Here is a 144,179-nt window from a genome sequence, read left to right as displayed (position 1 = left end):
CATATATTTTCCAAGTATATTTATATCCAAAGTATGTTTATATCCCAAATTTTGATTAAATTACTATTTTGTGTTTATATTTTTAAGTCTAGTCCAGCATTGTTTATTTTGTTTTCCTGTAGAAGGGCTTGTTTTTCTTGGAGTTAAGGGTTGCATTATTATTCTTGTTTATTCCTGTGGTTTATGTTGTGTATTTATCACCAATTTACAGCCAGACTCACTTACAAAGCTGTGAAGTTTCCCTCAACATGATCAAACACATCAGGCCACCTATTTTTTTATAGTTGTCTGTATCTGTTTACTTTTGGCTGTGCTGGGTCTTCGTTGCTGTGTGGGCTTTCCTCCAGTGGTGGTGAGTGGCGGCTCTCTCCAGCTGCGGTGTGCGGGCTTTGCCCTGGGATGGCTTCTCTGGCTGCAGAGCGTGGGCTCGAGGGTGTATGGGCTTCAGTAGCTGGGGCACACTTAGCTGCTTAGCTGGTGTGGGGCATGTGGGATCCTCCCAGACCAGGGGTCAAATCCACGTCTCCTGCATTTGCAGGCAGATTCTCTACCCCTGAGCCACCAGGGAAGCCCCAGGTAACCTATTAATCACACTTTTTCCTTGGAGACATCCTCTGTTCCTTTGCTCCTTTACCTCTGGTCTCTTCGCAGGCCTGCTGCAGAGCTGTGGTCCTGGGACTGACTTCTGCCATCATCCTGGTTATCCTCTCCATCTCCTTCTCGTGTTAGGTCCCCTATTCCCTGGATCTTATGACATAGCTTTCCTCAAGGCTGCTCATCCTTGGTTGCTTGTTTATATTTAAGAGTTGACGCTATGCCTTTACATAGAGACTGACAGGGCAAAGACTGATTGCATATTATGTCCCAGACACTATTGAGTCCATGCAGCTTGAAAGCTAAATAAGACTCAAGAGGAAAGAAATACAAACACACAATTATAAATATGGAATATAGATGTGATTGGATACCAGGGCACAAGGGAAGGAATAACCAGCTCCTCTTAGGCAGCCTTCTCTTTTAGAATATTTTAATAATGTTATCAGTTGTGGTGTCACTATCAGTTATAAATGCCTACTCTGTACAAGTACCATTATCCATTCAAGACCAAAGTTTTTCTTTGGTTTTTAAATGATGACCTTTCTGAATTTTGTGAACAGAATGCTATTGCCTTGAGAAGAATGAATCATATATCCATAATATTTGAAGAATCAGCATAGGTTGACAAGTGGTATTTTGAATCTTTGTTTCTCCTTCAGTCTCTATCTTTTAAAATGAAACAAAGGCACAGCTTTATTAAAAGAAGTGCCCTTGTGAAGGGCAATGTGTATGATATATCATTTGCACAGATATTTTTGCATAAATCCATATCTGGCAAACATTTTTCTAGAAGGACAGGGCTTCCTTGGTGGCTCAGACAGCAAAGAAACTAACTGCCTGCAATGCAGGAGATCTGGGTTCAATCCCTGGGTTGGGAAGATCCTCTGAAGAAGGGAATGGCAACTCACTCCAGTATTCTTGCCTGGAGAATTCCATCGACAGACGTCCTGGTGGGCTACAGTCCATGGACTTGCAAAGAGTTGGACACGACTGAGTGACTTCTTTTTTTCTAGAAGGACACACAGTAGACTGTGGACACCCCTCAGAAAGGGTTGGGACTTTAAGTACAGGTAAGTTGGGAGAGAGCTTTCCCATAACTTTTCTATGCTTCTGATCAGTTTTAAATCATGTAAATTTGCTTGTGTGCTCAGTCCCTCAGTCTTGTCTGACTCTGCAACGCTATGGACTGTAGCCCGCCAGGCTCCTCTGTCCATGGGATCCTCCAGGCAAGAAGACTGGAGTGGGCTGCCATTTCCTCCTCCAGGGGATCGTCTCGACCCAGGAACTGAACCCAGGTCTCCTGCATCTCTTGCATTGGAAGGCAGATTCTTTACCACTGAGCCACCTGGGAAGACCTCCTGTAAAATTATTTTACTTTTATAATTAAAAGCTAATTTGAGGGATTTCCCTTTGAGGCACTTGACTGATCATCCCAACAGCTCTATGATGTCAGTTCAGTTCAGTTGCTCAGTCGTGTCTGACTTTTTGCGACCCCATGGACTACAGCACGCCAGGCTTCCCTGTCCACCACCCGGAGCTTACCCAAACTCATGTCCATCAAGTCAGTGATGCCATCCAACCATCTCATCCTCTGTCATCCCCTTCTCCTCCTGCCTTCAATCTTTCCCAGCATCAGGGTCTTTTCAAATGAGTCAGTTCTTCTCATCAGGTGGCCAGAGTATTGGAGTTTCAGCATCAGTCCTTCCAATGAACATTCAGGACTGATTTCCTTTAGGATGGACTGGTTGGATCTCCCTGCAGTCCAAGGGACTCTCAAGAGTCTTCTCCAACACCACAGCTCAAAAACATCAGTTCTATTCCAATGCTCATTACATAGATGCATAAACTGAGGCATAGGCAGATGTGGTGGTTTGCCCTTGTTATACAGCTGGTAGGTGTTAGAGATAAGATTTAAGTCTCAAGAGGTCAGCTCTAGAGCCAGGAACTGTGTTAACAATGGAGAGAAAACACTCACTGCGTTAACGACTGACTTATTGCTAATAAACGTGATTACAAGCTGAGGTAAGAGGTTTGAAGAGAGATAGAGACCTACACTGCAGGGTTAGGAGAAGTTGGATGAAGGAAAACCTGAACTGAGATCTAAGTACTGAGTTACTAAGATAAAAGGCTGGAGGAAGCGGAGTCAGGAGGAGAGGAGAGCTCCGGAGAGAGGGCGTAGCACTTGGAAAGGCTCTGAGGTGAGAGAGGCCGAGTTTGAGAAAAGCAAGTCCAGCAAGTGCTGACTGGTCTCGGGGAGAGTGTGAAGCAGTGACAGAACCTCTTGGAGGCTTGTGGAGGTTAACGCTGGATAGCAGCCTTCATACCTGGGATCCAGGGTAAAGAAGGGCTCTGGTGTGAAGCTCTCAGAGCTTCTGTGGGCATTTCCTGTGAGGGTGTGTGTCAGCCTCTGGCGGGCGCTAAGCTTACCCAGGCACTGAAACACACTGGCTTGCTCTTCTACGAGGCCCCCATTCTTCGCTTTTGCTACATTCCTGACTCCATGGTTCAGACCGTGAGTAGCAATGCCCAGTTTGTGCAAAGACCTGGGATACAGTTAGGCCGGTTCCACATCTTTGCAAAGAGGCCCCTTTCCTCCTGCCGCCTCCCCTGTTGAGAATGACTCAGCACAGCGGAGAGGCAGACAGCAGAAGAGCCTTCCGCCAAAGCCACGAGCATGTTGTGTTGCAGAGCCCATTGGCTTTCCCTATCTTGGGCTTTCAAAGCAACCCAAATAAAGATGAGCTAGGTGCCAGGTTCATTGATCTGCGTCTGTTAGAACTGAGGCAGATATCAGCCGTGTCCCCATTTGGGGCCCCCTTCCAGGCTGTGCCAGAAAGGCACTGGAGGATGCCTACCGGGGGTGTGATGGAAAGCTGGCTGTCTGGCTTCCTCTCACTTTGTTTATCTGGGTCTCTGTCTAGTGGCAAGGCGACCATCCACCGCAGAACTGCCAGGCTAGGATTGTTCTGCCTTGGCACTTTCTCTTGTTTTTCATTCCTATGAGTAAAAGAAGATTATTCATTGAATAATCAGGGTCAATTGGTTATTCAACAACATTCTGTAAGTGTTACAGGATCTGTCCTTGACTTTTAGAAATAAAGAAAACAGACTTTCAGAGACTGGGTAAGATCCAGCTTAGAAACTACCGTGAAAGTGGGGAGGATGTTAGCAGCATGATGGGAAAGTCCTTCCAAAACCCCCTCAAAATAGGACTGGCTTTGGAGAGCTCAGAGGTGTTATAGCAGAGCTGTTTCTTCACTCATACAGAATCCTAAACACTGAAAAGTATACAAAACAGTACTCACTAACCACCTAACACTGAGCCCAGCCCTGTTTGAGGTCCTGGAATCCCAGAAGGAGAGGCTCGCAGTGGAGTAAGGACAGGTGTTAAACTCTTGTTTTCCTCAGAGGAACCATCAATGACCCTAACAGAAGTTCACACAAGATGTAATGAGACCAGAGCAAAGCCAGGCATATGTGTTGGGGGAAGAGACCCTCAGAAAAAGCCTCAGCAATCTCTCTGATCCTCACACCCTTCTTCACAAGGGCCTTGTATAAACCTTTCATTTCTAAGGGAATTCCTTTACAACACTTTATCGTTTATGATCCCCTTTCTCTACTTCTATCCCTGTGATGCCCCCACCAGAGAGAGTCTTCTGATTGGGCTCTTGGCTTAGTGAGAATAATTAACATTTATTGAGTTCTTACCAGGAGCCAGCCATTGCCCTATGTAAGCCATAGCTCATTCAATTTTAGAACATTTCTGTGAATCACCTTTTATCCCCATTCCTGCTTACAGATAAGAAATCTAAGACTTAGAGGGATTAAGTGAGTTGACCAAGGTCCCACGATTGGAGGCAGTGGGTTGTACTATGGGCAGTCTCATGGCAGAGACCTTACTCTAAACCAAGTGTCAGCAAATTATGGCTGGTGGGGCAAATCTGGCCCACTGCTTGTTTTTATGAATAAAGTTTTATTGGAACATAGCCATTTCCATTTGTTTGCTATTGTCTGTGGCTGTTCTTGCACTGCAGAGGCAGAATCGAGCAGTTGTTACGGAGATGTTATGGCTTGCAGGGCCTAAAATATTTACTACATCACTCTTTTCAGAAAAAGTTTGCTGACCCCTGCTCTCCATCAGCCTCCCTTCAAATTAAACCAAAATCTCGCAGAGGGCATAGACTGTCTCATTCACCCTGGCTGTCCCCTCAGCCTCCAACCTGGGAGATTCCATTATTGATGGTTGCATTTCAATGGACCTTACACACTTGCTCAATTAAATGGATTTAATCTGTATTTAAGCAATCCTAAACCTCCTTCTAAAACAGTAGACATTCAGGCAAAAATCGTATTTGCTGCAATCTTTATTAGGTGAGATAAGTCTCAGAGGTCAAGACTGGTGCTCACAGGATAGCAAGGACAATCCTAAATTAAAGTGTGTGCTACATTTGTAGCAACCTGTTTCTAAAATGAGTTATTCTGTGAGTGGCTTGCAATAAACTGCATGAAAGGAATAAATAAATAAATAAATAAATATATATTTCAGCACTTTGGAAACTGGAAAGTATACATAAGCAAAACCTCAAGGAGACAAGAATAAATAAAGCCTACACTAAGTCCTTGGTGCTTTACAGGCAGCCCAGGAAGAAAGCAGAAGCAAGGGACGAGGTGCAAAGTGGGTGTCCGTTTGCAGCTGTGGGGAGGGAAGGCGGACCTGGAAAGGGTTGCACATTCTGTTGGGCGCCTCTGAACCAAGGGAGACCACACCCCCAACCCCACTCAGTCTTTATCATGTTATATGTGTGCACGCTAACTAGCTTCAGTCATTTCCAACTCTGTGAGCTTATGGATGTAGCCTGCTAGGCTCTGTCTGTCCATGGGATTCTCCAGGCAAGAATACTAGAGTGGGTTGCCATGCCCTTCTCCAGGGGATCTTCCTGAACCAGGGATCAAATCTGTGTCTCTTAAGTCTCCTGCCTTGGCAAGAAGGTTCTTTACCACTAGCATCTATCACGGTATTTGCCCGATTTTGGCACCTACCCAGTCAAGAACTGCAGCGGTGTGGGAGGAACATTGGGCTGGTATGGAAGATCTGGGGTCAAGTCCCAGCTGCTGCATGCCCTGGTGACTTCCTGGCCATGTCACCTCGCCCAGAACCTGACTCTGAGTAAGTCAGTGAATGGGTGTCTAACCCAATGAGATGAACACAAGTGCTGGAGCCAGATAGTTCTGTATTTAAATCTCAGCTCTGCCTTTACTCTTTTAAAAATTTATTTTATTGAAGTGTAGTTGACGTACAATGTCATGTTGATTTCTGCCTTTACTCTTTTTTCCTTTACTTTTAGTATCTTGTCCAAGACAGTTATGACATCTTATTTATCTTTGTATTCCCAACTCCTAGGAAATGATTGGTGCTGAGCATTGAATGAATGAATTTCTCTTTTTAACTTATATTTGTATAGTTGGTATATTGGTATAGCACTGTTTATTTACAATGTTGTGTTAGTTACAGGTGGACAACAAAGTGAGTCAGTTATATATGCTTTTTTAGATTCTTTTCCCATATAGGCCACTACTGAGTACTGAGCAGAGTTCCCTGTGCTATACAGTAGGACCTTACTAGTTATCTCTTTGATATGTAGTTGTCTGTATATGTCAATCCCAATCTCCCAATTAATCCCTCCCCCAGCTCTTTGCCCCACTGGTAACCATAAGTTTATTTTCTCTGTGACTCTATTTTTATGTTGTAAATAAGTCCATTGTACATGTTTTTGATTCTACGTATAAGTGATATCGTATGCTATTTGCTTTTCTCTGACTTACTTTACTCAGTCTGACAATCTCTAGGTCCATCTATGTTCCTGCAAATGGCCTTATTTCATTCTTTTTTTATGGATGGTTGATATTCCATTGTATATGTGTATCACATCTTTTAAAAAAATATCCACTGGCTATCTGTTTTACACATGGTAATATACATGTTTCCATGCTTTTCTCTCAATTCGCCCCACCCTTTCCTTCCCCCATTGTGTCCACAAGTCTGCTTTCTATGCCCACCTCTCCAATGATGCCCTGCAAATAAGTTCATCAGCACCATCTTTCTAAATTCCATATATATTCATTAATATATAATATTTGTTTTTCTCTTTCTGATCAAATTCACTAATAGGCTAAATTCACTAATTCAATAATAGGCTCCAGATTGGTCTACCTTATTAGGACTGATTCAAATGGGGTCTTTTTTATGGCTGAGTAATATTCCATTGTATATATGTACCACAATTTCTGTATCTATTTACCCATCAGTGGACATCTAAGTTGCTGCCATGTCCTGGCTATTGTAAACAGTGCTGCAGTGAACACTGGGGAACATGCGTCTCTTTTAATTATGGTTTCCTCAGGGTACCTGCCCAGTAACAGGATTGTTGGGTCATATGATAGTTTTATTCCTAGTCTTTTAAAGGAATCTTCCTACTGACTATATCAATTTACATTCCCACCAACAGTGCAAGAGGATTCCCTTTTCTCCACAGCCTCTCCAGCATTTACTGTTTGTAGATTGCTTTGATGGTGACCATTCTGACTGGTGTGAAGTGCCGCTTCATTTGTAGTTTTAATTTTCTTTTCTCTAATAATTAGTGATGTTGAGCATCTTTTTCATGTACTTTTTGGCTATTTGTACGTGTTCTTTGGAGAAATATTTATTTAGCCTCAGGGGAGACCTCTGAAAAAGGAAAGAATCATCTCTCTGAGAATATCACAAATCACAAGACAGTCCACAAAGTTCTCATTTCTAACAAATGTCAGAACAGAAAGTTGTGTTGGACAGTTGTAAAAAAGAAAGAAAAAAAAAAAACCCCTTAAAAGTATTTCCATGAAGTTCATTAAAGAATAAATCTTTTTGATTGCAGGAAAAATCTTGGAGAAAATAGGGACTCAGTGAATAGTTTTAAACAGAATTGGAGGCAATACAAGTAAAGATGCATAAAATTCAGCTTGGCTAAAGATGAAATCAAAAGTGGATTAGAATTAAGTGTATCTCAGGGAATGGAAAAAATGTTCTAAGGGTTCGTATTAATAGAATGGGTTTATCTGAGCAGCAGATAGATAGCCAATGACTCTTTTATTATGAAATAGAAAAACAGAAGGATTAGGTGACTCTAGATTATTTTAGAAAGGAGTGGGACTGTGTCTGTTACATGTTTATCCCTTTATATTCTCTTATGACTCCCCTGCCATTGTGAGAACTTAGCATTTGTTTCTCTCCTAAGCTTGACTTTAGTTCACCATTGACAATGTCTCTGTGACTGGTTTGCGCTGGCTGCTTCTCCGGAAGGACTCCCTAGAAAACAATTAGAACTGCCTTACCCAGTATGTTCCTATCCTACAAAATTGGATTTCAGTAAAAAGGTTCAGTGCTTTTATTTATGTTACATTCCCTACTCATAACTTGCAACAGACTCCTATACTTGTTGCTAAGGTGACATCATGGGCAAAACATGACCTAGAAATAACAACTAGTATTTCTAGTAGCACATATGTACCATATGCTAGGCAGGGCTTTACATGCATACTTTATCGCATTCAATCCTGATAGTCACCCTCTAGCTAATCTCTGTCTCTTACTAGCTATGTGACCTCGGGAAGGTTCTTACCCTTTCTTCAGCTTTTTTCAACTTAAAATCCAATAATGATGATAGAGTCCCCACCATGGAGTTGCAGGAGTTTAACATACTTAATGTGCTTACAGTAGTGTTCCGTATGAAGTAAATCTCAATAAATTTATTATTATTAAAGTTGCTAACTGTTGTTTAGTTGCTAAGTAGCGTCCGACTCTTTTGCAACCCCATGGACAGTAGTCAGCCAGGCTCCTCTGTCTATGGGATTTCCCAGGCAAGAATTATGGAGCAGGTTGTCATTTCCTTCTCTGGGGTATTTTCCAGATGTAGGGATTGAACCTGTGTCTCGTGTATTGTCAGGCAGATTCTTTACCACCGAGCCACCAGGAAAGCCCATTATTATTATGGAGGCGCTATTACCATCCTTATTTTACATATGACAAAACTGAGACACAACTTGTTTTTTCCCCCCAGTGTCAACACAGCCAGGTGGTAAGTGGTGGAGTTGGATGGTACCAGAGCCCTTTTTCATATAAGAAACCAGTTAGTGCATACTCCATTGTGTTAGACTCTTTGCAACCCCGTGGGGACTGCAGACCACCAGGCTCCTCTGTCTGTGGGATTTCCCAGGCAAGAGTACTGGAGTGGGTTGCCATTTCCTCCTCCAGGGGGTCTTCCAGACCCAGGGATTGAACCCCTGTCTCTTGTGTCAGCAGGTGGATTCTTTACCACTGTGCCACATGGGAAGCCAAAAAGCAATTAGACTAGTGAGCAAATAAAGCTCCATGCTTTATGTATAAGAAAGAAAGGTAAGGCACCGCGGTTGTGTGGATTCCAATCTCACTGCCCTTCCCTGTCACCTGGAAGTGGCGCATGACTTTCTTGCTCCATTTGCTTACATGCCCAGGTAGTTTGCACGGATTTCCTTGGGCACTAACAGCCTTTTGAAATTCTGTGAGCTCTACTTTCCTCTAAGAGGATAGAGCACAAGCCATTTATGGGGAAAAGAACCTTGACCACAAATATCTGTTAAACAGGGAGTTGTTCTGGGGGAAACCTTGGTGGTTTTTCATGTAAAAAGAAACATGGGTCATGGGATTTGCAGTGGATCATAGAGGCAAAGATTCCTTCATATGAAATATTGTCACAGGCTTCTGTTGGGGAAACACTGAATGCACTTCATTTACTTTTCCCGATCCTCTTAGGAGCTGATGCCTTCTTAGCATATGTACCTCTAAAAAAACCTCAGGACTCTTCATATTCGTGCTAAAACTGATGCTTAATGAAGTTTCATTATGCCACATGGAGAATCTCAGTCTTGATTTAGCCATTCTGATGTGTAGAAACTTCCTGTACTGGCATAGTGTGTTTCCAGTGGCCAAAAGGGATTCTGAAGCCTCTTGTTTATTTCTTCTTTCAGCACTGTTTTTACTACATAGCTATTATTGTTGCTGTTAATCTACTGGTGTCAAAACTCAGGCTCACTGATGCTAAGGAATGGTTCTAAGATTTTACAGCCAATCAAGGGAAGAGTTGAATGACAGCTCCCTTTTTGTCTTTGTTGTTTCCTTGGTTATCAGTTCAGTTCAGTTCAGTCGCTCAGTCGTGTCCGACTCTTTGCAACCCCATGAATCTCAGCATGCCAGGCCTCCCTGTCCATCACCAACTCCCGGAGTTCACTCAGACTCATGTCCATCAAGTCAGTGATGCCATCCAGCCATCTCATCCTCTGTCGTCCCCTTCTCCTCCTGCCTCTAATCCCTCCCACCATCAGTGTCTTTTCCAATGAGTCAACTCTTCACATGAGGTGACCAAAGTACTGGCGTTTCAGCTTTAGCATCATTCCTTCCAAAGAAATCCCAGGGCTGATCTCCTTCCGAATGGACTGGTTGGATCTCCTTGCAGTCCAAGGGACCCTCAAGAGTCTTCTCCAACACCACAGTTCAAAAGCATCAGTTCTTCGGCGCTCAGCTTTCTTCACAGTCCAACTCTCACATCCACCCATGACCACTGGAAAAACCATAGCCTTGATTAGACGGACCTTTGTTGGCAAAGTAATGTCTCTGCTTTTGAATATGCTATCTAGGTTGGTCATAACTTTTCTTCCAAAGAGTAAGCGTCTTTTAATTTCACGGCTGCAATCACCATCTGCAGTGATTTTGGAGCCCCAAAAAAAGTCTGACACTGTTTCCACTGTTTCCCATCTATTTCCCATGAAGTGATGGGACCAGATGCCATGATCTTCATTTTCTGAATGTTGAGCTTTAAGCCAACTTTTTCTCTCTCCTCTTTCACTTTCATCAAGAGGCTTTTAGTTCCTCTTCACTTTCTGCCATAAGGGTGGTGTCATCTGCATATCTGAGGTTATTGATATTTCTCCCGGCAATCTTGATTCCAGCTTGTGCTTCTTCCAGTCCAGCATTTCTCATGATGTACTCTGCATAGAAGTTAAATAAGCAGGGTGACAATATACAGCCTTGACGTACTCCTTTTCCTATTTGGAACCAGTCTGTTGTTCCATGTCCAGTTCTAACTGTTGCTTCCTGACCTGCATACAGATTTCTCAAGAGGCAGGTCAGGTGGTCTGTATTCCCATCTCTTTCAGAATTTTCCACAGTTTCTTGTGATCCACACAGTCAAAGGCTTTGGCATAGTCAAGAAAGCAGAAATAGATGTTTTTCTGGAACTCTCTTGCTTCTTCCATGATCCAGCAGATGTTGGCAATTTGATCTCTGGTTCCTCTGCCTTTTCTAAAACCAGCTTGAACATCTGGAAGTTCACGGTTCACGTATTGCTGAAGCCTGGCTTGGAGAATTTTGAGCATTGCTTTACTAGCACGTGAGATGAGTGCAATTGTGCAGTAGTTTGAGCATTCTTTGGCATTGCCTTTCTTTGGGATTGGAATGAAAACTGACCTTTTCCAGTCCTGTGGCCACTGCTGAGTTTTCCAAATTTGCTGGCATATTGAGTGCAGCACTTTCACAGCATCATCTTTCAGGATTTGAAAGAGCTCAACTGGAATTCCATCACCTCCACTAGCTTTGTTCATAGTGATGTTTTCTAAGGCCCATTTGATTTCACATTCCAGGATGTCTGGCTCTAGATTAGTGATCACATCATCATGATTATCTGGGTCATGAAGATCATTTTTGTACAGTTCTTCTGTGTATTCTTGCCACCTCTTCTTAATATCTTCTGCTTCTGTTAGGTCCAGACCATTTCTGTCCTTTATCGAGCCTATCTTTGCATGAAATGTTCCCTTGGTATCTCTAATTTTCTTGAAGAGATCTCTAGTCTTTCCCATTCTGTTGTTTTCCTCTATTTCTTTGCATTGATCGCTGAAGAAGGCTTTCTTATCTCTTCTTGCTATTCTCTGGAACTCTGCATTCAGATGCTTATATCTTTCCTTTTCTCCTTTGCTTTTTGCTTCTCTTCTTTTCACAGTTATTTGTAAGGCCTCCCCAGACAGCCATTTTGTTTTTTGCATTTCTTTTCCATGGGGATGGTCTTGATCCCTGTCTCCTGTACAATGTCATGAACCTCATCCCATAGTTCATCAGGCACTCTATCTATCAGATCTAGTCCCTTGAATCTATATCTCACTTCCACTGTATAATCATAAGGGATTTGATTTAGGTCATACCTGAATGGTCTAGCGGTTTTCCCTCCTTTCTTCCATTTAAGTCTGAATTTGGTAATAAGGAGTTCATGATCTGAGCCACAGTCAGCTCCTGGTCTTGTTTTTGTTGACTGTATAGAGCTTCTCCATCTTTGCTGCAAAGAATATAATCAATCTGATTTCGGTGTTGACCATCTGGTGATGTCCATGTGTAGAGTCTTCTCTTGTGTTGTTGGAAGAGGGTGTTTGCTATGACCAGTGCATTTTCTTGGCAAAACTCTATTAGTCTTTGTCCTGCTTCATCCCGCATTCCAAGGCCAAATTTGCCTGTTACTCCAGGTGTTTCTTGACTTCCTACTTTTGCATTTCAGTCCTCTATAATGAAAAAGACATCTTTTGGGGGTGTTAGTTCTAAAAGGTCTTGTAGGTCTTCATATAACCGTTCAGCTTCAGCTTCTTCAGCATTACTGCTTGGGGCATAGACTTGGATTACTGTGATACTGAATGGTTTGCCTTGGAAATGAACAGAGATCATTCTGTCATTTTTGAGATTGCATCCAAGTACTGCATATTGTACTCTTCTGTTGACCATGATGGCTACTCCATTTCTTCTAAGGGATGGAGCCAAAGCAAAAACAATACCCAGTTGTGGCGGTGACTGGTGATAGACGCAAGGTCCAATGCTGTAAAGAGCAATATTGCATAGGAACCTGGAATGTCAGGTCCATGAATCAAGGCAAATTGGAAGTGGTCAAACAAGAGATGGCAAGAGTGAACGTCAACATTCTGGGAATCAGCAAACTAAAATGGACTGGAATGGGTGAATTTAACTCAGATGACCATTGTATCTACTACTGCGGGCAGGAATCCTCGGTTATGGGGGTATATAAATGTGCCCTAGTCTTCTCTTGGGCTTCCCTGGTGCCTCAGCAGTAAAGAATCTGCCTGCCAATGCAGGAGATGCGATAGACATGGGTTTGATCCATGGGTCACCAAGATCCCCTGGAGAAGGAAATGGTAATCTACTCCAGTAGTCTTGCCTGGGGAATTCCATGGTCAAAGGAGCCTGGAGGGCTACAGTCTATCAGGTGGCGAAAGAGTCGGACACAACTTAGCAACTAAATAGTAACAGCAAGTCTTCTATTAAGACTGCTCAGTTGCAAGTAAATGATAGCTCAATATCAACTGTTCAAATAAATAGGGATTTTTTCTTACATACCAATAATAAAAAATCTGTAAGAAGCCCAGTATTTCCATTACCAATTCAACAGCTAAAAGATGTTAGGACTACTGTCCCTGCCATTTTCTCATTTGAAAGAGAGCTGCTGAACTTTTTCACCTTTTATCAAGGTGCTCCCCCACTCTTTAGCAGATATCTGCTTATATTCTTGCCAGGTTGGTGCATTTGGCCACCTTCATCTAGCTCCAAAGAAGGCTTGGAAAATAAGCAAGAGAGAAGGGGATTGGGAATGGCTGACCAGACAACCCACAGTATGTTCACATCTAAATCTTGAAAGCTAAGTTTGTAAAACTCCTAGACAATTGACTCAAATCATTCGGCAATTCCATGAAAACTATCTGGAGATGTGTTTGGTGGTGCAGACTTCATTGCAGCTGCATATTTTATTGTTTAGTGGTTTTGGCTTTACTTAGACACCCCAATCCTGGCTTTCCCTGTTGGCTCAGAGGTAAAGAATCTGTCTGCCAATGCAGGAGACTCAGGAAACATGGGTTCGATCCCTGGGTCAGGAAGATCCTCTGGAGAAGGAAATGGCAACTCACTTCAGTATTCAGTTCAGTTCAGTCGCTCAGTTGTATCTGACTCTTTGCGAACCCATGAATCGCAGCACGCCAGGCCTCCCTGTCCATCACCAACTCCCGGAGTTCACTCAGACTCACGTCCATCGAGTCAGTGATGCCATCCAGCCTGGAAAATCCCATGGATAGAGGAACCTGGTAAGCTACAGCCTACTCGCAAAAAGTAGGACATGACCTAGTGACTTAAACAACAAAAACAAACAATCCTGCTCAAATCTTCTATCATTTTGGTCCACTGATATATTTGGATAAAATTTGATCAAAATCAATGATTTTCAATAATATTCAGTGAATCAGTGCTAGGTTGACTCCATAAGAATCAGATATTCATTCCTGAGTCAGTTTTGATAATTTGAGTCTTTCAAGAATTTGTCCATTTTGTCTAAATTTTTTAATTTGTTGGTATACACTTGTCCATAACTGCATTTTAACATCTGTAAGATCTGTGGTGATATTCCTTCTTTCATTTCTGGTATTGGTAATGTGTGTCTTCTCTCTGTGTCTCTGGGTGTGTGTGTGTCTCTCTCTTTTTGAGCAGTCTAGCTAAATGTTCATCAGTTTCAATGATCTTTTCAAAGAATCAGCCTTTACATGAACTGATTTGAGCTACTTCCCCCCCCCCCCATTTTTTAATTTATTGTTTTTGGCTTTTTATTATTTCTTTTTTCTGTTTACTTTAGGTTTAACTTACTCTTCTTCATCTTGTGTTTTAAGGTGAAATTTTAGATCATTAATTTTGGCCATCTTTTCTAATATAACTGTGTGTATGTGTGTGTGTGTACTCTGCTGTGTCCAACTCATTGCAACCCCTTAGATGGACTGTAGCCCTCCAGGCTCCTCTGCCTGTGGGATTTTCCAGGCAAGAATACCGGAGTGGGTTGCCATTTCCTTCTCCAGAGGATCTTGCTGACCCATGGATCAAACCCATGTCTATCGCATCTTCTGCATTGCAGGCAGATTCTTTACTGCTGAGCCACCAGGGAAGCTAGGGTAGTCTAGAGTATTATTACTATGATGTGATTCTTCTGGGCCCTCTACTGAACGTTGTAGATGATGTAAAGGATTCATCAGACTGAATAACCAGATTTCAAATTTTTCCCTCCCTGTGTGAGCTTTCGGAATTATTCAGTTTATAACTCTGGTCATTCTGTACCCAGGCTTGTGGAATTTCACACTTTATACAGCATAGTACTCAGCAAAGATGCAAAGGAATCCCTACACAAGTGAGTTTTTTTTTCTGTGTTACTCCCTCCTTTTTGGAACTCTGTCCCACAAGTTCAGCCACCTCAGTCTCCCCCAAACTTTGTCTCTATCTCTTCAACTCAGCAAGTCTCTGGATTCCCTCCTGCCATATCATCCATAAATTGATCCATAAATTACCTGTGGGCAGAAGGTTGGGGGATTCACAGGATTCACAGGGCTCATCTCTTTTCCTTCTCTCAAGAATCAATGTGCTGCCTGTTGTCCATTGTATGAAAACGACTGTTTCATCTATTTTACCCTATTTTCTAGTTGCTTATGGTCTGAAATTAAATCCAAAACTCATTACTCTTCACAGAAAGAGTGAAATTTTTCTCCTTAATCTTCATAGGAAGGTGAAATCTTTCTCGATGGTTCTTGATATGCAGCCATGTTTGGGAATTCCTAATATTAACAACTTTACATAATTCTTTTTTTTTTTTTTTTGGCCACATCACATGGCATGTGAGCCTGTAGGATTTGGCTCTGCAACCAGGGAACAAAACCATGCTGCCCACAGTGGAAGCATGGAGTCTTAACCACTGGACCACCAGGGACATCTTAATAATTCTCATCTATATTTTATCAGTGTATGATATTATCAATGGAATTGCCTTCCCAGATTCAACTTAGACATATGCATTTCTGATAACAATACATAGCATTATATTATCTTGTATTCTTAACCACTATATTTTACAGAGCGGCTTATACTAATATTATATATTATATTCAGTTCAGTTCAGTTCAGTCTCTAAGTTGTGTTCGACTCTTTGCAACCCCATGAATCACAGCACACCAGGCCTCCCTGTCCATCACCAACTCCCAGAGTTCACTCAAACTCATGTCCATCGAGTTGGTGATGCCATCCAGCCATCTCATCCTCCGTCATCCCCTTCTCTTCCTGCCCCCAATCCCTCCCAGCATCAGAGTCTTTTCCAATAAATCAACTCTTCGCATCAGGTGGCGAAAGTATTGGAGTTTCAGCTTTAGCATCATTCCTTCCAAAGAACACCCAGGACTGATCTCTTTTACAATGGACTGGTTGGATCTCCTTGAAGTCCAAGGGACCTTCAAGATTCTTCTCCAACACCACAGTTCAAAAGCATCAATTCTTCAGCGCTCAGCCTTCTTCACAGTCCAACTCTCACAACCATACATGACCACTGGAAAAACCATAGCCTTGACTAGATGGACCTTTGTTGGCAAAGTAATGTCTCTGCTTTTTAATATGCTATCTAGGTTGGTCATAACTTTTCTTCCAAGGAATAAGTGTCTTTTAATTTCATGGCTGCAATCACCATCTGCAGTGATTTTGGAGCCCATAAAAATAAAGTCTGTCACTGTTTCCATTTTTTCCCCATCTATTTCCCATGAAGTGATGGGACCAGATGCCACGATCTTCGTTTTCTGAATGTTGAGCTAAAGCCAACTTTTTCACTCTCCTTTCATTTTCATCAAGAGGCTTTTTAGTTCCTCTTCACTTTCTGCCATATGGGTGGTGTCATCTGCGTATCTGAGGTTATTGATATTTCTCCTGGCAATCTTGTTTCCAGCTTGTGCTTCTTCCAGCCCAGCATTTCTCATGATGTACTCTGCATAGACATTAAATAAGCAGGGTGACGATAAACAGCCTTGACGTACTCCTTTTCCTATTTATTATAGAGTATTAATATAGTGTATAGTATTACATACTTCATTATAGAGTATATTATCTTGTATTCTTAATCATTACATTATAGTGCATTCCAGAGAGCATTTCATGTAACTGATATCCATCTACATTTAAATCTGGAAAACACTTGCTGCTACTGCTGCTGCTAAGTCGCTTCAGTCGTGTCTGACTCTGTGCCACCCCATGGACGGCAGCCCACCAGGCTCCCCCATCCCCGGGATTCTCCAGGCAAGAACACTGGAGCGGGTTGCCATTTCCTTCTCCAGTGCATGAAGGTGAAAAGTGAAAGTGAAGTCGCTCAGTCATGTCCGACTCTTAGCGACCCCATGGACTGCAGCCCACCACGCTCCTCTGTCCATGGGATTTTCCAGGCAAGAGTACTGGAGTGGGTTGCCGTTGCCTTCTGGAAAACACTTACATAAGTTATATTAGTGGATATTACACATTTTGAGTAAGGTCACATAAGCAAAGAGATATTAGCAAAAATATCATACCTCCAAGTACCTGACAATTTGAAATGGCCATATTGATAATCAGATTGTTTGAATATCCCCCCAAAATTGTGCCACTAAAATTTTACATTTTAAATATCACTCTGAAATTGTCATCCTTACCCAACCCCTAAGTTTCATCTCACCATCAACTACTGCCTGGAAATTAAGATCAGAGTGATCCAGGGTGAGGGAGGGTCAGGACAGAAAGATCCACTAATTTACTGGGCATATCACTTGGAAAATTTTAAAAGTAAACAGCATTTTTCCTTTTCATCGGAATACTGGGATCAAAACAGTTACACCAAAACACTTCCTAAATCAAAATAACCACATCCAAATGGCTGTGTCAAGCAGCCCTGTTAAACTGTTTTCCTTCCTGTTATCTTTTTTCGAAAGAGAAAGTGACTTAAAAACAAATCCCATTTAAAAAGATCACAGTTTCTTAAATATTTTGTTTTGGCTCTTAGTCATCTATTTTTGTCTGTCTAGCCAAAACAGATCGGAATTTTCTAAACAGACCTTGAAATGATAAGTGAAACCATGAATTAGGAGACTAAAGAGTAAATTGAATGTGAGAGGACATCTATCTTCTTTGCTCATTCATTGAGGAAGGATATCTTCCACCTTTATCCTTAAGCCCACAGGGCCATCACTCTTTGCTGTTAGATTAGGGAATGGCTACAATGTGATTTTCAGTAATATTAATAGCGCAGTCGTACTTCTTGAGATAAATGAAAGCAATCCATGTCTATTAATACATATTCCTAACACAGTAAATGACTGCAGGAATGTGCTTGGATGCCCATGGCTGCTGGCAGGCCTCGGGTTCACCCTGGCTATCGCCCAGAAACAGGAGGGTTTTTGTCACGTGACTGTCTCCTTAGGACAGCTCCAGGGTGGCAGCTGGCTTCCCCAAAGCAAGCAAATCAGAGAGTGAGAATGAGAGGGCAGCCCGAGAGAAACTACAGTCTTTCTCTTACCTAATATCAGCAGTGACACCCATCACTTCTTCCAGATTCTATTCACTAGTATTGTGTAACCATATCCCACCCACACTTTTGGTAAGGGGATGATACAAGGGAATGCACAGGGAGTTGGAGGCAACGTCTACTTAATTGATCTTGTGTGCAAATTGCAACTATTATCTTCCAGATCACCAGGTTGTTATTAAATTTGCTTGACACTAATCAGTCCAAGGCCCCTCACTACAGCTGAGCTTGTCAATCACTTACTCCTTTTTATGATTTTCTTCTCTGATTTTTTTCAGCACTTTAGTCTGCAAGTTTTTGTTTAATTTTTTGGCCTCTGTTTTTATTCTTTCATAGGGCTACTTACTCTGCCAAGAGTTTTCACCTTATTCTCACCACAGATATTATTTATCTGTGTGTTTGTGTATCACTGAAATGAACATTACTATGAACACTATTATCTACTATGTATTAAATGTCCTGACATCAACCACTCTAATTGGCAGAACCATTTAAAAATTAAGCTCCTTTGAGTCAGTGGTCCAAGCTTATTATTTTCACATATTCAGCTCTGAGGGCAGATATATTGGAGATGTCTTTGTATTAAAACTGAAATCACCTGCATAAGCAGGTGGGATAAGAACTGACCACTCTCCTTTACTGCTTTCCATTTTACTTTCAGAACATATGATGTAGTTTAAAAGCTTGGGTTTGTTCTGCATTTGCTCATCTGAAAGTGATTTCAGTTGAGTAATTTAATGATTGGAACATTTCATAGCTTTTTCCAGGGCACCAAAACTTTTAATGTGGTTTATGAATTTCTGCATCACTCTCTAGCTGACTGTTCTCAGCTGCTGGGGAGTCTACCAAGTCTCTCTGTAATTCCATAGTTCTGACCTCAATAGGGATTTTCATACCTTTTATTTCCTTAAAATATTTGCCAAGTGATCTTAGGCTCTGATCGTGGTGAAATATCAGAGATAGGAACAGTCCAAGGTGGGCAAAGATGACTGTAAACATTTACTTAATAAACTTTTGGTGGAAGAGTCCTTGAACCTGCAATCAGGGAACATCCAAAATTCCTTCTGAAGACTTGACATGAGTGGCGGGAAACAATTGACAGAAAGGAAACTGCATGGGCAAAGGTATAGGGTGGTCATGACTGCTCCTGCCTGCTTCTTAGGAATAAAAAAAAAGAGTAATAGTCCTTTGTGGATTAAGTGTGGATTAATAATGCATGAATCTAAAGAAAATAATCCTTAGTGTCCTAATTCAGGGGGCAAATGTCATGTCAATCATTGGGCTGACTCTTTGGATAAGGTTCTCAGTGACAGAGCAGTTTTCAAGATGCACTCTTGTTGAGTAGTCACTCATCCTCAACAAATGCTTTCCTCCTTATTTTTCTTTCCTTTCCCTTACTCTGAGCATCTTTCCATGCTTCCTTTATATTTTAAACATGATTTTATAAAGAAACTATGAGCATTACTAATGCTAAGCTGTATTAAAGAGCTGGGCGTATGTCAAGAAGAAAACTATTTGGGGCACAGTTCCAGAAAACACATGCCCAAATGACTTCATTCCTAGCTCCACTGCATGGTATTGTCCTTGGCAGAAATGTGGCAATTAAATCCCTACAAATTCTGAAATAGCTGGATTCTTGGGTTGAGGTTTGTGGCAAAGAGTTTTGCTTAGAGTTTTAAATTGTTGTTTCACTATAGCAGAAAGTTATTTTTAACTTTCATTTCATTTTTCTGTATTCTTGTTCAATAACGTCTAATCGTGGGTAAGGCGAGGCTTCCCAAATGAAGTCGCAGACCAGTTAAAGCTAAAATGAGATTTCTGGGTGCGCGGCCATAGCGCGGAGGGTCGAGGCAGAGCCGCGAAATCGCCGCGAGATCTGGTCTCGGACCACGCTGCTCATCCCGCAGCCTGTCGGCTAACCCAGCGTCCGCCGCTACCGCAGCCATGGGAGCGCAGGTGGAGACCATCTCTCCCGGAGATGGGCGCACCTTTTCGGAGACGGGCGCACCTTCCCGAAGCGTGGCCAGACTTGCGTGGTGCACTACATGAGGATGCTTGAAGATGGAAAGAAATTCGATTCCTCCTGGGACAGAAACAAGCCCTTTAAGTTTGTGCGGGGCAAGCAGGAGGTGATCCGAGGCTGGGAAGAAGGGGTTGCCCAGATGAGCGTGGGTCAGACAGCCAAGCTGACTATCTCCCCAGACTATGCCTATGGTGCCACTGGGCACCCAGGCATCATCCCACCAAATGCCACTCTCATCTTTGACGTGGAACTTCTAAAACTGGAATGGCAGGAGTGGCCTCCTCCCTGAGCTCCCCATTCTTGGATGTGCCACAGAAGGATCTGGCGCCTCCAGACGCACACAGCGAGTCTGCATGGAGCTCTTCCTGCCGTTCCACTACACTCTTTGTATAAACATCTTCCCAGACTGAATGTGTTCTGTCACTGGCTTTGCTCTTCCCCTTTCTCCTCGTATGTGTGTTGACCTGAACTATATTCCATAAACCTCAAATTACTCAGTTTGTTTTTGTTTTGGGGTGAAGACTGAGTTTCAGTCCTTTGGATCTAGGTTTCCAATTAAGTATTAGTCAAGTATTAACAGCACAAGTAATGGGTTAACTTTAGACTAGGAATTGGTGTTGGAGAGGGTGCAAGAATCATTTTATTTTATTTTATTTTGGATAAAAGTTTTATCTATTATATATTAAATGTTCTTGCTGCTGTGCTGCAAAGCTATAGCAGATTCGAGGCGCTTTTGAGGGCCAAATTATTCTCCAAGTTGAGAGATGTCCTCGGGTTGAATTGAAAGCCCTACCCAAAACCGCAGTGGGAAGGGGGAGAGCCTTTGCCTCCACTGCCTCACCCTCACCCTCTTCGTAGACCCTCTGCCTTTTGAAAGCAGATCGTTTTCACTGAGATGTTGAATATGCAGATGTCTGTTCCCCAGGCCAGCAGGGACCTCTGAAACCTTCATGGTCTGGCCTTTTTTTTTTTTTTTTTTCCATCCTGTGGTTTTTCTAATGGATATCCAGGATTTTTGTAAACACATAGCTATCCAAGCTCTACTTCCTAAATTTCAAGAACTTTAATCAAAAGTTAAATTGAAGGTGCTGTTTGTAGACACTTAACACCCACGAAAGCGCAGCCATCATGACAAATCCTTGAGTGTTGTCTTAAGAAAATGATGCTGGTCATCACAGCTTCAGCATCTCCTGTGTTTTGATGCTCAGCTCCCCCTGCTGATCTCAGAGTTTCCTGGCTTCTCCTTGCCCCCTCTCACCCCTTTGCTGTCCTGTGTAGTGATTTGGTGAGAGAAATTGCTGCCTACTCCCTTAGCCTACCCCCATCCCCTGCACTACACATGAGTTTCAAGTTTTATTATTGCAATAAAAGTGCTTTATGGTGGCTTTTCTCAAAAAACAATAAATAAAATAAAGTGAGATTTCTGCCCTTTAATAGTCTTTGACAGGGAGGGACACAGATTTTGCTTTATACAGTCAACAGGCAAACAACCTTGGGCTCAGGTGAATTGAGGCAACTTTACTAAAAAAGAGAACTGAACTTCTGGAAGGTCTTAGAATACTGCAGTTTAATTCAACACTTACCAAGAAACTGTTTTATTAAAGATTCTTTGCTGGCAGCAGAGTTACAATGATAATAAGACATGTCTCTTGCCCTCAAGCTGCGCAGAGTGTGTGCTGGAGAGGGGTGGGGTGAGGGGACGTGAACACATGAATAAATAATTAAAGTAAGACTTGATGCTCTACAGACCACCTTCTAGACATGTAAGATGAATAAGGCAGAACATGTGTCAAATGGTAACAAGTCTTAACCTTCAAAATGTACAGTGTGGAAATTCGTGAAATTCAAAGTTGTGCAAGTACAACTCTTAAGCAAGTGAATCAAATAATGTGCTCTATTAGACCTCAGTGGTGGGGTGGGGAAGAATAGCTGACGGAAGACACTATAGCTGATGAGTTACATCTCTGCATCTACATTCCCTGAAGGGATTCTAAAATATGACCATTTGAGGTCCTCTCTGCACTTTGTGTGTTAGTCACTCAGTTGTGTCCAACTCTTGCAATTCCATGGGTTGTAACCCACCAGGTTCCTCTGTTCATGAAATTTCCCAGGCAAGAATACTGGAGTGGGTAGCCATTTCCTTCTCCAGGGGATATTCCCCAACCAGGGATTGAACCCAGGTCTCCTGCCTTGCAGGCTGATTCTTCACCCTCTGAGCCATGGACTTTGGGGATCACTTTTCATGAGGTGAGGCAGCATCCATGCTGGTTTTCCCCCAAACATCCTCATTCCTGGGCTGAGAAACCATAGGTGAGTTCAATCTCAGTGTTGTGTTTGGTTCCCCAAGGGAGTCCACCAGAGCACTCTGGGGAAAGAAGCCTGGACAGCTGGCCACCGTGGCCTTTGCTCATGTTCTGGTAAGTAGGAGGAGAGCTCATGAGGTAAGTAAAGCTAGACAGATTGCAGGTACTGAAACTGAAGGTGCTTCAAATCTGTAGGGAAGAGAAAACTATTTTTGTGTTCTCCCACAGACTGGATTTTCTTTCCTAGCTGGTTCTTCTCCAGGGCTATCCCTAAGTCTGGATTCTGCCCACCCCGTTCAATGCTTGTATCTCCTTGACATTTTCTCCCCACATCAATCTCTCCATTTATTGAAAGTTCAGGAGCTAACTCTTTGCTGCCATCGATGTACATCTTGGCTCCATAATTAGATTCTAAGTTAAGCAATTCACTTATTCGAATACAGAGCCTCTCCTACATGCCAGCGCCATGCTCAGTGAAGGGACACAATAGCGAACAAGGTTTCTGCCCCTAAAGAAGCAAATTAATAAAGGACATAATATACACTATGAAAGTGCTAGGAAGAAAATTAACAGGTGGATAATAACAGGCAGGACAGCTTGGAGGAGACCAACTTTACACTGAGACCTAAAGCAAGAGAAAAGGGCGGACACAGAAAAGAGGGTTAGAGGTAGGAGAATCTTCGAGGCAGAGGCACATGTAAAGAAACAGAAGGGGAAGGAATTTGCCCCCTTAAGGAAGTGCTAGATGGTCCGTGTGACTAATGCATGGTGAGTAAAAGGGAGGAGGCAGGAGATGAGGTCAGAGCAGGTAGGGGTTGGATAAGAGAGGCTAAGAATCGGACACAACTGAGTGACTTCACTTTCACTTTTCACTTTCATGTATTGGAGAAGGAAATGGCAACCCACTCCAGTGTTCTTGCCTGGAGAATCCCAGGGATGGGGGAGCCTGGTGGGCTGCCGTCTATGGGGTCGCACAGAGTCAGACACTACTGAAGCGACTTAGCAGCAGCAGCAGCAAAGGAATTCAACGTTATGTTTCATTCATGCAGCATTTGACGCTCAGTCCACGACTTCTTTCAAAAGTCCTCTAGATGCCCAGCACAGATCTTTGCCTTGAGATGAGCTTTCAGCAAAGACTTGCTTGTTGAAATGACTAAGTGCCCCCGATCTTGCACCAATGCTTTCAGAACCTCCTGCCCATCACTCATCCTATGCCCAACTTCAGAATCAGGTCTTTGGTCTGTCAAGGGTCTCTCTTCAGCCCTTGGGTTGGACAACGCTTAGCCCTCACACGTGCTTTTCCCAGGAAATGGAGAGCTCAGTGGATGAGAGTGATCTTGGTGAGCAGGTCTCATCACCAATTCTCTCTCTCTCTTTTTTTCTCCCATTTTATTGAGAGAGATAGCAATGGACAATTAACACAGCAAGAGACTTAAAAGTGTACAATGTGATGAGTTGATATACGTACATGTTGTAAAAGAATTCCTCCTATTGAACTAATTAAATCAACACAGCCATCACCTCACATATTTACCTTTTGTGTGTGAGAGAGAACACTGAAATTCTACTCTCTTAGCAAATTTCAGGTGTACAGTACATTGTTATAAGACTAAACTGCTTCCTAGAGGTGGCTCTGCAGTGTAGTTAAAATCTGAGAGTTGGGAGCTGGGCTGCCAGAGACCCTTATCCTGGTACATTACCTATTAATTGTGCTGTACGAGATGAATCTGTTCGCCTCCTCAGCCTTGGGATTCTTCCTCATAAGGGTACTTTCTCAAAGGGTTTCTGTGAAGATTAAATGGGATTATGCATGGAAAGCCCTAAACACGGTGCCTGACACGTGGTGAAGACTGAACAATTAGCTATTGTTAGCTACTGCTAATTAATATTAGCATTCGTATTAGCAACCATGGCCCTTCAAATACCCCAGATTTCCCAGTTCTATCCTTCCCTTCTCTATTTGGAGAAACCCTAAGGCAGAGCTGGGAGCCACTTCTGCGGTGGGTTCCCAGACCCTCAGATAGAAGTGAAGGTCGCCTGTTTCTGCACCGAAGCAGTCCGTGTGCACTCCACCTTAGTCTGACTTGAAGCTCAGCTCATTGCACGACGATCATTGAAGTTGTCTCCCTTGTGCAATTGTGCCTTAGAACAGAGACGTGCCTCTTTGCAACAATGATCAATTCAAGATTCACTGTCTTTTTCACATTTTAACCTCTCTGCAGTTGAGGATGCATCTTACTAATAATGGCATGGCAACGTTGATTTGCAGAGCTCTTTTCTTTCTTCTCTGGTGGCTCAAATGGTAAAGCATCTGCCTGCAATTCAGAAAACCTGGGTTCGATCCCTGGGTTGGGAAGAGCCCCTGGAGAAGGAAATGTCTACCCACTCAAGTATTCTTGCCTGGAAAATCCCATGGACAGAGGACCCTGGTAAGGCTACAGCTCGTGGGGTCTCAAAGAGTTGGCCACGACTGTGCAACTTCATTTTCTTTCTTTCTTTCTTAGTGTCACTTGAAATAACAATGCATCTCACAAGAGCTGGTTCCTTAGATTAGATGAAATATGGTAGTTTGGGGCATGGACTTCAGAGTTAAGACTTCTGGGGTTGTTTACCTGATATGCAACCTTGAGCAAGTTACATACTTCACCTTTCTCTACTGCAGTTTCTGATCTGTACAATAGACATAATAAATGTATCTCCCTCATACTGTTGTTGTAAGGACTCAATGACAATATTTTGTAAGGCATTTAGAATAGTACGGGGCACATGATTAATGCTGTAAAATTACTAGCTAATGTGATTTGTGTTCCTAGTGACTAGCTCAATATCAGGCCATGGGGTGGTTGTAGCTTTTTTAAGTCTCCAAGTCGTGCTGGACTCTTTGTGACCCCATGGACTGTAGCCCCCAGGCTCCTCCATCCAGGGGATTTTCCAGGCAAGAATACTGGAGTGGATTTCATTCCATTTCATTGCTCCAAGGGGATCTTTCCGACTCAGAGGTTGAACCTGAGTCTCCTACATGGGCAGGAGGATTCTTTACCGTTAGCCATGGTGGAGGCTCAACAAATATCCCACCTACGGATAAGCAAAAGGACAAAACAGCAACCTAACTATGACGGCCATGGGATGCGGCGGGGCGGGGCGGGGGGGTGGGGAAGGGTATCAGATGTTCCCTCAAGAGGCCCCTCACTGCAGGAGCTGGAGGATCGCCACCTCCACCTTCAGGATCACATCCCCAGTCAGCAGCCTGGCAGAGCAGGAGTTCTGAGATCGGAGGCTTCTGCCCAACGTGGGCTTCTCCAACAGTCTTTGCTTCGAGCTCGGCATGGGTTTGGCCCTGGGCTCTCAGAGCTGCACGGCGGGCCTGAGGCTCCTCCTAAAGGTCCTCCCGCCCTCCTTGGCTCCTTCAACGCCCAGCACCCTTCCCTCACGGCCCAGGCTCCCCTTACCCTCCTTTCTTCCATCCCTCACAGGCCTTGCCTCTCACAGAACTTCCCCTTGCCTGTTTCTTTCTCGGCCTCCACTTCCTGAAAGCCCTTCCTGGAGAACACATGGGCCCTTCCAAGGAAGGGTCACTGACACTGAGCTGGAGGACGTGGAGCAACCGGGGAAGAACTCACACCCCGAGGAAGCCTTACCCCAGGACCGACTTCCGGCTCAGCCGGAACCGGGATGCCAGTGATCCAGCGCCGAGGCGCGCGGCCTGCTTACTCCAGGGGAGGCTTCCCCTTCAGAGGCCCCAGGAAGGCGCTCAGAGATCCCCCCACAGAGGCCCACACTCGGCAGGGACCCCCCGAGGCCTCTCCCCTCCGGCCCCTCAGGGGACCTTTCCCTGGTTCTCTGTGTCTGCCGCCAACCAAGGCCGCAGCAGACCCCCGAAAAGTCCACCTCTGGGATCTTCTCTTGGCCAAGAGCCAGAAAGTCTCACTTTAACTTCGGTTACTAAAAATACGTTCTGTTTCCTCCCAGTCCTGTGCTTAATTCAAGTAACCAAAATGCTGCACGCACACAGGTGCTATTTTTATTCCCACCTCCCGGGTGTCTGCCCTCCTCCCCTTCCAGTGTAGCTTTCCAACTCTGGGACTTACCCCTCAGCCCAGCTGTTGCAATGGAAAGAATGAGAACTCTTTCTCCCCATCAGAGGAGCCCTTGTTTCCATAGCTGGGCTTCACTCCTCTTCCTGTCCCACCGCGCACTCCCAGGATGAGGATCGTGTGTAAAAAGGTGGGGGGAGGGGTGGACTTTGATTTCAGTCCCAAAACACCAAGAGCTGTTGGAGACAAATAACTTGTGGAGGCCCCAAGTGTGACTTGTGCCCTAGCCGTGGACATTATTACCCCTGGGTTCCAGGACAGTCCCTTCCCCTTTAGACCGTGTCAGGATGCCATCCTCCTTGTCTGAAGGGCCCAGATGGCTGACACATGACTAACAGGTGGCATACAGTCCTTTTGACATGTTGAATGGGGCCTGTACCATGCTCGAGGTACAAGTTGAAAACCAATAAAATGGGAAGTAATTGTGTTATGAAAAATATTCTTTGTCTTTAACACTGTCAAGAAGTAGTAGTATTAGTCGCTCAGTCGTGTCCGACTCTTTGCAATCCCGTGGACTGTAGCCCACCAGGCTTCTCTGTCCATGGGATTCTCCAGGCAAGAATACTGGAGTGGACTGCCATTTCCTTCTCCTTCCTGACCCAGGGATTAAACCCAGTCTTCTGTACTGCAGGCAGATTCTTTACCATGTTAGCTACAGGGAAGACTGTCAGGAATGTCCCTTTAAATAACCAGGTCTCCAAGCACAAGAAGATCACTTTACAGAAATGTGTGTTTTCGGAGTAATTTTTGCTCTAGTCTACAAAAGTTCTGCTCTTCCACAGGTGAAAGGCGTGTCTTTCTTCTCAGCTTCATGGTTGTAGTTCACAGGCTCTGACGCGCTGGCAGGGTGACCTGAGTCTGTACCCACCAGGCCTCTCTCAGTGGAAGGATCTTTGAGGGTCGAGGAATGGCTCTCTTGACAGCAACCCCCCACCTTCCTTGAGCTCTAGGTCACGGTCCCTGTTTCCACATGGGAAAAAATGGGAGCAGGCTCGGGTCCAAGGTGCCAGAAAGTTGAGAGGCTTGGGAATCTGATGTTCTGAAGAAAGATGCTAATTCAGACCCCACAGAGGATCATATTCCACACCAGCCTGGTGCTAACCCCTCTCAGGATTGTCTGGAATAAGGGGTCTCAGCCGTGGTTGCACAATAGACTCACGCAGGGATTTTTTTTTTTTTTCCAGAATATTAAAACACCCTGCCCAGAGTTGCTGACTCATTTGGGGATGGGGCTCTGGAGTGAGTGTTTTTGAAAAAATCCCCCAGTTGATTCTAACATGTGTCCACTGAGCACCCCTGTGGTAGAGAGCTGGCCATCCAACAGCTGCCCACAGTCTCGGGATTCAGCCAGAAGGATACAGGCTTTGGTGAGAAGAAATTTAGGAGCAATGAGAGCGTCTGTGTTTGGAGAACCCATGTGCATTTTGTATGCATTTATGGATATTTTCATAGATGTGTAAAACATACATCTAAGTATAGAAGGACATTTGCAGCAAAGTCAAAAGTAGCATTAGCTTTGAGACAGTCTCCTCATAAGATAACTCCTAGGTTTGAATGCGATTTTTTTCTCTCTATTTTAAAATCCATTTTAAAACACTAATATGATGAATAAATAGTGTATGATACCTGATTCATGGAGACAGGAAGTTAGAACAGTTGTTACCAGGGACTAGGGGTAGGAAGGGATGAGGAGTTCACTTTTAATTGTTTCATTTAGAAACTCTACACATTCATGAAAAAGTTCTAGAGATGGATGACGGTGGTGGTTGTCCAATAATGTGAATGTACTTAATGTGCCACTGAACTGTACCTTTTTAAATAGTTTAAATGAATTTTAAAAATAAAATTGTAAGACATTGTTTCTTTTCAGGTAACTCTTCAGTCTCCAAGTTCAACAAGTTCCCGTGTTGCATATAGCATTATACAGAACCTTGGAAACAAATTCTCTCCTTCTTGCCCTGGATACTTGAGGTAACCTTAGATTCCTGCCTGTGAGTATCTAGACCATGGACCCCCACCCTGAGATCTCTCTTCATTTACTGCTGTCCAGAAACCCCCAAGACTTTCCTTATAGCTTCTCCCAGGAGTACATCCCACCCCCCGCTCCTGAGACCCTCTCACTCTCACAGCTACTTCTCAATCATCTAGAAATTCCTGCAGGCTTTGTCACTCACAGGCCTCATTCACCACTGCTTTCAGCTCTGAGGATGTTGGAACGGCACATTAGAGCGTGGTGAAGTGGGAGTTTAAGGTATCGTTGAGGATACCGTAACTAAACACAGAATGGATTAGTTTCGATTTTGTCTAACGGTTGCCTCTTAAATGACAATGGCATAAACGGCCTAAATGAATCAGCTATTTCATGTATTCATCCTTTAAAAACTTATGGAGGAGCCGCTATGAGCCAAGACTTGTCAGAGAGACACTGAAAGGATTCAGAGAAACCCCAGATTAATTGGGTAGGTCAAACACGCTCCAGTTGTGGAACAGAAGGTCCACAAGTAAGGTACAAACATCCACTCTTCCAGTTGCCAGGGCAGAACTCCACTGAGCTTTAAGTAAAAAAGGAACGTACCGCCTCACAGGATAAGGAAGTCCAGAGCAAGGTTGCCCTCAGACAGAGCTGGAGCAGGCACTCAGCATTTTCAAAGTCTCCTCTGAACTCTCTATGGTCCTTGCTCTGAGACAGGCTTACTTCTTATGGTGACTAGAATGCTCTAAGCTTATTTTCTCCTACTTTAGCAAATTGTACTTAAAGAGAGCTGTTTTCTGAGAGTTTCGACAAAATTCTAGAAATGAGTCTAGGGACATGGGGAGAAACAGGAAGTTGACTCTAAACTAAACAGACGGGGTGTGGAAAAGCTGGGGAACGGGGAGGGGAAGATGTCTTCCGGTGGAAATGGAGCCACTCTCACCAGCAGAGGGAATAGACCCCGGCTTTTTCCTCACCACAGTGTAGAGGTTTAGATGAGATGGTGGCCGGGTCCCTGTAGTTTCCTCAGAGAAGGCTTCCCAAAGGGACCAGTATTTAAATTGGTCTTGAAGACTCTAAGAATGGGTAGGATCTGGTCATGAAAGGAGTAGAAGGTTTAGATGGAGGGCCCACCAAGGGGAAGAAGCATGAGTACTCATCAGTGGTTTTAGATGAGAAAAAGCAGTGATTTTAGATTTGAGATGGTTATGTGTGATCAGTCTACTATTAGGTGATACAAGTTGGTCCAGAGAGGACAACTCTGAACTGAGGCAGGAGGGGTTCCTGAGCCTCCTGAGCAGACCTGCCACGGAACTGCCTGTCTTTCAGGAATGATAAAGTGATCTGCCATAAGCAGTCCATGGGGTCACAGAGTCGGACACAACTGAGGGACTGAACAACAAGGATGCAATTTTAAGTGACCTAAATCACAGTCACCTTTGGTCAAAAGCACACAAGAAATTTTCCTATAGAAGTTGCTGAGGAAGTTAGACCATTCTTTAGGCTGGGGTAAAATTTGTGCAGTAGATTTGCTTTTGGTGCTCCTAGATTTTTATTTTCTTTTGTTTGGTCTTTCAGCATTTGGTGAAACAAGAGAGAACCTCACCCATCATGAGACTTCCAATGAGTCTTGTGTGGAAAAAAAAAAAACAAAAAAAAAAAACAGGTGAAAAAGCTCAGTATTATGCTGGGGCACAGGATAACACTGTGCAAGAAAATAATACTGAGGTCTTAGAAACAGAGTTTCCATAATTTCTTACTTTTTTGTTTTCAAAAAATCTATAATAAAAGCCCACAAAGAGGGGTATTTTTGAAAAACAGAACTCCATGGCCTGCTTTAGCCATCAGTGTAGGAGCGCCTTTTCAGATACAAGTTGTTTTCCCCAAAATTCTTGAAAATTCTGAGAGGTTGTGTAATGTTGAATGCTTTCAAGACTCAAATTGAGAGCCAGACAACAGCTCCAGGTCCTAGAAGTGCTTCCAAATCTAAGGTTTTCTTATTTAAAAATTTAAAATTCCTCATGTATCTGCCTTGAACATCCCAATCCATGATCATAAGCACAGTGAATTTTTATTTCATTGCGGACCCCTCTTTATGGGTTAATTTTACATGAGAGGTAATTTTGATTAACGATAGGTCACCACTGCTATCTAGTCCTTCCCTCAAGAAATGCAAAGAACCAGGAAGCAGAACCAAAGAAATCCAAGAAACAAAACCACAGCCAATGTTTATTTTTGCTTGTTGTAGCTACATCTTTCATGCTTCCTTATTTTCCTTCGCCATTAAATATATAATAACCAAGACTTTATTAATATACACGTAAAGGAAGCGTGCACAGCACACGAGCATCGTAGGTGGTGAGTAAATATGGTGAGTGGTCGGTGTTTGCAACCAGGGTCTGTGAAGCAGGCCTCTTCAAATGATCAAGAGGTTCTGTTCAAACTGAGGGACAGGTCTGCCCTTTTGTTTTTTTTCCTGAGACTCTGATTTGTTCTTTTCTCCAACAAATGTTTTAAAATTAGTGAAATACCAAAGGAGATATGGTGGAAGGAGACACGGGATGGAATTAGAAAAAAGCATAAATGGAATCCAGAAAGCTCTGTGATGGGTGACTGATAAAATCTCTTGAGGAAGCAAAAATAAACAGAGTATTTCATCAGCCCCTCATTCCCTAAGAGGGAAAAACACACATTTTTGTGTTTGGAGAAATAGTTACGACTTTTGCAGAATAGAAAAGTGTCATGAGAAACTGGAAAATATCTCTAATGTCTATAGCACAGGAAATATCTAAAAGTAATAAAATATTGAAAGACAAGAGAGTTTATCTGTAAAACTTCCAGTGCACATGTTGGATGAAAAGTAAAAATATGGGACTAAATGGTTATGTTACTGAAATAGCACTTGGTACATAAACTCAAACATTCTTTTTCACATTCAGTTTCTCAGAGGCTTGACTTCAGATGCCTGAGCACTTTCAGCCTTATGTTGGCCTTTATCCCTCTTCATCCGGAAAAACACCACTGCTAAAATTATACCTAAAAGAGAAAAATCAGAGTCAAATAGATGAAATCTTACAATGTATTGTCACATTCATTTATAAAGTAGCACTCTGGTAGGAAAAAATGACTCATATAATTTCATTTTGTGAGTGGGTCAACAAAGCTTCGTTGTCATGGTGATTAAGGGCTTCTGGGCATGGGTTTTCTTGGATAACTACGCTTATCACTTTTCTTGCTGTCAGTGTGTAACAAGTCCCAAGTTATATCTAAGCTGATGGCTATCCCCAGGCCTCTGTCAAGGGATATAGGACTTTATGCCTGCACTACCCTGAAGACTAAGTGTATGAGTATCTGACAGAGTTCCTGAACTCTGGACACAGTCAATGGATGTTGATTCCAGTCCTCCTTCTCCTTCCCTGGAGGAAATAATCCAGTGAGAACAACCAGAAAGCTTTTCTTGGATTCGTCCATCTACCTAAAGCCTACTTTCACCAAGTATCCCATTTTCTTTTGCACCTTCCTTGTGGCTCCAGCTTGAGTAGACTACCTAACCTCTCTGCTTTCCCTCATCTCTGACCTCCTGCAAAATTACATTGTGTGTTTTAGCCCTAAATGTATACTACAAGCCAGAGACCTATATAGAAAAGGAAATTGTTTTTAGGAAATTAACCTGGCATTAGGGTCACAGGAGGAATAATGGCAGAAAAGACTGAAGGCTCAGAGGCCCATCAAGAATCTTGCAATAATCCCAATCCTCCTATTTTGAAAAAAATGTAAGGATATGAAGCTACAAGATCCTATTACTTCTGTCTGTAGATCACCAGTCGCATCCAATCTTTAACTTGTGGTAAAATTTTGAGAGTAAATGGTCATGCTAGAAAACCATGGCATGTAAGCCCAAAAATCCTTTCAAGATGAGAAGACAAATAGAATAAGAAAAGGCATAGAGGTAGGGGGGAGTTTGGTAAGTGAGTAAATCTCAAAAGCCAGCTCAATTAGCATAAAAGGTTTGCACCAAATTGTTGTCAGAGAGAAATGATGGTCACCATGCACATATTAGGGACTTCCTTGTAGCTCAGACAGTGAAGAATCTGCCTAAATACAGGAAACCCAGGTTCGATCCTTTGGTCGGGAAGGTCCTCTGGAGAAGGGAATGGCAACCCACTCCAGTATTCTTGCCTGGAGAAGCTCATAAACAGAGGAGCCTGGCGGGCTATGGTCCATGGGGTCGAAAAGGGTCGGACACAACTGAGCAACTCACATTGCTGCTACTATGTACCTATTAGGATGGGTCATGGTCACATCACAAAGGCCTTTCTACGTCATAATAATGAGGAATACAAACAGAAGGGTATAAAGAAATGAGGTCCCTTTTAGAGCTATGAGTCAGAATCCAGGGTGGTAGACTGGATGATGGCAGAAAAGAACAGATGCCAAGAGAACAATGAAAAAGACTTAGAATAACCCCAGCTCTTCCTTTAAAAGAGAAAGGATGTGAAACTGTGTCAGCTCCTTCACTCAGGTGCATGTGAACTGATGAGTATCTACTTCTAATACATAATTTGTGGTGAGAACACCTGTTGAAAGAGGGTAAAGACTACAGTAGACACTGAGCTGTTTACAAAAAGGAAGACAGGGAACTCTGATGTCTAGGGGCCAGGGCAGAGTGAGGCCTGCGACGCAGTGGAATTATTCTGAGTTAATAAAGAATCAAGGTCCACAGTGACAAAAACATAAAAGGGGGAGTTCTGCAACATGTCAGGTCCTTCAGATATGCCCGCATCTCCACTGGAAGACTAGCTTCTATCTATTCCAACAATGGCGGACCAGGCCCTAAGCTCTGTGAGCGAAAGAGCCGTTTATGTCCGTCACCGGGCCTCCCACCAGGCACAGTGCCTGACACATGGCCGAGGCACAGCTACTGCATGTCTTTCCCCTTCATCGTGAAAGCTTGGTGACTCAGCGTGAGATATAGTAATTTATTCTTTAAAGCCGCCTATGTGGTTTTATACTAACTGGTTTAAAAAACTTGCTGGTTTTAAACTAACCAGCAAGGCAGTGATGGGTGGAGGGTAGTACCAAAGCAGTAACTCCCAATCAGGTGTACTGGTGATCTGTATTCTTGGTTATTGCCCAGGTTGCCATCTGAGCAACCCCAGCTCAGCCCATGAAGTCAGACCCTCATGTGAGCTCATGTTTCTGAGGCAGAAACATGACAGAAATCCTTAAATCTGAGCAACTATACTCACCGATGACCAAAAGGGTGGCAAGGAGTATACCAACTGCCATGCCCACTGGGGGTATCCCAGGCATGTGAGCCGCTGGCCGGAAACACCTATTTTCCACACACTTGCAGAAAGTAACTGAGAAACAGAATATTTGGTAGATAAATTTTCAAGCAAACAATTGAAGAATCTGGTATTAAAGATAAGAATTCTCACAAATTACCATATTGAGAGACAACATTATCCGAAGTTGCCTGCAGCAAAATATCTACCTGGTAAAGAGACAATCCCTTCCAAGGGTTGCCGGTCACCATCACTGATACGGATTGAGATGTTGTAAACTCTCTCCTCAAAGCCCGTGTGCTTGGTGGAGAGATGGGCGTGAGTTCCTGTCAGAATAGGGAAAAAAAAAATGACTGACATGAAAACACAACTGTGGGCCCCTGGATGAGCAGGAATAAAGCTCATCTCTGCCCCATACATGAATGGTCAGATGAAAGTGTGAGTTAAACTACCCCAAGTATCACCACTCCACAGGCACCCTCCATAATGTTAAAAAGGGTGCTGAAGCAGCCATCAAATCCTCAATTCCTGACTTCGCTGTAGAAATGAACACCAAATGCAGTAGGTTGTCATTACTCCTGGTAGTTATGTTCCATAAAGTGGTCACAAACACTGCATTAGAAAGCATATTCGAAGAAGTAATTGCTAACGTTTTTAGAATTTGATGAAAACTCTATAAATCCTCAGATCCAAGAAGATCAGCAAATCTCAGGAAAAAGAAAAATAAACACAACTACACCAAGGCACATAATACTCAATTTACTGAAAACTAGTGAAAAAGAAAATCTTGAAGGTATCCAGAGAAAAAAGGATATTATACTCAAAAGAACAAAGAACCAATACAATCCAGAACACGGTGAAGGAATGACTGTAAAGTACTGAAAGAAAAACTGAGTAAGTTTAAAAGTATCCCAGTCACCTGTTCTCAGGTCACCATGGAATTAAATTAGAAATCAGTAACCAGGAAGATGTGGGCAATCCCCACATGTATGAGAACCAAATACCCTACTTCTAAATAACCCAAGTGTCATAGGAGAAATCTAAAGGGACGTTAGATAATGTTTTGAACTGAATGAAAATGAAAACACATCAAACTTTATGGAATACAGCTAAGACGACACTGAGATAAATTTATAACACCAAATGCCCACACTAACAAAAAAATCTCAGTTGCTTCAGCTTCCATCTTAATAAAAACAGTACCAAAAAGCAAGTTAAAAACAACATAAGAAGAATAAAGGAAATTATAAAGATCAGAGAAATGAAATATAAAACAAAAAAATAAGGCAAAATCAGTGAAACCAAAAGCTCCTTCAGTGTGATTAATAACCTCTAGCCAGACTGATCAGGACCAAAAAAGAGGCAAAAATTTCCAGTATTAGAATGAAGTGATATCACTACATACTCTGTAATTATTGAAAGTAATAAAATATTATGAACAACTTCATGCCAATAAATTAGACAAATCTATTGAAATAGAGAAATCATTTGAAAGATACAAACTAGCAAGCTCAACCAAAAATAAATCTATAACTTGAGTAGTCCCTTATCTATTAAAGAAATAGAATTTGTAGTTAAGACTTCCTACAAAGAAAACTTGGAGTCAGAAGGCTTCACTGGTGAATTCTTTCAAACTTGAAGGAAAAAATAAAAAGCAATTTTATACAAATTCTTCCAGATAATTGAAGAGGTAGAACACTTTCTAAATCATTCTATGAAGCCAGTACTACTCTGATACCAAAATCAGACACAGGCCCTAGAAGGGAAAAATATAGGCCAATATCCCTATGAATATAAATAGAAATGTTCTTAAAATTTTAGCAAATTGAATCCAATCACTTATAAAAATGCTAATATTTCACCATCAAGTAGGCCTTATCTCAGGAAAAGACTGAATTAAGATATAAAAGTTGACAGAAATATTTCACCAACTAACAGACAAAACAACAAAAACCTAAATTAACCAACAATCATCTAAACAGATGCAGAAAAAACACCTGAAGTTTTTAGCATCATACTTCATTACAAAACAAAACAACCTCTCAGCAAGTTAGGAATAAAAGATAAAGTCCTCACTCTGATAAAGGACATCTACAAAAACTTGTAGCTAACTTTATACCTAACAGTGAGAGACTCTGAATGCCTTCTCCCTGAGATCAGAAGCCAAATTGTTTCTTCTCTCACTACCTTCACTGAACATTGTCCTGGTGATTTTAACCAGTAAGAAAGCAAGCTAAACATATTAAAAGCCATCCAATTGGAAAGGAAATAAAGCTATTATGATTCACAGACAACATGTAGAAAAAATATGAAAATGTAAGGAAAAAAGGGAGAGAGAACTTACAAGTGAGGTCAGCAATGTTATACGCTACAAGATCTGTATAAGAAAATCATCTATTATATTTCTATATCCTGGAATTAAAATTTTTAAGTATTCATAACAGCATAAAAATATGAAGTGCTCATGGGAAATTCTGTAAAACTATACTTAAAAAATTAAAACACATTGCTCAGAGAAATTAGAAAGACCTAAATAAGTGGAGACATAATCATATTCATGGATTAGGAAATTCAGTTTTGTTAAGATTTAAATTCTCCCTCAAATTCAGGCACCAATTCATACTATCTCAATTACAACCAGCATAGGTTTTGGGGGTAGAAACAGACAAGCTTAATTCAAAAATTTATGTAAAAATGCAAAATAAACTTGAAAAAAACAAAGCAAGGACATTTACACTACCTGATTTCAAGTCTTATTATTGAGCTGAAATTATCAAAACATTATGGTGTTGCTATAAAGATAGACAAAGAGCTCAATGAGACAGAAAAGAGAGAGTCCAGAAATAGATCCATGTATACGTGGTCACTTGATTTTTAACAAAGCTGCCAAGACAATTCAATGTGAAAAGGATATTTTCAATAAACAGTGTTTAAATAATTAGCCATATTAAAAAAAAATGAACCTTGACATTTACCATACATGCAAGAAAGATAAACTTGAAATGGATCATAGAGCTAATTGTAAAAGCTAAAACCATAGCTTTCTTTTCCTCTGGAAGAAAAAAAAAAACTTAGAAAACTTTAGTGACCTTGGCAAAAATTTCTTAGAGAATATGCAAAACAGTCATAAATTATAAGGGAAAAATATCAATAAATTAGATTTCATCAAAACTTAATTTGCTCTTCAAAAGGTACTATTACAAAATAAAAATATAACAGTGCCTTGGAAAAAAAATTTGTAAACATATCTGACAAAGACCACAATAGAAGTCAAACCTTTGCTTAATTTTTTAAGCAAGCACAATATTTGACCAGACACTACACTAATGAGGATATATGGATTGCAAATAAGCTTATGAAAAGCTGGTCAACACCATCAATCATTAAGGCCATGTAAATTAAAACCATAATGAAACACTACACTCCCACTGCAATGGCTAAAATTAAAAAGACTGAGCATAACAAGCACTGGGAAGAATATTAAGCAACTAGAATTCTCATTCACTGGTGGAAATGTAACACGTTACAGACTATTTGGGAAGCAATTTTATATCCTCTTAAAATTTGACCATATAGCTACCATATGACCACTTCCAGGTATTTGACCAAGAAAAATGGAAGCACAGGCTCCTACAAAGTACTTTTCCACAAATGTTCATAGCAGCTTTATTTGAAATGGCAAAAACTGGAAGCAATTTAAGTAGTAATAAGTCAATGACTAATAAATCATGATATACAATGGAATACTCCTCTGCAATACAAATGAGTGCTGTGTTGATATATGCAATAACACAGTGAAATCTCCAAATAACTATACTAAGTGAAATTAACCAAACAAAAAAAAATTACATGCTGTTATTTTATTCACATAAAACTCTTGAAAATACAAACCAATCTACAGCGACAGGAAGCAGATCGGTGGTTACTTGGGGTTGATGGACAGGAAAGCCTGGCCTGCTGCAGTCCACGGGGTTGCAGAGTTGGACACGACTGAGCCACTGAACTGACTGAGGGATGAACAGCGTGGGGTGGAAAATAGGGATTGCAACAGAGCATGAACAAACCTGGTGGAGCTGGTGGAGTCGTCTTACCTGATTGTGCTGATGGCTTCAGTGGCACATACGTATATCAACTTTTATAAAACTGTATGTTTTAAATATATGCTGTTAATTGTATGTCAATTATATTTCAATAAAGCTGTTTTTAAAAGATCATGATGAAATCTGTTTCTCAGCGGCCACTGGTTGCTTTGCAATGCTGCTCTGATTGCAAAACAATTCATGTACACTAACTACTGTCCAACTGTTCGCGTACACCAAAGGGGACACTGAGTGTTAACAATCTGTCTTTTCCCAACCTTGGGGGCTTTCAACCCTCTGGAGAGCTTGCCTGTGCAAGTTTTCACAGCATGAACTTCCTTTCTGGAGCGTGGAAGAAAGCTCTGTGTTGACTGCTGCACACACACCAAGGCAAATTAAAAGCTCATTTCATTGCCCATCAGTGTTTTTCTCAATGTTCTTTTGACAACTCACCATTGATTTTGGAAACTTCCCAGTCTTTTTGTAAGCTTTCGCTGCCAAGGGAAAACGTAAAGTGTCGACCCCGAAATGTCAGTTCATCATCATCAGTGGCCTCAAAAATGAGACTTCCGGGTGCTTTGAGCGGATAGCAAAAGAACAAGCCTGTGTACTCCTTGACCAGCCGTGGGGGGTTGTCGTTCACATCCGTAAGGGTCAGGTGGAATTGCGCCGTGGAGCTCAGGTAGGATCCACCTAAGGAATTGAATCATTGAAATACGGTGTCTGCTCTCTCTCATTCTCCTCTCAGTCAGAAAGGATATTTCCTTTCCTTAAAAAAAAATTTACAGTTCAGGCCTAGTTTCATTTTCTGCTTTAAAAGTCTTGATAATAAAAATAACTAAGAATTATGAATCTGCCTGCCAGTGTAGGAGACACAGGAGATACAAGTTCGATCCCTGGTCGGGAAGATCCCCTGGAGGAGGAAATCGCAACCCACTCCAGTATTATTGCCTGGAAAATTCCTTGGACAGAAGAGCCTGGCAGGCTACAGTCCATGGAGTTGCAAAGAGTCAGACACAACTGAGCACACACGCACGCACCCAAGAATTATGTGCTAATGTTTTATACATGTTAGTTCAAAACAATTCTGCATACATTTATTGATGCAGAAGTTGTGTGACTTGCGCAAGGTCACACAGCAGTGGAGAGTCTTCCAGCTCAGGAGATCTGACTCTAGAGCCCACAATTTCCATTGCTCCTCATCACTGACTTAGGCGTGGTTGTTAAGTTTTCTAAGCCTCAGGACTTCCCTATGGACCAGTGGTTGAGACTTTGCCTTCCAATCCAGAGGGTGAGGATTTGATTCCTGCTCGGGGAAGTTAAGATCCCACCGGCTGCAAGGCAACTAAACCTGCTCCACAACTACCGAGCTGAGCCTGCACACCACAGCTAGAGAGAAGCCCAAGTGCCACAACTAAGACCCGATGCAGCCAAAATGAATGAATAAATATTAAAAAATTTTTTTTCTAAGCCTCATTTCTTCAGCTGTAAAATGTAACTATATGAGGATCCAACATGTAGTATTCTTAGAAAATTGTACTGAGCTGTACAAATGTTATTTGCTGGGGTACCATGGTAAAAATTTTGACCTTGTTGCCTGAACAATTAATAACTGTGTGATCATTGGCGAGTTATTTATCAGTATCTTGGTTTCTTCATACATCAAATATAATCAATAATAATCCCTCCCCATAGTGTTGTGTGTGGGGTAAGTGCTTAGAAGGAGACGGTCAGTACAGCAGTAACACTGACGGTTCTCATTCTCCCTGATGTTCCTACAATTTCTGACTCCAACCTGCTTCAATTCCTGTAAATTCGATTTGCCTGCTTTTCTCGCCAGCTGTCTGCTTAACCAAAGGAGGAAGAGCTACCGGGTTCTTCAAGTCATTTCATCAACACGGATCAGTCCAGGGCCAACAACTGCACACCGGGCAGTGTTTTGAACCCTGTTTTTGATTCCCGACACTTCTAAACTGTGAGAGGCTTTAGGACATGTCCAAAGTGAAGTGCTGACCCCGTAGTACATTTTAGCAGAAGGCAGAGCACAGATTTCACCAGAAACTTCCTGCTGATTAAATCAGGAGCTTTTTAAATCAAGAGTTACATGTGTAGAGTGTGATAGCCGTATCTGTTAGAAGCACATTGACTAGAAGCAAGAGAGAGAGCCCACACCTACCTCAGCGAGGTCCGTGCACTTACCCGCAACCATTTCAAGTTCAGCACACACATCTGCGGGTCTAGCTTCCTTGGTTTAACATGACCACAGTGCTTTGCTGTTCTTCAGCTTTTCACGGACAGGGACCATTTTCATGATTCCCACCTACTGGAATTTTTCCCATTCCCCCACTCCCAAACCTGGGCTTTACATTTTGAAAGTTTCTTTCTTTGCCCTAAATCTGTGTTTATTTAGTCATACTTTGTTCAGTTCTCATTTTTGAGGGGGTAAGTCAGGCAGGTATATTACTATATATTATATAATTCTGGGGCTTCCCTCAGAGCTCCATTGGTAAAGAATCTGCCTGCAATGTAGGAGACCCAGGTTCGATTCCTGGGTCGGGAAGATCCCCTGGAGACAGAATGGCAACCCACTCCAGTATTCTTGCCTGGACAATCCCATGGACAGAGGAGCCTGGCGGGCTACAGTCCATGGGGTCGCAAGAGTCGGACACGACTTAGCAACTAAACCACCACCACCATATAATTCTATATTACTACATGGCGATTTGATCCCGCTCCCTGGAGAAACCCACAGTCACTTTGGAGGAAGGCAGGGTAGTTCAGTGGGGGCACAGGAACCTTCCTAGGAGCCATGGTCCCTGCAAGACCCCACAGGGAGCAGTGGCCCTGAAGCTGTGCCAGCCTCCAAGGGCAGCCCGGCCGGAAAGAGCCCCAAGGCAGGCACGAGGGTTCTCACCCGGAACAGCCAGGGCAGGGTGAGCCCTTCCCCCCGTGATTGTCCTCTTCTTGTTTCTCCACGGTCAGATATTCTGACCATTCGACCCAGTGGAGTATCCACTCACCTCACCTTCCCTGCCGCTTCTGTTGACGTAGCCCCTGATCACTTGTGTTACCTTTTCCCTATTTGTGTTGGCTCACCTACTTCCGTCGCCACCACTTGTACCCGATACAGACTTTCAGCTTCCCTGTCCAGCTGTGCCACACTGAAGATCTCACCAGTGGCGGGGTCAATTCTTAGCCAGCCTCTCTTGTCGCCTCTCAGGGAATAACTTCAGTAAGAGAAAGGAGCAAAAGAAAGCCCACGTTACCCTGCATGAAAACGTGGAGATAGTTTATGCACCTCTGTGCTGTTATATCAGCACTGTCCCTTGCAGACTATTGACAGCATATATAAAGAAGCATAATCTAATGTTACTAATGCTCTGTTTGCCTACCATCTGCCTTCAAAAGAAGGATTTGTTCATCCCTACAAAGTGGTTTTTGTACTTGCTTTAATTTTTTTTAAAAAAAGGTTGAGTCACAACCTCTAGTGAAAAAAAGTTAAACATCTATTTCAAATAAAACAACCTGAAATTGTCTATTAAAACCACTCCCTCTAAGAAAACATGAACACTCATTGGTGGATACATGTGAATAGGTGAATACTCAGAGGCACGGTGAACTCTTCATTCAACAGACATCTGCTGAGAGATAGCAAACATCAAGCTGTGGACCAAGAGAGAAAATTACCAAAGGGGGTTGTTAGGCCAGTGGAGGAGACAGAGACAGATAATTCTAGTGCGACGATTGTCAGGGTCCATGTGGAATTGCAGATAAGGTAATGGAACCAGAGAAGACTTTCTGAAAGAAAGTGGGGTGTTAACTCGCTCAGTCATGTCTGACTCTTTGCGACCCCATGGACTGCAACCCACCAGGCTGCTTATAAGTTAAATAAGCAGGGCGACAATATACAGCCTTGACGTATTCCTTTTCCTATTTGGAACCAGTCTGTTGTTCCATGTCCAGTTCTAACTGTTGCTTCCTGACCTGCATACAGGTTTCTCAAGAGGCAGGTCAGGTGGTCTGGTATTCCCATCTCTTTCAGAATTTTCCAGTTTATTGTGCCCCACACAGTCAAAGACTTTGGCATAGTCAATAAAGCAGAAATTGATGTTTTTCTGAAACATCTGAAAGAGTAGACGTTAACTAAAGCAAGAAAAAGATGGATGATTTAAGCAGAAGGAATTTCAGGAACTAAGGCAGAGAGGCCAAGGAATAGCTTAGGGTGTGGGGGCATCAGACATTCCAGGAGTGAAGGGATAAAAATAGGACACAGTGGATGGCAAAGGGTGAAGCTCAAGGGATGGAAGGAGCTGGGTTGTGGGAAGCGATGGGCAGGCAGGGAATGGTGACCTAGTCATGTTTGTGTTTTCAGTGGAACTCATTAATAGGTGCATGAAAGGTGAATTTGAGCGAGAAAAATCTAGAAACAAAGGAAAACAGATGGCTACAGCCTTTTGGGAAAAAAGTGCCATAGCCATAAGGATGTCTGTATCTTTAAATTTAAAAAAAAACCCACCTCTGGAAATTTTCTCCAAATAAAAAAAATTTAATAGAAGTCTTAAAAATGAATTATGCACATACATTCAAAACTTTTCTATAACTTAAAAAATACTGGACATAACCTACATGTCTGGGAGTAGAATGATTAAAAAGTAATAATATTGGTTCAAACTAATTTTTTTCCCAGTGTTAGAATATTCTATATGCCAAGCACTGTGTTAGGCTCTGTGTATGGGCAATGAATTAAAAATTGCCTGTGTTTCGTTGGATGGCATCACTGACTAGATGAGCATGAGTTTCAGCAAGCTTCCGGAGTTGGTGATGGACAGGGAAGCCTGGCATGCTGCAGTCCATGGGGTCACAAAGGGTCAGACACGACAGAGGAACTGAACTGAACTGATGTGGTCGGGATTTCTGAGTGAGATGGAAACCCTCTGGAGGATTTTCAGAGGAGTTACATGATTTTACTTTTTTAAAGACCCACTCTCGTTGCAGTGAATGGATGGGTGGAAGAGTTGATAATGTGGCCTGGATCACTGAGGAAGTGAGGAGAAGCAGGTGAATTCTGGATATATTTCAATGAAAGAATCACTAATATTTACTGATAGATTGGATTAAGATCCATTGGGTGCTAATGAATTCCAAATTTGTAGATCTAAAAGAAAGAGAATTAAATCGCTCAGCCTTCAGCAGCAGCTTTGGCGTTATCCTTTCATAATTGACTTACTCCTCGCATCCTAACTATTGCTTACTCTTCATTCATGAAGTACTCTTTTCATTTGTTTCTTCCAGGACATTATCCTTTTACTCATCTTCCTGATTTTAACTTAATAGTACATACATCATAGCTTTCCCTCAGATGAAAGAATGAACATCTGAGGAATGTTCTTAAATGACTTTGTTTCTCCACTCATAAACTCAATTTTTTATTCACTTGCCTTTGACTTATGACTTTCTCATGGCATTCTCATGAAGGAGATGGAAGCATTTGTTAAAGAGTAAACTGTTGTAAAATTAGGAACATTTTGTGCCCCATCACGCTTAGTGACTCTGACATACAGAGTAGTATCTACACTAACCATCCAGTACAACACACCTCTTCTTTCCCTTCTCTTATTTGTCTTTGTGAAAGTTGATAAGTGCTTGCAGTGTAAAATAGTAGGTGGGAACTTTATTCTGACAATCAGAAAAATGTCTTGAAACTAATTCCAAGTGCCAAAAGGATCATTCAGTGGGAGGCAAGACTCCCCTCAAATATTTAGAGACACTTAAGGAATTGTCATTCATAACATTCATAATCACTTGCATAGATTTTAAGCCATGCTAAAATATTTGTCATGCCATGGACAGCAGGACTGACGTTATACAATAGAAACAAAAGATCCATGTTCAAGTCCTGTCCTTAGGCTTATTAATGAGATGATCTTAAGACAGTTATAGACGTTGATACAGACACGGATGTATACATATACATCTGTTATCGTGGAAAATTTGATATTGTTGTACATATTTAAGGAAAATCTGTGTGGGTTCTATCACCCTGAAAAAAAAATGAGAACTACTAAAATGGAAATACTTACACATCTTGTCTAACCATCTTAGCCCACATATTCACCTTTCCAGGGCTGAGCTCCGGAATGAATCTTGTTGCCCTGGACCTGCTCTGAAGAGCTCCTCATGGAGAAGGTTCCCTTCACCCTCGCAGGAGGTTGAGTCCACCCCATCAGGTTTCTGCTTTATTTTGCTGTCTAGAACGCCCATCTGCCTCAGGAGCTGGAGCTTGTCTCCGGACCCTGGCCCTGTGACTGGTCCAGACACAGGGCCTACCTCTGGGCAGCCGGGTCTCCAGCCCCACCTCCTAGACTTCCTAGCTGAGACCTGCAGTAGGCAGGCTGGGCTGGAATCTGACCTGCTTCCCACTCCCAAGTCTGGATGCTCCCTGATGCCCACCAGGTGACTGGAGCCTGACGAAACCAGGGCAGATTCACCAAGCACACTAGGACACAGCTTCAGATCCCTGGCTGCTCCTTTAGGGGAGAGCCCTCAAGTCAGGCCAGCTTCTCTGCCCACCCGCCCCTCAGCCCTTCCTCCTCCAAAGGCCATGACTACAGCACCCAGCCAAGCTTCCCAGCTACCTGACGTCCAGACCTTCCGGATCCTTGGCAGTCATGTTGCCCACTTTTGTGCCTTTAGCCACAGCCTCACTGACTTTTGCTTCAAATACTTGTTGGGAAAATTGCGGGGCCTCATTCACGTCTGTCACCATCAGTCTGAAGGTAGCAGAAGAGTTCGCATTATACTGTACACCAGGCACCAAAGGCTCAGGATTTTCTGCTTGGACTACAATATTATGAATGGCTACTGTTTCAAAATCAAGAGGCTGTACAGGGGAAAAAAGAAGGAAAATCAATTAGGGGATAATTAACTCCCTTAAAATCCGCCCCTCCCCAAGGCGCCCTAAAAAACGCTCTGACAGAGCATCAGTTCTTAATCTAGCATCAGCAAAAACTTCCTTCTCTGGATAGTAGAGCAATGGAGAAGCTTTTGCTACAGGACTTACCAGGACTTTGAATATGCTAATGTGTGTTCTGACTCTCCTAGAAGAGGGAATCAATACGGCACTCCTCCAATTTATTTACTCCTAGGATCATTCATTCATTCATCAGAAACTTACTGATTCTCTCAAGACAGTTCTCAGAAGTCACTGGGGAACGCTTATACAGAGATTTCCACATGGTGTGGGGCTTCCCTGGTGGCTCAGGGGTAAAGAATTCCACCTGCCAATGCGGGAGATGCAAGTTCAATCCCTGGGTCGAGGGGATCGCCTAGAGAAGGAAATGGGAACCCACTCCAGTATTCTTGCCTGGAGAATCCCATGGACAGGGGAGGCTGAAGCAGCTACAGTCCATGGGCTTGCAGAGCTGGACATGACAGCAGCTAAACAGCAACCACATTGTATGGAGAATGATTTCCCAGAAACCTCAGGATTCAAATTTCAAAATAAAAGAACTTAAACTCTTGGTGGGTGGCAAAGGTTAGCATAAACTAGAGCATACCTGCTCATTTTACATCTAAAAACTGTCTCAGAAACTATAAGTACCTACCCCTCAAAATGGCCAAAACCTTACTGAAGACAACCTAGAATTTTGTGCATGAGAACTTGGCATGGTTAACATCAAACTGGGGCCCCAAACATGGCTGAACAGAAAGAAATGGAGGTTGAACTCCGAACGCTGCTAAGGTTCCTAGCAAACTGCTGTCAGTCTTAAGGGGAATTACAATGGCCGTTAAGAGGAATGTTCCAATTAGACAAGAGCATTTAAGAAGAGCACTTAAAAGCAAGGAATGCCTATTTTAATTGGCATGCAGAAGCCTCCAAAAGACTTCAAAATTCCAAAATAGTTTCATTGAAAATTTCATTGCAAAAGGCTGATAAAAAATTAGAGATATAAAAGGTATCCAAAAAAGACTACAGGATTGATGTAATTCCTACTGCTCCCCTCCACAGAGGTTCATTGAACATCTAGATCACTTTTAAGTAAGATAAAATACTAGAACATTAATTACTGAACATAGATTTTACCCACTTTGGTTTCCTTTTGCAGAGGAACTAAAGATATTTGGGTCTATTAGTATATATGGCTAGTACCACATTAAAAATGTTTACTATGAGGAAGCATGTTTTTCTAAAATTATGAAATGTATTCATAAATTTGCTAGTCTAAAAATGCTAGGGCGACATTTCATAATGCTTAGCAAATGTTCACTATAAATTAAGGATTCTATGGGTTAAGAATTCTAACGTGTGCGAGCTCAGTCACTCATGTAACTTAAAACAATAAGAAATAATTGTGTATGTAAGCGGAGAAGGCAATGGCACCCCACTCCAGTACTCTTGCCTGGCAAATCCCATGGATGGAGGAGCCTGGTAGGCTGCGATCTATGGGGTCACTAGGAGTCAGACACGACTGAGCAACTTCACTTTCACTTTTCACTTTCATGCATTGGAGAAGGAAATGGCAACCCGCTCCAGTGTTCTTGCCTGGAGAATCCCAGGGAAGGGGGAGTCTGGTGGGATGCCATCTCTGGCGTGGCGCAGAGTCGGACACGACTGAAGCGACTTAGCAGCAGCAGTGTATGTAAGGAAAATAGGATGTATTTTTTGTTTTGGAGGCTTTTTTTTTTTTTGGGGGTTAAAAAGGGTATGAGGTATGGCGATATATTTTGTTGAGGGAAATAAAAGTGGTTTTTTTCTAAAGTAAAGCTATTTATTTTAAAATAGGAAGGAGAAAAATTAAGGAAAAACTATGTTGAAAAGCAGAGACATTACTTTGCCAACAAAGGTCCATCTAGTCAAGGCTATGGTTTTCCAGTGGTCATGTATTCATGTATGGATGTGAGAGTTGGACTGTGAAGAAAGCTGAGCACCGAAGAATTGATGCTTTTGAACTGTGGTGTTGGAGAAGACTCTTGAGAGTCCCTTGGACTGCAAGGAGATCTAACCAGTCCTTTCTGAAGGAGATCAGCCCTGGGATTTCTTTGGAAGGAATGATGCTAAAGCTGAAACTCCAGTACTTTGGCCACCTCATGCAAAGAGTTGACTCATTGGAAAAGACTCTGATGGTGGGAGGGATTGGGGGCAGGAGGAGAAGGGGACAACAGAGGATGAAATGGCTGGATGGCATCACTGACTTGATGGACGTGAGTCTGAGTGAACTCCGGGAGTTGGTGATAGACAGGGAGGCCTGGCGTGCTGTGATTCATGGGGTCGCAAAGAGTCGGACACGACTGAGTGACAACTGAACTGATGGACATAGAAAATAAAGAAGAATGAAAGAAAGAAAAAGAGGAAAAAAGAGGAAATCCTGTGTGGTCAACTTAGCTAAAAAAAAAATAAATTGTTATTACAAGAGTTTTAAAATAAGTTTAAATACTAAAGTATTCTTATGTAAAGCTAAAACTTAATTGTCTTTCATCTGCTAAAAGGACAAATTTTATTAGGTCTATTAATTTAAAAGATCTACTCTTTATGAGAAATTTGAAAAGCTTTTCTTTATCTTTAAAACAATCTGTTTAGAAAGCAAAGACTTTGTGTTTTATCAAAATAATTTTTTTGCTTTATATCTTTATTATCAAGTTTTTGATTATTTAAGTAAACTGAGTCGTCTCAATATTAGAAAAGCAAAGTTTGGCTCAGAAGTATGTAGCTTACTGCATTTGCTCTTGAAAATGTCTATTCTATTCTGTTTGAATAATTAAGTGGATAATTAAGTATTGTTTCATAATCTGTGATCCTTTTTAGTTGTGCCCAAACCTTTTGAATTTTTTGGCAGAACTTCCCAAAATCAAATTCTAAGTGAAGTCTTTTTGACCTGGAAATAACTTTGGGATTTTCCAGAGGTACTTTGGAAAAATCAGAAAAGACATTTCCTTTCTCCTTATAGAAAGAGAGATGTTACACTAATTAAGATTATTTGATATGTTAAATTACACGGGAAACTTTGTCAAACAAGTTATACTAAGCCTTTTTTTTTTTTTAATGATTTGAGTGTTCAGGCTTTTTTCTTTTTTAAAAAAATGTATTCAGTTTTGGCTGCGCTGGGTCTTCATTGCACACAGGCTTTCTCTAGTTGCAGCGAGCAGGGGCTACTCTCTAGTTGCCGTCCTCAGGCTTCTCACGCAAAGCACAGGCTCTAAAGTGCACGGGCTTTAGCAGTTGCTGTGCATGGTTTTAATGCGTTGTGTGGAATCTTCCCAGAGCAGGGATCGAACCCATGTCCACTGGACCACTAGGGAAGTCCAAACCTTCTTTATATTTACATAGGTATGTAAATGTTATAGAAATTATATAAAATTCCTGGAAATCTATTATTTCCTGGTATAATGTTATCAGTCATAATTCTAGTTATCTTAAACATTGCTCATTGCAAAAATTACCAAATTTCCTTGTCAGTTCCATTGCAATGAATTCTTATCAGATATTTAATAATGGGCATTTTAAGGATTTTGTCACTTACAGATAGTTAATTGTTTTAGTCTGATGCTTTTGCAAAAGTGTTCCTATAAAACTATTTCATCTTCAGAGAAATCCATAAAAAGGACTCTGACAGGTATTCTAGAATATCTGATCATTTTAAAATCATAAAACTAAACTGGGTAAGAATTCCAGAATAACAGAAAAACTAGATTAAAATAGAGCCAGTATTAATTACATTGAACTAAATAAACTGAGGAAGTTGATTATAATTTGTATAACTTTCTGTTTTAATACAGTGCGTATTTCTTAATGTTTTGTTTTTCCAGATTTAAAAAAAAATATTTTCTTTTAAGTAATCTATGACTTATAGCAATCGATAAAGCATACCTTTTCAAACAAAAATGACATTTTTTTTCTAGGTGATCTTTCCAGAATTCAGAAACTCTCAAATATATTATTTTCATGGCAATATAGGTAGTCATTCACATATGTTCAATAAGAATCTGTTCTCCTCACAATGGAACACATTTGGAAACATTGATTACATTGCTAAGGCTTGGACTGGACTGTCACATTTGAGAGAGATGTACATAGACTCAGAGGATACTTTGCTTTGAAGGTTCCAGCATGAGCTTACTTGGTCAATCACTATTCTTGCTGCACTTATGTAAATAATCAAGCCAAATTTAATGCAAAAAAAATTATTTTACTGGGGTTATCCTTATAAAGAGTTTTTGAAAAGCAGGAATAATTGTAGAGAGAAAATTCTATTTGAACCTTTACATTCCCCCATGGACAGAGGAGCCTGGCAGGCTACAGTCCATGGGATCACAAAGAGTCGAACAAGACTGAGTGACTAAGCTCAGCACAGCACATTAGACTCTGGGCTTCCCAGGTGGCGCTAGTGGTAAAGAACCCGACTATCAATGCAGGAGACATAAAAGACAAGGGTTGATCCCTATGTCAGGAAGATCCCCTGGAGGAGGGCATGACAACCCACTCCAGGACTCTTGCCTAGAGAATCCCATGGACAGAGGAGCCTGGTGAGGTACAGTCCATAGGGTTGCAAAGCGTCGGATGTGACTGAAGCGACTTAGCATGCACACAAATACCCATAAACTGGACTGGATCCTGAATTTTTCTAGTTTCCTCAGATATCTGGCTACAACTCTCCAAGCTGATGTTTCAGTTGTCTGCCACCTTTCTGAATTGGAATCGGTGAGAACAAAGACTGCCCTTGAACCTCCTTGGAAGGGATCTGCCAGGCCCTCCTCGCTCCCCACATGGCAGCCAAACTTTACGGTCTTAAACCTTAGATACACATCTCACAGCTGAAGAGGAGTCCACCGACATCTGGCCTTATAAAAATACTGAATCTCCAAATCAGATTGAGTAGGAAGAGAGGCAGCTGACATTGCGGCAGATGCTCCCTTCCAGATCAACACTTCATACTTCAGCTGAACACGAACCTCTCTCTCTCTTTTTTTCCCTTCCCTTTCTTTCACTCTGGCATTGGCCTGGAAAGGTAAGCCATCACCTGTATCTCCCAGGCCATGGCTAAGGGAGGCAGCCTCTGAAATTTAAAACAACTACGATTTGGGGCTGGGAGAAAACCTAACTGACATCTAACTTGAACAGGCGTATGCAGCTAACTATCCCTACGAGTGAATTCCCGAACAGTGCTGCCTCAATGCCTCGTGGGCTACAGTCCACAAACAGTTGGACTCTTTGGGATTGCAAAAAGTCAGACACAACTGAGCATGCACACACTTTAAAGAAACAACAGGCCCAAAATAGAATCACTTGCGCTAAACCCCATGTCAGCAACAAGACGTAATACCTACCTTATTGCATTCTCAATCCCTGCCCCAGGAATGCAACCTTAACCAGTCAGTCTTGAATCTGGTTGGCCCTAGTGAGGTAATCCACCCCGTAGGCCCTTTTCTTCCTTTTAGGAGGGCAACTTTGTCTGAAACAAGACATTCTTTGCCAATAATTTCCTTTTTCTACTCCCATTCTACCTTTGAAAATCTTTCCTTTTCTACAGCTTGGTGGAGCTCCTTTCTATTTGCTAGGTGGAATGACACTTGACTTATGAATTATTTAATAAAGCCAATTTGATCCTTAAATTTACTCCATTGAATTTTTGTTGTTTGTGCATACATGAATTTTTTCATCAGGAGAGGTTATGTAGCATTTGTCAGAGTCTCAAAGGTACCCATGACCTCAAAGAGATAAAGGAATCAGAGAAAAGCTCAAAAAGCACATTATAGATTCTGGGAACTGCTCGGTTTTATTCACCCTTCCAGGCCTGGAGGACCCAGGATCTCTTGGGGAGCTGTCAGTTCTTTAACTTTAGTTTATATCAGTTTCTCATCAGTTAAACAAAAAATGGGATTTTCCTTTCATAAAGAGGAAAAGCTGACACATGACTGCATTAGCTCAGCCTGCTCTTCCCTCAACATCTGAAAAAATTCCCCCCATCAGCCGAAAGTTGGCTCAGTGCTGTTCTCTGTGTACCATCTTCCCCCAATCCCACTCTGTATCCCCCAATAGATGAGCTCCATGCCTTCTGTAATCTTATAGTACTTAACTCAGGATCCTAATTGTTTGCTTCTCTATTCCAGATCCTTACTGACCATGAGCTCTCTGAGAAGAGGAACTGTATTATATTCTTTGCTTCTCATCACTTCCCTGACTAACAGTGTGCATAGTGTATCCATTAGGAAATACGAAAATGAGAAGGTCTTGGTCCTTCTCAAGCCCTTGCAGGCTCCAGTGGGAAAGAGATTCTGGAGAAAATCTTCACTCTCTAGAAACCCTCTCCTCCATGAACACACAAACACAGACAACATCGCAACCCAACTGCTAGTTCAAAAGGAAGTAAGATAGAAAATTTCCTCATATGAAAGAGAAAGAATTATGTGTAAAGACTCAAGGTCATCTGAGAATCAATTGGTGCTTGTTAAAATGCAGGATATAAAATTTTGTAATCCAGTTGAGATGTAAAAAGAGAGGTTTTTCATAGAAATAAGCGTCCAGTGCCTACAGGATATGACCCCATGATAACCTCTTGGTCACAACCTCATGGTGGGATAGGGCTCCCCACCCAGGGTAGTTGGGAAGAAATGTGTGCACGCTGGAGCATCTGACTCCCAGGATCCGCCCATCATCTCAGGGGAGGAGGGCAGGGCCGTCAAATTAAAAGTCTGGTAGATGGAACAGGAAGCCAGCAGCCCCCAGAGCAAGCCCACCGTGTGGACCAAGGACGCAGCAATCTGTTCCTTGTGGGTCCAGCCAAGACCAGGCTCAGACAAGCAGCACGGCACTCTGTGGGCTTGGGCAGAGGACGCACACCCCATCCTTACATCAAACAGGTCCTAAGTCCCCTCCCTGGCTTTCCGATCCTTTCACGAGGCCACCAGAGGCGAGGGATACAGAAACGAAATGGTGTCCCTGCAAATGAGGAGCAGCGCGAGTTAGCAGGACAGAACGTGTGACCTGAGAGAAGAGAGAGGTGATGGAGAAGACGGTACACGTCAAGCTCAGAAACTGGGACTTGATCCCTGATGAGCAGAGAGAGGCGGTGAGCACAAGGCTGACAAGGTGGGATTGGTGCTGGAGGCAGTTAACTCTGGGAGCCGCCAGGGGAGGGATGGATTGGAGCCAATCTGACCTGGGCAGGGAGGCCTGTTAGGAGAGGGTGTCAGTGTTCCTTCAACCCTTACTGAATGGAAGTAACGGCTTGCCCTCAGTAAGCCCTCAGTAACGGCTTAGCTTTCACACCAGGAAAACACACGGAACCACATTTTCCAGGAATAAAATTAGAAATGGAAGATACTAAAATTAGCAAGTGATAACCAGCAGAGTTTAATCAAGAACAAGCTTTGTCAAACCATGTGCCCTGTCTTTTGTGACACGGAGCTACGCCTGCAGAGTCAAGTCAAGAGACCCTCACGACCTTACTCATCAGGTAGGCAGAAAACACCCACTTATGCCACAATCCCTCTTCCGTACACAACTGCTTGAAAGGTCAACCTCATGATTTAGATTCAAGCTGGAAGCAGAGATAAAAGTGCTGAAGGAAAGGAGCTGAGACCGGGGACATTTAACATTTTCATCAATAATCAGTGATGAGAAAAAAATGCACATTAATTTTCCACATGATACTCTAGCTGCATAAAAATACATCATGTACTGAGAATTCAAAAGGACCAGCCATAATGAAGAAGTGACAAAATTTGTATCAAAAAATAAAAATTAAAGCCAAAACAAACCTCTGACTTTCAATTTCAGGAGAGTTATTGATGAGTCTGGCAGGGCTCAGAGAAATAGCCTTCCTGGCTCCTGATACCTGCTTGGTCTCAAGAATGTGTTGATCTATCACACAATAGGCCAGAGCTCAGGATGGCGGTAAAGACAGGGAGGACAGCATTAATAAATAAAACGTGTTTATTCCCAAGCATCACTTGGGGCATATGAATTAATAGAAAAAGTATATCTTGGTCTTTTCCTCTGGTTCCAGACACTGAGCTCCTAAATCCCTTGCAATTTCCTGGGTGATAGGAGTGCCTTTTGTTCTAATGAGGTGACTCTTTGTGGCTCCTGGTAACCAGGACGGGGACTGGTTACCAGACCAAGACCAAGCCATGGTTAGGAGCTGGGGATTTTCAGCACAACCCCTCCCACTTCCCAGGAAGGAGAGAGGGGCCGGAGACTGAGTTCAGGATCAATCATGTCTACATGATGAAGCCTCAATAAAGATCCCTAGAGTAAGGCATTCAGAGAGCTTCTGGGTTAGTGAGCACATCCACGAGCTGAGGAAGCGATACACAGCTCAACTGCATGAGACAGAAGCTCCTGCTCTCGGGGCCCTCCCAGGCCTCACCCCGTGCATCTCTTCATCTGGCCACTCAGCTGGATCCTTCATCATATCCTTTATTACGTGATACACTGGTAAATACGTTTCCGTGCGCTCTGTGAGCTGCTCTAGCAAATGTTGGAACCTAAGGAGGGAGTCATGAGCCTCTGATGTATAGCCAGTCAGTCAGAAGAACAGGCGACAACCTGGTACTTGCTGGCGGCTTCTGGAGTCGGGTGGGAGAGTGGGACTGAGCCTTAACCTGGGGGGGTCGGACGCTGTCTCCCGACAGATAAGTGTCAGAATTGAGTTACGTCGTAGGACACCAGGCTGGCGTTAGAGAATTGATAGGTGTGTGGAAAGCCCACACACCTGGTATCCACCCTGAAGTGCAGTGATTACTCAAGAGTAGAGGAGAAAGCCTTTGCAGGGCACTTGCTAAAACGACTGATTTGCAGGCCCTCCCCCAGAGAGCCTGAGCCAGCTGTCCCCAGCGGGCACCATTTGACTCTGGGATTGGGCAAGTTTGGTCCCCTTGGCAAGAAGAGAAAACGTCTCATCTGTCCACAGCCAGAGTCTTAGCTTCTGCCCTCACCCGAGTTAATTAGAATTAAGATAATGTTGAACATTTATGAAGTTGGCTACCACCTGCTAGGGGCTGTCTTAAGAGCTATGTGTGTATTTTGGCACTGAATCCTCCAGGATCCTCATCAAGAAGGTTCTACCAATTTAGGTTTTCAGATCAGAAAACTGAGGTCTGAGAGGTTACAACATTTGTGTCAAGGTTGCAGAGCTAGTACATGGTAATGCCAGGCCCCCATAGCAGTCCTTTCCTGAAAGGAGTCAGAAGCCAGGGGTCAAGTTCCCAGCTCCTTCACCTAGTAGAGGGGCTGACTGTAACTTGTGAGCCCGAACCTCAGCTGGATGATGGGACTGTTTCTGCCTCCCTTGGGGTCAGTGTGACAAGCGAGGGAGTATGTGCAGAAGCGCTTCATGAAGCGAAAGGGGCTTCAGGTGTGGAGTGTGCGCTCCTCGGTGAATTTTACTGGTTGCCATTTGCACATTTAGGGCTTCCCCTCATAGCTCAGTTGGTAAAGAATCCGCCTGCAATGCAGGAGACCCTGGTTCGATTCCTGGGTCCGGAAGATCCCCTGGTGAAGGGAGAGGCTACCCACTCCAGTATTCTTGGGCTTCCCTTGTGGCTCAGCTGGTGAAGAATCTGCCTGCAATGGGGGAGATCTGGGTTCAATCCCTGGGTTGCGAAGACCCCCTGGAGAAGGGAAAGGCTACCCACTCCAGTATTCTGGCCTGGAGAATTCCATGGACTGTATATTCCACGGGGTCGCAAAGTGTCGGACTTGACTGAGCAACTTTCACTTTCATTTGCACATTTAATTCAGGTGAACAGGTGCTGATAGGATCGTGATAGTTTACACTGGGATTTAAATTTTTTTTTAATGACCAATACAACAGTTCTGAAGCAATGGAAGGCTTAATGAGGAGGGACTTAGAAGTAAGGCTAACTAAGCTCTGCATGAGAAACCACACGCATGCGTGCTCAGTCACTTCTGTAGTGTCTGACTCTATGACCCTGTGGACGTGTAGCCCACCAGGCTCCCCTGTCCATGGGATTCTCCAGGCAAAAGTGCTGGGGTGGGATGCCATATCCTCCTCTAGGGGATCTTCCCAACCCAGGAATCGAACCCATGCCTCCTGTATTTCCTGCATTGCAGGCAGGTTCTTTACCACTGAGCCACTAGAGAAACCACATAATAGAGGCTAAGTTTAAAAATCTGAAAACTGCATGAACACACTTGTCACGGTGAGGACACGCATCCTAGGGGCAGTTGGCTGACATCAGTGTATCCTGGTCAAGGATCCACACCTCTGAGCCGGCTGGCATTTAGCATTTGAAAGATCCCAATCAGAGCCACACCCCAGAGGCAGCTGCTACAGGCTCTGAGCTAGCACTGTCTCAAGCTACATTTTGTTAATTACCAAAGTGATCTTGCAAAGAGGTTTTTGTGATATCAGTGGTATTCAAGACAGGCAATTTGGTGGAGAAATACATTCTTGAAGAAGAATGTAGCATCTGGCTAGTCCAGCAGCTTATACCCTTCAGAGTTCCAGGACTCCAGTTCTGTTCTGTGGTCACCTTTTCTGCGGACAGTCAGATGAATCCTGTCACTAGACTACTGTGATTACAGTGATTACAGTGCCTGAGGGACAGAGAGCCGGGCCAGCACAACCCTAAAGCCTAAAGCACAAGTTGAATGCTGGTTTTCAAACCTGCTTGTTATTAATTGCACATGGGACAGAATTCAACTATGTATCCAGGCAACCAAGATTTATTGAACCTCCCTGTGTGCAAATATTCGGACACTTGGCATATAACCACAAACAAAGTCAGGATGCGACCAAGATTTTGGCCAGAGGCCCTCTGTACTGGAACACACCCCCTCATGTCAAGGAAGGTGTGGGAAGATTAGAGCCTTCACCTACTGCTGATCCTCAAGGTTACCAACTTTTCCCTATAGATGCCCGCTAGCCACAGATGGTCAGATTAACTTACATTAGTTCGCAACAAGCCACCATGAAAAGTTACCGACATTCATACCGAGATGGACAGGCCTTTATCTTCTCTTAGACACCTAGAGGGTGCTGGTCCTGGGGAAGGATGGAAGCTCTCTGCCCCCGCCTCCTGCCACAAGACCAGGCCTGCTGCCTGGACCACCCACTGCAAACTCGGGGACCTGGCCTTTCCTTCTGGGTTCTTTGTGTCCATGAAGGCAGCCATGAATAGAGGGGGAAGATGTAACAGCAAAGGTCAGACTCAAACAAAATACTACAGCTGAAGTAGGTCCACACACAAACCTTGCAGCTGAAACCCAGTGAGGCCCTTTGTCAGAAGTGGGTTGTGTGGTCAGAACGGTACCAGAATGCTGAGATTCTGCTCCAGGGTTTCCTTCAGCACCAGCACTTCCCCCCCCACCCCATGCTTCTATTCATTTTCTGTAAAATTATTTTCATCTTCATTTTCAATTTCTACCTTTATTCTGGGTCAAAACTTTCCTTCAGAGCTTTCTGATGCAGCCTCCCACACACTGTACTACAAACTCTCCGCATTCAGCCATGTCTGCAGAGTCTCTATTGCTGTAACCCTGATCTCTTTTCATTCTAAAGATATTGGACGACACTGAGTGCCACTTCCTGTTGAGTCATCTGATACACAGTTTACAGGCATAAACGAGGCAGCCAGGGAGGAAAGGGTCAAACTTCAGGTGTATACAGTAGGGAATAGGAGTAGATTGAGCCAAGAATGGGAAGACCCTCTATAAAGAAGCAAGTATCACGGTAATCAAGATTTTGGCTTCCAGACTACCCAGTCCTTCCAAAGGGAGAGACGAAGCAAGAGCCAGTGGACTTAGCAGCACCGTGAAAGATGAATGTAAGGAGTGGGCAGGGAAGAAGGTATGAGAGAATAAATTTGTTTATTATAACCTGCCTATTAAAGGAGACCTACCAACCTCCAGTCGTTATTAAAAAGAGGAACCTATGGCTGGTCCACTAGAATAAACAGCCTGCCTCCTAAAAGGTTCACGGGATTCATCTAGTCTAATATCCCACACTTGCAAAGGGAAAAATAAAGCCCTGAGCACCACCTTGCCCAATATTTATTAAATAAATATAAAGAATGCCTAGTTAAATTGGAATTTCAGATAAACAGTAAACGATTTTTTAGTAAAAGCATGTCCCAATTATTGCATGGGACATACTAATACTAAAAATGATTCATTCTATAATTTTTATGAAAATCCTACCTCCCTCTGCAAAGGTTACTTGGTCAGCTAGTGACAGACTCAGAGCAGGAATCCTGGCCTCTGTCTTTCACGAGGACAGGAATGACTGAGGGGGTTCCAGGAGTCCATCACATGCCTGAGAGGTCACTGCCAATTCGTTAATTCTGCTTATAGGTCCTTGAATGGTCCTAAGGAAACTAATCTTTGAAAAAGACAAATTCCATTCAATGGGTGATTTACCTTTTTAAGCTTGACGTATCCAGTATTGGTTTGGGGATCTGTTTCAATCTCCAAACGTCCCTCACTGTCTCCCTGTGTGATTCGATACAGGATCTTAGAACTCCCAGTGTGCGGTTCATCAGTGTCTGTGGCCTGGATGGTTAGGATGACAGATCCCACGGCTGTGTCTTCAGGGAAAGTTAGGTTTCCATACTAAGAGGGAAATAGGGGAAGGAAACAATGAGAATGTCCATTGTCATCAAGCACAATTATCAACAAGCAAACTTGCCTCTGGTTTCAGAATGGGCACAAGTCACAGTTTACATCAGTACTTACCAAGCATGCTTTTCCCGTTGATGAGTAGGTTGCAGTTGCTTTTGACATCAGTCACACTTGTAGACTGATATCCCTTATACCAAGAAACAGTGTCTCAGAGAGCGACTGATCAGATTCTAAAACAGATTCTCCCACCCACATCCAATATATTTAATACTGGGACTATCATTATAGTTATTAGTAATGAGACAGATAAATAGCTCCTATGTATCGAGTACCTACAATGTGACAGGCACTTTACATATATCATTTTAATTAATTCTTAATCAATCAGAGAATAGTTGTTAAGAGCCTGAACTTTGGAGTCAAATGGCCTCAGTATGAATCCTAGGCTCGCCACTTATTACCTGGGTGAATTGAAATAAGTTTCCTGATTTTTGAAAGTCTCAGGTTCATCCTCTGTCCATTGGACATAATAAAAATGGAAGCTGTTTTATGTTTTCTGTTTGGATTTATAGAGATAACACATATAAAACCTCTGAATGCCTAATACATAATAAGTGCTCAAAAAGGTAAGCATCAAGACAAAATGCCCTACTGAATAGCTGTGTTATCACCTCCATCTGACAGAGAAGCAAAAGATTGGGGAGGTAAAACCCACTCAAGACCACACAGCTAGTTGGTCACAGAACTGGGGTTCAGATCCATGCTTGTCCACCTCCAAAGCAGGTGCTGTTAATCTCTCACTCCTCCACTGAAAATCCCCCAGGTCACGTCTCTTGCCATCATGATCATGAAGATGATAACAGGCAGGGACCAGGAGGGGATCACGGCAGTGAAAGAAGTGGACTCCTACTTTCTAGAGCCCCATTTGCCTTTCCAAGCTCTGAGATTCCTAAAGCAGAACTCTTGTCCTCAGTCTAAAAGCACTGTCTAGATGTAATGCGAGGAGACTATAACACACAGAAAAGATCAAATACCCAGGAGAATGGAGACAGAGACAGGCTCTTCATCTCATGCTCACTTAACCTCAGTGCCTGCTACACAAGTTATATTGTCATACCTTTTACCTCTGCAAACCCTCCTGTAAATCAATTCCCTGTCTTTGTCACAGCTTTATCTTTATTTTGATTTATGAACATCATCACAAGGCTCAGGGCTGCCTCATCACTGACTTCAAACATAACAACCTAGTCAAAACAGCTTCTCTCTCCTCCAAAATAAATAAATAGAGGTATCCATTTTAAGGGAAGCAATGATAAAATTACTGCCAAGTTCAAAGCCCACATTAACAATAAATTAGCTTGAATTCTTCTTGATATAGTCAACTGATCTTCTTTCTCCTGCTCTTTATGCCCAGTTCTTCTCATTTTTGCAAGTGTGCTGAGCACACTCTTCTGGCATAAACCAGAGGCTGGCTTTTTCTACGCCTTTGTTGTTGTTACTCAGTTGCTCAGTCGTGTCCAAATCTTTGCAACCCCATGGACTGCACGCAGCACCCCAGGCCTCCCCGTCCTTCACCATCTCCCTGAGTTTGCATTGAGTCAGTGATGCTATCCAACCATCTCATCCTCTGTCGTCCCCTTCTCCTTCCATCTTCAATCTTTCCCAACATCAGGGTCTTTTCCACTGAATCGATGGCCAAAGTATTGGAGCCTCAGCTTCAGCACCAGTCCTTCCAATGAATATTCAGGGTTGATTTCTTTTAGGATTGACTGATTGGATCTCCTTGCAGTCCAAGGGACACTTAAGAGTCTTCTCCAGCACCACAGTTCGAAGGCATCAATTCTTCAGCGCTCAGCCTTCGGATACTCTCACATCTGTATATGACTACTGGATTCTTATTCAACTAATGCAAGGTGAGTTTAAATTGCCAATATTTTGCCAGATTTTAAATTTTGACAAAGAATTCTTGTTTGAGAACCTAGCAATAACCTATTTATTGTCTTATACTCACAAAACATATAAAGGCAAACTGGAAGCAGCTACTCAATTCATCTCAATTTGACAAAGACTGTGCTTGCAGCTTTCAAGCCGTCCTTGAAATAAATGAGCTTTTGGCAAAAGTTTATAAACAGATGCCCGCAGATACTATAACAGTGAACGTTACTGTTCCCAGAAGATTTCCACTGAAGACAATGCCTGAGTTTACTACCAGAGCATTAACTAAGATATTAAATCTGGCATTACCCCTAACTACTGTTTGTGTCTTTATCCCAGAAGTAGGGGTCAGGTAATATAAACAAAGTAAAGCAAAAACAAGGCAACAAGTACTCACATCTGACTTTTCAAAGATGGGGATCTGATCATTGATATCAATAACGTTGATTTGCACAAAGCAGAGGGTCTTGAAGTCTGAAAATCAAAAGCACATCACAAAAATTTTCACTGAAAATCGTGCATTAAGATCAGAAAACAAAAAAAAAGATCAGAAATCTGCAAGAAAAACAATTGGCAAGTGCAGTAACAGCCATGCCACAATTTGACTGTTGACCTGCGATGTGCGTAGCAAGGAGTCTCTCTGTGCCCCACCGACCCCCACGTGTGGGTCACCAAGGTGGGACAGAGGAAAGCCCTGGGAGAGGCGCCTCTGGGCTTCCTGCTCCATCCACCTGCCTCTTCCTCGGTAAAAGCTTGTTCCTGAGCCAGGCTTCCTGGGAGGCAGCCTCTGTTTTCTGGCTCGTGAAACTTATGTAGCCTTCACTGCCCAGTGCAAAACTGTCCTTCTAAAAAGCTTATTTGAGCATCCCAGAAGGTTGTCTTTCCTTCTCTGAACACTTCCAGCTCTCACTGTCCTGTATCTCTTCTGCCCCCATAAAAGGAAGGCCCAAGTGAGGGAGGCAAGGTACAATGGTGTGTCTGTGTACAAAGTCACTTCAGTCGTGACCGACTCTGCGACCTTTTGGACTATAGCCTGCCAGGCTCCTCTGTCCATGGGATTTCCCAGGCAAGAGGACTGGAGTGGATTGCCATGCCTTCCTCCAGGGAAATATTCCTGACCCAGCATTTCACCCACATCTCTTACATATCCTGTATTAGCAGGCAGGTTCTTTACCCCCAGGCTTCCCTGGTGGCTCAGTGGTTGAAGCGTCTGCCCACAATGCAGGAGACTTGGGTTCGATCCCTGGGTTGGGAAGATTCCCCTGGAGAATAAAATGGCAACCTACTCCAGTATTCTTGCCTGGAGAATCCCATGGACGGAGGAATCTGATGGGCTACAGTCCAAGGGGTCGCAAAGAGTCGGACACAACTGAGCAACTTCACTTTCTTTACCCCTAGCACCACCTGGGAAGCCCACGATACAATTAGCCCTCTTCCAAGGGCATGCCTACCCAGAGGCAGCTCACAGAATCCTGGTAAGTGGCTCTGAGGGGTGGGTTTGACAATCCAGAGACCTAGTTAGAGACAGCAGTTTAACCTGGATCCAAGGTGAGCATGGAGTACCAGTAGAGATGGGATCCCCAGAAAAGCAGCTACATGAAGACCAACAGGATGGGATCTTTCGTTGAGGTTTCCATTATTCCAACCGTGAAGCCTACATTATACAATGGCTAAGACTTTGGGCTCTGGAACCCCCACCACTGAGATTCTGTCTCTGCTACTTATCAGACGTGTAAGAGGTTGGTTATGTTACTTGAAATCAGTGTGAGGTAGTCAGTTTATAAAATGTAGATAGCAACAAAATCGAGGTTCTCATCCTAACAGACGTGGCCGGCAGTCTCTGTGTATCAGGTGCTTTGCTTACATGACTCATTTCATCCTCACTCTTCACTCTGATATAGGTACTATTGTCATTTTCATTTAGTTCACAACCGAGGAAGCCAAGGATAACTTGGCCACAGTCCTGCAGCTGGCTCGTGGTCGAGCCAGATCCGAATCCACGAGCCCCCCAGTCCTCTCCGTCTGCTCCCCGCCCTTCACCCCACTCTGTGCCCTGGGGCTGACCTTAGGAGAGCATCACTGGGCATCCTGGCCCTCTGGGTACCAGTCGAGCTCTACCAGGGGGAGCACTGGCAGGAGGTCTGAGGAAGGGCAGGAGCACGGAGTCAGAGTCTGGCTCCCACTGCCAGCAGCTTCCTCTAGAGTCACGGCCCCAGGCCCAGGGCCTGCTCCTTCAGGGAAGGGCCCTTCCCTTGCCCCTTCTCACCTTGGGGTAAGAATGACTCCATTGTGCCTCACACCTCCTGCTGGCTTCCCATAACCCCTACCCACAGCTTTACAGAGAATCCCTTCTTTACTCTCTTTTTGGTTACTTCTTTGAAGAGGGCTTTTTTTTTCCTGGGATGCTGACAAACATACTCAGGCTGCCGAGCTCCAGAGCTTGTTCTCAACACACCAGACACAAGGCCAGGCATGTAACCTAATAACAACCATCTTATAAATAAGTGGATGCTAATTAAAGCTGCCCGCAGGACATTTGTAGACAGCAAGAATGGCTGGAGATGTGGAGAGGTCCCAGGGCCTGAACTCACTACTTGCCTGTTCCACGTAAGCCTCATTTGGACCAGCAGTGAGCCTCGTGAAACCACTTCCCTGAATTTATGTAAAACTATGCTAATTATAGCCTACTGACTAATTTTCTGTAGTATACTATTGAATGTTTAATTCCATCAACACACATACACACATATATTTACATATAAATATATTGCATAATCTGGTCCACATAGTCTATAGGTGTATTCATGCATATAGACAATTTGTCATCTGGTTTCCATTTATGCTCTTATGGCATTAAACTGCTTTGGGTCTCCATGCATTTGCACATGGGCTTTATTCTCCTGTATAAGCCTTTACACTGTTTTGTAACTTGTCATATTCATCCATCGAAAGTCGGATTAATGATACCTCTTCCAGAAAGCCCTATCAGGTCTCTCTCCCTCTCCACTGAGTCACTCGTTGCTTTCATGGGCTACCTTGTACATATTCCTTATAATTTATCTATTCACTTGTCCATCTCCTCTACAAAAAAGTGCTCCTTGAGGACAGACACCGGGTCTCATTTATTTGTGCGTTCCCAGTACCTTGAATGGTGCCTCAATCAAGGTAAATGCTCAGTAATCACTGGAAGAATGGCTGGCTAATGGTGTGAAATTGTCAGCTCATCACAGACAGGGATAATTTATTATCCCCAATTTCATTGTACCTCTCAGCATAATGCTAAGCATTATGTTAGGCCCTCTATATTTGCCAAATTACTATCCCTCAAACTTTCTGCTTTGGGGGCCTGGTAAACCCCAGTACTCTCAGTTCTCTTTAGTATCTCAACATCTGGATAAAGAAAAAAAATATGAAGCACAATGTGAAACGATGCTTTTCACTACAGCGTACCTATATAATCTCTCTTTCCTAGCATACTAATTACTGAACTACTTGGTTATTTAAGACTCAAGAGCAGTTAACTCGAAGAAAGATTCTTAACTTAAAAGTATTAATGACCCTAAAATAGGCCTGTCTCTGAGGTCGAGTCTGTTTGTGTGTCTGTGCAATTTATCTGAGAACGTATGCATTTGTTTAGGAATTCATAGTTTCCATCAGATTCTCAAAGGGTCTCATGACTTAGCAAAGATTAAAAACCACTTGCTTTGAAATTGTATAAAGTATAAGGATGAATGTTTCCTGATATTGTCAAATGGCCAATTAGAAGCTAATAGGAGAAGACAAAGCTTTCCAAAAGTTCCTTCACTGTCATACAGTAGAAGCCTTTGAGTCTGAAAGGGAGACTTGAGAAATACAACTAACTTTCTTGTTTGTGATCACGGTGGCCATGACAACGAGGCTTGCCAACAACTTTTAACAACAGGATCTTAATTGACAACGTGCCGCTGGGCTCTGAAACCCATCACTCTGTGTGCACCAAGACCTTGCTTCCCATTGGCTGCCCCAGCAGTGCCTGAACAAGGCAGGCAGGCTAAGGTAGGCCTGCTTTTGGAGACCACAGACTCCTTCCACAGCCAGCCTTGGACCTCCGATGACCTTGCCGAACTTCCCTTTGACCGGGAGTTTCCCCAGCACTTTCCTTCCTTCCCTCCTTCACTCAGGGTCAGGCTCGTATTGAGGTCTGACGGCTCTTCCACCCTTCTCTGTATCCCTTTGCATTTTTTCTCATAGGCAGTTCCTCTAATAAAATCCTTATATATTTAATCCCCTCTTGGGCATCTGCTTCTCAGGAGACAAACATAATCACATTTTCTGAGCTGCAACTCTGGCCGTTACCATGCTGGCTTCTGGGCTTGTTTTACGTGGGAAGCAAGACCTTTTTCAATGGCAGCCTCTGTAACACAGCCAGGCATTAGAGCAGCCTGACAATCACAGCTGGAAAGAAAACAAGTGTTTCACTCGACACTGTGAAAGTGACACTAACCTTTGTCAGACACCTGCACGCTCAGGTTGTACTGCGGAGTGTCCCGCTTGTGCAGCGACTGCAGCACCAACTGGAGTGTTCCAGAGTATTCTTGGACCAGGAAGAGTCCATCTTGAGGAACTTTGGGAGTTTGATCCACAATTCTGTATTCTAAAACACTGTTGACAGTGTTTTCTTCATCCATGTCATGAGCAATAAGAGTTCCAATACTGCTCCCTATAGGGAAAGAAAGAAGGAAACCCACCCATTATTCTTTTTAGCCTATTAAAAAATGGCTTCCGTGGAGAATCGGGTTCCTAGAAGGCACTGTGAGAAGCAGAATAAAGTTCTTAGATTGATGCTGGTGCTTCTAACCTTTTCAGCTGTACAGTGTGTGGAGCAGTGTCTTAGCTGGCTGCATATGTGTGTATTAGTCATTAAGCAGCATTCGATTCTCTGCGACCCCATGGACTGTAGCCCGCAGTCCATGTCCATGGAGTTCTCTAGGCCAGAATACTGGAGTGGGCTGCTGTTCCCCTTCTCCAGGGCATCTTCCCAACCCAGGGATGGAACCTGGGTCTCCTGCATTGCAGGCAGATTCTTTACTGTCTGAGCCACCAGAAAAGTCCATTTTTAGCTGGCTAGGGCTTGCCATAAAAAAAAAAAAAAAAAAAAAAGTGACTACACGATGGATGGCTTTAACAACAGCTGTTTATTTTCTCAGTCTCTGGAGACTAGAGGTCTGAGACAAGGTGTGAGGAGGACTGACTTCTTCAGAGACCTCTGGCTAACAGATGGCCGTCTGCTGCATGTGTTCTCACGTGGTCTTCCCCCGTTCTGCGTCTATCCAGATTTTCTCTTCTCAGAAGGACACCAGTCATATTGGGTTAAGACCCATGCTAATGACGTTGAAGACCGTGTCTCTAAATGATAGCCCCGCTTTGAGGTGCCCGGGCCTAGGACCTCATCATATGAATTCGGGAGGACCCAAGTCAGGGTCTTGAACCATCCTGGATGTGGAGTGGGCCCTAAATCCAGAAGAGATGACAGAGACACTCACGGAGGAGGAGGCAATGTGAAGAAGAGGGCAGAGACTGCAGCAAGGCCACCACAAGCAGCCAACGAATGCCAGGAGCCGCCAGGGGCCAGGATTCTCCCCTCACGGGCACCTTGATTACAGGTTTCTAGCCTCCAGAACTGTGTGCGAATACATTTCTGTTGTTTCAAGTCTCTGAGTCAGTGGTCATTTGTTATGGCTGCCCTCAGACACTAATGCACAAGGCAAATGGTAAAACTCAACAAGGACAGGCCAACTGTGCTGAATTCTAAGCAAGTTTCTGGAACAACTCCACTAACTCCACCCCCAAGATAAAGACAGCACAGGCCCAGAGCAGGCAGGCGTCCTCTCTGCCTCGCTGCAGTTTATGGACCTAAGTTTTATTTCTGTGAGTGTCTCAGTCCAAGGGGTTCTAGAAGTCTGGCCATAACGGAGTGCTCTACCCAGGTCTGTCTGGGTGAGCTCTGATAGATGCTGGGTCATCTTGCTGCATGAAATGGGAATTGTGTGTTTCTCTACGCACAGCCAGAATTCCACGTGAGGGCTAGAACTTGAATATGTATCCCCCTTGTGGAGTTTGGCTTTATCCCCTTGCCCTGTATTTTATCCCCTTGCCTTTGCATCTACTGATTCACAGGGAGATTTGGAGGGTTTCATGAGGGGAGGAATGGAAGTACCTATGTTATGCCTCTAAGGGGCTTGCCTTGGCAGACATTGTCCCCTGGGCAGGGAAGGAGGCGCATCAGAACGTGTGTCTAGCGTGGTAGCAGCTGCCATTTCTGCATCCTCACAAGCAACCAAGTCACCTTTGCAACCTGCATCTGCCTTTGTAAGAAAAGCATCTGCGTGCTGGAATGAAAGTGCATCTCACTAAATTCTGTGGTGGTTTGGTGTCTGAGGGCTTCCTTTGTGGCCCAGCTGGTAAAGAAGCTGCCTGCAATGAGGGAGACCTGGGTTCGATCCCTGGGTTGGAAAGATCTCCTGGAGAAGGGAAATGCCACCCACTCCAGTATTGTGGTCTGGAGAATTCCACGGGCTGTATAGTCCATGGGGTCGCAAAGAGTCGGACACGACTGAGCAACTTTCACTTTCACTTTGGTGTCTGAGCAGCCCTGCTTGGGACCCTTTCCCAGGCAAGTGGCAAATGAGCATAACACAGAGGACACCAGTCTCCCCTCACTGCGGGGGAACCCTCAAGCTGTCAGGGACTCCAGGACTGTTTGGCGTCAATGACAGGGAAACTCCAGTAGGGGGCGCCACTCAGTGAGAGCAGAGAACTTTATGAATGAGCCAGGAGTGAAAGAAGAGTCCTGTCTCCAGTGGCAAGGAACTCCGCCCATGGCAAAGGTCATGAGGAAGGAGGCTTGGCATACGCAAAGGCATGATCAAGCCTCAGGAAACCCCCTGTTCCCGAGCATCTACCCCCAAAACCAGAGTCTATCTACTTTACTGTTTCATGCTCTCGCCTACACCTCTAACTTTATGGGGGGCTGTTCCCCTCCGGTTCCCTCAGAGAAGGAGTAAACGTGCAGCTCCAAGTCAATAAAAATTCCTGGATGTGACAAGAGTGTTTCAACTTACGGACTCCTCTGAAGGTTATCTAGCCTGCCTGTATAGGTTTGTCCGGCCACATGTGATTGTTTACAGCCTCCCAACCTGAGAGGCACGAGATGTTTTAGACTTACTAAAGGCAAATTCTTTGGGGAAGTTAGAAATTATTAGTATAGTGGGTTGGTTAGGAATTGTATTGGTGAAGGGTTTTTCATTTGTTGTGCCAATAATTGCTGCTAATTCCCTGCCCTGGGTGTGACAAGGGTGTCTCAGGTCAAACCTCTCTGCTGGCAAACTAGCTTGTGTGACAGGATTATCCATACTCCTGCACATGACTGTTTACTATCTCTCAACCAAAAACAGCACAGAGAGTCTGGAGTTTTTGAAAGTCTTAATTAGCATAGGGCTTTCCTCATTGTTGAGTCAATGATTGCCGCCAGGCCTCCATATCCTTAGGCACCTGGGAATATATTAATCTATGTATTTGGAATATAGAAAAGGAAATATAGTAGTTTTTAAGGTCAGCAATACTAGACTTTTTGAGTTCATGAAATTTCTCTTTTGTAAAAGACCATTGTACTTTGTTATAAATCACTGTGTCCTTGCTATGTAAAAATGTAACTTTATCACTATCTTAAGACTAAATAGATCTTAAGGGGAACATTGGTGAAAGGATTTTCATTTGTTGGGCTGATGTTTGCTGCTAAATCTCCATATTCCCTGCTCTTATAATGAATATAACTAGCATATAGGAGAAATAAGTATTAACCTTTAAGATTAATCATGTTAACCTTGGGTTAAATAAATTCCTTTCTTGATTGTAACTCACTACATCCTCACCCTATAGGAATGCAACTTTATTTGGAGGGTGGTGCCTGGTTTAAGAAAAAACACCCTTGGAAAAAATAAGTTTTTGGTTATCAGAAAGAAAGGGTCGTAAAATGTCAGCAGGCCTCATGGCCAGAAGATGATGTAAAACCCCTAAGATTTTTTTTTATGTAAAGCACCTGACTTTGATAAAGGTCAGGACTGCTGACCCCCGCGTGACTCTGTATTCATCCCTATGTGTAACAAAAGGTATGTAAGCAAACCTAAAAATAAAGAAAGAGGGTCAGTTTCCAGAAAGACTGATTCCCCCATGTCGCTTCTTTCTTGCTCTCCGTTTTTCTGGTCGAATTCCCATCTGGTGCATGGGTACCCACCAAGCCTGCTAATTTTGCCTGGGCTTCTAAGATCGGACCGGGCGGTGGCGGGGGGTGGTGGGGGGGGGGGGCGGGCGGCGGTCTCAGTACCTCCTCTCCTTCCGGAGAACGGGAAGACGCCTGCGGCCTACGTAGGTGGTGATTGGTATTCCATGTAAACCAAGTTATTCAGCCTCTCTGCTAATTTTCTAATCCCTCTCTATCTGTAATTAAATAAGCTATTTCCAAGGACGCCGACTCTGTCCCCACCTTCGAATCACCCTGGATCCACCGGGGCTGGACCCCGGTAGCTAGGAATAAGCAGCAGCCCAAACTGATTCAGAGGTACATACAGTATCTCTTGGGGCACTGAGAAATACTTTGGGGAGGTGGGGCTTTTATGAGAGGATAAAGTTCTGGTGTGAATACAAAGGTGTTGGAGGTAAGTGGGATTTCAGAATTAAAGTTGGCACTGCTGAGACTTGGGGACATGAGTCTCACAAGTTTCTGGCCTATACAAGACACCAAACAGGAGAATATAAATATACTAAAGAATAATTTAATATTTTAGTGAGCTAGACAGTAAGGCCCCAAAAGGCAGGGGCATTTTTGGGGGGTACCCTTCTAGGCTATATATATTAGAATAGGCTCATTCTGTGTTGATTTATAAGAATTCCTGGTCCATTAAGTCCACAACTCAAGACTGTGAAATGTTGTTACAAAATAAATTATCACTTTTGGAGAGGCTGCACCCTTGAACAATTTGTTTTACCAGCAAGGACATCCTCACTAGTCTCCAAAAACAAATGCTGTCCTCCTCCCTAGTAAGGCAGGCCACCACTATGATGGCCCCCAGCAATCACTCCACCCCTGATAGGGATGTCTTGGTGTAACTTCCTCCTTTTGAGTGTGAGCTGGGCCTAGTGACTCATTTCTAATGAATACGGCAAAAGTTATGGGATGTCACTTCTGAGATTAGATTATGAAAAGACTGACTTTCATCTTACTTGCCATTTGTTTTGAACTCTCTCTCTCTCTTTCTGAATGTCCAGATCCTTAACTCAGAGAAACTGTGAGATAGTAAATGTTTGTTGTTTTAAGCTGCTAAATTTGGGGGCAGTTTGTTATGCATCATAGATGAACTGATACACTGAATGTTGGGCCCTACACAAAAATACTTGAGGTATCATCTACAGAGGTTTTCAAAGATCTTCTGCACAATCAATGAGCTCAGCAGTAAGGAGTAATAGATAAGAGGTGTCCCAAATCCAGTGAAGTCATAGAACTCCCAGAAATCAATGTTCTAATAGTGGCTGTCCCTGCACAAAACTAAAGCTATCCTGGCATAGCACAAAGAAATGAAGCAGTTCAAGAACAGAAGGACAAAAACAGATAGAAACTGAACTTCATCTTTAAGCCCCATGAGCTTTTATCAGCTTTCTGCTGCTGCTGCCACTAAGTTGCTTCAGTCGTGTCTGACTCTGTGCGACCCCATAGATGGCAGCCCACCAGGCTTCCCCATCCCTGGGATTCTCCAGGCAAGAACGCTGGAGTGGGTTGCCATTGCCTAGAGAGGGTCGATTGCAGGGTATCTGATATGGAGTGTGAATGTTTGTTTAAATTATTTAGCAAATTTGATGGGATTACATCTGTCACTGACTTTTTTGGAAGGCAAATAGGAATCTATGGTGAAACTGTGCAGATGAGATAACCTTACACATTTATACGGGATGCTGGTGCAAGGGGTTATGGTGCTCATGGCAGGTGTGGGGGTGTAGCCTCAGCAGCAGCAACAGCAGTAGCAGTAATAGTAGCGGCAGTAACAGTGCTATGAGTAGGGGTGGTAGTTAGAAAACTCCGATTTTAGAACCCTTCTCAGACACTCCTTGAACTGAAATACTGTACCTGTGTGAGTCCCCAAATGCATTCTACCCCTATGCTGTGTTGGGCAGGGACAGCCGATCCCATCAGGTTTACCTGCCCACCATTTACCCACCAGGGAGGAGAAAGGGATTACAGAGTTAAAGAAGACAGACACACACTTTCTTACCTATTTGTTCATTCTCCTGGACCTCAAGTACAGTCACTGGAGATGAACACGTAGGTGGATTATCATTAATGTCTTTCACTTTCACTTGAATTTCCAGTGGTTTTGAGAGTGGTTTTCCCTGCTCATCCTTTGCAACCGCATAAAAAACATACTACAACAAGATCAGAGGTAAAACATGACTCCATCATCATCCGCTTTAAAAGGCAGAGAAAACAACTATTTCAAGACTATTTCATTTATCCCCTTATTTTCAATTCATTTAGAACTGGGAAATGAGAAAATATAAAATGGATCAAATTTGTGGGGTTATTTTCCATGTCTTTGAGAGCAGTAAGGCACTGAGGTTCAGAACACAGTTCTGGGGGTTTGGTGGCGGTGGTGCAGGTGTTCAGTAAAATCCTTTCTGCTCTCAGATCTCCATGGGCACAGGATCTCGTCTTGTCACCTGTGAACCTCCTCTTAGTTTTACTCACTGCATCCTTTTCTTCTCGGTCCAAGGGCTGAGTCACGTAAATATCTCCTTCCTGGTCGATGGAAAATGGAAATCGTGGTGTGTTCTCCTTGTCCAGTAAGGAGTATAGAGCACCTGGATCATTCCACTGCACCTACAGGGCCCAGAGAAAAATGTGAGGGAAGACAGACCCGGACGGAGAGAATTGGAAAGGAAATAAACAATCTTCTAGCTCTCCGTTTGAAATTTCTGATGACCTTGTTTGGATGTCTGTGGTTTCTTATAACTGCTAAATTACATTTTTCATTTTCAACCTAAAATAATCCCTCCCCCTTTTTTCCTTTTCACTGTTGTAGTGTTCCAAATAAGCACATAGCAATTCTTTGTGAACCCTCTAAAGAGTCTATAGGTTGTTCATTTGGAAGCCTGGTTGTGAAGACTTCCTGTCATGAAACACCAATTTGAGAAACAAGAAGCACTTAGTATCTGGCATTATGTGAGGACCAAGCCATGATGAATGACAGGCTCCCAAAACTCCCCAGTAAAGATAGGAGACACTTTCAATTCTTCACCATGCTGTTATTTAAAACAAGTGATACATAAATAAAGAACATCTCTCCATTAAATATTTACTCTCATAGACTTTAGGGATAAGAATATTTGCCAACTCCCAGTGTTGTTTTGTAAATAACTTTGCAAAAAAAAAAAATCCATAAACTCAATAGTAAGTCCTGTCTACTTGCTACAGACAGAGCCTAGCCTATAGGATAATCTACTTATTACTAATAATAACACTTATTGAGGGTTGTGCCCCGTTCCAGACATAATACTAAACACTTTAAAGTATCTCATTAAATCTGCAAACAGTCCCATGAGGTAGAGACTATTGTTATCCGCACCTTATAAATGGGGAAATTAGCACACAGAATGTTTAAATGACTTGCCCAAAGTCCTACACTTGGGTTTACACTTAGGTCCTACACTAAATGTAGTGTAGAAATTTCTACACGAAACTATTTTCTCAAAGACAACTTGGGAAGGGTATCAAGGAGCCACCACTGTCCTTTTCTAGTTATTTAAGCTCCAGGCCAAAGATTATGTTCTTGGTTGTAAGCAAGCTCCCATTATGCCCTACAAATTCAGCCCAAGTTCTTCCATCTTGTCCCCCTCCACTTCTTCTTCCCCAGTTTGAAGACACACTGAGTACTTTTCCCAGGCCTGGGTATTAGCTATGGCTCTTTATATTTTCTTTTCTTTGACAGTGCTATGAAAAAATAAGTATATGCAATTTTCTAACATTTATAAATCCTTATGAAGGCAACCTGAATAATAAATAGGAAGACTTTCATAAAAGAACCAAACTGAAATTTTTGGGGAAATGAGTCCTGATATACTTTCTTATCTGGTAAAGCAGAATACTTCTTGCTTTCATTTTTTTTTCTTCTGAAGGTGAAATTCATTAATTCAACATTCAATAAATGGGAAGCTGCTATATAACACAGGGAGCCCAGCCTGGCACTCTGTGAAGGCTGGGACTGGGGGGAGGGGGACGGCGGTGAGAGAGGGCTTCAGAGGGAAGGGCTATATATACAGTTATGACTGATTCTCATTGTTGTATGGCAGAAAAAAAACACAACATTGTAAAGCAATTATCCTCCAATTAAATAAATAAGTAAATTTGTAAAAGGAGGAGAAACATTTTTCACATTAAAAAACTTCAATAAATAAAAATCTTAAGTTAGATGAGAGATACAGTGGGATGGGCCATTCCAGGACCCCTTAACAACAGCAGTACCATTTGAAAAAAAAAAAAAAATAGGAGTACCAGAGACTAGAACTGCCTTATAACGTTAATCCGTTTTATCTACTTTCACAGATACTAATTAACTTCTGTCATACCCCAAAGAGCTGTCATTATCCCCATTTTATTGGTGAGAAGTTGCCTCAACTTCTCATAAACAACAAATGACTTGTTTATGCTTCCCTGGTGGCTCAGATGGTAAAGAGTCTGCCTGCAGTGTGGGAGACCTGGGTTCAATCCCTGGGTTGGGAAGATCCTCTGGAGAAGGAAATGGAGATCCACTCCAGTATCCTTGCCTAGAAAACCCCCTTCAGAGAGCCTGGCAGGCTATAGTCCATGGGGTAGCAAAGAGTAGAAAACGACTTTCACTTTCTTTGTTTATGATCAGTCCTTGAGATAACAGAGCAAGAATGTGGTTTTGCTTATCTGCTTCCAAATCCAGTGATCTTCCACTGACTCACAGCTTTTTGCGTCAAAAAATCTCCTGATTTCCCAGAAAAGATCAGATCTGGGTGGGCCCTGGAGTGGATTTCCAGGAATTAAAGCAGGAAGAGAAGGCTCAGAGTGAGACACAGGTAGGACCAGGGGAGGGTCTGAAGGGAGAGAGGAGGTACCTAGAGGGGATGGCTTTGGGAAGAGGGTGGGCTCCAAAGGTAAAAGCTATCTCCTCAGCTCTTACTCTTGGCCAGTCCTGTCTCTGCCCCTCAGCCTATGATGGGGCGCATCTTTCACATCAAGATTTTCCCCACCGGAATAAGAAGCAATTTGCAGTCTCAAATTCAAATCATGCACATGTACCATATACAACTCAGCCATATCCTACACTATAGACAAGAAAAAGAAAACAGCGTTATCTACTTAGAAAATGAAGGTGAGTAAAGTTCTCTTTTAAAACTCAAATATATGTAAGTTGGGCTTCCCTAGTAGCTCAGATGATAAAGAATCTGTATGCCATGCAGGAAACTTGGATTTGATCCCTGGGTCTGGAAGATAACCCCGTGGAAGGAAATGGTGACCTGCTCCACTACTCTTGCCTGGAGAATCCCATGGACAGAGGAGCCTGATGGGCTACAGTCCACAGGGTCACAAAGAGTCAGACATGACTGAAGTGACTTAGCGCCCATGAATCGAAGTTGGTACAGTCCAGAGTTCACCCATGAAGGCAAACTCCAGAGACTTGGGGCCAGAGATTTTGTTTATTTACTTTGCTTTATAATGACAATATGCAAAAACATCAGTGAAGACCACGAGGGTGGGCCCCTACAATGTGAGTGTATTGATTGGGCAGGCTGTTAGCATTCCTTGGGCACTACCTGAGTGATTTTAAAGGGGTAAGGTTTAGTCGAGTTTTCTTCAATCTCCACAGGTTCTGGCGGTTTCCAAATATTCTCCTTCACCGTAATATCCACAGGTACACTGTCACTAAAGGAATGTTCAGTCAGGCCTCCCATGTCTGCCACTGAGACCACCAGCTTGTACTGAGGATTCTTCAAAGGATCCAATTCCTGGGACCCTATGGGAAGTAGGAGAGAAGAGGAAAGGAAATGTCTCTGAAGATGATATGGATCTAGGTCGTTTGTATTGATTCAGAGAGTCCCATGAGGGCATCGCTTAACTCACCTTGTGGAGTAAGTGAAATTCCTCCCGTTTGGTTGTTGATCTGAAAGTACATGACATTGTTGACCTTGGGAAGCTGCATGAGAATCTGATAAATAAGTTGGCCATTGAGTGTGGCTGGATCATCCAAGTCTGTAGCGTTGACATACATAAAGGGCTTTCCTGTTTAACAAAATGTACCCAGAAAAAAAAAAAAGATATTTGGATATTAAAAAAAGATATTAAACCAACAATAGACACATTTGCCTTCCAAGGGGCAGAAATAGAGTGGAGGAATGTGCCATAATTCATATTAGTGTGGAATAAATCTTTATTCTGCTACTTTTTCCTAGGATGAAGTTCCTTAAAGTATGGTCCAGGAACCTCTGGGGGTCTTTGAGACTGTTTTTAAGGTCATGTATGTATAAAAGACCCACCCAAATCACAAGATAAATCTATGCATTTTAGCATAAAGGAGTACCCAAAAAAACATTGATACAGTTTCAGATTCCACATTGCAATCAACAATAAACCATCCCTTGCTGAGTTTTGTCTAGTATCAAAGACTATTCACAGTTATCTGAAAACACTGTTACAATACTCCTTTTTTCAACTACATGTCTGCCTAAGGACAGTTTTTCTTTAAATGTTTCAACCAAAACAGTTTATGGCCACAAAGTGAATGCAAAAACAGACATAAGAATCCAATTGTTCTCAACTAATCCAAACACTAAAGGGTGTGCAAAGACTAAAACAATGCCATTTTCTTAATAATTCCTTCTATCTTTGAAAATACAGTTCTTTTAATTAAAATACGATAAATACTTTGGATCAATTACTAAATAATTTTTCAATTTCTCAGTTTTAATTTCAAATATGATAAATATTGGTAGATATAACCAGTGATATAGTGGAGCCAACTTGTACAACCCAGTTGAATTTCCAGAAATTTTGTGAGTCAATTATTAACACCATTGGTTGTTTAAAATGGGTTATGGTAGGAGTACTTATACCACAGAAATTGATGAATGCTACAAATCAGAGGTTTTTTTCTGCCCCCCTAAATAGACAGCTATTAAAATTTGCCAGCATACCACTAGATATAAGCCATATATCCTTAAAAATTTTCCTTGGAGCCTGTAATAGTTTTTAGGAAAATACAAGGGCCCTAAGACCAAAAAGTTTGAGAACCACTGGACTAGAAATTCTTATTGGTGAAGAATAAGACCTGCAAGATTATTACTTAACACAGTTCAGCAGTGAACCTTTGGTATGCAACCTCAGGGACAGAGACACATGAAATTACTCCACATAATATAGTGAAAGGAATACTCTTCCTGAGTTATTGGAAGTGGGCATTGAAAAATGAGAGAGAACATTAAATAACACAGAAGGAAGCTTGAGAGTGAGTCGATGGAAATGGCCAAGAGTCTTTCTGAGAACTCAAAGTCTAATATTCATGTTTATTTTATGCACTGTTATGACAAGATGCTCCTTCATTTCTCTAAATCTTTAGTAAAGCCTACCACACACATTTGCTCCTTGGAGGAGAGTTATGGCCAACCTAGAGAGCATATTCAAAAGCAGAGACATTACTTTGTCGACTAAGGTCCGTCTAGTCAAGGCTATGGTTTTTCCTGTGGTCATGTATGGATGTGAGAGTTGGACTGTGAAGAAGGCTGAGTGCCGAAGAACTGATGCTTTTGAACTGTGGTGTTGGAGAAGAATCTTGAGAGTCCCTTGGACTGCAAGGAGAATCCCTTGGACTGCAAGGAGATCCAACCAGTCCATTCTAAAGGAGATGAGCCCTGGGATTTCTTTGGAAGGAATGATGCTAAAGCTGAAACTCCAGTACTTTGGCCACCTCATGAGAAGAGCTGACTCATTGGAAAAGACTCTGATGCTGGGAGGGATTGGGGGCAGGAGGAGAAGGGGACGACAGAGGATGAGATGGCTAGATGGCATCACGGACTTGATGGAAGTGAGTCTGAGTGAACTCCGGGAGTTGGTGATGGACAGGGAGGCCTGGCGTGCTGCGATTCATGGGGTCGCAAAGAGTTGGACATGACTGAGCGACTGAACTGAACTGAACCACACACATCTAGGCTTTGATGAGGGGATTTCCTGAAGATGAAAGGTAAGAGAATTGTGAAAGGATGAGCCCTAGCTAGGAGTTGGAAGTAAGAGAAGAAAAAGAACTGGGAGCCAGTAATGACCATGAGAATGTGGAATTTTCTGGGAGGGTGTGGGAAAGTAAGCTTACCCTTCCAGAGTGTTCTAGAGCTGTGTGTGTTAATTGCTCAGTCATGTCCTACTCTTGACAACAACATGGACTATAGCCACCAGGCTCCTCTGTCCACGGAATTCTCCAGGCAAGAATACTGGAGTGGGTTGCCATTCTCTTCTTCAGGGGATCTTCCCCACCCAGGGATTGAACCCAGGCCTCCCACATGGCAGGCAGAGTCTTTACCGTCTGAGCCACCAGGGAAGCCCCTCTAGAGCTGTGAGGTATTCTAAAATCTCATCCTAAGATAGTGGTCCTTAACTGGGCGTGATTTTGCCCCCAAGAGATATTTGACAATGTCTGAAGACATCTAGGCTATCAAAGCTTGGAAGGGAAGTGTTGCTCCTGGCATCTGATGTGTAGATAGATGTCAGGGAAGCTGCTAACATCCTATCATGCACAGAACAGCAGCCCCTGACCAAAAAAAAGAAAAACAACAACACAAAAAAGAATTATGGAGCCTAAGATGTCAGTAGTGCCAAGGGTGAGAAATTGTACCCTAGAGCAATGGGGATAATAAAACAAATCCCAGAGGATTGCTGTGAAATTTAAATAAGATAAATAAAATTAAATAAGATAGTAAGCGCTTAATGAATGATAGCTATAGCTGTTAACCACACAAATGTGCCATTCTGCCAAATATCTCCAGGCTCCTGCGTATTACCTGGGCGAGAATTCTGCCTTACTGAGCCTTCATAATGTTGCTGGAGAAACACAGGTCGGTTGTCGTTGATGTCCTTCACTTCGATGGTGACAGGGACCGGGCCCTCCACTGTATTTCCCTGAGCATCCAGGGCTGAGACCTGATGTTGACAGGAAAAGGAAAGCTTCTTGGTGAGTCTGAACCTCATATCATACACCCAAAAGTCACTTGAGGGAAATTAGAGCCCAAAGAATCAATGGTCTGATAACTACAGGGGAGAAAGACACCCATAAAAGCCCAAATTGGGGGCTGCTAAAATAGAGGCCCTATCAGTTAAGCCAAACTAATCATGACTGTGTTTTCCAGCAGTGGGATATGCTGGACACTGGACATGCTCTTTTCTAAATAGCTAGAATCAGTGAAATAAGAACACTTTGACCCTTTAGGGTATGGAAATGTCACGAGCGGTTGCAGAGGCACTTTAGTGGTCAGTCTGCATGTTTACCAACAGAAAGCTTTTGGCCTGCTCTTTACCCACAATTAGCTCTCTACCATTTCTGTGTATTCAGACGCAAACCACGAAACCTAAGGGCGAAAGAGAGGGAAGAGGTCTCTTTAGTCAGACTACGCATTGGTCATCTGTTACTTCTGCTTTTTGCAAGGCCCAAAGGCGGGCCATCTAGCACCAATGCTGCCTTCTTTGTGGAGCCAGAGTCCACCCAACAGCCAGGGCAAGACACCAGTGAAACGTCAAAGAAGTGTTGAACGGTTTTGATCCAGGTGCCTAAGTAGGGCCTTACTTGGATGAGTGATCCATCTGAGAGCCTTGGCAATATAACTTGGGTTACCTGGTCAAAAAGCCTAAAAACAGGGATATCTTTACCAAATCACTCTCTAGTTGGTTAAAAGAAAAAAATGTGGACAAACAAGATTGGCAAACACATCATTAGGGTCAAGAGAGTGGAAATGGGATTCTGTGCTGGGGAGGAGTATGCCAGTGGCATCTCTGGCGCTCAGAGATTGGAGCTGGTGTCCATGGCCTGGCGTCGATTCACCTGGAGTCTGTGAACAGCTCTTGTTTCCCTGTCCAGGCTTTTGTTGTGATATAGAAGTCCATCAGGTTGTATCTGAAATATGCCATCTGTCTCCCCTGTTAGTTTGAAAGTCACAGCAGGAGGATTGGCCTTAAACTGGGAAAAAGCAAAAATTAGATTAAGTCATTAGGAAGAGCAATGTTGTAGAATTTGTTGAAAGTCACCAATTTCAGGTAACATTTTTATTTGCACAATCAACAAAATAAGAATTTCTAAGCTTTTAAAGGGATACATTCTAAAAGTCTGCTTTAATATTAACTAACATTCAAACTACATGTCTCTCAAGAAACAATAAATGACATAATTTAATATATTTACAAAAATCAATTGATACTTTACATTACAGCTAGAGTTAGATGAGATTTTTTCTGGGAATATCTGAGAGCTATGTTACTACTAGCTTCTTAGAAACATTAAGAACTATAGTTTCATTGCTAGGATGAAAAAGATGGCATTTAGTACTTCTAAAAACTGTGACAAAGATTAAGAGATGTTTTAATGTTAGGGGAAACAACTTTAAAGTGGCTTTATTTGATAATATTCTGTATGAAAATCTCACTTTTTCAGAAATGAAGAAAATGTCAATGATCACCCATGGGATAGCTATAGTACTTTTAAGACCACAGAAGAGAAAATTCACGTAAAATAAAGCAGACAGAAAAGTCATTCAACCTCATTAACAATTTTAATATATTTTTCTATATTCACAAGTCAAACATCAATAATAGCCAATGTTGTAAAAGCTCTTATAAAGAATGGAAAGAGGCACATATATTATTAATGAAAATATAACTTAGCATAATCCTTTTGGAAATAACTTGAGGCATAAAATGTTTATAGCCTTTAATAGCAAATGTTGCTAAACAGAATTTATCTTAAGGAAATATTTTTTAAACAATAAGTGGCATGTGCTCCACAAAAAAAGAAGCCACTGCAATGACAAGCCCGCTCATGGCAATAAAGAGTTAGCCCCTGCTCACCACAGCTGGAGAAAGCCCATATGCAGCAATGAAGACCCAGAGCAGCCATAAATAAATAAAAAATTATTTTTTACAAAAACTAAATAAATGATGACTAAACTAACCCAAAGCAAGCAGAATGAAATATAAAGTGGAAAGTAATGAAATGGAGAATACAAAAGCAAAGGAGAAAATCAACAAAACCAAAAGTTGATTAAAAAAAAAAAAGATCAATACAATGAACAAATCTTCAACTGAACTTATCTCAACCAGTTCAATCCCTGGTTGAGGAACTAAGAACCTGCAAGCCACACGTGGTACAACCGAAAAAAAAAAAAAAAAAGAGGGAACATCACTACCAAACTTACAGAGATTAAAAAATCTAAATAGAATACTATGAGCAATCGTTTTCTCACAAATCAGACAACCTAGGTGAAATGGATAAATTCTTAGACAAAAACTACCAAAATCGACTATGCCAAAGCCTTTGACTGTGTGGGTCACCACAAACTGTGGAAAATTCTTCAAGAGATGGGACTACCAGACCATCTGACCGGTCTCCTGAGAAATCTGTATGCAGGTCAAGAAGCAACAGTTAGAATTGGACATGGAAAACAGGCTGGTTCCATATTGGGAAAGGAGTCCGTCAAGGCTGTATGTTGTCACCTTGCTCATTTAACCTACATGCAGAGTACATCATGAGAAATGCTGGACCGGATGAAGCACAAGCTGGAATCAAGATTGCTGGGAGAAAGATCAATGACCTCAGATATGAAAATGACACCACCCTTATGGCAGAAAGTGAAGAAGGACTAAAGAGCCTCAGTGAAAGTGAAAGAGGAGAGTGAAAAAGCTGGCTTAAAGCTCAACATTCAGAAAACGAAGATCATGGCATCTGGTCCCATCACTTCATGGCAAATAGATGAGGAAACAGTGGAAACTGTGACAGACTTTATTTGGGGGGGGCGGCGCTCCAAAATCACTGCAGATGGTGACTCCAACCATGAAATTAAAAGACGCTTGCTGCTTGGAAGAAAAGCTATGACCAACCTAAACAGCATATGCAAAAGCAGAGACATTACTTTGCCAACAAAGGTCCATCTAGTCAAAGCTATGTTTTTTCCAGTAGTCATGTATAGATGTGAGAGTTGGACTATAAAGAAAGCTGAGGGTCGAAGAATTGATGCTTTTGAACTGTGGTGTTGGAGAAGACTCTTGAGAGTCCCTTGGACTGCAAGGAGATCCAACCAGTCCATCCTAAAGGAAATCAGTCCTGAATAGCCATTGGAAGGACTGATGCTGAAGCTGAAACTCCAATACTTTGGCCACTAAATGAGAAAAACTGACTCATTTGAAAATACCTTGATGCTGGGAAAGATTGAAGGCGGGAGGAGAAGGGAGTGACAGAGGATAATATGGTTGGATGGCGTCACAGACTCAATCGACATGAGTTTGAGTAAATCCCAGGAGGTGGTGATGGACAGGGAGGCCTGACATGCTGCAGTCCATGGGGTCACAAGAGTCGGACACGACTGAGCAACTGAACTCAGCTGAACTGAACCAAAATTGACAAAAGAATAAAAGAACTATAGTAAGTAAAAAGATTGAGCTAATAATTTTAAAAATTCCCACAAAGGAAAGTCCAGGTCTAGATAACTTCACTGGTGAATTCTGCCTAACAATGAGAGAATTAACACCAAAGTTTTACAAATACTTCCAAAAAAAAAAAAAGAGTATGGAACACTTCCTAACTTATTCTATGAGGCCAATATCATCCTTATATGTAAATCAGAAAAAAAATGCAATAAAACTACAGAGCAATATCTCTTATAAATACAGATGCAAAAATTTTCAACAAAATACTAGCAAACTGAATCTAGCAACTATAAAAAATTATATATCATGACCAAGTGGTATTTATCCCAGAATACAAGGCTGGTTCAAGGTACAAAAATCAATTAATTTAATACTCCAATTAATTAATAGAATTAAGGACAAAACCAGACGAGTATCTCAATAGAGGCAGAAAATCATTCCACAAAATCCAATATCCTTTCATGATGAAAAATATGCAACAGTTCAGGAGTAGAAGGTAAATTCCTCAACCTGGTAAAGGATATATAAGAAAAACCCACAGTTAATATTAATATTATACTTAGTGGTGAAAGACTGAAAGCTTTCCCCGTATGATCAGGAACAAGGAAATGAAGCCCAGTGTTGCCACTTCTATATAGTAAGTCCCCTTCAAGTTGTGAGCGCTCAGAGATTCGAAAATGCATCTCCATGTCTTAAGTTAGTTCACTTATCTGGCGCACGTTGTCACATGTGTGCGTCCTCTATAAGTGGTTGTGCTTTTGTGGACTTTACAGTTCTGTAGAGGATGGGCTTCTCAGGTGGCTCGATGGTGAAAAGAATCTGCCTTCCAATGTAGGAGACATAGGAGATGCTAGGTCAAGCCCTGGGCTGGGAAGATCCCCTGGAGGAGGAAATAGCAACCCACTCCAGTATTCTTGCCTGGAGAATGCCATGGACAGAAGAGCCTGGTGGGCTCCAGTCCATGCGGTAGCAAAGAGGCAGATATGACTGAGCATGCACGCACTGTATAGAGTGTAGTAGTATAATGTCTTAATTTCAAGCCCAAGATATCATCTACGATGAGAAGAAAAGAGGCCCTACCCAGACATCACTGGATCATTTTATCAAAAGGGTAGAATTGAACGCAGCAAGGAGCCAGAACCTGTGCTATCAGCATCAGGCAGGAGTGAAACTGCAGCTCGCCCTCTGTCTCCTATTGCTGACACTCCTTCAGCTCTGTCGTCTGCCACCTCCTCTCCCTCTTCAGGTCAGTAACTCTTCTTGCCTATTCACTCTGTACCAGCCCCTGTATGCCAGGTGCTGTCCTGTATTTTCAAGGTACTATTCTGTAAGGCTAAAAATGTTTTCATTTTTTATGTTTGTTTTTTGCATATTATTTGTGTGAAAAGTATTATAAACCAATTATAATGTGGTACTCTATAGCCAATTGTTGGGTAACTAGTCTAACTCTGTTGGACTTATGAACAAATTGGACTTTAAGAACGCACTCTCGGAACAAAACTCATTCACATGTAGAGGACTTCCTGTCTAATATTGTACTTGAGATCTTAGGCAAGAAAAGAAATAAAAGTCATCCAGATTGGAAAATAAAAGTACCTCTATTCACAGAAGACATGATCTTTTATATGGAAAATCTTAAGGAATCTACAAAGAATTTTACAGCAAATAAACAAGTACAATGAGGCTGCAGGACAAAAGATTAATATACAGAAATCAATACTATTTCTATACACTAGCAAAAAATAGATCTTAAAGTGATGTTATGAAAACAACCCCATACACAATAAGATTAAAAAGAATAACATACTTCAAAATAAATTTAACCTGAGAAATATAAGAAAATCTGAATTTTTAATCTGAAAACTATAAAACATTATTGAAAGAAATTAAAGATCTAAATAAATGGAAAACACCCCATCCTTAAAACCTGAAAAACAAGATTTTTAAGATAGCAATATTCCCCAAGTTGAGATACTGATTCAACACAATCCCTATCAAAATTACCTTTGTCTTGTTTGTAGAATTAACAGGATGATCCTAAAATTTAGGTTTAAATGTAAAAGACCCAAAAGAACCAAAACAATCTTGAAAAAGAAGAACCAAGTTAGGGGACCTAGCGCTGCCTAATTTCAAACTTTACTACAAAGCTACAATATTATAGAACTGTATAAGAATTTCTTTCTTTTTTGGAGGATATGTTAATAACCTAAGGATCAACCTCATGGGCCAATAAGCTTATGGCACTGCATAAGGATAGACATATAGATCAGTGGACTCAAAATCAGGAGTACAGAAGTAAACTTTTGTATTTATTGTCAAATTAATTTCCAACAAAGGTGTTTAGATAATTCAAGGGGGAAAAAATAGTGTTTTCAGCAAATGATGCTTGAACAACTGGATCCTCACATGCAAAAGAAAATGAAGTTAGATCCCTACCTTGTACCATGCACGGAACAACTAAAAATAGATCAAAGGCCTAAATGTTAAAACTATAAAACTTTAAGAAGAAAACACAGGCATAAAACCTTATGACTCTTGATGAGGCAATAGTTTTTTAGATATTATATCAACAGCACAAACAGAAAATAAAATAAATAAATTGAACTTCAAAATCAAAAGCTTTTGTGCTTCAAATGACATTACCAAGAAACTGAAAAGACAATCTACGGCATGTGAGAAAGTATTTGCAAATTATGTGTATGATAAGGAACTTTATGCAGAATATATAAACAGCTCTTACAATAAAAAGACATAATACAATTTAAAAATAGGCAAAGGATTTGAAGAGACATTTCTCCAAAGAACAGATACAAATAGTACATAAGTACATTAAAAGATATTAACATTAATCATTAGGGAAACCCAAACCACAAAGAAACCACTCTATCCACTAGAATAGCTTTAATTACAAATTTTTTTTAAATGGTAACAAGCGTTGTCAAGGATGTAGAGATATCACAACACTTATACAATGCTGGTGGGAATGTAACACAGTTCAGTTGTTTTGCAGACCAATTTTACAGTTATTCAAAAGGCTAAATATTAAATTTATCATGACTCAGAAATTTTACTCTTAGGTATATATCCAAGAGAATGGAAAACATATGTCCTCACAAAAAATTGTACATGAATGTCCATAATTCCATTACTTTGTAATAGCCATAAATGTCCATCAAATGATAAATGGATATTCAAAAGGTAGCATATTCACACAATGGAATATTATTCAGCTATGAAAAAGGAGTGGAGTACTAATAGCTGCTACAATATGGATGAACCTTGAAAATATTCTAAGTAAAAGAAACTATACACAAAAGGCCACATGTTATATGACTTCATTTTTATGAGGTGTCTGTAAAGGCAAATCTATAGAGACTGAAAATAAATCAGTGTTTGCCAGGGGTTGGGAGGAGAGGAAAGAGTGACTGCCAGTGGGTATAGGGTTTCTTTGAAAGTGAAAGTGTTCTGGGATCAGACAGTGGTGATGGTTGCATATTTTTATGATACATTAAAAACCAAAGAATTGGCCATTTTAAAAGGGCAAATCTTAAGATATGTGAGTTACATCTCATACATTACAAAGAGAAAAGGCAAAAAATGACCTATTTCAGAAATGTATCATACAATTCTTTCCTCTGGAAGCCCCTGAGAGTACAGAGCTGGGGATGGTTGCAAATCTTCAGTGAAAGAAATCTGTAGATGTGTAGTTCCTGCCTTCCTTCCTTTTGTTTGTTTGCTTCTTTCTTTTTTGGAGGATATGTTAATAATGCAAGGGTCAACCTCATGGGGCAATAAGCTTGTTTTGTGTCTCCCTGACTTCAGGTAAGAAGTTCTTCAAGTGGTACAGATGAGGGGACTCCATGCTACCCTGGAATAAAGAGCTCAGAGAGCATCTTACCAAGGCTGAGTTTCCCACATCACCTCCACATCCAAAGATGGAGAGAGAATGAAATGCTTTTTTTTTTTTTTCTGAGATGTCAGATTTTATTTTTTGCCATGTAACCTACTTTTTAATTTAAATTGAAGCACAATATTACATGGGCTTCCCTGGTGGCTCAGATGGTAAAGAATTCGCCTGCAATGCAGGAGACCTGGGTTCGATCCCTAGGTTAGGAAGATCCCCTGGAGGAGGGTATGGCAACCCACTCCAGTATTCTTGCCTGGAGAATCCCCATGGACAGAGAAGCTGGGAGGACTAGTCCATGGGGTCACAGAGAGCCGGACAAGACTGAGCAACTAAGCACAGCAGAGCACAGCACACAATATTATACAAATTATAGGGGTGCAGCAAAGTAATTCACAAGGTCTAAATTATATTCCACTAATAGTTACTGCAAAATACAGGTCATATTCCCTGTGTTGTACAGTACATACTTGTAAATTATTTGCTGTTGTTCAGCTGCTAAGTCATGTCCAGCTCTTTGAGATTCCATGGACTGCAGCACACCAGGCTTTCCTGTCCTTCACTATCTCCTGGAGTTTGCTCAAACTCATCTCCATTGAGTCAATGATGCCATCCAACCATCTCATCCTCTGTCATCCCCTTCTCCTCCCACCTTCAATCTTTCCCAGCATCAGGGTCTTTTCCAATAAGTCAGGTCTTTGCATCAGGTGGCCAAAGTATTGGAGTGTCAGCTTCAACATCAGTCCTTCTAAGGAATATTCAGGGTTGATTTCCTTTAGGATTGATTGGTTTGACCGACTTGCTGTTCAAGGGAGTTTTATACATAATAGTTTGTACCTCTTAATCCCCTACCTCTATCTTGGCCCCTCCTCTTCCCCCAACCTGTCACTGATAACCACTAGCTTGTTCTCTGTGAGAACTTTCTGTTCTCTGAGTCTTTTATGTTGTAGTCACTAGTTGGTTTTGTTTTCCAGATTCCACATATAAATGCTTTCATACAATATTTCTCTTTCTCTGTCTGATTTATTTCACTTAGCGTAATACCCTCGAAGTCCATCCATATTGCTGCAAATGGCAAATTTACATTCTTTTTATGAAAGTGAAAGTGTTAGTCACTCAGTCATATCTGACTGTTTGCAACCCCATGGTCTGTAACCCACCAGACTTCTCTGTCCATGGGATTTTCCAGGCAAGAATACAGGATTAGGTTTCCATTCCCTTTCCAGGGAATCTTCCCAACTCAGGAATTGAACCCAGTTCTCTTGCACTGCAGGCAAATTCTTTACAGTCTGAGCCACCAGGGAAGTTATTTTGATGGTTGAGTAGTAGAGAAAGCAATGGCAAGCCACTCCAGTACTCTTGCCTGGAAAATACCATGGGCAGAGGAGCCTGGTAGGCTATAGTCCATGGGGTCGCGAAGAGTCGGATAAGGCTGAATGACTTCACTTTCACTTTTTACTTTCATGCATTGGAGAAGGAAATGGCAACCCACTCCAGTGTTCTTGCTTGGGGAATCCCAGGGATGGGGGAGCCTGGTGGGCTGCCATCTATGGGGTTGCACAGAGTCGGAGACGACTGAAGCGACTTCGCAGCAGCAGCAGCAGTATTCCATTGTGCATGTTTGTGTCATGTATTTTGTATCCATTCATCCACTGATGGACACTTAGCTTGCTTCCATATCTTGGCGACTGTAAATACTATTACTATGAATATTGGGGTGCATGTATCTTTCTGAATTAGTGTTTTCATTTTTTTCACATATACCCAGGAGTGGAGTCACTGAGTCATATGGTAGTTCTATTTTTCGAGAAACCTTCGTACAGTTTTCCACAGTGGCTGCACCAATTTATATTCCCCAAAAAAAGGGCACGAGCAATTCCTTGTTCTCCACATCCTCACCAACCTTTGTCATTTGTGCTCTTTCTGAGGATAGCCATTCTGACAGCTTGAGGTGATATCTCTTTGTGGTTTAAATTTGCATTTCTCAAGCCTGTACTTTCAGGGATCGTTTCTAGAGTTTATTAATTTACATTTCTCTGATGATTCACAATGTTGAACATCTTTTCATGTGCCTGTTGGCCTTCTGCATGTTCTCTTTGGAAACACGTCTATTTCAGTATTCTACCCATTTTTAAATTAGGTTGTTTTCTGACGCTGAGTTGTATGAGCTCTTTGCATATTTTGGATATTAACCCCTTATCAGTTATATCGTTTGCAAACATTTTCTCCCATTCTGTAGGTTGTCTTTTCATTTTAACAATCATTTCTTTTGCTGTGCAAAAGCTTCGGAGTTTAATTAGGTTTAACTTGCTTATTTTTGCTTTCATTTCCTTTGCTTTAGGAGACAGATATGATTTATATCAAAGTTTCTGCTTCTGTTTTCTTCCAGGGGTTTTATGGTTTTGGTCTTGCATCTAGGTTTTTAATCCATTTTGAGTTAATTTTTGCATATGGTGTTGCACGCATGCTCAGTCACTCCAGTGGTGCCTGACTCTGTGTGACCCTATGGACTATAGCCCGCTGGGCTCCTCTGTTTGTGGAATTCTCCAGGCAAGAATACTGGAGTGGGTTGCCATGCCCTTCTCCAGGGGATCTTCCCAACCCCAGGGATTGAACTCACTTCCCTTATTTCTACCTGCATTGACAGGAGGGTTCTTTACCACTAGCGTCACCTGGGAAGCCATATATGGTGTTAGGTAGCATGATATACTCGACTAGAATGTGAGAACAGCAGTGTTATAATATCAGTTATGCCATTAACTTATTTAAGCCTCAGTTTCCCTATCTGGAAAACAAGCAGTTGGTACAAAAAGTCTCTAAGGTGTTTTCTAGCACGAAGACTCTGAGATTCTAGAAGGAAATCCCCTTCATCTCCTACTTCTCTGTAACACACACACCCATACACAAGAACTTTCAACCAGGACAGCGGGGCCCTCATTTCCTGCCTAGAAGAGATAAGCTCTGTAGCATGACTGATGGAAAAAGAACAGAAAACGACGTGGAGCAACCCAAGGAATGATTTTGCTGGCTGGGATCCTCAGAGACTGTGAACGAATCCTAAGAAGCAGTTTCTAGGTCTGCGATATTTGTAAGCTGGAGATTGTGCAGTTCAGTACGTCAGAACTATGTACAGTTCTGATTCTGTTCAACGAGACGTGGACCTGTACTCACAGAACATCCACTCCTTTCTGTCTGAGGAAGTGACGGCAGACTCTCTGGCCCAGAGATACCTTTTGCTTTGATTATAGGATGATTTTTTTAACTGTGCCAATATTCTTAGATTTTGATTCTTAGGAAATATTTAGATTCTTAGGAAATTCTACCAGGCCTGGCGTGCTGCGATTCATGGGGTCGCAAAGAGTCGGACACGACTGAGCGACCGAACTGAACTGAACTGAACTAGGAAATTCTACATGAATATAGAAATGCCTGACTTCTGTGGAAAAAATCATGAAATCCTGTAATACACAAATTCTGATTTGAGAAATTATCTGGAATTGCACTGAGCCTTTGCCCTGGGAGGCACCCTCAGTCAGTCCTGCTCCCTACTGTTCCGTGTCCCACAGGCTGAAACCAAGTGTCAGAAGACTTTTAATTTCACATTCGCACAGTTGGGGGCTTTTCTACATCTGGTTTTTTTTTGCTATTGCCTTTCTGATCCCAAGATAGTACTGTTCATCATCTACCTGGCCCCTGTGGGTAGTTGAGGTACTCACTACAGACGGGCTTTCAAACCCAAGGCCTGGATTAGCCCCAGTCTACAGCTCCAGACTCATGTGGCCACTGTCTCTCAAACATCTCCACCTCGTTAACCCCACAGATTAAATTCAATAAGCCTAAAGCTTACTTTCCCATAAACTTTCCCTCCCTTCCTTCTCTCATTCTCTCTTTGAATGACACCATGAACCAGCCAGTCAAGCAATCCAGAGACCCCAGAGTTACCCTCAACACCTTCTCTCACGGCCTGCACTCACTCAGTAACCAATTCCAGCACATGGGACCCCCTGGCATTGCTCCAACCCCTCCCCTCCACTCCCGTTTATACTTGCTTAAACCAGGCCTGCATCCCACTGGTTCTATGGCCAACAGTGTCCCAAGACCCTTCCCACCTCCAGGCTCATCCCCTCATCATACACTCAAAGCGATCACAGAGCAAGTCTGGGCAAACACGGCCTAACTCCTTCACCCCTTTCTTAACATCCCAGTGGGCCCTGCCGCCTAGCACAGGTTAAACAGCCAGTCTGGACCCCCACGCCGACCCCTGCCCTCAGCAACCCCTCCTCACACCCTCTCCCACCCTAAACCACCTGCCATCTTTCATTTTCTTGCTAAATGCCTGCCCCCATATTTTTTTTTTTCATCTAGTCCTCAGGGCCTGCTTTCTGTTTGGGAGTGCCTGGTCGACTTTAAATACCCAGTTCAGGGGTCCAGTGAAACTTTTTCTGTTCAAAGACTACCCTCCACTCTTAAAATCGACCACTCTTTCTCGGCCTGCACTTGGCCCCTCTGCAGCCCACCAGGCTCCAATCAGAACCCTCACTGCATTGTTTGCATTTGTCTCCTTCTGCTATCCAAGAGCTCTCCAGGGGCAGAATTGCTGTTGGTCTCATCCCGCACCCCCAGGACCCAGGAGAGCATCTAGTAACAGTGGGTACTTTCTGCACAGTTCATACAAGGAGAAGAATGTGTGCCCAGCCCGCAGCATTCTTACCAACTTATGAAGCATAAAACACACAAATGAAAAGGACTTTCCAAATGTAAATGAGAAATCTCTAACTAAATGCTCCCTGGCGAGGGAGACAGAGTTAGTTAAAGAGATCTTCCCCTAAGTGAGCCCTCACCAGAGACTCCCAACCAGTTTCCTGGCATCCTTTCCCGTTTTCCAGCCCCCTCCACTTGGCAGCCCTGAATGGAAACGTGATTCAGGCCCGCTCCTCTGGGGGAGCGGGGGGGATCTAAGAACCTTAGAAGTCAGGATCCTTCCTGTCTCTGCAGCCTTTGCTCCTACCTCCTTCTCCAGGCTCGTGGCTTCCCAGTCTCACTGGCCTTCTGCCAGAACCCCAGGCAGGCCCTGCCCTCTTCCAGCTCAGAGCAGGTGTCCCAGCTGTGCCTTTGCTAGAATGCTCTTCTGTCTAAGCTCGCAAAGCATTTGTTCCTCCCTCAGGGCCTGATTCCCCCGACTGGAGAGGTCAAAGCCTCTGTAACACCCCACGGTGGGGGCACAGAGATACCTGTGCACCCCTACTAGCTCATATAATAGGGCCACTTCGCACTGATCTGGTACCAAATGAGAGAAGCTGGGATGAGGCAGTTTTCGGTCCCTCCTCTGCGGATGGGAACTGTCCAACAGAAGAGATGTCTGGCACTTAAGAGAAGGCATACCCACCTCAGACAGTAGTTTGGCAACCCCTGTTGCTCCCCCAGTGCATGGGGTAGGGGGTCACGGTCACCCTCTAAGGCCCATCAAAGCCTCTTCAGCCACTCCAGGGCCAAGCAGGCTTCCCCAGGGGTTTCTGACCAATGCAGTAGGATGTTTTTCTCCCTCTCCATTATGTTCCCAGGATTATTTCAGTGCCCCTAAAGCTGAAGTCTCTTGCCCCTCAAGCCCCTGCCGTGCACCCTCAACCTGAGGCTTCTCTCAGTGAACTAAGTGAACAAGATGACTGCCTCCCAGTGTGTCTTGGGCAACGCCTGCGTCGGCCTAGAGATGGCTCGGTGGAGAAGGCAGTCTCTGTGTGTGTGTGTGTGTGTGTGTGTGTGTGTGTGTGTGTGTGTGTGTGTTAGTTGCTTAGTCGTGTCCGACTCTTTGCAACCCCATAGACTGTAGCCCACCAAGCTCCTCCGTCCACGGGATTCTTCAGGCAAGAATACTGGAGTGGGTTGCCATTTCCTTCTCCAGGAAGGCAGGCTATTCCAGCGCTAAACCAGAGAATCGGCATCTTCAAACGCTGCAAGCAGCCAGCTCACGGAATAGACCAAGACTCAGATAACCACCCACTTCCGAGACTGGTTCCCCACCCACCCCCGGGGAAGGGTGCAGCCTACAGGCCCTAAGGTCCCCGCCTCAGAGATGGGAGATACCCCAGATACCGCTGAGGAAGTCCAAATGAGGACGCCTGGTATTACTGAGGCTGCTCATCCCTTGGCTTCTGAAATCATTATCCATAATGAGATCTCCTAGGCCTCTGTTTTATTTCTGAGTGTCCAGTAAAGGAGTAAAAGTCCATGGAGAGAGCCTGCAAAATCAAGATGACAGGGTCTAAGAGGAGCCCTTACCTGGAATATGAGTTGACTCGGTTCTTGGCCTTCAAAAATTGAAAATTCCATGGGTTTTAGGGGCCCACTAAACTTTCCCTCTTGGCCATATCCAGTTGTCTGTTAAAAGATGAAAGGAAAACAGAAAATTAGCAACACCATGTACTATGAATGTATATGGGCCACTTGATGGCTTTCTTATGGTTCCGGGAGTGATATATGAAATCTAAGATTCTAACATGGCCCCCCAAAAAAGTGAAATCAAATCAAAATAGACAGGAAGGGTTCTAATATTTGTTGAGGCTCCACTACATCAAGATGGTTTGTCAGCAGCCTAGCATTGCTTTTCTCATTCAAGGTGATTGAAGCAATCACCCTGGAGGAAAAAATTAACACTGCCGTGTTTTCAATCAGGCTCACAAAGGGTTAGTCACTTGACCGGAGTAGAACCCATGAGCGGCTGACATGGCACACACACTAGGTTCTAGCTGAAGGAAAACTGCTGATCGTCGTCCCACAATGCCACTATGCCATTCAATTCTACCTGGTTGACACCAGCTTCTTAAAACCCCTCCATTCCACTCTTGTTAGCTTATAAGGAAATCCATGGCAGGTTCCCCAGCATGCTAGAGTTCAGGCACCTCAAAGACAATTGAATCCATAAGGGGAAAAAAATACGTGGGCCTGTTTAATACAATGCTTGCCTGGCACAAAGCAAAAAGAGCTCACATTCGCTACGCTAGTGGATGCTGAGCTTTGTCCTAAGCACATTCAACCGCATTAACAATCCTACATTTATCATCACTAGCTCTGTTTCACCGGCGATGAGACTGAGATGCAGAAAGGTTAAGTCATTTGCTCACAGTACAGGAAGCAGGATTCTAACCTACAATTCCAGACCACTCTTAGCCACTCTAAGCCACTGCCCCACTACTCACAAGTGGCTGAGACAGCCTGGCAGGAAATCTGCAGCAAGGGGGGTGTATAAGAGGGCACATTCAGAGGTAGTTCCTGCCATCCCTTTGTCTCCCACCAACAAGGATCACTGAAGGAAATTGAGAGGCAGAGCAGCATGCAGAAAGGGACCACCAGCTATAAACCCACCACAGTGGGCACCCCTGGAACGAGGTATCTAGCACGACACCCAGTGCCAGTGCCCCTCCTGAGTGGTCCTTCCGCTCTCCCTCCTGTGGTGGCAGTCAGGGGTGGGATAGATTAGTATGATATGGGAAGTTAATGGTTTGGAGAACTGGACAGGTAAAACCAAAAAAAGAAAGAAAAACTGGGGAGAAGAGATTTATTTTCCATTTCTTTATATGGAGCAAGTATACTCTTACTGCAGAAACACTGGAGATAAATAACCCCAAAACAATTAGGATGAAATGATGGGGAAAAAAGATCTTGTACTATGGCTCATTAAACCTTGACTGAGTTGATCTCGGTGTCCAACAAAAAAGCGGTAATAAGAACACAGAGGTTTTGGAATTTGGAACTTCCCTCCCCTTCAGAGTAGCAGTGGACTCGGGTTAGCTGCCCCCACAGCCATCGTCAACCTCTGTCCCTTGGAAAAACAAATGATCTCTTTCCCAGATTCCTTTGCAGGGAAGATCATGGCCAAGTGACTCAATTCTGGTTATTGAAACAAAAGGTGGAGTCTGCTGGGTCGGGGTGTGGGTAGGGGGATGTTTCTAGTCAAGCTTTTGTTCTTCTGATGAGAAGGGGACAACAGAGGATGAGATGGTTGGATGGCATCACTGACTCAATGGACATGGGTTTGGGTAAACTCCGGGAGTTGGTGATGGACAGGGAGGCCTGGCGTGCTGCAATCCAAGGGGTCACAAAGGGTCAGACACGACTGAGTGACTGAACTGAGCTGATGAAAATGGACTGATGTGGGTGGCATGGCCCTTCCTCTTTCCTTGTTCTTGTTCAGGCAGTGGTGCCCTGTCTGTAGCTGTGGCAGCTGTCATGAAACCATGAGGGATAAACCAGCTCAAATAATGGTGGAGCAAAGATAAAGAAGCCTAGGTCTCTGATAACATCACAAAACTGCTAAACCTGCCCAGGACTGCCCACTATAGGATCCTTATTGTCTAACAAAAAAATAAATCCCTGTTGACTGGAGAAACTCTAAATTTGCTCATAGCTAAAGGACTTCTATGGAGAAGGCAATGGCACCCCACTCCAGTGTTCTTGCCTGGAGAATCCCAGGGACAGGGGAGCCTGGTGGGCTGCTGTCTATGGGGTCGCACAGAGTCAGACACGACTGAAGCAACTTAGCAGCAGCAGCAGCAAAGGACTTCTTGACTGACACAGTAACTATACAGACTCCTAGCTCATCAGTTCCTTTCAAGGTGTGTCTTCCTCTGAGGGCTCATCTTCCCTCCCACTTCTTTCCACATCTTCTCCAGCTCCAGCTCCAGCTCCTCCTCCCTCTGGAAGGCAGGGCACAAGAAGTGGGCACCGTGGTGGATACAGGATGCTGCCGCTGCTAGGGCAGTGCTTTTTGAGGGGCTACTGCTTAAGAGCACACTGCTTTCATCAGCTTTCTGCTCACATCAGGAAGCAGTCTGTCTGGTGGCTCAGCTGGTAAAGAATCCGCCTGCAATATGGGAGACCTGGGTTCGATCCCTGGGTTGGGAAGATCCCCTGGAGAAGAGAAAGGCTACCCACTCCAGTATTCTGGCCTGGAGAATTCCATGGGGAGTGGGATTGAAATGGAGAATTCCATGGACTGTATAGTCCTTGGGGTCACAAAGAGTCGGACACAACTGAGTGAATTTCATTTCATTTCATCAGCTTTCTGCTCACATCAGTAAGAAGTCTGTCTTTCAGCTGATCACACCGGTGACGGCCCCTACAGGAAAACTATGTTAGTCAGGCACACCTCACCCATAAGCCTGCATTTTTCCTCGGTGGACAAGCTGGCTCACCTATCAGGAAACAAGGAGATGTCTCAGTGGCAAGGTTCAAAGTAGGGTTGGGTTCTCATATCAGGGCTATTTGAGCTATAAAGATTTCAAAATGCATGAGTCAACAGGCCATACTGCCAGAACTGGGAAGAATGTTACAGTGAAAACTTGTGAAAGAGTTGGAGGAACAAAACCCACCATCTTGCATAAAGAGGTGAAAGGTAGGAAGCGGAAGGAACTGATATTTTCATGTCTCCTGCTACGGAATGTGACCCTCCACACATGTCATTTCTTAAGATCCTCATCAATATCAAGGAAGTCTCTCAAGAGAATTCCCCTAGCAGAGACACAGATAGCTGGTGTTACCGTGGAACAGTACCAATGGGGCTGGACTACCAAGCCCCAACTCTCCACCAAGTTGCCCCACTGCCTTCCAGGCCAGCAAAGGACACTTGCAATTGTCAGATCTGCCTGCCTAGTAGCCACCTTCATTGCACTTTACAGCAAGAGTTCTCTGTGTTGGTTATACAGTAAGTATTTCAAGCTCTTCTTCCTTCTGGAGGAAGTAGAGTCCCAGACACAGTTCTGAAACAGTTGGCTTCTCCCTGATTGCCTTGCATCCCTACTCAGCACTTCCCCAGATCCTCTCTTCAGTGCCCTTCCAATGTGTTCACACAGTGTTTCTAATCCCCTAAGAGAACCAGTTCTCAGAAGAAGACGGGAGAGCCACTATAGAATGGAATAAATGGTAAATAACCTCTGCAAAATAAAAGCCTGATGCTGAAAGAAAGAAGCACCAAGTGAACTTGCCGTCTTCACAGGAGAGGGTCTGGGCATAGGGGTGAGGGGGGCAGAAGAAACATGGCTCCTCCCAACGCCCCTGAGACCCCAGCCACAGGTTGCAGCCTTCCTCCTTCACCCAGAGACAGCTGTGCACGTGGCTGTCTCCCGGGCAACGCTCTTGCTGCCAGCAGTAGTTTGGGCCATATTTCTTACTCCAGGTGGAAACCACACTACAGTGAGAGGAAGGAAAAGGAAAACTGCTTTTCACCCTCTGTCTAGGAAGAAAAGTGCATATCCCCATCTCAGATCAGAAGCTGTTGAGCCTGCTAATGTTAAACTATCCTGGTAGAATCTTCTCTCTCTTTCTTAGAGCTCATTGTTGTTTCTTAATATAAATCCATAATTATGTATTTAATTTTTACCTTGTTCCTGGCACTGTGCTATGTGCTGAGGCTGCAAAGATGACTAAAACACAGACTTTCTCATGGAGGTCAGGGTCCATATGAGTGTAATCACGGAATATTTAAAATGTACAACCCACTCCAGTACTCTTGCCTGGAAAATCCCATGGATGGAGGAGCCTGGAAGGCTGCAATCCATGGGGTCGCTAAGTCGGACATGACTGAGCCACTTCACTTTCACTTTTCACTTTCATGCATTGGAGAAGGAAATGGCAACCCACTCCAGTGTTCTTGCCTGGAGAATCCCAGGGATGGGGGAGCCTGGTGGGCTGCCGTCTATGGGGTCACACAGAGTCGGACACGACTGAAGTGACTTAATAATAGCAATAGTAATAATTATAGCTAATATTTATCAAGTCCTTAGACTGTGCCAATCACTGATCCAAGGGCTTTGTATGATCTCATTTAGTTGCCACATAAGGCAAGTCCTCTTGTTAGACCCATTTCACAGGACAGAAAACTGAGGTTCAGAGCATAGTAACTCACCCAAGTTCCTATCACCAGTCAACAGCAGTGCCAAGTTTGAACCAGGCACTGATTTCACCGTTCTGCCATAATATAGATAGCAAAGCACATATGAAAAGGTAGCAACAGGAGCGAAGCCAAGTGGTGCTTCTGGGCAGTCCTAGGGACAAGCTTCAAGCCCCAGGCTGTGAGAATGCACAGTGCTTGTAAGGTTCAGACTACAGCTTTTCCCCTCAAGAGGAACACTCTGTTAAGTTTACAAGTACAGCTGTATGTCACTCTAAATATTTTGAACTGTGTAGACTCTCAGGGGCTCTCTGGAACTTGAAATTCGATGTTATGTTTGGGTTTTCAAAGAAAGGAACCAAGATTAGAGGTAAGAGGATCTAGTAGCTTCCTTCTAAGGAGAAAGCAAGTGCTTCCCCATAATTTTGCTTCATAACACAGCAAATCTGGCATGTGTATGACCCTTATGAACCTCACGACAAAAGGCAAGACAGCATTCCTCTATCTACCTGAGGCCTGGGCTGGTCTCCCCACGTTCCATTCAGCTCCAACTTCTAGAAGCCTGAGTCGATAGAGTTAGCTCAACAAGTGACTAAGGGCAAATTTGACCAAAAAAAGTCCAAGCCATATATGGGAACAAAAGTACAGAGCAGAGCAGAGTCAAAAATGGAGAAAATGCTTTTCTTAATTTCAGTGGTAATTTAACCATGGTTAAAGAAAAAATAAATAAAGTCAAGACTAACGGACAGAGACTAACACATGTATCAGTATACTTTTCTTTCCAGATTCCCTGAGCTGGATGTAAAGGATTAAAACTGAGTAGATGAATTGTTTAAAACTTGCCCATGAAGGGGCATTGGCTTATAAGAGCTGAGGAGAAAGCATCTCCCTGGTTGAAAGTTAGACGTATAACTTACAGCCATTTCATCAAAAATGGCCCATTAGGGTAAGCTGTGTGCTTTGTTCACAATAAGTTAATTTGATAGACTTTTTTTTAAGTGATGATAGCTGTTGCTTCCCCAGTATGGGCTAGAAATATTCCACTAAATAAAGACAGAACATTTCTCTTCTCTTACCAAGTAGAGTGTAAGGAGGCACAAGCAGTGTAGCTGGGCTTGCGTTGTCATAATTTTCCTTATTCAAACTCCTGTGAATAAACCGGAGATAAGTTGATTAGTTCCCCTCCTGTTAAAATCATGTTTATCCAAGCACAAAGGATCACTGGACGATATTCAGTTATAAACCTCGTAGGATGGCATCCTTGAAGGCCAACCTCTCCTCTGCGGATCAGCCTGGACTTCCCCAAGCCCCCTGATACCTCATCCACAGCAACCACAAGTCAATATCCCGAAACAAGCTTGTGCTCACTCCGTTTTTGCCGCTTCACTTTATCACTCTTCTTCACTTAAAGAGTCTTAAGTGGGGACTTTCCTGGTGGTCCAGTGGTTAAGAATCTGCCTTCCAGTGCCGGGGACGAGGATTCAATCCCTAGACGGGGAACTAAGAGCCCACATGCCCGGGGGCAAACAGAGAAGCCGCAACTAGTGAGCCTCTGCTCTACAACTAGAGAAGCCCCCATGTGCCACAATGAAGACCCTCATTATATGGATGGAGGAGATGGGCAAATGCCAAAATAACGAGACACTAAAATTTTAGTGGTTCTGATTCACAGCTGCAAATATATGAGAGTCTTCAAGGAGGAAGAACCCAAGCATGTTCCCAATCCTTCATTCAACTACCTCACCAGCCGCCTCTTTGTTCTTCTAAACCTTGCTGTTAACTGTACAATATACCAAAGGAAAAAATGTATTTATAACTCCCAAAGCAACCCAGTGAGAATCCACACTCCGCCCCTCTTCCCTCCTACTCAGTATTATTTTTCCTCTTTCCCTGTGCCTTCACATTTCACAAAAAGTATACCTTTCACCCTAAGATACATCATGACTGATTTTTTTTCCTATTCTTATTTTTTCATGACTAACTGATTTTAAGATCTGAGACAAATTTTCCACATGGTCTGTGAAGCAGGACTGTTGCCTATCATAATATTGGACTGCTAAAACAAAACAACAAAAAAACAAGGAAATGAAGAATGCATTCACTTCACTGAAATTCCAATTATTTTATTGCCTCAAGGAATTGAAGATGGTCTTATTTTGCTTCTTTTTTTTTTATTTTTTTAAAGTTTTTCTACATTGAACTTACGTCGCTGATACAATCGGCATGGGAAAATGATTATAAAATTCAAACTATCCAAAAATTTAAACCCTGAAAATTTTTAATTCCTTACCTTTGGACACCTTTTCTATTTGAACTTTAAGAATAACCAAAGTACTACAACAATTTAGCTTCACAAATGTCCTGGGAAATAAAGATAGAAATTAGTGTTTATTAAGGATCATCCCTGGTGGCTCAGATGCTAAAAAAAAGAATCTGCCTGCCGTGTGGGAGGCCTGGGTTCGATCCCTGAGTTGGCAAGATCCCCTGGAGAAGGGTGGCTACCCACCCCAGTACTCTTGCCTGGAGAATCCCATGGACAGAGGACCCTGGTGGGCTACAGTCCATGGGGTCGCAAAGAGTTGGACACGAGTGAGTGACTAAGCACACAGCACAGCACATAGGGTAGATCAGTGGACCTTTACGGACAGAATGGCAGAGGCCCAGAAGGTGTACTCTGAGTCAGCGAGTCTGGACCGGAAACCCAGCGCAGCCTCTCCTTAGCTGTGTGGCCACGTGGGTACTACTTAATCTCTCTCTGTGCCTCAGTTTACTCGAATGGAAAATACATAGCAATTCCTCAATAGTGAGCGAACACTGTTATGAGTTTCTCACAGCCATAACGAATTAGGAAATATTACTCTTATTTTATACGTGAGGAAACTGAAGTTCAGAGTTAAGCCATTCACCTAAAGACACAGCTAGGAAGTGATACTGCCCTGTTGCCAACCAGATCTGTCAGAGGCCAAAGTTCAAAGAACTTTTCCTCTCCCAGCTCTACCCTGCACTGTGTGATAGCAGAAGAGAGGCAGGTATAGAGATGTGCATATTGGTTGCGCACGCTGTGTAAATGAGGCCAATTGTCCCAAGGCTACAGCTATTCTAAGAAAGAGCTAGGACGAAAACCCTTCAGGACAGTTAGATCTGTAAATTCTGTGAATGTTTAGAAATGAGCTTTTGCAACAGAATTAGTCTGGTCTATGTGTCCAAACATCATTTTAGAATTGGCTCCTTGTCAAACACAAACAAGACATTTTTTCTACTGCTTTAGACTGCTTATGTGGTTTGGAAACATACAGAAACAAATAACAAGCCCAGGTTCTAGCATACTACAATATATCTAAAATGAATAAATGGGTATTGTTAAATCTAACTAGTCATTTTTTTCAAGTTAGTAAAATGAACACGATCAGCTATCAACCAATATTTGCTTAAGAGAAGTAAAAATATAGACAACATAATATAGACATTTGGGGATCTTCCTCCTCAAAACCCTCAGCATCAAGGTCTTTTAAATGTTGGTCCCCAGTTGCTCTTCTCGCCTTATCTTCCACACCCACTGCACCCAGGAATGCCGCCGAGCACTCCGTGGACTTTGAACCCAGCTTCCCTGTCTCCACGCTTTGGCACTGGCTGTTCTTCCCACCCAGCAAAGGGCCCCACCCAGAGTAAACGACAATTGATATTTGCTGATTCAAGCCGGATTGAGATTATGCGTTCTCATTTTTCCTTACATACCTGGCCATCTAGGGCCAATTTATTTATTTTAAAATCACTGAATTTAACAGTTCTATTATGTGCCAGATACTCGGCTAAAATCTGGGAAAACAAAGTAAGGGGTGTAGCATCTGCTTCATGGAGCTAGAAATTACATCCTTCATGCAATCTCTCTGATTTCCAGACAGAAGCTCTCTCAAAGCCCCTCCTGCCTGCATTTTATTTTTTATCACTTATTTACATGTCTGTGTTGCTGCCTCTACTAGAAAACAAAATCCTTCAAAGCAGAAGCCTTATTTTAAAATTATATATTTTTAACCTCTCCCAGCTCTTCGTACTATGACTTGCATATATTATACCCTCAACAGATGTTTATTAAATTCTGAAACATTTGTGATTGTCTAACATTGGTATTCTATGAATTTCTCCAATTAGTAAGAGCTTTCAGAATAAACAGAAAACATTGAAGGAAACTGAGATCTAAAGATTTATTTTGATCCACAGTAATACATTTTTATTGTTGATGAAAAGGATTATTTCTCTTTTAAATACACAAACAAATTTCTTCTCAGTAAATAGGTTAAGAATTGATTGATATATACCATCTCCACTTGAAATGATTTTTTAACACTTCCAATCTTCCAAAGACACGTAAGTTGAATGGCAGAAAAGCAAATTAAAATAAATACCTTATTTTAGCTAGATGCTCAAACAGGCCACCGTTTGAGGTGCTTAATGAAACCTAAAAAGTAAACAAAGCATTAAACTCATCCTTTATTTTGTCATTTACTTTTGGTTTCACCCCTCACAGAAAGGTTTCCAGTGGGAAACAGAAGTAATTGCTTTCCGTTCCCATGCCTAGGGTCTCATGATTTCTTTGTGGATGAATCAGTCACACGATGCAATTGTTAGATTGGCTGGTTTGGATCCTGGCTCCTCCACTGACTCTCATCGGTAAAGCGAGGATAATAGTACCTACTTTGGGGACCTCAATAAGTGAATATTTTGAACAGTTAATATTTTTTGTCAAATAAAATTTTCTTCTGCCACCCAAGTTTATTAGTCAGAACTTTAAATGTTGTCCTACAAGACAGCTGCTGTCACAATTCCCAGCTTTAGATGGCCCTGGTCACAAGGATACTCGAGACGCAGCCTTCACAGCAACACCCTCATGGCCGAATGAAGCGGCCAAGCAAAGCCTTTGTCTGAATGATCCAAGGCAAAGTACCCCACTGCTAGGATTATGCCAGAGGAGGACTCCGTCCTCACAAACAAGTCTCGCCTATCTTTCCTCTTTACACAGACGTAATTTCACTAATATATATTACATCCTGGCTGGAGGGAAACCATGGTTTGTAACTGAAATTGCCTAAAACCACCAAGCCATACACACTTGATAGACTACTTCACCAACACTACTTGGCAAAGGATTGGAGTAGATTTCCAGATAATTCAGTGACATTTCATCTGAACTATCTGAAACAGTTGATCCAGCCATCTGCTAGGAATTTTTGCTATCTGTCAGAGTTTCCCTCAGGCACAAAGACTAAATTCACACAGTTTCAATGCAGCTATCTGAGAGGCCAAGTACATCCTTAGCAACAGAGGTCAGAGGTCTGGGAGAGTTTTGAAAAGCCACCACCAGTTGCTTTAACCATGGACCATTTACAAACACGGAATCAGGGCTGCTGGCCTTGACGATTAGGGCTGACGGCTTCGTTTAATTCACCACAGCCCAGAAAACACTGAAACCCCTCCATGTCCTCCATCTGTGTCCAGCCAGGATAATGACACAAAGGCAGCTAGCATTTACTGGAAGCCCTTTGTCTCAGCATATGGTGAGACTTTTATATAATTATTGATTTTTCGTAAGAACCCTATGAAGCAGGCACTGTTAAAATTTATCTCTTAAAAGGGGGCTTCCCTGGTGGATCAGTGGTAAAGAACCCATCTGCCAATGCAGGAGACGTGGGTTTGATCCCTGATCCAGGAGCATCCCACCTCCCTGTCTTGGAGCAACTAAGCCCATATGTCGCAACCACTGGGTCTGTGCTCTAGACCCGGGTCCAGGCCCTAGAGTCTGGTCTGTGCTCCACAACAATGGCAAGCCCGTGCACCACGACTAGAGAAGAGCCCACACAGCAACAAGACCCAGCACAGCCGAAAATAAACATAAAATCATTTTAAAGATCAAAAATCAAAGAAGTTATAAGACGTTGTCCAAGATCACACTGTCTGGCTAACTTCACACCTATACTCTCATTCATATCTTAGTCTCTCTGAAAGCACGAACATCCTTACGAATAAGACGCCTAGTGTCACTGAGTCAGTTAGTATCTTGCTAAAATTTCAGAAAGTTTTGCTTTTCACTCCATGGCGGCACTTCCTCTTCAGACGCTAACACGCGTCCGCCTTCTCAGAGGACCATCAGCCTCGGAGATCTGGCTCCTACCACACAACTATTTCTCTATTGTACCCTCTCCTCGTTCACTCTCTGAACTTCACCCCCCTTGTTTCTTAGTTTTTAATCGAGCTAAGTGTGATGGGTTGAAGAGTGCCCCTTGCCTCAAAATTCATGTTGGAGTCCTGACTCCCAAGTACCTCAGAATGTGATCTGACTTGGAGACTCAAGTCTTCACAGAGGTAATGCGGTTAGAATGAAGTTGTCAGGGTAGGCCTGCTCCAATATGACTGGTGTCCTCATCAAAAGGGGGAACTTGGCCACAGAGACACACAGAGAGGAAAGACAATATGAAGGGCCACAGGGAAAGACAAGCCAAGGGGAGAGGCCGCAGACCTGTTATGGTCCTCAGGAGTCAGCCCCACAGATGCCTTGATTTTGGACTTCAAGCTTCTAGAGCTGTGAGACAATAGATTTCTGTTGCTTGAGCCACTGTATCTGTGGTACTTTATTATAGCATCCCTGCCAAACTAATACCTCAAGGGGCCCTAGTTTTGACTGACAAAGGCAGTGCCATCTTAGGACAGAGGTGGCCTCAGATGGGCCCTCATCCAGTAACGATATAGGCAGTGGCCACTGCATCCCAGGGGCTCCACTCCAAACTGATTGAATCTCCTGCTGGGCTCCAGTGACTCCAAGAGGTATTTTTAGACTCTCCTGTCGTATCCCCATTTATCTGAGTGAGGACGAGGAATTTCTAGGTCCCAGGCCTCAAAACTTGCAAGTAAATCAATACACAAGCATTGATTTTTTTTTTTTTCCCCCTCTTACAAAAAGCTAAGTGATAGGCAAACCTTAAATCAAGTCAGCCGTACTCATCCTTTTTGTTTAAAGAAAGAAAAGTTAAGGGCTTTGAATTAAAGTAATTCACCACACTCTAAGGCTGAACCATGCATTTCCAAAGAACAGTGAAGGTACAGCAGGAGAGGGCTGCAAAATTTGCTCTCCAATATCATAGGTGATGTGGCCAAGGAAAGAATTGTGACTAGAATTCATAACACCGTCAGGACCAAATAATAGAGCCAAATATTCTGTGTGCCATTTAACTCACCTCTGCGTTGTATATTGCTAAGAGCAGCATAAATTGGACAGCAAGGCCAGATATGAATAAAAATCCTATTAAAAGCTTGCTCACATTGTTCATCAAGTAATGTTCAGATCAATCATGCCCATCTTTGTGGTCTTCTTCCTCACAAATCTCAGGCACTCATTACATCATTTAAGGTTTAGAAAAAATCACAGGAGGATCCGATCAATTTGCATTCTTGGCAAATTAAGGACCCAATTAAAGCAGCTAGTAGTAAGCTAGAAACAAACAGGAAGGTATAAAATCTGGGCTGCTGCCGTCCACTTCAGGCTGATTAGAGAGGAGGAAGGAAGGTTCAGAGAAGGAAGAGGAAGGGTAGTTTGCCCTCTCCCGCCCCAATGCACACATAAAGGCAGGCACTTTGTTCTCTCACTGACTTTTGCAGTAGAAATATGCCCATCTTTCAGCATACGAAAATCTGGATTCACACGTATGCAAAATTGAGGGTGATTTCTTACTTAATCAGTAGGTGAATAATTGGTTATACAGTCTTATAAGAGGGTAGAGGGCTCCTCTTAAAATATGTTGAATTTCTCTGATTGACTTAAATACAAATTTTAAACCTAATTATTAAAGAAAGTAATAATGCGTTCTAAGGACTGTTTCAGGAAGTATGTTCATATTTACTTCCACCCAGCACGCCCCTCAGAGTGAGCTAGGGAAGGGGCAGCTGGGGTGAGGAGGTCAGAGGGAAGGGAGGCCCTCGCATGGGGTCACAGATGGCGACCCACCCCCATGGTACTTGGACGACTTGAGCAGATAGGCAGTAAGGACGACGATGTTGAGTTCGCTAAGGTGTTTAGGTTTCCACCTCAGAAACCTGAGGCAGAGATAGGACTTCTTTCCTCCATGTCTAGCACAACAACATCACAAGGGTCTTTTCTAGCCTAAAAGGAGGACTGTTGTCATTGTGTAGTTGCTCAGTGGTGTCTGACTCTTGTGACCCCATGGACTGTAGCCCACTAGGCTCCTCTGTCCATGGAATTCTCCAGGCAAGAAGACTGGAGTGGGTTGCCATTTCCTTCTCCAGGGGATCTCCCCAGCCCAGGGATCAAACCTGGGTCTGCTATGCTGCAGGCGGTCTCCTGCATTGCAGGCTGATTCTTTACTGACTGAGCCACCAAAAGGAGAGTAGAAATCAATATTCTCAAAAGAGCAGCTTAATGATTTTTGGCAAAGAGTTTCTTTATGCTTTATACATTTCTTTGCGTATTAAGAAGTGCAGAGGTGAATACTTTGTCAAGATAATACATTCTGGCCTTAGAAATTCAATATGAGGTAAATCTAAATTAGATCCCATCCCATATGATTTAAGGGCTTCCCTGGTGGATAGACAGTAAAGAATCTGCCTGCATTGCAGGAGACCCAGGTTCGATCCCTGGGTCAGGAAGAAGGGAATGGCAACCCACTCCAGTATTCTCGCCTGGAGAATTCCAAGGACAGAGGAGCCTGGCAGGCTGCAGTCCATAGGGTAGAAGAGTCGGACATGACTGAGTGACTAACATCTTAACTTTCACGTATGGTTTAAACACTGAGATTTAAAACAAAACAAAAGATTTGCTACAATACTAGCTCACGTATGAGGTGACCTTCAGGGAAGGGCTCTAAAAACAAATATGTGCAGTCCTCCTCAGGTGTAGCAGGCTAACTTTCTGATTCTGCAATTAAGTCCTAATTGACAACTGGGATGGGCAAGAGAGTAAGGGGGAAATAAATTTAATTCTATCTTCTTAAAGGGTGATATACCACTATGAAAACTCACTCATGAGTTGGTTTTTTATAATTGAAACCTTTAAAAAGAAAAAAAAAGCTAGCATTTAGTGAACATTTACTAGGTTATGTACTTTGGATGACTTATTTCATTTAGTTTCACAACGTTCCCATAAGACAGGACCTGTTGTCATCCTACAGGGCAGAACAGCTCAGCGAGGTTGAAGAAGGAGCATCAGTCTGATCGCAGAGACCGAGCATGCAACCCTCTGCGTGAGGAAGACGTGCTCATGCTGAGTTTAACATTCCTTAAGGGCACAAGTCTACCCTTCCGATTTCTCTGCCTCTCACTCAGAAACACAAGTCCTATGCTTTAAAATAATTAAAATGCAGTAAGAAATCATTGATTCAGAATATCATGGATGAGAGAATTCAATGTCAGTCTTACAGAATATTAAGACAAATTAGGTTTTATTTGTGTCACAAACACAATAACCATGGACAGCTTGGTCTGTTACACATGCAGAAGTGAAAAGCTCATCTTGAGTGTACAAGAGTTTAAACCTCAACCATTGGGTATCTGCTTTTGCTAACTTAACATTTCTTATACCTAGATAAACATTCTTGTTTGTTCTCACAAGTAACAAATAGGTAGATTGATATTCCCCTAACAAACTTCAGTACCTCTTTTCTTGTTTAATCACTGAGGAGAACACAGAACAACTAGCCCCTGCTAAATTCGACACCAGGGATTTCTGAAGGAATACAACTTTATGCCAACAAATAAACCTGTATGTCTCTACCCGTGTAAACTAACAGCCATAAAGACACTTGTCAGCCCTCAGAGAAAGGAGCACAACAGTGCTCAGCTTTCCTCCTGACCAGAGTCACCTCTCTTGACAGGGAAGAAAAGGGGGAGCCCACTCTCCTTTCCAGAGAGTTCCTTTGACAAAGGAACAGGAAGTTGAGTTGTTGTCGGGGTATATTTTGCCTTTTATAAAAGAAGGGAGGAGGTACTGGAAATGCAATCTTCATCGTGAACGACAGCAATGACTTTTCCCAGGGGACATTTTAGCAAGTCTCAAAGGATACCACACTCCCTTCTCACCAAAGATATATGCGAAACATCAGATGTGCTTTAAAATGCTTCATTAAAAAAGAAGCAAAACTCAAGTGTTTTCTCGTTATCTCATATTTTGGGACCCCCACTTCTTTGGCAAAGCATCAGTTTCCCCCTTGCATAATGGTAGATGCAATTACTGCAACATTTCTGTTGGTTTCTTTCCCTAGAGATCGAAAGAGCAACTTCTCAGTCTGACCTGCATCACCTACTTGAAAAGTAGAGTCAACATCTTTTCTCATGGAAAGTAGAGTTAATTAACATTCATTAAAACGTCTATTGGGTGCCAAACAGTGTACTGAGTTCTTGACGTGCTGATCTAATTTTTAACTTATTCTCACAACTTCTTGGTGAGGCAGGCATCTCCATTCTTTAGGTGAGAAATTTAAGGTACAGGGAGCTTAAGCAATCTGCTCCGTGTCCCTTGGCTGGTAAATGATGAAACTGGCCTAACCCATCTGCCCAACCCTGAAGACTCATAAACTACATACTCTATAGTCCATGATAAACCTTCACTCAGCAAGACTCATTTCATTTCCTGGTGAGGGCTGAATGCCATCCATTTTCCCTGTCATCGAAACATATGCTTTCTTCTTCTTTCAAATTATTCTGCTCTTGCTATCTGAGTTTTTGAAGAAACAGAAAGACGAGAAAATGTTAGAGAATGCATTGCCCGTCTGCTGCTTGGCGTCTGCCAGCCCAGGGGGCATCTGTTTCAAAGTCACTCACAATGAAGGAAAAGCTGGGACAGAGACAGGGACTGGACCTTTGAAGACACTGACAAGCTGTACATGTCTTGACATCTCAAAATAATCACTCGTTAGCTGATAATACATCCACCGATGTGGCCGAAAGAAGGACCAGAATCTGACGATACACGCACCAACCTTGCTTTCCCAATTGGGAAGGCACATCTGTCTCTCTGTTTTCAATTCCTATTCCACTACTTTTAACAAAGGACTTTTTTCCCCTCCTATGCATTTCCCTTTCTCTGCTCTGTCCCAGGCAGTCCTATGAATCCTAAACTGAATTTCACTCTCTGAGAAGTAAATAAAATGCACAGTTTTTCAAGACCACCTCTGAGAAATGACACATTGTGAAAATGAGATTCTGGCCCTGATTTCTAGAGTATGAGAGTCCCAGGGATTCTCAGGGCTGGGCACTTTTTTATATTTTAATTGCAAAGAATGGGTGTAATCCACATGTAAACATCCAAAGCATTATTCTTTCCTTTAATTCTACTCCCAAGCTTGATTTAACCCAAACCACTTCATGAAATGGATTTATAGAAGATATAGACTAATCGAAAGAACCTGCAAAAGAAATTATGCTCCAGAAGCATAACTTATTACACTAGGAATAAACTTTCCCTCCCAGCAAATGCTACCCAGCACCCCTCAAGGAATGCTTTTATCCATCAACTTAAGTAAGCCCCTTTGCCATCTATTTTGCTCTCCTTAAAGAAATACATTATCAGCATAGTTAAGACATACCAAAGCTTACCTCTCTGTAAGTAACAAAAATGGTGGTTAAAGGTTATTTTCTTCCATTCAGCTGCTGGGACCCTTGCTGGCACTGGAGTATCTTCCCCAGAGGCCACACCCAGTGCACGGCTCTGCTTCCCCAGCCTCTCCCTTCCCCTTCAGTCAAACATTAACCATCGACTGGTTTTATTGATTTTCATCAGATGTCATAAATGGAATCGTAACCCAGGAAAGAAATGTGTTTATACCAAAAGCAGTTCATTCACATCTAACACATCTCAGAACAAGTTTCTGAATTTCAGAATGTAGGTTAAATAAAATAGAAGACAAGAGGAAGTTAGCATGGAAAAACTTTCTGTGTATTCAGCTGTCTGTGGAGTGTGAGTTCCCTGACATCTTTTAGTTTCCTCCATAATTTGCTCTCCCAACCCTTGTGCATTTAGTCGCTCAGTCCTGTTCAACTCTTGGCGACTCCGTGGACTGTAGCCCCTCAGGCTCCTCTGTCCATGGGATTTCCCAGACAAGAATACTGGAGGGGGTTGCCATTTCCTTCTCCAGGGGACCTTCCTGACTCAAGGGTTGAACTCGCATCTCCTGTGTCTCCTGCATCGTAGGTAGATTCTTTACCCAGTGAGCCAGAGAGGAAGTCCTCTTTCCCACCACTTGGCACAGAAGAATAATTGACAGATATTTGTATAGATTCCATCTTAAACACAGACAAGTACAGGGTGTCATGTCTGAGCAGTGACTCGGTTCACTGATAACCAGGCACAAGAGACAGGGGAAATGATCCAGACGGTCAACCCCGCGTGCAATCTGACAGCACCCGCTTCTGAAGCCCAAGGGTCCTCTTCAAAGTCTGCATGAAGCAGCCAGCAGTAGCCTTCCCCCAAAACACAAATCAAGTCCTTTTTCTCACCTCTCTGAGGATGGACTTACTAAGAACAAGTTACCACTTTTTCCACTCAAAATGAAGTTTCCAATTAATCAATAAAAGCCTATGGCCCAGATTTCTAAAGTCAAGGGCTCTTTTTGACGGATTCCTCATTCCCACCCCTCAGTCACTCTGGAAACCTACACTAAAGATGTGAATCAAGGTTGCTTTTGTGTCAAATGTGATGGTCATTCTGATACTCATTTCTGGGTTCCTCCTGAGCTGCACTGTGTTCTCCACCTGTCTCTAGCACTCATCCAGCACAGTCAAAGCACAAGAGCATAGCCACTGTCTAGACAGGCTTCTGCCTTCTCGATCCCCTTGAGAAGACTAAGCCTCACTTGTCTTGGGGACCCTGAAGTGAAATCACCTGGTTGTGGGCCAGCGGTCAGCATGCTCAGTAGACCGGCAGGCCCAGCAAGGATCCTTCTTCCTTTGTTTCACAACATAGCTACATCTAGAAAAATGAGGTCAGTGAGGCTAAGCAACTCTTACATTCTTAACACCTCTGCCCTCCCGTGAACCAGATCAAATGACCTTGCTCCACAAGATCAAAGAACTTTCACTTGCATGTTTTACTTCCTGAATCAATGACAAGAATCTCAAGGTGTTGCTCTGAGTTTGCTTCTTCTTCAAACACTTGCAGTACTTTTTAATAATGTATGCAAAAAGTACATTTAAATCTATAAGCTTTTCTTCAAAAGAATGTGTATATATGTACCACTTTTAATCACTGATTCTTAGTGATGATCAAAATTATAGAATCAGGACTCCAGCCTTGGTCTGTCTGATTCAAAGCCTAACCTATTCACCACCACAGCTGTTGAATTTGCCAGTTTGTTTTTCTTCGGGTTCCATTTAGGAAGAAATCCATTTGTGTGACCCCATTCCTGATGGGAGATAGCCCGGTTCCTAAAGTGGGCTTCCCTGTATATATTTTATGTTCTGGGTTTCTAGTTTCTCAAGTCAGAGAATTAGATTGATTAAACTCTAAAAAGGCCAAAACCACCCATCAGAGAAATTAACAGGTATTCACATCTCTGTATTATAAAGGCGTCTCCTGTGCTCTCCATGATAATAGGTTAGCACAGTTTTCAGAGCTGTGTGTTCACCATTCATACCTTAAATTTAAATTTATAAGTTATAAAATTATCTGGGTTTACAATTTTAGATTAAAATTATCTGGATTTATAATTCTAAATTAAATTCTGCCCTGTGTTTCAGGGTAAACACCTTCGAATTTTAGGAACCCATTCTTATGTAAAAATGAGGCATTTCCAGTTCAGTAGTTTAACACTGACAGTAATAATAAGGAAATTTTAATTGATAAAGATTACTAATTATTTTTATCAGAGCAAAGTAGATATAAATTGTTTATATGATGGAAACAAGTGAACAATTGGAAAAGTTAGGATAAATACTTCTGCCTAACAGCTTCATAGTATTAGAACATATTAACATTTAATATTAATAGTGTTTTAACCATTCCTCCAACATTAGCCATAGACAATATATAAGCAGTGTTTGATCTATGGACTGTGCTAGTTAGCTAGTTAACAAGGAATAAAGTTTGGATAGCCTCCTAGACAAGAGCTTGATGAAAATTTGAAATGATTCTTAAATTTCAAAGAATATTACATTTCTAATATTCTTATTAGATAAGCTCAAAGTAAATTTATGAATACTAAGTTTTTCCATTTTTCATTCACTTGCACTTTAACTTGGACTTTATTTGCGTTACATTTTATGTATTTTAAGAACTTTTTATCATGCATCTATCAACATAGAACTTCATCTAATAGGAGCTATATAATACATATATATAATAATACTTTTAATTACTTAAAACATGTCTTACTCATGTTACTGATGGCAGAAACTGTCTTCCATTAGAACTGAATAAATTCTTATTATTTTATTTATTTAATTTTTGACCAAGCCGTGCAGTTTGCAGGATCTTAGTTCCCAGACCACTGAACCTGGGCCCTCAGCGGTGGGAGTGCAATGGCCCAACCACTAGCCCACCAGGAAATTCTCAGTAAATACTTTTCAGAATTAAACTCTTTTGAGTTATTTAATTCAATAACTCCTAATAGTCGGGATTGCATGCAGGCCCAACCAAGGCTAATGGGAACCCAGATAAGTGAATGATTTTGGATCCTCTCAAGGCTATATTTTACATCTTTTATTCCACATTTATTTAGTGGAATGACATGAAATTAATTTTCTGCTAGTGAATGTTTTAAACCATAGCAGAATTTTCTCTAATTCCTTTCACTGGCCAAGGCAGTGTCCACATTCTGATAAATGTAAGCAACATAGCCCCCACTCTTACACTGCCCTTATTCTTGTCCTTGAGTTTGGGCTTTTTATTGTTTTTCATGTTATTGTTTCAGGCAATTTCCCAAACCAGAACACTCTAAGGAATTACTAAGTGATTTAAGGCTTAGATATGAAAACAAAACACTAACGCCAAGTAAAAAACACTGAACCATACATAATGAAGTTTCAAAATCTTAGCTATGACCTGTGCTCATCCTAAAAATATTCAAAAAAGACAGTTTGAAGCTAATGAAAAGTCTTTTCCCTGTTTTCAATTTTGACAGAAGTAGATCCGGCTTGCAGTTGTCTGTTTCAGGAATATTTTAACTCCGTCTATAGAGGGTTGCTCCAGACGATTGCCTAGCAGGCAATTGGTCCTAATAGGCAATAGGTCCTTAATCTGGCTCCAGTTACCCCTATCAGGAAACTTCTGGAGAACCCTATGACTGGAATGGTTAGTAAGTATCCACATCAGACATAGATTGGACAAATGCTTTCTAGAGCTTTCTAAATATGGGCAGTTTATTAAAACTGGGCCTCCTATGATGAGATCCTGACTCAGGAGGTCACAGATGCATCCCAGGGATCAATATTTTTTTAAAGCCTTCTGGATTCCTGATGCAAGTAATCACATGGACCCTTCTCTGAGAAATACAGCTTGGTGATTCTGTGCTCTATCTGAAAGTAAATATTCTTTAACAAGGTCTGTCCTTGATATTCATTTTCCCCCACCATTTCTGCAGGACCTGTCTCAGACAACACTGCAGTTGAGTTGATGTTATCCATGCAGACTGAATCTGGCAAACACAAAGATGCTTATCTTGCCTCAGACATTTTTTTCAGTCTACTGAACATTTCATTTGACCTCAAATTTTTTTCTTAATTCCAAGAAGTTGCAATAATCTTGTTGCTTTTCTGAGTCTGATCTCTGTCTCTCTTACCAGATTTCACCAGCATTGGTCTCGGCTCACATCCTGTTCAATGCTCAGACTATTGCATCTTGTTTCCACCTCCAGCATCCCCTGGAAGCTGCGCTCGCAAAGGCCATAACAACCCCGTTTGATAATCAGAAACGCTGCACTTCACCAGATCTCTCACAACATGTGACACTATCAGTAGCCTTCCCTGAACTGCCCTTTTTCCTTGGTTTATTTGCGAATACTCTGCTCTGATTTCTTTTCTACTTCTCGAGCCAGTCTCTGGCAGTCCCATTTGTAGCCTCACCAGACTCCTTGGGTCAATGCCAGGTTATCTCACCTTGTCACTCACTCTAGGAGGTTGGATCTGTTCCCATCTGTACAGCAAAGTCTCAAGTCTCTCAGTATAGATCCCTCCCCTGGCCTGGGTTTCAGTCTTTTTACACCAACCAATTATTGCCAAAGCTCCCTTTATATGTCCCAAATGCACTACAAACTCAACATATCCAAAATTAATCTCACCGCTTCACTCTCTCCCAAACTCAGCCTCTTGGAACACTACCCCTTCATGTTAGCCTTGGTAGTCACCAAGCCTTAGCCAGGGTGCTGTGATTGATTGGTAATTCCTGTCATGGGTACAAATAGGAGGCTGGCAGTGAATATGCCTGGGAATCACCAACCTTGCCTAGGAAGGACTCCATGACTTGGACACGAGGGCTCAGTAAACTCTGGATTGCTTTCTCTACTTATGGGTTTCTCATGGGAAAACAAAACATTGGGATTGCCTCTGAAAATGTTGTCCTTAAGAAGTATTTCCTGGAGAAAAATAGTATTTTCAACAAATGGTGATGAAATACCTGCACACCTACATGCAAAGGAATGCCATCAGACTCCTATATCATACCATCCAGAAAAATGAACTCAGAGTGGATTAAAGACCTGAAACTAGGGACTCTATAAAACTCTTAGAAGACAACAGTGGTAAATCTGAATGTCTTTGGATTTGGCAATGGTTTCTTAGACATAACAGCAAAAGCACAAACAACAATAGAAAAACAAATTGGACTTCATCAAAATTAAGAATTTGTGCTTCAAAGAACACTATTAAAAGTGAGGGGCATCTCTGGTGGTCCAGTGGCTAAAGCTCCCACTCCCAGCGCAGGGGGCCCGAGTTCAACCCCTGGTCAGGGAGTCAGATCCCACATGCCACCACTGAGAGTTTGCATGCTACAACTATAATCAGATTCCACATGCTGCAACATAGACCCAGTGCAGCCAAATAAATAAAAATAATTTTTTTTATATAGTGGAAAGGCCACCCACGGGATGAGAGTAAACCACATATCTGAGAAGGGAACTGTAGCTAGAACACATTAAAAAAAAACTCTTAGAATTCAAAAATAACTAGATTAAAATCCATCAGAAATGGACAACGGATAAGAACAGATATTATTAAAGAAGGTATTCAAATAGCTAACAAATACATGAAAAGATGGTCAACATCATTAGGCATAAGCATGATGTAAATCAAAACCATAATCAGATACTACTTTATACCTATTAAGATAACTATAACAAAAAGGACATATAACAGCAAGTATTGGAGAAGATATAGAGAAATCAGAATCTTTGTATACTCAGTGGGAATGTAAATGATAAAGTCACTTTGGAAAAAAAAATCTGGAAATTTCCTCAAAAACTTAAACCATCTGACCTAGCAATGTCATTCTTAGGTATGTATCTAAGAAAAAAATGACATACGTCCACATAAAAATTGGTGCATGAATGGTCACGGCAGCATTATGCGTAATAACTAAGAGTAAAAACAACCAAATGTCCACTCAACCAACAAATGGATAAACAAAATGTGGGGTATCCAGGTAATAGGGTATTCTTTAGCCACAAAAAGAAAGGGAGAACTGACATATGCTACAACATAGATGAAGTAAAAGTAGCCAGACAAAAAAGGCCAAACACTGTATGATTCCATTCATGTGAAATGCCCAGGACAGGCAAGTTCATAGAGCTAGAAAGTAGATTCATGGTTGCCTGAGGTCAGGGAGTGGGTCGATGGGGTTAGAAGTTTATGTTAAAGGATATGAGGTTTCTTTTCCTAGTGATGAAAATGTTCTAAAATTCATTGCAGTGACGGTTGCACGATTCTGTAAATATACTAAAAACAACTATTGAGTTCTGTACTTTAAATTGGTAACTTTTATGTACATTCATTTTTATCTCAGTAAAGCTGTTACCAAAAAAAGGAACAGGTAATTCCTGCAGCCAAGCTCACCCTGATATGAAATACAAGACACAGGCTTAAACATTTCCAGTTACCTCCAACCAGGAACTTCAAAACAAATTCATTGTGTTCTAGCATCATAGATGATTTGAGGGGTTTTAATCATGTTAGTCTCACCTAAATATATTTGTTTTGCTTATTTTACTTATTATTTGATCTCATCTTCTATGTTTTACTTTTAAAAGTGTCTATAAGAACATTTCCATTCTTGAAAGTTCTCTGCCCCAAGCAAAGAAGGAAGGAAAAGAGGACCAGGTGACCACAGGCCTTTCCGTCTCTCTCCTAGAGCTTCAGGTCAGTCAGTTCAGCACTAGAGAAACTCTTTCAATTCACTGGCCCCCAAAAAGGGAAGTCTATTTTCTTTCGACGTGACCAAATCTAGTAACTCAGAAAACAAAACAAATTTTTTTCTTTCTTTGGTCTTCCGGCTCAGGGTAATTTTAAGCCTAGGGTCATGTACGCACACAGTAATTATGCAGGAGAATTTCTGGAAAAGCTCTGTCATCTTAAGCCTGAAATTCCCCAGTTGCTACAGGAGAAAACCCAGGAATGAAATCTCACACCTGAGATCCACTTTGCTGTTCTTCAGGAGAAGCCTGAAGGAGGAGGACAGAGGGAAGCCACTGGGGAAGGATTCTTGGGGGTCACCAATGAGCACTCAGGTAATGCCAGGTCCCCTCACAAAGCATGGGGGAGGCCCCACAGACAGTCTTTGATTAAACTGTCGGAATCCCACTCACACTGTTGCCCCTATTTCAAACCCTGTGGTCTTGTCCAGTGAGTCCCAGAGGCAAGGCTTCAAAGAGACTATTTTACTCCCATATCTTCCCAGTTCTGCTCCTAAGCATGAGAAGCAAAGGAGATTGCCTAGAACCAGCACTATATCCAATCAGATTGATTTACAAGACAGAGGTGGCTGTACCTTCTCCAAGTTACCACTTTATACAAAAGAAAACTAATCACAGTTAACAACACAGGACTTGACTAAAAGTTAACCAAAAACCACCACTCTTTTCTATCCTCTGAGCTTTCTGAAAACAATTAATTTTTAGTACTGAGCTTCTTAACCTTGGCTGCACAGAAGCAAAGTGATTCTAATTGGGTTGGTGTTTGATGATCTGACAACAGCCATTTCTATGTTCTCCTTGGTACCAAAGGCTCAGCTGAGCTTGAGACTCACTGATCCAAGGCCTGCCCTTTGTCAGGCACTTTCCTAACTGGTCTCAGCATAACATCCTCACAACAATGCTGTGAGGTCATTATTTTTATTACTTTGCAAATAAAGAAACCAAGAAAAAAAAAAAGAAGATAAAAATCGACTCACCAAGGCTTGAGTCCAGGTGTGAATTAAAAATATATATATTATATATATATATATATATATATATATATATCAGAGCACTTCATAGCTACTCAGGGCTGAGAGCCTTTAATAACCCGCAGGGTGCCTCTCCTATGCGGCTCTACTTATCCACCAGGCACCAGAATCAGAGGCAGCTTAGACTCATCAGCTCACAGAACCACAGCCCAAACATCCACACTCCCACCCCAACAACATTCCCACCAGCTGTCCGTTCACCCCACGTTTTCTGAGAGCTCCTTCCCTGGGAATCCTGCCCCGGCCGCGAAACCTGCCCTGGTGTCATTTCCATTCCCAGATAACACCAACTACTTTACCCCCTAGAGCACATTCCACCCAGATCTCCTCCCCAGCTGGTATCCTCTTAGACATCCCCCTGACCTTTCTCAGCGTGGAGTGAGAGCATCACCTGGCCAACTTGGATCCAGTCTCTCTCTCAGCTGGTCTGGAGGAAGTTCACCCTGTCTCAGAGCTAATGAGGAAGTGGTTAGCTTTACTGGAGTTCAGCTCAAACCAGCCCAGCCCAGCAGCCAATATTGTTCAAAGAATTAGACACGAGGCCAGGTGCACTTTGCCCCAGCGGTCAATCAGTTATCCCTGACTTCCTGGGCTTTTTACACGTTGTTCATTGTTTAGCCGCTCAGTCATGTCCGATTCTTTTGCAGCCCCCTGGACTGCAGCAGGCTAGGCTCCTCTGTCCATGGGCGTTTCCAGGCAAGAATACAGAATGGGTTGCCACTTCCTTCTCCAGGGGATCTTCCTGACCCAGGGATCTAATCGCCATCTCCTGCTTGGCAGGTGGATTCTTTACCGGTGAGCCACCTGGGAAGCCCCTTCCCCCAATAACTGAACATCCTCTCCATTACTGGGTGTTTTGCCATTTGCCTCCCAACCTCACTCAGACCAGGAACCAACAGCAATTAGCCTCATCTACCACAAGCCTGGTGTTGGAGAAGACTCTTAAGAGTCCCTTGGACTGCAAGGCTATCCAACCAGTCCATTCTAAAGGAGATCAGTCCTGGATGCTCTTTGGAAGGACTGATTCTAAAGCTGAAACTCCACCTCATGAGAAGAATTGACTCATCGGAAAAGACTCTGATGCAGGGAGGGATTGGGGCCAGGAGAAGGGGACAACAGAGGATGAGATGGCTGGATGGCATCACCAACTCGATGGACATGAGTTTGAGTAAACTCCAGGTGTTGGTGATGGACAGGGAGGCCTGGCAGGCTGTGATTCATGGGGTCGCAAAGAGTCGGACACGACTGAGCGACTGAACTGAACTGAACTGACCACAAGCCTAGAAGGCTTAATCACCCTAATCTCGTGGTATTGCAAAGGCTGCTAAGAAACTAAAATTGGTGTCGTTAATAAGCAAACCAACAAAGGAAGCCACAGAAAGCTAAGTTCAAATTCTCATTTAAGTTTCTATTTTAAAAGCTACAATACAGCAAACGTCAGTGAGAAAGCTTGAAATAAGTCATTAGGCATCTCATCGGACACCATTTGGACATATTTCTCACCAAATGGCTTCGGAAAGTGCAGTGAGAACTCTGATTTCTACTGGTAGCTGACTAGAGAGTTGCCCTGACTTTATGAACCTGCAGCAACGTCTTTGGATTTGGTGGACGTACAATTCTCCCCAGTAGGAACTCTGCACAGTTTTTAAATGTAGCCCATGTGATTGCTCCAGAAGTTGTTTTGCCACCTAATGTGTTCAGTCCTGAATTTAGGGATGGTCCCCAATTCCGACTTAACTATTTAGTCTGATCATTAAGCAGTTCCTTTGTCTTTCTTCCATTTATTTGTTTACTTATGCCTTCTCCCTCCACCACCACCCCCACTCCCCCCCGCCACCAAACTTTCAGTCCGTCCCTCTCCCACTCCACCTCCCCCTTGGCAACCACAAGACTATTGTCTGTGTCTGTGAGTTTGCTTCTGTTTCGTAGATATGCTCGTTTGTGTCATATTTTAGATTCCACATATAAGTGGTATCATATGCTGTTTGCCTTTTTCTGAATTACTTCTAAATGATGATGAGGTCTATTTAGCAAGTATCTATTCTATGCCAGATGCTGGGCAAAGTGCTTGGCTTATCTTATCTCTAATGTGCGCAAGACTGAAAGGCAGATCACAGTCTCCAACCCCAATTACAGAAACTGAGGTTCAAGGAAGTCAAATAACTTGTTCATAGACACATAACTGGTGGTTACAGAGCTAAGAGTTGGATTCAGATAACTCAGGATCCTTGTCATTGTGAACACTGCTCCTGATTTATAGAGATGTCCTAGTCACAGCTTCTACCCTGGACACCAGGACCACATCCTTTCTCCTATTACTTCGACTTGAGTGGCTCAACCAAACAGAAGAGGCCTTAGTATACAACTAACTGTTTCACATAGTTTTAAAAAGTTCTAGAGAACTTATATCAAAGCCAAAACTGTTACTTTGGGCAAACTCACTAATGTTGAAGTAGGCAATGTTAAACCAGCCCTGTTTATTCATCTACTTCTATATTCCCTCCATGACATATTTATATGAGTTCATCCAGACTTCTCTGTCCAAATGCCATCCTCTCCATTTCAGAAGTTTACTAAGGTTCTGCTGAGGTTGAGGAAGGTGGTAACCACTCTTAGCATTTTTCCAGGCTTAAAGCATGCCAGCCATTCTGTGAGAAGAGGAACTCTAGGGTCATAAGAAAAAGTTTCTCTTATAGATGTCTTCCAGCAAACAAATGAAGTGACAATGATATAATCTGAATGTTATCATTTTGCAAATGCCTAGTGAAATAATGAGTCTAGGTAAAGACTAGACTGTCCCATCACAAATTGGTCACTAGATGTCTTCTGGTAGAAGTATGCAATCCCATTTATACAGGATTATTCCTGGGAAAATATACCTGAATCAGATTAAACCTCAATTCTAGAGTGTATATCCAACAATGTAATATCTTTTTGCATGACTGTATAAAAGATGTACATTCTCTATAGGGATATCTCTTATATCCACCATTGATAAAATCAAAGGATATAACATGAAAAAGTAACAGTAAAAAGTTTAAATTTAAAAAAAATTAAATTTCCACTGGAATTTAAATTAATGAGGTCCATCTAGGATAATCTTTCTGCTGGTGATTGATTTGATTCAAGGATTGATGTAGAAGGCTCACAGGAGTATCTGTAGTCTATGGTTGGATACCAAATGCTTCAGTCAGGTTGTGTGTGTGTGTGTGTAACTTGAATTCTCTTATTGTAACATTTTGCAGTGGAAAAATTTTAACATAAACAGAAGTAGAGAGATTAATGTAATGAACACATGTACCAACCTCCAGCTTTAGCAATTAACAGCTCATGTCCAGCTTTGTTCCATCTGTGCTTCCCTTGAAACACATGACCTGATCCCTCACCCTAGAGCATTCAAACTGACTTCTTAGGAAAAAAGAAATAGTGGTCTTGCCTAGAAGCAGACTTCTGGTCAACTCTACTAGAGGTCAAATGATCCTGCATCACCTGGACTATAGGCCAAGCTTCTCAATTCATAAAATTACATCAGCTTTTCTCTCTGCCTGACTGGCATCTAGCGAACAGCAGCTCTTCTACTTTTGAGCTGGTTGGGCTCCTGGAGGCTTTTTCCAACATTGTTTGTGCTAGGGTCTGAAGAGGCACCATGAAAGTTATTCTTAACATTGCTTGTTTGTGGTAGACAGTTTTGAGAAACTTTTGCTCTCTGAATGACAGAAGTTCATGAGTTGAAAATTCAACAACTGAGAGCCTGACTTTCAGGCTCTAACCAAGCAGCTGAGCCTTTGCTTGGCTGCTGCTACCCAGAACACTGCTATATTGAAAATGGTTAATCAACAAGGACCTACTGTAGAGCACATGGAACTCTGCTCAATGTCTTGCGGCAGCCTGGATGGGAGGGGAGTTTGGGGAAGAAGGGATATATCTATATATATGGCTGAGTCCCTTCACAGTTCACCTGAAACTATCACAGCATTGCTTGTTAATTGGCTATACCTCAATACAAAATAAAAAGTTTAAAATAAAATAAGGACTGTGAAGAAAGCTGAGCACCAAAGAATTGATGCTTTTGAACTGTGGTGTTGGAGAAGACTCTTGAGAGTCCCTTGGACTGCAAGGAGATCCAACCAGTCCATTCTGAAGGAGATCAGCCCTGGGATTTCTTTGGAAGGAATGATGCTAAAGCTGAAACTCCAGTACTTTGGCCACCTCATGCGAAGAGCTGACTCATTGGAAAAGACTCTGATGCTGGGAGGGATTGGGGGCAGGAGAAGAAGGGGACGACAGAGGATGAGATGGCTGGATGGCATCACTGACTCGATGGACGTGAGTCTGAGTGAACTCTGGGAGTTGGTGATGGACAGGGAGGCCTGGTGTGCTGCGATTCATGGGGTCGCAAAGAGTCGGACATGACAGAACGACTGAACTGAACGGAACTGAACTGAAAACCAAAAGAAAGTGTATATATTTAATAGTATGCTACCATCACTCATCTAGAGCCAGACATCCTGGAGTCAGAAGTCAAATGGGCCTTAGGAAGCATCACTACCAACAAAGCTAGTGGAGGTGATGGAATTCCAGCTGAGCTATTTCAAGTGCTAAAAGATGATGCTATGAAAGTGCTGCACTCAATATGCCAGCAAATTTGGAAAACTCAGCAGTGGCCACAGGTCTGGAAAAGGTCAGGTTCCATTCCAATCCCAAAGAAAGGCAATGCCAAAGAATATTCAAACTACCGCACAAATACACTCATCTCACATGCTAGCAAAGTAATGTTCAAAATTCTCCAAGGCAGGTTTCAACAGTACATGAACTGTGAACTTCCAGATGTTCAAGCTAGATTTAGAAAAGGCAGAGGAACCAGAGATCAAATTGTCAACATCTGTTGGACTGTGGAAAAAGCAAGAGAGTTCCAGGAAAATATCTACTTCTGCTTTACTGACTACGCCAAAGCCTTTGATGTGTGGATCACAACAAATTGTGGAAAATTCTAAAGAGATGAGAATACTAGACCACCTTTCCTGCCTCCTGAGATATCTATATGCAGGTCAAGAAGCAGCAGTTGGAACCAGACATGGAACAATGGACTGATTCCAAATCAGGAAAGGAGTACGTCAAGGCTGTATATTGTTACCTTGTTTATTTAACTTATATGCAGAGTACATCATGTGAAATGCTAGGCTGGATGAAGCACAAGCTGGAATCAAGATTGATGGGAGAAATATCAATAATCTCAGATATGCAAATGACACCACCCTTATGGCAGAAAGTGAAGAGGAACTAAAGAGCCTCTTGATGAAAGTGAAAGAGGAGAGTGAAAAACCTGGCTTAAAACTCAACATTCAAAAAACTAAAATCATGGCATCTGGTCCCATCACTTCATGGTAAATAGATGGGGAAACAATGGAAACAGCGAGAAACTTTATTTTGGGGGGCTCCAAAATCACTACAGATGGTGACTGCAGCCCTGAAATTAAAAGACACTTGCTCCTTGGAAGGAAAGCTATAACCAACCTAGACAGCATATTAAAAAGCAGAGACACTTTGCCAACAAAGGTCCATCTAGTCAAAGCCATGGTTTTTCCAGTAGTCATATATGCATGTGAGAGTTGGACCATAAAGAAAGCTGAGCACTGAAGAATCGATGCTGTTGAGCTGTGGTGTTGGAAAAGATTCTTGAGAGTCCCTTGGACTGCAAGGAGATCCAACCAGTACATCCTAAAGGAAATCAGTCCTGAGTACTTATTGGAAGGACTGATTCTGAAGCTGAAACTCCGGTACTTTGGCCACCTGATGCGAAGAACTGACTCACTGGAAAAGACCCTGATGCTAGGGAATATTGAAGGCAGGAGGAAAAGGGGACAACAGAGGATGAGATGGTTGGATGGCATTACCGACTCATTGGACATGAATTTGAGCAAGCTCTGGGAGCTGGTGATGGACAGGGAAGCCTGGAGTGCTGCAGTCCATGGGGTTGCAAAGAGTTGGACACAACTGAGTGACTGAACTGAACTGAACTGAACCGTTTATCTAATACTGAAGAAGAGGAAGATACAAATTCATATACTTGTATATATATATAATTATGTACATATATAAACACATACAGATATACATTTACTTATACTTTAGAAAATAGAAGGATAAAGCACATTTGTTTAATAGTTATCATAGGGGAAACTAGAGATCAAAGTGGAGAGAATAAGAACAGAAGCTAGAACTGCTCTGAATATAACTGACTGTATAGATTTGACATTCTGTTCAGTTCAGTCGCTCAGTCGTGTCCTGGCAGCCCGCCAGGCCTCCCTGTCCATCACCAACTCCCAGAGTTCACTCAGACTCATGTCCATCGAGTCAGTGATGCCATCCAGCCATCTCATCCTCGGTCGTCCCCTTCTCCTCCTGCTCCCAATCCCTCACAGCATCAGAGTCTTTTCCAATGAGTCAACTCTTCGCATGAGGTGGCCAAAGTAGTGGAGTTTCAGCTTTAGCATCATTCCTTCCAAAGAAATCCCAGGGCTGATCTCCTTTAGAACCATGCAAATTCTTTATATAACTACAAAACAACCTTAGGTCAAAATTAAAAGAAAGCTACTCTTAAATGGAAAGCAAATGAAACAAACAAACTTCTCTGTGTATTGAATGAGTAGCATAGCCTGAGAGGAAATAATTCAAACGATTTAAAAACAGCAGTATCACTGTGAACCTGGTGGATTAGATCCTAAGGACAAAAATCACCTTAAAAATCTTAAACTGTTTTCAGAAATCATTCTGCTAGCAATGATATTAATATCATCATTCTGAAACACAGATAGTAAAGCCAAAGTAATTATATTAACGCTGCTTGAAGTCATGATTTTAGGCAGAAGAGCAAAAATATACAAATACAAAATCAAAGAAGTTAAACAGAAGTCCTGCAATACTAAGTCCAAATTCAAAATTTTAGCAGGAACTCATGATATATTTTCTCCTAAATAATTTTTATCATTCTGTCCACTGAAACAGCCTAGAAACAATGACCAGCTCATAAGCAATGAGCAGCCCTAAAGCCAGCTTGTGATCTTTAAACATCATTTCTCACAAAAGGAGCTAAATCTCCTTGAAGAAATTGCTGACTCTTGGTCTGGAGCAGGAAATGTACAAAATGTACCTAGAACATTTGTCATAATGGACAGCAACGAAGTTATCAAAACCCACTGGAGTTGTATTCAAAGAATTCAACAAACAGAAAGAGGCTCTCAGAGGCAAAAAATGACTGAAATGAACTGAAACACATCAAACATGTTTAAATCCATGAAGCTATAATTATAGCCAACAACAAAAACTCATTGATCCCCCTTGGAGGATGACTGAGAACCAAGTTCTCATTCTGAATAGATAAGAATAAAGGACTTAATCTGCCCTTACTGTGCAAACTCTATCTTGGGGTAACCAAAGAGTTTTAAGGGAAAGTTTCTCTTTATAGACGACTTCCATCAAATAAATGAAGGAATGATAGAATTAGACTATTATCATTTTGCAACCCCTAGTGAAAAGTGAATCTATCAAAAATGATGAACTACAGCAAACAGACAACATGTCGCACCACCGCCCCCTGAAAGAAGTACGCTCATGAAGATTTCTTGATAGAAAATTGTATCTAAAGCAGATCAAACTTTCCACTCTAGACTGTAGGTCTTAAGAATTAGTCTACAGGAAATTCTGGTGAGAGGAACAAGTTACAGATGAAATGTCACTCAGAGTTGCAAAATAGAAAACGTGAAATACTATGGGACAGATGACTCTGTTTCTTCCATGTATAAATTGAAAAGGAAAAAAGATTGAACAGTTATAGATTAAAAGAAAATTGAGAGAAGGCATGGACCAATTCTCTGCTGTGGTCTTGTTTTTTCATGCAGCATGGGAGATTTTAGCTCCCCAACCAGGCATCGAACCCAGGTCAGTAAGAGTTCAGAGTCCTAACCACTGGACTGCCAGGGAATTCCCCAAACCAATTCTTTTCTTTAAAAAAAAATTATATAAATAGGTAAATTCCATTTGGGGGTGTGAAAATGGTTATGTGGTTTCAGTTCTTTAAGGGTTCTTATTTAGCGATATGCATTGAGTTATGGATGAAGTGATTTGCTGTCTTAGATGTGCTTTGTAAGAATCCATTCTGGTTGTAAGGGAAGGTAGTGTGGTACAGGGCAGCAGAAATGAAGCAAGACTAGGCACAAGCTAAGTACCAAAGCAAGTGGGCAATGATGGCAGATGGGAGTTTATTACATTATTCTATTTTTGTTGATTTTGACATGTTCTATTAGTAAACTTTAAAGTGAGAACTCTTTAGTTACACATACACACACGCACACTCTGACTTTCCCTAATTTCTTATTCTTGTTTTGAGCAAAGGATCTGGGTCAATAAGCAGTGAATGGTGGTTTTGTTGTTGTTGTTGTTCAAACCATCGAGGCATTTATTTCTGTGGAGACAGTGTTGAGCCCATTCTCAATTGGACAGTTTCCAGAGAAGACACTGTTTCACCATAACACCATGTGCTGGCCCTCTAGTTTCACATTCTGAATCTGGCCTTTCAGAAAATGTAAATGAAGCCTCCTGAATTGGAAGGTAAATTTGGAGCTTAGGGCACTACAATGTTAGTACTGAAACATAAGAACTGTTCTCCTTTGCTAGCATCTCAAGGATATAAGGATCTTGGCCAGTAGGCACAAGTAGCACAAGTGTAGACACAGGAGCTGGTGACCTGGAAGCAAAAGGGGTGCAGAAGGAAGGGGCAGGTTGTCCGACTTGAGGTTAGGTCTCAGTCATCTGCAGGTATCTTGGAGGTGTCTCTAGCCTTTCACAGCGTGATTTGAGATTCTGTGTCTCCAATGGTCAGAGAAATCTGAGCTGATGGCAGGGTTACAAGCAATTAGATCCACTGCCATTCATGAATTATCATTCCAGACCAAGTACTAAGCATTTCATATTCATTTCCTCCGTGAATCATTCCAGTCTCCCCTCTCCCATAGCACAGGCATTACCACCACACTTTTACAGGTAAGAAAAAGGAGGCTCAGAGAGGTTGAGTTATTCTCTCAGGATCACACAGCCAGCAAGTGACTTCATTTGCCCTCTAACTTAGGGAATTCTGCCTTCAAAAGCCTCCCCCACTGTCTGGGTTTGGCAGGCCGCAGGTGGCATTTTGTGGGCACCAGTGCCCAGAGCATTTCCTGGGTGAAAATCCTGCCCACTGAAATAAGGACAACAGCACCATCAGGGAAAGGATGAAGACCTGTTACCAAAGGCGAATGAGTTCAGAAGACAACCGATGCCTCTGTCGCTTATCTGGGCAGCAAATCCAGGACAAAAACAGCCAGAAAACCCGTCAGGGGCTGGTGGGCACTGAAGAAGGAGAAGGTATGTTTCACAGCTCCTTTTCCTATCACCTTCTATCATTTTAAAATAAATTGACCACAAATGATAATTTGTAGACACATGCAGCCATTGCCGCTCATGGCAAGTATTACAGTAAAGGCTCATTTATTTAGCGTCCTGCTGATTAGCAGGTAGTGCACTGCCGTGTGTGAAAACGGACACACATGGGAAGCTGCCGTGTAGTACATGGGGCTCAGCCTGGCGCTAGATGGTGGGGATGGGGGCAGGCAGGGAGAGGGCTCTAACAGGGAAGGGATATGTGTATGCATAGAGCTGATTCATTTCACTGTACAGCAGGAGGTAACACAATGTTGTAAGCAACTATACTCCAATTTAAAAAAAAAACAAACAGAAAGTAATGATACATACAGTGAGAACTGATGATTGTGAAGATGACCCAGAGGCAGAAAGATATCCTCAAGAGGTTTATGACCCACCAAAATGCTATTACATTCCAGAGGCAGAGCAATAAATATATCCTGTTGAATTAAATGTATCTAAAAACTTTTCAGCCACATATGGTTATGTGAAATCTATATAACCAGAATACATGATTACCCAGAATAAACATGCTGTTTGACCATGCTGGCTTTTCTGCCATTGGATAATGATAAATACAGCCACCACAGTACATAGTTATTCTACCACATGAAGAGTTGAAGACAGATAAAACTGAATGGAACAAATCTGGTAGAAAATAACCAAGAAACAGTCCTTTCAAAATGTATCATTTAGGACTTCCCTGGAGGTGCAGTGGTTAGGAATCCACCTGCCAATGTAAGAGACACAGTTTTGATCCCTGTTCCAGAAAGATCCTACATGTCTCAGGGCAACCAAGCCCATACGCCACAGCTACTGAAGCCCGAGTGTCCCAGAGCCTCGAGTGTCCTAGAGCTCAGCAACAAGAGCAGCCCCTAAATGAAAAGTCCGCACACAGCTAGAGCAGCCCTCACTCGCTGCAACTAGAGAAAGCCCACACACAGCAACGAAGCCCCAGCACATCAAAACATAAAAATAATTAAATAAAATTCAAAGAAATGCATCATTTGTAGGGAGAAATTAGACACTAAAATTTAGGGGCTTGCAGTGATTCTCCAGTACATTTAGGAAGGCTTCCCACCACTATTATCATGTTTAGGGAAATAATGTATGTAAATTCTTGTATATGCCCAATAATTGGCAAGGGCTTCTATGTATCGGGCTTCCCTTGTGGTTCAGCTGGTATCTGCTTGCGATGTGGGAGACCTGGGTTCGATCCCTGGATTGGGAAGATCCCCTGGAGAAGGGAAAAGCTACCCACTCCAGTATTCTGGCCTGGAGAATTCCATGGATCATATAGTCCTTGGGGTCACAGAGTTGGAACGGACTGAGTGACTTTCACTTTCATTTTCTTTCTAAGAGTCAGCTATTGTTATTACTATCATAATTATTAAAATGATCCTTGCTTTGTAGGTCCTGATAATAGAATTACGTTGACAGAAACTATCTTGTATTGTCTTTTATTTTGTCTTCAGAAAAGGAGTGGGTGTGTGTCTTTGGCCTTAGTTTGAATTAAGATTCCCTTGAACATAGTACAGTCTAGTAATGGCCATGGTATTCCCTGTTTAATGCTTTTAATTTATCCCAAATAAGAAAATAATGAAAAGCAGGCACAAGACAAAAACGCTACAGGATTTCTAAAATGCAGAATCTTTGTGGAAAAAAGCGCTATGAGCAGGTTTGTCAAGTGAAGTCTCTCAGATGATATATGCCAGCAGAGCATGCTGATACTCTTGTCTCACCAGGATCAGCCACTATTCTCCAAGGAAGTAGAACCAACAGAAAGACTGCTTTTTTAAAAAATTGGCTCATGCAATTATGACTCTGGCAAACCCAAAATCTGCAAGGTGGGTCAGCAGGCTGGAGAATCAGGAAGAGCTAATGTTCCAGTTCAAGTCCAAAGGCAGTTGACTGACAGAATTCATGCTTGACCCAGGGAAATCAGTCTTGTTTTATTCAGGCCTTCAACTGATTGAGTAAGGCTGACCACACTAGGGAAAGCAATCTCCTTTATTCGAGCCCACTAATTTCAATTTTAGTTCAGTTCAGTTCAGTCGCACAGTCGTGTCCGACTCTGCGACCGCATGAACTGCAGCACGCCAGGCCTCCCTGTCCCCATCTCAAAACAATCTCACAGAAGCATATATGTTTGACAACATATCTGGGCACAGTACAGCCAAGTTGTCCCTTAACTGTCACAATCTCTCTCTCTTACACACACACAGGCACACGCACACTTGATCATGATTCATCACAAAGTGAGGAAGGAAGTACCTAGGCCATAACGCCAAGCACCAGGGGTCTTCCGGAGCCCTCCAAAGAGGCTACTTGCCTGATGAGACCATCAGCATATAAATTTCAAGATAAGATTTATTTTCTTCTTTCACGAGAAAAATAATCCGTTGATTCAGAAAACAGGCACTATTTATCTAAGATGCTTTTTTTTAGCATCTCCAAGGTAAATATCTCTATATCCCCATTTCTGCAAACTCTTCGGTTAAGTGACTTGCCCCAGCATCCATCAGTTAATAGAAGAACCCAAATTTGAACGTAAATTTGGAGTCTTTAGCCTCCACATGACTTGTGATTTCTCTTCATGAGCCCTAGAGGCAAGGGAAGAAAGAAGATCAGAAAAATGCTTCTAACAGAAGAAACCTGTGATGGTAAGTGTGCAATAGTCCATGCTATTCCCTTCTTTCATCTCTGTTTAGGGGTCTTATGGGGAGGAATACTCACTCAGGTAAACAACCAAGCCTGTAGACTGAAAACCATACCCCCTCTTCTAGAGGGATTTGGGGATGCCTTTGTTAGCAAGACATGCCCATATTTCCAGTCCATTACACTCTGTTGACAATTGTCGGTTGTAGATTCTTACTGAGCCCCTGGAAATGCTCTCATCCAGGCCATCTGCCTGGCCTCTTATCTCCGCCAGCCCCAAATTTAGACTAACAGTTGCTCATGGCTTGTGGCAGAGCTATTCCAAAGAACTGCTTGCTCAGAGGCAGGCAGCCAGTGGCAAGGCTGCACTTTGATCTCTTGCTGGCCCCTTCTAGAGCCTGGGTGACCGACATCAAGTCTTCATCTGTCTTCAGCTCATGCTCAGATCACCTTTGTTTGTGGCTGGGTGCTTTGAGTGTGGAAACACTGAGTTGGAGTTACATAACAGGATAGTAACAGAATTGTGTGTGCCGTTCGCTTATAAAAATTTGTGTTGGACCAAGGGGGATGGTTCCAAATAGGAAAAGGAGTACGTCAAGGCTTATATTGTCACCCTGCTTATTTAACTTCTATGCAGAGTACATCATGAGAAACGCTGGGCTGGAAGAAGCACAAGCTGGAATCAAGATGGCCGGGAGATACGCATCTGCGTAACCTCAGATACGCAGATGACACCACCCTTATGGCAGAAAGTGAAGAGGAACTAAAAGCCTCTTAATGAAAGTGAAAGAGGAGAGTGAAAAAGTTGGCTTAAAGCTCAACATTCAGAAAACGAAGATCATGGCATCTGGTCCCATCACTTCATGGCAAATAGGTGGGGAAACAGTGGAAACCATGTCAGACTTCATTTTTCTGGGCTCCAAAATCACTGCAGATGGTGACTGCAGCCATGAAATTAAAAGATGCTTACTCCTCGGAAGGAAAGTTATGACCAACCTAGACAGTATATTCAAAAGCAGAGACATTACTTTGCCAACAAAGGTCCGTCTAGTCAAAGCTAGGGTTTTTCCAGTAATCATGTATGGATGTGAGAGTTGGAATACAAAGAAAGCTGAGTGCCAAAGAATTGGTGCTTTTGAACCATGGTGTTCGAGATGACTCTTGAGAGTCCCTTGGACTGCAAGAAGATCCAACCAGTCCATCCTAAAGGAGATCAGTCCTGGGTGTTCATTGGAAGGACTGATGCTGAAGCTGAGACTCCAATACTTTGGCCACCTCATGTGAAGAGTTGACTCATTGGAAAAGACTCTGATGCTGGGAGGGATTGGGGGCAGGAGGAGAAGGGGACCACAGAGGATGAGATGGCTGGATGGCATCACTGACTCGATGGACATGAGTCTGTGTAAACTCCAGGAGTTGGTGATAGACAAGGAGGCCTGGCGTGCTGCAATTCATGGGGTTGAAAAGAGTCGGACACGACTGAGTGACTGAACTGAACTGAAGGGGGATGGGGAGTGGGACTAAATTGGGAGATTGGAATTGACATATACAAACTACTGTGTATAAAATGGGCTTCCCTGGTGGCTCAGACAGTAAAGAATCTGCCTGAAGTGCAGAAGATCTGGGTTCGATCCCTGGGTCGGGAAGAGCCCCTGGAGAAGGGAATAGCAACCCATTCCAGTATTCTTGCCTGGAGAATTCCATGGACAGAGAAGGAGCCTGATGGGCTACCATCCCATGGGGTCATAAAGGGTTGGACATGACTGAGCGACTAACATTGTCATTTACACTTACCTATATAAAATACATAACCAATAAGGGCCTACTGTATAGAATAAGCAACTCTACTCAATACTCTGTAATGACCTATATGGGAAAATAATCTGAAAAAGAGTCAGTATATGTTTATGTATAACGAATTCACTTTGCTGTACAGCAGAAACTAACATAACATTTTAAATCAACTCTGATGGCTCAGCAGGTAAAGAATACTCCTGCCATGCAGGAGACAAAGGAGATAAGACACAGGTTTAATCCCTGGGTCAAGAAGATCCCCTGGAGGAGGAGATGGCAACCCACTCCAGTATTCTTGCCTGAAAAATTCCATGGAAAGGGTAGCCTGATGGGCTATAATCCAAAGGGTCACAAAGAGTTGGACACGACTGAGTGAGTAAGCACACATACTCCACTAAAAATCAATTTTTAAAAAAAGTTTGTGTTGGTATTTGGGCTAGGAAAGCAGTCTACCTCTGTGTTCTCCCTGTGGCCCCCAGATAACCGTATTCCTGCTTTAGTCCAGTGCCTGGTCTCCAGGAGGACCAGGAGTAAGAGGCAGAGTGCTTGGTAGAGTCATGAGCTTGCTGGGTGCAGACATGAAAATAAAACACCCAGAGCAAGCGGATCTGCCGAGGCCACCTTCTGGCAGGGTGAAATAGGAGATCCTGCCTTCCCCTCCACTGTTGCTGCAACAGTAGGCCAGTGCACATTTGCCAAAGCTCTACAAATCATGACTTATGTGAAAAACAATGCAAGGGCAGTCAGTCAAAGCCAAGGCAATCATGGGCAAGTGGTAAATTTAAGTCGACAAGAGGTAATCCTAGTCTGATGCAAAGATAATAACCAGAAACCAGGAACGCAGTTGCCTTAATTCAAAAAAAAATGTGTTATTTGCAATAAGGCAATAATTCAAAGACGATTCCTATTAAGAGAATCCTGCACTGGGAAGAAGATTGCAAGGCATTAATTCATTCAGATCTCAAAACAACATTAAGAAGCAGGAATATATCATTAGCACTATTTTCTTGATAAGGAAATAGGCCCAGAGAAGTTAAGTAAACTTACACAAAGTAACACAACTAGTGACATGATACTACTAGGATGTGAAACCAGGAAGTATGACTCCCATGTCTAAAGACTTAACCACTCTACTTACATGGCACCCTAATTTTGTAAATTTTTTATGCCTATGAGACACTAATAAGGCTGTTGAGATTTTTCTTTTCTTTTTCCCCATCTCATTTTGCATAAAAATATCACATGCGTTAGGGTATAATATAGAAAATAATAAAATTGCATATTTTCTAAATATTTTATAATTTGGACTTCTTTCCAGCAAATATCTTGTCTGTGCCCTTTCTTTCAGAATTTTCCATATATGTGACTTGTACTGGGCTGGCCAAGTTTGAAGTCAAATTAGTTTTTCAAAACACGAGATCACAGTGCTCATTTACCCTATAATACGTTGCCTCTTTCAAGTCATGTTGAGTTTTAACTTCTTTCAAGAATGATTCCATTGTACCAGAAATTAAAACCTTAAATTAAGCTCTAATTTATTTTCACATATCAGTGAATAAGGTGAGAGGAAACTGAAGTAAGATTTGGGTTTTCTGATTTTCACATTTTGGAAAGAAATTTTTTCCCCTTAGGGTCTTCCTAAAATCATACTGTGGAGCTAATCTCATTCTGCCTCTTCAGAAAGGGGAATAGAAATTTTATAGACAAATTTTTAAGTCACTCCAATGGCTTTAAACTGCCCTGTGTTGTCACAGGTTAGCTGTATGGTGACCTAACTTTAAGTTTAATTGCAGTAACATCATAATTTCTTGAAGCCTCAGTTTTCTCAGCTATAAAATGGAGACAATATTCCCTGTTTTCTAAAGCTGTGAGATACAATTGAAGTAGTAAAGATGAAGACCTGGCACAAGCCTGGCACAAGAAAGGACACAGTAACAATTAAAATCCCGCTAGTCTGAGTTCTACCGGTCACCAGCAATGTGACTCTAGATATGCTTGATTCTTTTTCCTTTATGTGGTTCTAGACATCAAAGAGCCCTGCTGACTCTCTTTGTGAATTCAAGATGTCCTCTGTCCCACCCACCACCCCCTCAGTGTGCTGCTGACTGCACCCCACCACCCAGGCTGGCACTCAGACCTGGTCCAGGCTCCTAGCAGCTTCTCACATCCTCGTTCACATCTATTTTCTCCAGGACATCTGAACTGAGCTAAATGTGCTAATTATGCACTCCTCAAGTAATTGCACAAGTTTGAAGTTGCCTCCATTAAAATGAATGTTTGGGCTGAAGAAAACTTCAGCTTGGAAAAGAAACAAGATTCCCAAGTTTGCCAGAGAATTTTCTTAATGTCATGGCTAATCTAGACTTGGCAGAGCTGAGAGATGCCCCAAGCAATCTCTCTTCTGTATCTTCTCAACCCCAGCATGCTCCAGTAAAACTACACCAAAAAACTTCTCCCCATCCATTGTCATCATATTTTATTTGGAAACAAATTGGTCCAAAGAGAAAGAAAACTGTGCTTCATAAAAAATAAATTTAAAATGGGGTGCTGAAATAATAAAACAATAATTACATAGTACCCACCATTTATTAAACATCTACTCCGTGTTGAAGTTCAATCATTAAGACATTTAATCCCCACAACAATCCTGGAGGTAAGTAGATATTAATGAAGTAATAATTTTAATTATGTTCATTTTACAAATGAGGAAACTGAGGCAGATAGAGGTGAAGTGGTCTGACTTTAGAAACCACATTCCTTACTACCACAGTCTTATCCTTGATGGCAATAGTAAGAGTGATAATAGCTCATATTTAGTGAGTACCTTCAATGCACTGGACACTACACAGTGTAACATGCAAAGGGAATCTGCTCATAAAAAAAAAAAAAAAACAGCTTCTAAGATGCCCATATTTTGAAGAAGGAGCAAAATTCACTTCAGAGATACATGGTGCTTTTGTTTATTCCAGTGGTTTTCAACCTTAGCTACATATTAGAACCACCTGGATAGAACTTTTTTTAATACCAACATCCAAAACCTAGCCCAGATCTGGGGGTGGATCCAAAGACATTAGTAATTTTTTAAAGCACTGTAGGTAATTCTGATGCCCAGCTTGAGAACCATGGTATACTTTAATCAACACACTTAGGATCATTTTTTTTGGTGAGAATGTGACTGGAAAAGAAAACACTGTCAATAAAGAAAAATAAATATTCTGCATAATAAAGTTACAGGAAATCAGAGTCTTCTTCAAATCAGAAGAGGGATTTGAAGAGGGAGAAATTATCTCTTTGGAAAGAGATCCAGACAGTCCAGGAGGAGGGACTGAAGATCCAACAATAAGATAATAGGAGAGACCCTGAGGGGCAAAGATGGAGCAGGAGATTAAAAAAACAGGGATACAATATTTCACTCTGCCCTCCATCCACACCCTTTGCCATCTGGATCTATAGCTCCTCACATCCAAAAATATATTTATTTTCCCCTACTTGAATCTGGATTGATTTTAGGAATTGCTTTGACCAACAGAATGCAGTAAAAGTAATGGAGTGCCATTTCTAAGCCTACATCTCAGAAACCTTGTATGCTTCCACTCACTTGCCATATGAACAACTAACTGTGGCAAGTTGAGAGACCACGTGAAATAGAACAAATGTATCCCAGCCAAGCTCCCAGACATGTGAGAATTCAACCAGGAACAGCAAACTGACCACTGGTAACTGATGATCCATATGAGAGTTCAGATGAAACCATAAAAACTACATGGCTGATCCTCAGTTGCAATGCACAGAATTGTGACCACTATGTTTGGGGGTAATTTATTATGCAGCAATAGCTAACTGATACAGATGACTAGTGAGATGGCCTGTGGAATGGCTGAGATGCTCAGTTTTAGGTTGTTCTCTGGACTGTGTTGTAAACTCTCTTGAATGCGGCTCAACTAGGCCCAGATCTTCAGTAAACACAACCACCTGGACTAATGATAATTTTCCTAGTAACTAAAGGTGAAGGAGAGTGCTGAGTCACAGAAGGTCAGTTACAGCAGGAAAGATGCAGAAAGAGCTTGAAAATTCTGCAGAGACAGGAAATCAGAGGGAGAAATCATCAGGAGACAAACAAAACTCCCCCCAAGAATGCTGAGAGCCATAAAGGAAGGGAGATGGGAGGAGCCACAGCTTGTGGACTGGACTTCACGGAAGGCTTTTGGGATGTCAAGGCAAATGGGGAGTCTCTCGGGGCTGGAGGCCTCGGGACACCCCTGCAGCGAACCCCTGGGTAAGCTGGTACAACATGATTCCACCTGACTCTCACATCGGCCCTAACAGGAAGATATTTATTACCCTCATATTATAAGGGTATGAAGGTTAAATAACCTCCCTGGGATGACTCAACAGGAAGGAGGCGGGGTTGAGGGGGGGGGACCAGGTCTGACTCAAGCTTTCTGTGTAAAATGTGATTAGGAAGTAAGAGTTTTGAACCCTTGCTCGTGAAACTCCAAACTTCCGGGATTCCCAGGATGTGGCTGGCATTCCGCTGCACCCCGGTTGAATAAAAGGAACCCAAACGCTCACGTTCCATTCAAACGCCATCCCAACCAGCCCTGGGATTTTTCTCTCTAGTGAACAATTTCATTGGTTCCCCCCATCCCATCCGCCTGCTTTCAACAAGAGCCCGTGCTTCAGGGTTCCTGTGACCCCTACCCCTGTCCTCCCCGAAGACGACGACGACGTGGCAGGACTGGGCTCTCAGATCCGGAAACCAGCCCGGGGTCACGTTAGCGTTCCGTGTTCTCTCCGGTGACGCAATTCCGCCCCAAGATGGCGGCACTTTTCCCTCAGAGCCCGCGCGCGGCCTGGAGCCAGCCTGCCGCTCTCCAGCGTGCGAGCCGGACCCTCCGCGGGGCGCCGGGGAGGGGGAAACCAAGACCCGGTCTGTCAAAGTCAGGAAGTCCCAGAAAACATCAGAAACCCAGGGCTTGTGCCCCTGCCCCGCTCCCCCGGCCACTACAGGGTCAACATCATCTCTGGATGCTGGAAAATTTTTCCCCTAAAAAAAATAAATGCTTTCTTGAGGGGAAAAAAAAAAACCTGTGCCACCTGATTTATTTTTCAAATTAAAAAAAAAAAAAATCCACCAGGCTCGATTTAAGCCTCCCCAGTTCTCCAGGGGGTGGGACAGAGGACAGTGACATTCACTATTCCCCATCTGCGCCATTTGCTCCTCTCACAAACACTGCTCTCCAGTCCGGGAGGACAAGGCGCCACAGCTCCCTCCGGCCCTGGCAGAGAACCGAATCCTTACAGCAGCGGGAGCCAAGCTCTGTTGCCCGGAGATCAGGCAGGTCAGATAAAAATTAATTGAACGTGAAGCACCTTCTCTTCATGCTAATTGCAAACCCAGCTTGGAGCCTCCCATTTGTAAGAAGCTTTTGTCATAATTAATCATGTGTTTTAGAGGAGGGTGGCTCTGGTGACAGCTCGGTGCGGGTCCCTGGGTTTGGGAGTAAGCCCGTGAGTCTCTCCCGCCGTGACTCACAGATGCATGCCTCATGCCCAGCTCCATGGAGGCCGTGACCTTTGTCCACTAGCATCTGTCCCCCGCTGGTGACTTCACCAGCTGTCAGAGCCTCCTCTCCTCGGGCCCTGCGGCTTGTAGACTGTCTCTAGGCAGTTCTGCTCACTCCCCTTTAGCTGCTGGTGGTCCCTCCAAAGCCTCTGCACATCCCACACACTTCCTGTTGCTAAGGAATGAATCTAAGCTTGTCTTGGCTGCTTGCTGATAATTAAAATCCAGGGCCTGGAGGGTCCACTATCAATTGGTAGTTAGTCCTCCAGTTCCCAGCCAACCTCCATAAGGACCCATCTGGGCTTCACTCACATCCAGTTTACTGCTCCCTACTGTGAACCCAGGTGCTGGTTATTCAGTCACTCAGTCGTCTCCAACTCTTTGCGACCCCATGGATGGCAGCTCTCCAGGTCTCCCTGTCCTTCACCATCTCCCAGAGTTTGCTCAGACTCATGTCCATTGAGCGGATAATGCCATCCAACCATCTTGTCCTCTGTTGTCCCCTTCTCCTCCTGCCTTCAGTCTTTCCCAGTATCAGGGTCTTGAACCTGAACACAGGTGGTGCGAGAGGTAAAGAACCCGCCTTTCTACGTAGGAGACAGAAGAGACTGTTGGATCCCTGGGTTGGCAAGATCCCCTGGGGGAGGGCATGGCAACACACTCCAGTATCCTTTCCTGGAGAATCCCATGGACAGAGGAGCCTAGCAGGACTACAGTCCATGGGGTCGCAAAGAGTTGAACGTGACTGACACGACTTGGCATGCATACACTGTGAACCGGAAGTCAGGAAAATCTCAGGGTGGCAGTGAGGGGAGGGGACAAGGAGGTGCAATGGAGGAACCCAGAGGGTCCTGAGCTTGAATCCTCCCCTAATTCTCTAGCCAAGTGTCTTGGGCAAGTTATTTAACCTCTCCAGGCTCGAGGCTCCTCATTTGTAGCATGGAGACAGTACTACTGGCCTCCCTGGGTGGTTGTAGATGAGTTAAGCACCTAAAAAATAAACTAAGGTGTGAGCCACGGTTACCCCCCAGGTTTTGGGGACCAGCTCTGCACCCTGCCCTTGGGAGCCAAGTCCAGGCTTCAGGCCTGATTTCTGCTGGTGGTGAGTGAGTTGAGCTAGTTCCTTCCCCCTTTAAGCCCACACATACTCCCCATCTGTTTACTGGAGTGCACTCTACTACTTTCAGCCTTCCCACAAGGCCGTGAGGCTAAGCAGAAGCCCTGAGGTGAGGGCACTGCCCAGCTAGAGGTTAATTTGCCCCCAGAGCCTCAAGCCCTGGATGAAGGGAGCACCACAGGCAGGCTTCAGGAAGAGGAATGGCCTTTTGGGGTCCTGAGGGTGGGTGGAGGGAGCCCAGGATGGCAGGCCCGGGGCAGGGGGGAGGGAGGACCTTGCTTCTGCAAGACCCCAGAAGCATCTTCCCCAGCCAGTCCACATCATCCCTTCTGGAAAATGACAGGGTGCTCCTGCTTTTCAGCTGACACCTACGGAGGCCTCTGGGCCTGAGACCTGGAATGTCTCTGGAGTTTTGGAAGTCTGTCATATTTCCCCATGAAGCCCCCAAACTCAGGACCTTCAGCCCAGGAGGGGGCACTGACCAAGGCCTCTTCACAACTCCCTCAAGTCCTCTGGCTTTCTCAGTTTTCTCCAGAGGGAACCAAGGAAGACACAAAGGCCCAACCTTCAATTCTCTAGGAAAGAACAGGGTCCAGGGTCTTCCCAGTCTTCTCTCTCAATGATCCCAGAAGGCAATACAGTTGAGCAGCCCCAGACAGACCTGGGATCCAACGTCACTGACAAGCTGTGTGACTCTGTGTAAGGCTCTCAACCTCTCTGAGCCCTGGTTTCCTCCTCTGTAAAATGACAGTAATAATAACTACCTAGTAACAGTGCTGTGAGATTTCCACAAGATAATGCATGGAGCAGGACCCAAAGGAAGCGCTTGGCAAATAACAGCTCTTATTTCACCGGGTGGAAAAAAATCTGGAAGGAAGGAGTAGTCACAGACAGCAAGCTAAACAGCCAAGAGCACAGGACTGGGAAACAGAAACTCAGGGTTCAAATCCAGCCCTGTTGCTTCACAGCGATGTATCCTTAGACAAGTCACTTGACCCCCATGCAGTGGGAAGGGTGACTCATCTCAAGTGCAGATGTGATAATGCGTGTGAAATCACAGTGTTCGATGGCTGCTGTGAGTAGGCATCGCTCATAGACTCACAGAATGCCACCCTGTCAGAAGACCTTGGAAAGCGTCATTACAAAGGCATGCATCAGGTTTTATTTAATGTCACATCCCTCCAGCACCTGGCCGAGTGCATCATCAAGCTCAGTAAATGTTTATCTTTGAATTAATAGATTTGGTCCAACCCTCCCACTTTCTAGAGGAAAATATCCTGAAGCATAGAAGTGACCACCAGGCCTTATGCTTTGGAGTTAAAAAGCAATCACTGCCCCCTTTCCTGAGCTGAGGGGGTTGCTACAGTCCTTGTGGACAGCCATTCATTTCTTGAACACCAGAATTTATGAAACAATAGAAATACGGATGCCTGCATGGAATTTGGAGAAGAGGGTGCTGGCAACAAAATAGACACCTCTTCTGAAAGTCACAAAAGATCCCCAAATCAATGACAGATTCACAACTGTGCCCTGGGGAAGACAGGCCATACCCATGAACACAGACACCCCTCCCCACCCCCCACCCCCATTTCAAGCCGACGGCCTGTCAGACGCTAAGAGTTAGCAACCCAGGCACTTGGCCAAAGTCCTGCCGTTACATGCCAGGCTTCAACAGAGACACAAAGAAATAGAGACATGATAGAATCACAGAGGCTCTCTTCTCTGTGTTTATGGGGAGTTCCAAAACACAGATCTACAGAGGTGAGTCATGGCAAATTGGATGAGGATATGGAAATTTAACCATATGGGTTGTTTTGATATGTTGCTCCTTTAGAAGCATACTGTCCATTTTTGGAAGCTGGGAGCCCAGCTCTGACATCTCCAAAGACGGAACTCTCTATTCTACCCCCTGCCCTTGCCCAGGAGACTTGTCTGGCTTTTGTCCCCAGGATGAGGACACAGCCCATCAGGTATGGTCAGAAAATGTACTGGATCAGACTCTCTGACAGTGTGTTCTGGTCCTCACCTCTCTGGAACTGAATCAGAACCCCTGCAGATAGCACCCTGCTGCTGCTGCTGCTGCTGCTAAGTCGCTTCAGTCATGTCCAACTCTGTGTGACCCCATAGATGGCAGCCCATCAAGCTCCACCATTCCTGGGATTCTCCAGGCAAGAACACTGGAGTGGGTTGCCATTTCCTTCTCCAGTGCATGAAAGTGAAAAGTGAAAGTGAAGTCGCTCAATCGTGTCCGACTCTTAGCAACCCCATGGACTGCAGCCCACCAGGCTCCTCCATCCATGGGATTCTCCAGGCAAGAGTACTGGAGGGGGCACCATTGCCTTCTCCGAGATAGCACCCTGGGAGCTCCAAAACCCCCAGGAGACTGAAATTCCACTACTGAGCTGCACTCCCCTTATTCCAACTGCTGGATCACTAAGAACCAGAGGAGGAGGAGATGGAGGTATTGATGCCTTGAAGTAAGAAAGAGAAATGTCTCAATGTCAAATGAGGTTGGAATCCCATATCCTGGGGAGGGGATGCGGCTTCCATGGGACTACCCCAGCCTTCCATTGTACCACCCCACATGCAAGAGGAGTTTGGGTTTAGCTCTGCTTGTTAGAGGCAGATGCTAAGAGATTTGGGAAGCCATACTGAGAGCCCAAGGTGAAGCATAAAGTCAGTGGAGAGAGCATTACAGGGGGCAGGGCGCCTCACAGGAGCCCACCTAGAGCATCGGTGCCCAATACAAGGGGGACCAGCACGCAGTAAAGGCACCCAGAAAGCACAGCAGTGGTGAAGATGACCAATCCCTAGAGACCAGCTGTTTGGGCCTTGAATAAGTCCCATGGTGTCATGAATAATCCAAAACAGTGGTGGTCTCCCAGAAAGACCAATCCTGCTGAGAAAGGGCTAGATGAAGATTTAATTTTATTTTTTAAAAATTAAGAAACATGTTATTTCTCACATCAAAGTGTCACAGAGAAATGTATTCCCATCACACAGACAATATGTACACTAGAAAATACTGTGGATAATATTTCTGCTTGGCTTATGCGAAGTCATCTTTACTCATGAGTGTATGAGAGAGGGTTACTTGAGTCTGACCCCTAGCTTCCCAGCACAAACTTGGGAAGTCCAGACCCACTTCAGCTCAGTGCTTTGATGTATGTGATGTGTGTGTCCTTGCTCTTTATGTAAGCTGTGTCTAATTTACGAACTGAAGGAAAGAGTCAACCAGGATTGAACTTGCTATTGTACAAGTACCCAATTCTTTTTATTAGCATGTGAAAGCATTTCCCAAAACATGTTCTATGGAACATCAATTCTGTAAGATAAACTTAAAAACCCTGATGCTGGGAGGCATTGAGGGGCAGGAGGAGAAGGGGATGACAGAGGATGAGATGGTTGGATGGCATCATCGACTCGATGGACATGAGTTTGAGTGAACTCCAGGAGTTGGTGATGGACAGTGAGGCCTGGCGTGCTGTGATTCATGGAGTCGCAAAGAGTCGGACATGACTGAGCCACGGAACTGAACTGAACTGAAAAGTATCTTGGACAAATAGGCGTGGAAAACATGGCACACTCTGTTGCTGTCTACTCAAGATTCGCAATGCAATATCAATCAATATCTGAGAAGTTTTCAGTGAAGACAGGTAGCGAGTATCTATTGTTTGACTTAGCCAGTATTCCTTCCCACTTCCTTTTGCGCCTGCATTCTCGTTTTTTTTTTTTCGGGGAATCCCTCTCTACCACTCATTCAAACCCTGCATTTCAACTGATCTTATCTGTTGAGAAAATTCAGTAACAATGCTGCCTCTTCCTCAACACACACACACACACACACACGCACACACACACACACACACTTCCCCTTATAGGCCTCCTAGCCAAATATGATATCCAGTGAAACACACACGCAAGATTTTTGGAGCCAATCACAGCATCTCTCCTATCACAGCATCATTAGAAACAGTCCGTGACTAAGATTCCTAAGTCACTGCCATATTCTTTACTTACAGAGATTTTACCATTCAGAACTTCTTTTAATTTCTATGAGCTATCTAGAATGATTCCAATAGTTAGCCTCTCAGTTTCTGTTGCTTGCAACCAGTGAACTATAGACGATGCAAGAAACCTATTTCCCATTTGCCAAAAAAAAAAAAAAAGGAACTTGTACCTTTACCTTACACCACCTACAAAAGTTAACTCAAAATTGATCAAAGACCCAAATATGAGTTAAAACTATAAAACTTTTAGAAGAAAACATAGAGAAGAAAAGTTTCATAACATTGGATTCAGCAAAGATTTTGAAACTGAAGGCAGTAATCAATTAGATCTTTTAAACCATAACTTTCTTAATAAATAATATCCTAAAAGGTCTATATGGTCATAGCTATGATTTTTCCAGTAGTCATATATGGCTGTGAGAGTTGGACCATAAAGAAGGCTGAGCACTGAAGAATTGATGCTTTCGAACTGTGATGTTAGAGAAAATTCTTGAGAGTCCCTTGAATGGCAACGAGATCAAACCAGTCAGTACTAAAGGAAATCAAGAATACTTATTGAAAGGACTGAATATTCTTTGGAAGGACTGATACTGAAGCTGAAGCTCTAATACTTTGGCCACCTAATGTGAAGAGCCGACTCACTGGAAAAGACCCTGATGCTGGGAAAGACTGAAGGCAGGAGGAGAAGGGGACGACAGAGAATGAGATGGTTAGATGGCATCATTGACTCAATGGACATGAGTTTGAGCAAACTCCAGGAGATGGTGAAGGACAAGGAAGCTTGGCATGCTGCAGTCCCTGGGGTTGCAAAGAGTTGGGCACCACTGAATAACCACAAAAACCTGCCTTCACCAATCAAGCTTACCTTAATTGTTCTTGTGAATTACATACCCTTCAGGCTTCATGGAGCCTAGACAATATGTCACACAACTCAATTAACTGCCCCCCTAGAGATAAAACTTCTGATGTATGGGCTTCCATAGTAATGGCTGAATCATTTTTCAGGAGCGGAGCTAGTTTTGCTCAGATCAAACCGATCAAGATGACCAACATCCAACTGAGACTATGCAAGTGTCCAATGGATGACCTTTTGACATTAGAGGGCCCCAAACTCCACCCTTAGATCATGCTAATGCTGCCATTTTCTGAACATGCATACTATGAAGAAGAATGTAACTCAGATACACCTGCACAGAACACCAGTTATTTCACCATTTTCTTGCCTCCAGTCATCTTTCCCCACTCCTGAGACCACTTTACCTCCTTAGCCCATAAATATTCCAAGGCCCTCTCGCCTTTGGGGAGTTGGACTTGAGACTTGTTTTCCTGACTCCTCGCTTGGCTGCCTTGTGAACAAATCCTTTCTCTGCTACGAACCTCTCCATCTAGATTTGACTTGCGGCATGTCAGGCAAATGAAACTGGTTTGGCAACAATTTCTTGGATACGACATCAAAAGCACAAGCAACAAAAGAAAAAGTAGATAAATCGGATTTCATCAAAATTTAAAACATTTGTGCGTCAAAGGACACCATAAGCAAAGCAAAAAGACAACTCATGAAATGGGAGAAAATATTTGCAAATCATATATCTAATGAGGGATTAATACTCAGAATATATGAAGAACTCCTACAGCTCAAAATAACCCAATCAAAAAATCAGCAAAAGACTTGAATAGACATTCCTCCAAAAACAGTATGTAAATGGAGAAGGAAATGGCAACCCATGCCAGTATTCTTGCCTGGAAAATCCCATGGACAGAGAAGCCTAGAGGACTATAGTCCACGGGGTCGCAGAGAGTCAGACACGACTGAGCAACTAAACCACCACCAAATGGCCAATAAGCACATGAAAAGACTTCCAACATCACTAATCATTAGGGAAATACAAATCAAAACCACAGTGAGATACTCCTTCACACCCAGTAGGATGGCTATTAACAAAAATATATATAATATAGGAAGTGTTGGCAAGAATGTGGAGAACTCAGAACCCTTGTACATTCATTGCTGTTGGGAATGTAAAATGACGCAGCCACTGTGGAAAAGGGCACGGAGATTTCTCAAAAAATTAAAGATAGAATTACTAAAAGATCCAGCAATTCCACTTCTTCTCAAAAGAATTGAAAACAGATACTTTTACAGATATTTATAAACCCATGTTCATGACAGTATTTTTCATAATAACCAAATGGTACAAACAATCAAGGGTCTAATGATAGATGAACGAATATAGAAAATATAGAATTCATTTGTGGATACAAAAAATGGAATATTATTCAGCCCTAAAGGAATGTGATTCCTTTGTGGCAGGAAGTTTGGTCCATCCTTTGGCCAGGACATTCAGACTGGACTCCCCTCTAGAGTAGTATTGACTGCCAAGGGGAAGATGACAATTTAGGATAACAGACTAGGAGAGTCTCCTGTTAGACAGCCCCTCCCTGCTTCCAGACTTCCCTCCTAGGACTAGTCTTTTGAGGCACTTGGTTTTCATTTGAATAAAGAAAACAAACCTTGCTAAAAGCTTTAAGCATCATGTACCAGGAGGCTGCACTTTTCCATTATTCTCTATAAAAACCTAAGAAATAGATAATCTTAATTCATTTACTTGATTTTTCCCTTCTGATGATGAAACTGAGCCTGATGAAGACTGTTACCTGACCAAGTTACCTAGCTGGGATAACCCAGGGGGAGCCAGCATCCAAACCCAGGCAACCCATCCTCACCGTGGGTTCATCTTTTGTTTTCAGCTACTCTCTCATGGAGCTGCACAATCTGCATCTTCCTTCTCAGTCACAAAGGAGGTAAATCCCACGTGTCCACTTCTGTCTTCTTTCCTATACTCACAGTTATAACCCGAAGCACCTGTGACACCCTCAGTTCAGTTCAGTTCAGTTCAGTTCAATGGCTCAGTCATGTCTAACTCCTTGCGACCCCATGGATTGCAGCACGCCAGGCTTCCCTGTCCATCACCCTCCCCCGGAGCTTACTCAAACTCATGTCCATCGCATTGGTGATGCCATCCAACCATCTCATCCTCTGCCATCCCCTTCTCTTCCCAACTTCAATCTTTCCCAGCATCAGAGTCTTTTCAAATGAGTCAGTTCTTCACATCATGTGGCCAAAGTATCGGAGTTTCAGCTTCAGCATCAGTCCTTCCAATGAATATTCAGGACTGATTCCATTTAGGATGGACTGGTTGGATCTCCTTGCAGTCCAAGGGACCCTCAAGAGTCTTCTCCAGCACAACAGTTCAGAAGCATCAGTTCTTCAGCTCTCAGATTTCTTTATAATCCAACCCTCACATCCATACATGATTACTGGAAAAACCCTAGCTTTGACTAGACGGACCTTTGTTGGTAAAGTAATGTCTCTGCTTTTTAATATGCTATCTAGCTTGGTCATAGCTTTTCTCCCAAGAAGCAAGCGTCTTTTAATTTCATGACTGCAGTCACCGTCTGCAGTGATTTACTCACAGTTATAACCTGAAGCACCTGTGACACCCTAGGGTCTCATTTGTCTGTCAGGTGGAACACTGTTCCACCTAGAAGCAAGGAAATGGACAAGGTCACTATCAATCTGATATTTTTATGAGTCAAATGTCCTCATCTTTAACACCTAAAATAGCATTTCTCATTGCCCAGTCTGTACAGAGACTCTCAAAGACACAATAAAGAAAATCAAATTACAAGTTCCCTCCTGCTGCTGCCAGAAGAGGATGGCATTGGCATTTCCCCAACTGCTAATGCGCTTTAACTGGCTTCAGACATTCCAAGGGACAGTAATCAAGGCCAATCCAACAAGTCAGCAAAGTAGGTGAGTGTCTGTCTGGGGTGCTGGAGGGGGTATCCGCTGAAGGTGGAAACTGAGAGACCCATCCACAAGCCGGTCCAACTTCCACCTGTGATTCTCCTTCAGACACTGTTGAAGCCATCGATGGGCAAACAAGGCTTCATGCCACCTCATATGTGCATAGCACCTTAATGACTCTGTAGAGGTTTGAAGACTCTTCAGAGATTACAAGGCACTTTTACGTGTCTCATTCTGTCATCTTAAAAACACTGTGGTTTTTCAGGGTTATATGCCCAGGAGTAGGATTGCTGGGTCATATGGCAGTTTCTGCGTTTCATTTTTTAAGAACCCTCCATACTGTTCATAGTGGCTGCACCAATCTACGTTCCCAGCAACCGCGTTGACGGTTTTCTCCAGAGCCTCTCCAGCATTTACTGTTTATAGACCTTTTGATGATGGCCATTCTGACGATGTGAGGTGATACCTCACTGTAGTTTTGAGAGGGGTGGGATGGTGGACGGAGGCAGGCTGAAGAGGGAGCAGGTATATGGATACATACAGCTGATTCACGTTGTATAGTAGAAACAGATACAGCGTTGTAAAGCAACCATACTCCATTTAAAAAGATTAAAACAATTTTGAATTTAAAAAAACACTGTGAGATCGGTAGTATTTTTCTTATTTTATGCATGAAGATTTTAAGATGCACTGAAGTGAAGAAGTGAAGCAAAAGTCACTCAGTTGTGTCCAACTCTTTGTGACCGCATGGACTTAGTCCATGGAATTTTCCAGACCAGAATACTGGAGTGGGTAGCCTTTCCCTTCTCCAGGAAGTCTTCCCAGCCCAGGGATCAAACCCAGGTCTCCCACATTGCAGGTGGATTCTTTACCAGCTGAGCCACAAGGGAAGCCCAAGAATCCTGGAGTGGGTAGCCTATCCCTTCTCCAGGGGATCTTCCCGACCCAGGAATCGAACTGAGGTCTCCTGCATTGCAGGTGGATTCTTTACCAACTGAGCTATGATTAGGAAAGCCAGGACAGTCTTTTAACTCAGGTGGCAAGGCAGTGACTCTTGTGGAAAGAGCATTGAACTGGGGTCTGGAACCCTGGGTTCTGGCCCAACTGGGTCACTGAGCAAATCACACCTTCAGGGTCTCAATGTCTCTCTGTGCAAAAAGGAGGAGTCCTCTGCCATCTGAGGCTCTCTCAAGCTCTAAACTCAAGTCATCTTTTGGAGTCAACAGGTCCACATGTACTCCTGTGGTTCCAACGGAGCTCATGAACATCCAGAGTCCAGAGTTTAGCTAAGATTCTCTATGCCCAGGCATTGCTGCCTCTGCATCCATTTTGTTTGACCTAGTGACCTGCGGGTGGCTGTAAGCTGACAGGAACGCCCTCATGCAAGCGCATGTCCTCAGTAACAGCCCATAGAGTCACAAACAAAATTAAGTTCCTGATGTGACTTTCCCAGCAGCCCTTGCAAGCACAGCCTCCCCGGCGCCCATTAGATAAGACCCCTGTGGAGCTT

The 144,179-nt window shown here is 42.9% G+C and overlaps 1 protein-coding gene and 1 pseudogene across 7 annotated transcripts; one reads left to right on the top strand and one right to left on the bottom strand.

Moving 5' to 3' along the window:
- The first annotated feature begins 19,884 nt into the window (after positions 1-19,884).
- LOC105610883 (peptidyl-prolyl cis-trans isomerase FKBP1A-like) lies at positions 19,885-20,453 on the top strand (annotated as a pseudogene).
- A 10,191-nt stretch (positions 20,454-30,644) lies between these two features.
- Positions 30,645-114,710, bottom strand: CDH17 (cadherin 17). 7 transcript variants are annotated; one of them, XM_042254473.1, is made up of 19 exons: positions 114,624-114,710; positions 99,238-99,290; positions 95,911-95,981; positions 90,229-90,327; positions 77,455-77,589; positions 76,421-76,559; positions 73,497-73,655; positions 73,190-73,389; positions 70,098-70,229; positions 69,625-69,775; positions 63,807-64,022; positions 59,721-59,797; positions 57,188-57,379; positions 44,445-44,689; positions 40,906-41,036; positions 38,263-38,502; positions 33,940-34,056; positions 33,692-33,805; positions 30,645-31,478 (listed from the first exon to the last, which is right to left on the bottom strand). In XM_042254473.1, the coding sequence occupies exons 3-19, from the start codon at positions 95,959-95,961 to the stop codon at positions 31,378-31,380; spliced, it is 2,499 nt and encodes an 832-aa protein (XP_042110407.1). In that variant the 5' UTR covers positions 95,962-95,981; positions 99,238-99,290; positions 114,624-114,710; the 3' UTR covers positions 30,645-31,377. The 7 variants fall into 7 exon arrangements, with proteins under 7 accessions (XP_042110407.1, XP_042110410.1, XP_042110409.1 ...); XM_042254476.1 differs by having other exon boundaries at positions 114,652-114,710; XM_042254475.1 differs by lacking the exon at positions 114,624-114,710 and adding an exon at positions 106,430-106,508.
- Positions 114,711-144,179: the final 29,469 nt, after the last annotated feature.

Source organism: Ovis aries, chromosome 9, assembly GCF_016772045.2.
Source record: "Ovis aries strain OAR_USU_Benz2616 breed Rambouillet chromosome 9, ARS-UI_Ramb_v3.0, whole genome shotgun sequence".
Classification (NCBI taxonomy): Eukaryota; Metazoa; Chordata; class Mammalia; order Artiodactyla; family Bovidae; genus Ovis; species Ovis aries.
Note: the sequence above shows the minus strand (reverse complement) of the source record. Positions and strands in the feature narration are given on the sequence as shown.

What these genes read in the sequence shown, in the direction of transcription:
- CDH17 (XM_042254473.1), bottom strand. Translation starts at nt 95,961, where the DNA reads ATGACAACGCAAGCCCAGCTACACTGCTTGTGCCTCCTTACACTCTAC. An exon ending in CGAGTCAACTCATATTCCAG is followed by an intron (nt 77,590 to 90,228) that starts GTAAGGGCTCCT and finishes GCTTTTTCCCAG; the next exon opens with TTTAAGGCCAATCCTCCTGC. An exon ending in AGTGGTGGCGACGGAAGTAG is followed by an intron (nt 38,503 to 40,905) that starts GTGAGCCAACAC and finishes TCAATTCCTTAG; the next exon opens with GTGGATCCTACCTGAGCTCC.